Source organism: Ziziphus jujuba, chromosome 3, assembly GCF_031755915.1.
Source record: "Ziziphus jujuba cultivar Dongzao chromosome 3, ASM3175591v1".
In the NCBI taxonomy this organism is placed as follows: Eukaryota; Viridiplantae; Streptophyta; class Magnoliopsida; order Rosales; family Rhamnaceae; genus Ziziphus; species Ziziphus jujuba.
This window is the reverse complement of record NC_083381.1, coordinates 15119499-15234605: the sequence shown is the minus strand read 5'-3', so window position 1 is coordinate 15234605 and position 115107 is coordinate 15119499. Positions and strand designations below refer to the sequence as shown.

Genomic DNA, 115107 nt, shown 5'->3' with positions numbered 1-115107 from the left:
TAAACCAGAGTTCAAGATCTACAAAAAGACTAGTAATGTTATCTAAATCATAAGAAATGCCGGTTCTGCAAAAACTGTCTGTAAATTAGTAACTTTAAGTTTTTGTATGGAAAGAATTTTCCTTTTCATGTTCTAAGAATGACTTCCTGGTTAACTACTTGGATTTGTTATCTTCGATAATTTTTACTCAAGTTAGTAACTGAACCACGCTCTTGGTCATTGGTTTGAACAATAAGATTATTTGCTTTCCAAAGGGACTTTCTACAAAAACCTATCAATTCCACTCAAATGATCTCTCCTGCAAACATCTATAAGCTTTTTATCATGTTATGAATCGAGGCCTTTTATCATCTATAAGCTTATTATCCGCGCTCTTGGTCTCCATTAGGAATGCCTGGATATAGACTTGTATGAGAGCCGATCTTATTTTGCATTTTTGGATCATGCCTCAAAGCTCTATACCAAAAATTTTTCCAATATTCCAATTGTTTGACAAATTGATGATCCTGTTTTCCTCTCTGCACCCTTTAGTTGTAAAAGTACTACATCTACTAAACAGATATTACTGGAAAGTCGCTTGCAAACTTATACTCTTCCTAAGATGTAAATATTATAAACATCCTAATGTCTTCTTAAGATACATTTATCCAAAAAAAAAAAAAAAAGGTCTTCTAATGATAATATTCATTTGCTAGTACTTAATTAGGTCTCAGAAACTCTTTAGGGAATTCAAAATACAAAATATCAATATCTGTCTAAAAGTTTGTGTGTTGTGGCTAACATCTACTTTCCTAATCTTTTCCATATACAGCAAGTCAAACAAATATATTATCCAAAGTTCTAAACGTCCTTTTTAATCAGCAAGTCAACTGGTTGATTGATTTACAGTCATTAACTATGAGAGGAAGAAAAAGAGAAGGAAATTTCTCAAAACACAATTAATGCTCCCAGAGAAATTAGCACACTTTTCTTGAAATAATATTATTTGATCAATTCCTTTGAAAAAGCTAGGGTACGACCTGTTTTCTTTTTTGACAGTGGACGCTGGGGATCATAGTCCGAAGGGACGATGACTTTATCAGTGGGGCTATCTGTACATGGACAACATAAGTTTTGAAAATTAAGAGTGCTCTAAAACATGGAGACTAGAAACTAGGAAAGTACTAATATTGCCACTTTATTTATTGTACTGTCCGTTGGTCAATATGCGATGCTAATGATTTTAGTAATACTATTCTCATCCTAAGGATGAGGTCCATGTGGGGGTGATTCTGGATATGGAATCAAAGGAGGGGAAGATTGTTTAGAGTTGAATTTCCATGGCAATTTCAGATTTCTACCAGTTGCACTGTAACAACACCACAAGATTACTTCTTCATGCATGATATTCCTACGGAAAACCTCTCCAAGCTCCGTCTGCTGGTAAGGCTTTGGCGAGATAGCTGGTTTTCTTCAGAAATTGTTGATTTTTCACATTTGCTTAGTCATCTTTGGGAGTTAGGACTTGAAAGGCTATGATTATGTTTGTCAAAATTCTTTGTTGAAGCATCTTGGTCCCTGGAACCTTTGCATCTCATTTAAATTCAGTCCCTGACTCTGAACCATTTCTGATCTTTTAAGCAATATTGCTATATAATAAGTCTATATCAGTTAAAATAATGTTTATAGCATGTTAGGATAGCAAATAAGATGCAAAAATGTCAACAAATTAAGTTAACAATAGGGTGTCATATCATCTTTCCCCAACATAAGCTTGGTAATGTTGCTTAGAGATCATTTCTCTATATGCAAATATAAAACTCAATAGAGCATATGTAATACGTCAAACCACATTGACCATCTACAAAATTGCAAAAAACACGATGAACATTGATTTTTGATTTTTTTTTTTTTTTTGGTCACCTTTTGACAATTGAGAAGACAAATATTAATCACCATAGAAATTTTGATTTTAAAAAAAGCAGATTTTGATGTCCTGGACAACATCAAAGTAGAGGCAAACATTGGGGCACAGACTAGACGGGGAACAAATTTTTTGGCAGAGTTAGGTGACAAAGCAGAAGTTCCTGTAATTTCTCTTTCTGAACCAAGTTCTTATCTGCCATATAGTGGATATCTTCTTTATGCAGAGCACACAAGATGTTGAAACTTGTAAATTTAAGGCTATTACTTCGATGGTTAATGCTTTCAAGTGGAGGGATGTCATACTTATTTATTAGGACACAGATTTTTCAACGGATATCATACCATAAATGGTTGATTCTTTTCATGAAAATGATAATAAGATTGCATATAAGTCTGCCATTTCTGATTCATACACAGATCATAATGTTGTCGAAGAGCTCCATGAACTTATGTTATTTCAAACTAAGGTGTTCATTGCGCATATGTCAGAAGTTCTCGTGTCCAAACTTCTTCTCAATGTAAAAGGGTTAGGAATAGGTTCTATAGACTTTTCGTCAGGGAAGGGTATACTTGACAGCAACTACTATGAACCTCTTGGATTCTGTAGACTCATCTGTACTAGGTTCAATGCTAGGTTTAGTTGGTTTTAAGTCCTTTATTCCTACAACAAAAGATCTTCAGAATTTGGCTTTAAGACTAGGAAGGAAATTTTCTATTGAGGATCCCAACATAGCAGTAAGGGAGTTAAGCGAATATGGCATTTAGGCATATGATTCAACTTCTAGGCTCCAGCAGAAGCAGTTGAGAAGGCAAGGATTATAATAAACGTCTCTTCTGAGGCATAAAACTTGGTTTACTACTTGTGGAGGAGATTTTGAGAAGTAGATTTTGGGTTTAAATTGTGACTTTTAGTTTGTAAATGCAAACTAATCTCAAACTTATTTGAAGTAGTCAATGTGATAAGTAAAGGGGAAATTAGAAGGGTAGGATATTGGAGTTGTTCAAAGGGAAGCACAAAAGAAGCAAATAGGAGAAGACGTTTATCATTTGCTCATAATTTTGAAGTGCCCATTATATGGACTGGAGTATCAACACCCAATAGGTTGTTCCATGATGAGTAGAAGTGAAATGAAGCTAAGAATTGGTGTTCCATCTTATGATGGGTTTAGAGAATTTGTAGATTTGATTGATGATCCTCACCCAAATGGGACACAAACCAGTGGCTTCTGCATAGAGTATTCATGGCTGCCATCCGAACATTTCCTTATCTAGTACAATTTAAGTTCATTCCATTTAAAGGAACGCATAATGATCTTGTTTATCATGTCTATCTTGGGGTAAGCTTTTCATTGAAAGAAAAATTTTCTATGTAGGCTTATATGTAATATCATTAATTTGTTTATGGTTTTGCTGTTCAAAATGTGGATAAATAATTAGTACTATGTTGTCGTTGTTGTGGGAGAAATAACAGTTACAGGAAGAGGTCCTTGTATGTTGATTTTACCATCTCATATACCAAAACAGGTACTGTTGTTATGGTGGGACCAAACCAGAACATCAGCAATAACATCGAGACTTTCTTGAGACCTCTTCAAGCAGACTGTTGGATTACAACAGCAGGTTTCCTTAGCTTCATAGGGGTTTGTTGTGTGGGTAATTGAGCATCCTATCAACCAAGAGTTCCAAGGCTCATCATCCCAGTAAACTGGGATGATGTTATGGTTCAGCTTTTCAACCCTTACTTTTGCTCATAGTATAGCTCTCTTTATACCGTCATTGCTCCATAAATTTTGAGTTTTCGACATATAATCCAAAGCCCTTTTTTGGCCATGTAAGAGAAATAAAAATGCTTTATTTTACTTTTAACCAATCCATTGACATATTTGATGCAACACAAGTTGTGATGACAAAAATTTTCTATGTGTCAAAGTGAAGTTTTTGTTTTACATTGCAGGGGAGAGGTTCTTGATCAACTAATCATGTTTCATAGTGATAATGTTTGTGTTTGTAGTGATTACATTGACTAATAGCTACACTGCAACTTTCACTTCATTGATGACGGTTCAACAAGTTCAATTAAGGGCAATTATTTAGGACACTAAGCCAATTCACCTAATCGAGGTGCTGTTTTGTAGCTTAAATTTTGAAGGATTTAAGCTATATGATTCACCTGAAAAATATGCAGAAGCTTTATGAAATGGTAGTAAACATGGTAGTGTTTCTGCCATAGTTGATGAGGTTATTTACATCGAGATCTTCGCAAAGTATCTTGATGACTACTTAATAAAGATGAAGCCCATGTATGCTATAAATGGTTTTGGCTTTGTAAATGGCTTCCCTATTAACCAAATGCAATTAACTTTAATATATCTTGGCTAACTAGCTTCTTTTGTCTCTTAAATCTTCAGGGTTTTAGTAAAGGGCCACCTTCGATCCAAGACATGTCGCAGGTAATCCATAAACTGAGGCAAACAGGAAAGATAGCAAAGCTAGAAAAGAAATGGTTTGGTAACTGTATGTCAGCTCTAGCTACATCTAAGGATTCTGAAAATGACCCTCATTCTCTTAATCTCGATAGCTATTGGGGTTTATTCCCTGTTACTGGGATTTCTTTGACTTTTGCACTTTTCTTATTCTTTGCATTTTCCATTAACGAAAAGATGGATGGTCTTAAGGATTATAAATTTGCCCAGCTTATAATACAGCTGCAGATTTTGAGAAGGTACCGATCCAAGAAAGTTTCTGATGGAAACAACAATGTTATTACATGAAAAAACAAACATAGTATTGATTTTTTATTGAGTTAATGAGTTGGTAAAACATTTCCTAATATTTTATTATGTTGCAATTATTGCTGCACATTTGTAAAGAGAATTCTAGAAATACTTAGGTGGCAAGTAAGAGTTTAAATTTGACTTGACTTCCTCATGTGTGTAAGTGTTCAAGTTGAACTTGGCTTCCTAGGATATTCATGTGTGTAAGAGTTTAAGTTTGATTTGACTTCCTCATATGTGTAAATGTTTAAGTTAAACTTTGTTTCCTAGAACCTAGAACATTCATGACTTGTTTAGGTGGCGAAAGAACTCACCTTGTACTTGTATAAATAGGAAGCTATTGCTTCCACAACATATGTAACAAGTAAGGGCTACATGATTCCTATTGATATTATCATTCTTGATGAAGATCAAAAGAAGGAGCTTCATGAGAATCAACAAAAAGATTCCCAAGCTTTGTTCGTTCTGCAATAAGCCGTGGCCGATAAAATCTTTCCCAGGATTATGGGAGCTACAACAGCAAAGGAGGCATGGGATACACTATAGGAGGAGTTTCCAGACAATGTTAATGTACGTGCCATAAAACTACAGACTCTGAGAAGAGATTTTGAAAATTTAAAAATGAAAGAAAATGAGACCGCTAAAGATTACAACTCAAGAATAAAAGAAGTAGTTAATCAAATGAGATCCTATGGAGAGAATATTTCTAAAAAGAAAGTAGTAGAAAAAAATTTGATTAGTTGCACAGAAAAATATGATGCAATTATTACTACTATAGAAGAATCAAAGGATATTGGAATCAAAGGATATTGAAAATTTAACAGCAACAGAATTAATGGGCTCTCTAGAAGCATAAGAGAAAAGACTGAGTAGGCGAAATGAAAATTCTTTGGAAAATACCTTTCAATCTAAAATAAAAAATCCGTCTCAAAATATTAAAGATGGATGGAGAAAACCACAAGAAAATTCTAGAAATAATCAAAACAAAAATAGCGAATATCCTCCTTGTGATATTTGCAAAAGAAAAAGTCATTTGGAAAAAAAATATTGATTTAAAGGAAAACCACAATACAAAGTTTGTAGAAAATTTGGGCATGTTGAAAAAGATTATCACTTTAAAAATACACATCAAGCTAATTTTACTGAAAATAAGGACATAGAAAATCATCTACTCTATGTCTCACAAGGTGAAGATAAAAAAGACACCTAGTATTTAAATAGTGGTTGCAGTAACCACATGACCAAAGATGAAAGCATTTTCTGTAGCCTAAATAACATACAAACAAAAGTTAAAATTGGAAATGGAGAATTTATAGAGGCTACAGGAAAAGAAACCATTGCTGTAGAAACCAAAAAGGGTAAATAGTACATTACTGATGTACTGTTAGTCCCTACTATAAATCAAAATCTCCTTAGCATCGAACAAATGATAGAGAAAGGATACTCTTTGTACTTTGAAGGAGATTCATGTACAATATATGACAAGACAAATAAGACTATGGAGATTGCAAAAATCAAGATAAAAGAAAACAGATCTTTTCCAGTAGAATGGAACTATGCTAGTGAAGCTGCTATGAAGGCGCAAGTAGACATCTCATGGATCTGGCACAAGAGATTTGATCACTTTCATTTCAATGGCCTCAAGATTCTTCAACAAAAGAACATGAAGCATGACTTACCAACTATTGAAGGTATCAATGGTACCTATGAAGCGTGTTTACAAGGCAAGCAACATCGGCAACCTTTCCCGGAAGGCACAACATGAAGAGCAAAGAAGCCGCTTAAGCTAATTCATACCGATGTTTGTGGACCAATGCGAACTCCATCACTAAACCAAAAACAGGTACTTCATCTTATTTAGTGATGACTTTACTAGAATGACTTGGGTATATTTTCTACAAGAAAGATCACAAGTCTTCGAGATTTTCAAAAAATTCAAAAATATAGTCAAAAAACAAAGTGGCCACCAAATTAAAATAATTCGAAGTGATTGAGGAAAGGAATACATCTCCAAGAAGTTCAACGATTACTGTGAAGATGAAGGTATGAGCACCAACTTACAGTCGGATACGCTCCAGAGTAAAATTGTGTATCTGAAAGGAAAAACAGAACAGTCACGCAGATGGCTAGAATAATGCTGAAAGATAAAGGTTTTCCGAATAGTTTTTGGGCAGAAGCTGTCTTTACTCCAGTCTATCTACTAAACAGATGCCTAACCAAAGCAGTTCAGAACAAGACACCAATTGAAGCTTGGAGTGGGAGAAAACCATCAACAAAGCATCTCAAAGTTTTCGGGTGCATTTGTTATGCCCATATACCAAAGGACAAGAGAAGCAAATTAGATGACAAGATGGAAAAATATATCTTTCTTGGATATAGTTTGCAATCAAAAGGCTATCGAATCTATATCCTGAAAACAAACAAGTTAATCATCAGTCGAGACGTTGAGTTTGATGAAGATGCATCCTACAACTGGGAAACTAAAGAAGTTGAAAGGAAGATAATTTTTGTACCAGCAATAGAACAACAAAGAGAGGAGGAGGCAAATGAAACTCAAGGACCTCAGGAGACAAATCAAGAATCTCCAACTCATCAAATGCAGCAACAACTCGAGCTGGAGGATTCATTGCTAAAATCAACTCCTCGAAGAACTCATCTATTAACAGAGATTTATGAATCATGTAACTTGGCCATAGCAGAGCCTGGAAGTTTTGAAGAAGCTTCAAAACATGAAGTCTAGGTCAAAGCAATGGAAGAAGAGATAAGAATGATCGAAAAGAACAAAACATGGGAGTTGGTGGATCTTTCTTCGAACAAAGATGTCATTGGAGTTAAGTAGATATATAAGACAAAGCTTCACTTTGATGGATCGATACAAAAACATAAGGCTCAACTAGTAGCCAAAAGGATAATCGCAGCAATTCGGACTTGACTACAATGAAACATTTGCTCTTGTTGTTCATCTCAACACTATAAAGGCACTCCTAGAATTAGCTGCTCAAAAGAGGTGGAAAATATATCAATTAAATGTGAAGTCTGCATTCCTTAACAGTTATTTGGAAGAAGAAATTTACATTGAGCAGCCACATGGGTTCGTGGCACAAGGACAAGAAAATAAAGTGCTAAGATTAAAGAAGGCCTTATACGGATTAAAACAAGCCCCACAAGCTTGGTACAGCCGAATTGACACCTATTTCATCAAGCAAGGATTCAGGAGGAGCTATAGTGAGCCTACACTATACATCAAGACCCAAGGTACGGACAACACTCTTATTGTTTCTTTATATGTTGATGATCTTATATATACAGGAAACAATGAGAAAATGATTGAGGAATTTAAAAAAGAGGTGATAAAGACATTTGAAATGACTGACTTGGGCTTGATGCACTACATTCTCGGAATTGAGACATACCAATGTGATGAAGGAATATTTATTTCTCAAAAGAAATATACTGAAGGTATTATTAAATATTAAATATGAGTGGTTGCAAAATTGTAGCAACACCACTTGACAATTGTCAGACAATGAAGAAAGAAGATGGATCACTACCAGCTAATAGCTCGACATTCCGAAGTCTCATTGGAATTCTCCTATATTTAACAACTACTAGACCAGACATCATGTATACAACAAGTTTGCTATCAAGGTTCATGCATAATCCAACTTATTAACATGGTTTTTTAAAGAATATAACTTTTGGTTAGTTGATTTTATTTCTATGACTATAAAGAACTTTATGGCTAAAATTCAAATAAAGAAAAGTTTTGCTATTTGCTGAAAGCATAGCTACATATATATATATATATATATATATGCTGTATGGTTGCTTGAACCATTTTATAAGTCGTATATTTAATCGAAAGTACAGCCAACAAATTTTGGTATCAGAGCTCTTGTATGTGTGTGTGGTTGGCTTAATAAGCAAAAACAAGAAACAAACATAGGGAGGGGAAAAAAATGTTATCCCCCATCTCAGGATAACTATTTAGCCAAGACTAATTTCAAAAGCATAGGCATTAGGCAGCTCAACAAGGCAATCTTGACCGGAATGATCAGCCATAGATAATATGTTATTCCAATGAATTTAAGCACAAGAAATGAATAGTACATTTTAGGCCTCAATAATTAATAATTTAGAAAGGCAGTGACACTAGCGATTCAAATATGAATTTTCGACAATATTTCACAGGAAAAAAAAAAGTGATTTCTTGAGTGTGAAAATGAAAAAAAAAAAAAAAACAGTTTTCAAAGAACTATTGAAGCACTACAAGCCAAACAAAGCTTAGAAGAATTCACAAGAGTTTACAGGTGATTTTGTATGGAAAAAAAGAAAAAAGAAAAAAGTGTTTTTGGTTTATATTGACAAGTTTATAGAAATAGAAGTAAATAAATAACAAGAATTTTACTTGGACTAATTCGCTTGAGTTTCTTTTACTTAGATTTTTAGTTGTTGACTATTCTCAACAAGATTCCCAATGCTCAAATTTTACAGCCAATTGAGGAAAAAAAAAAAAAAAAAACCATGGTGTAATCATGAATGATCTCAATAATGTAAGTTGACACAAGAGAAGATGCTAAAGATGGTGCACAGAAATAGAGAATTGAATCATTCTCCTTATTATTTTCTACCTAACATTAATTTATATTATTTATTAAAAAGGACAATACCCAAATTATTTAATCAATTAAATATTTGATTTTTATTTGATATAATTCTGTACTTGTCAGTAAAACAAACTGACCTTAGCTTCGGATCAACCCAATAGCTATTAGCTATTCTTTATTCAAAAAGAAAGCGATTGTAGAAACTAATTTCAATTTGAAAGCGACAGGGCCAGAGTAATCAGAGAGAAATCAAAATAATTTAACAGATGACGTAGCTTTTATTAGATATAAAAGTAGAGGGGAGAGACCAAAGAAGACAGTGCAAGAAGGATAAATTATAAGAGAGAAAAAGCAAACTTTGTGCTTCCAGCAATTTGTTTTAATGAAGAGGAATAAATGGAGTTTTGATGTTGGTGGGAAGGTCGTGTTGAGTGAACGTCGAAGGATTTTATTTTTGTTGAAGATGGAACTCATCGTTTTTATTGAAAAAAAAAAAATATATATATATATATATATATATTTAATGGAAACGTGTAAACCGTGAAACCGCTTTCTCTGTAACTCGCATGAAAGCCTTCTACATCAAAATTTAGTACACGTTTGATTTGTTGACTAAATGATTGAGTAGGATACGTGTTCTTACCATTCTGATAATTGACAAATTTGTATATTTGATTGAATTTGTAAATTTGAAGTTATTTATTTTTTCTTTTTATAGATTCTTAATTCTTCAAAATAAGCAATTGTGGTTCTTTTTAGAAACTTAAAATTCCTTAAAAGAATAAAAAAACACGCTTCAGGTTGGTTTTTTTTTTTTCTACACTCCATATTTGTTTTTCTTCTGCCACATTTGTGTGTGTGTGTGTGTGTGTTTTGTTTGTTTTTTTTTTTTTTTTTAACTATCAAATTAAACAATATGAATAACTATTATATTACTATTTTTATTCATAGGAACTATTAATTTTTATTTTTTTAACAATAATAATTATTTCAACTAAACTGCTCTTATTTGTGAGAGTGTTCCCAATTCAGTTAAATCTAAGGTTGTAGGCAAATATTTATTAGATGTTACATTATCAATTGTTATTTGAATTTAAATCTAAAATCTTTAAAAGTGAAATATGACCACATTTAGTACTCGGCACTTATCAAAATCATAAATTCTCTTACTAGAAAATATACAACCATGCTTTTATTAAATTGGTTTAATAAATTTACTATTAAAATTTTCTTTCTCACCTTTTGAATCGGTTTAATAGTTGGAATTAGATTAGATTGAATGGAATTGAGCTATTTAAATCTGATTTAATCAAATAAAATATAACTTAAAATTTATTAAAATAAATATAAAATAATTCAATCCAATTCAATCAATCCATGGTAAGGTTCTGAATCCTCTGAGATCTACCGTTGAGAATGCAAAAAGAATATAAAACTTCATTGCTGAAAGTACTGCACTTGCCTTGGAAACTCCGATTGATCTTGACAAGTGTATGCAATCCGTTTATGGCGATCAACACAAGGATGTGAGAGATATTCTGAGCAAAAAAACTGTTGGCTTATCTTTTGCACTAACTAGCATGAAGCGGAAAAGAAAAGAGGTGTAGCATTCAATAGAAAGATTAAAGTTTAAACTTTGAGATGTAACATCTTTAGACAGTGATTGATAACTCTTATTGTTGGAAAATTGAAACCAGAAGGTTATGAGGAAGATAGGAATTACAGTTTTGTTATTTGCTATTGTGAAGTCTTTTGTAATTTCTAGTATCTCTAAATAAATTTTTGTTATGGCATTGCTTGTACTGGGTTTTGCTTATGACGAACTGAGAACCATCAAGTCTTAGCTCACGTTAATTTCAGATGTGGTTTCTTCAATTTGGACTTGTGTGCTTGATGATTCGTCCCAATAACCGAAAAAAATTATAAAAAGGAAGTAAATGAAAACTTTATATATAAATTGATGATAAGAAGCGAAAGCCTGTTCACAATGTGTAAAAGGACTTGTAATGTTCTAAATAAGGAGTTGCATTTATTTGGCAAACAACTTTCATAGTTCAAAGTTACAATATATGATTGGCCCATACAGGTATATATTGGTAAGCTTTTCATTTGAACCAGAAAAGGCCAAAAAGGCTTAGAATCGTAGTTTGAAAATAGCTTGCACAAGAGCTCATTTGAATACACCTAATAGATACTTGCAAGAAGACCCTGTGAATGCAAAAGAACAGCTATCAAAACCACCACTCTATCATTAATAGTTCAATACCATGTCAACTGTGTACCTAAACCAAAACCCCAGTTCAGAATATGCAAAAAGACTAGTTATGCTATATAAATCGTGAAAACCTGTTCAGAATATGCAAAAACTGTCTGTAAATTTGTAACTTTGAGTTTTACTTCAGTAACTGAACGGCGCTCTTGGTCTTGGTAGTTGACCTGGTTTAGATGACAGAGTGGTGTTCTTAATAGTTATATTTTTTTCCTTTTTTTTTTTTCTGCTTTTCAGAAGAACTTTGAAACCTATAATTCCAATCAACAAAGCCCTTCGGCAAACATGCATAAGCTTTTTTGCCCTTCATGAGTCAGCCTTTCCGGCTTTTTCTTTTTCTTCTTTTTTTATTTTTTTTAATTCAGATTAAAGGTGTATGAGAGCCAATCTTATTTTGCAGTTTTGGATTATGCATTAAAGCTCCTTACCAAAACATTTTCAAGATTCCAATTATTTGACAAATTGTTGGTCGTGTTTCTTCTCAGCACCCTTAAGTTGTAAAAGTACTACATCTACAAAACAAATATTACTGAAAAGTAGCTTGCCAAAATATATTCTTCCTAAGATGTGTATATATATATATATATATATATAGTAGTATAGAAGATTTTTCTCATATTCAGGACAAATTATCTTGTACAATGTCTATCCAAACAAATTTCAACTAGAATGTCCCTCAAGAGAGAAATACTAACATTATAAACATTCTAATATCTTCTTCTGTTATTTACATAAGATTTTCCATCCATAAATGAATTTAAAATAAGTTGACTTAAAAAAGAATTCACAATAACTCTGCTTCAGAAATATGAAAAATACTAAACTCTATCATCGGCAATGAATATTTCATTATTGGCTCAAGGTTTGGTTGATACGCGTACTGGACGAGATTGAATTTGACTATCTTAAGTCAAGGTTTAGTCCGATTTGATTGAACTAAAATTAAAATAATTAAGGTCAGTTTGGATTATCACACTTTAATTAACGAATTGGAGTATGGTAAATGTAGTCCAGTCGGATGTTTGGTACAAATTTTTTTCACATTTGGCTGGATAATAAGTAGTCCAACCTCTTAAGTCCTATCCTATCTTTTTGATTTTTAATTAAACAAATTAATTAATTCCACTGAAAAGCATGGGTTTAGATAGGACTATTTCATTAGAAACCATTAACTGGTGTTAACCATCGTTCATTAGTGTTTATTGGCGTTGACTAACCATTGATCAGCGTTGACTAACCATTTATCGGCATTGACCCGCCGTCAACCGGCATTGACCAGTGTTGATTGGTTGGAAAAAAATTCACGAAAATTGGACGGGACTTTGGTTAAATCAGAATAATTTTTTTTTTCAATATTTTTAATTAATTTTCTTTTGAATCATTTATAATAAATTTATATTACAAATTATTTAAAATAAATAAATAAACCTTATACATTCTAATCGAGTCCAACTTTTGTTACTATCCTATCCAATCTAACATATTCATCATATCAAAGGGGGTCCTTTTTTTTTTTTTTTTTTTTTTTTTTTTTTGGTTGGTAAGAACAGGGAGTCCAATTGTGTACCTACAGTCCAGTCTAGTGTATGGATCCAAACGAGTGTGCTGTGACTATTATACTGTTTCTAACCTCTGTTAAATACAGCGAGTCAAGCAAATATACTATCCAAACTCCAAATTCGTAAGGTCTTTCTTACTCAGCAAGTCAATATACTATTTCCTCACATAAGTCAAGAAAATATATAAGCTACCTCAGAATTATAATAAGATTATAAAAAATAAAAATAAAAATAAAATAAGTAAAAGTGAAAAAAACTAAACGCCGTGTTTTATGCTTTCAACGATTAAACGCTCTTGTATTACTAGTCACAATCCGGCTGACGGGTTTAGTAAGATAGTCGTTGACTTTAAGTCATAACACTAGTCGTTGACTATGAGTGGAAGAAAATGAGAAAAATTTCTCAAAACTCAATTATTGCTTCCTTGGAAAATCAACACAGCTTTTTTTTGAAATAATACTGCATCATCAATTCCTTTGACAAAGCTAGGATATTTACTATTTTCTTTTTCTTGCTATTGGAGGGTGAGAATATTTGTTGATTCTGGATCATTATCCAAACAATAATGACTTTATCAATAACACAACATATGTTTTGAAATTTGCCCATATATATAAGGAAGATAATAGTAGAAAATTTAAGTCTACTCTATAATATGGAGACTAGAAACTGGGAAAAAAATTCTCATATTATTGCCGTTTTATTTACTGTAATTTTCTCTAGCCTTATTGTTCAATGTGTTGCCGATGATTTTAACAATATTACTCATCATAAGGATGAGGTCCATGTGGGGGTGGTTCTGGATATGGGATCAAAGGAGGGGAAGATTGTTCACAGTTGCATTTCCATGGCAGTTTCAGATTTCTACCAGTTGCACAATAACTACACCACAAGATTACTTCTTCATGCAAGAGATTCTAAAGGAAAACCTCTCCATGCTCTGTCTGCTGGTAAGGCTTTGACTAGCTAGCTGGTTTTCTTTACAAATTGCCAATTTTTCTTTATTTATTTATTTATTTATTTTTTCCAAATATTTGATTAGTCATCTTTGGTAGTAGGGACTTCAAAGGCTAAGACCATCTCTGTCAAAATTCTTTGTCCAAGTATCTTGGTTCACACAACCTTCTCATCTAAACTAAATTCGGTCCCTGACTCTAAAATTGTTTCTAATCGTTTAAGCATTATTGCTAAGTCTACATTGGATAAAATATGTTTATAGCCTGTTAATAGCAAATAAAGTACAAAAACGTGAACAAAATAAGTTCAAAATAGGCTTAGTAATGTTGCTTAGAGGTCATTTCTCTATATATAATTATGAATTCAAATAGTCTCTGCTGTATGTGAAAACGCATTGATAATCTTCAAAATTACAAAACTTGATGAAGGTTAATCTGCTTATTATTATTATTATTATTTTTTTTTTTTGGGTCAGCTTTTGATAATTGAAAATATAAATAACTAATAACCAAAGTGATTTTGATTAAAAACGCAGCTTTTGATCTCTTGGATAACATCAAAGTAGAAGCAATCATCGGGGCACAAACTAGAAGGGAAGCAAAATTCTTGGCAGAGTTAGGAGACAAAACAGAAGTTCCTGTAATTTCTCTTTCTGAACCAAGTTCTTATCTTCGCTCTAACAAGCATCCCTTCTTTATTCAGAGCACACAGGACGTTGAAAGTTGTCAATTTAAAGGTATTTCTGACATGATTAATACTTTCAAATGGAGGGATATCATACTTATTTATGAGGACACAGATTTTGCGAGAGATATCATACCATATATGGTTGATTCATTTCATGAAAATGATATTAATGTGACATATAAGTCTGCCATTTCTGACTCATACACAGATGATAATGTTGTCGAAGAGCTCTACAAACTTATGGACTTTCAAACTAAGGTGTTTGTCGTGCATATGTCAGAAGCTCCCGTGTCCAAACTTCTCATCAATGCAAAAAAGGTAGGAATGATGAGTGATGGGTATGCTTGGTTTGTGACAGCATCTACTATGAACCTCGTGAGTTCTGTAGACTCATCTGTAATAGGTTCCATGCAAGGTTTAGTAGGTTTCAAGTCTTATATTCCTGCAACAAAAGATCTTCAGAATTTGGCTTTAAGACTCAGAAGGAAGTTTTCCATTGAGTTAAGTGTCTATGGCATTTGGGCATATGATTCAATTTGGGCTCTAGCAGAAGCAGTTGAGAGGGCAAGGGATTATAATAAACTCGTTTCAGGCATAAAAAATGGTTCACTTCTTGTGGAGGAGATTTTGAGAAGCAGATTTTTGGGTTTAAGTGGTAACTTTCAGTTTATAAATGGAAAACTAACCTCTAACTTATTCGAAGTAGTAAATGTGAAAAGTAAAGGGAAAACTAGAAGGGTGGGATTTTGGAATTGTAGCACAGAAGAAGCAAATAGGAGAAGACATATATCATCTGCTCATGATCTTAAAGAGCCAATCATATGGCCTGGAGGATCATTAACAGGTCCTAGAGGTCAAGTCATGAGTAGTACGAGCAAAATGAAGCTGAGAATTGGCGTTCCAGGCCATAATAAGTTTAAAGGATTTGTTGACTTGATTAAAGATCCTCAAACAAATTTGACAGTGTTCAGTGGCTTCTGCATAGAGGCATTCATACTTGCCATTAGAAAATTACCTTATCCAGTAGAAGTTGAATTCATCCCATATGGAGGAACATATAATGATCTTGTTTATCAGGTCTATCTTGGGGTAAGTTTTTTATTTAAAGAAATTTTTTTACATAAAAGGCATATCGGTATTTCATTTGATTGATTTGTTTGTTGTTTTGCTGTTGGAAATGTGAACAAATTAGAACTTTGATGGGGCTGTGGGCGATATATCGATCACATGGGAGAGATCCTTATATGTTGATTTTACAATATCACATACCAACTCAGGTTCTATTGCTATGGTGGTGCCAAACCAGGGCAGCAAAAGAAGCATGTGGATTTTCTTGAGACCTCTTGCAGTAGATCTTTGGATAACAACAACAGGTTTCTTTATCTTGACTGGTTTTGTGGTGTGGATAATTGAGCATCCGATCAACCAAGAGTTCCAAGGCTCATCATCCCAACAAATTGGGACAGTGTTATGGTTCACCTTTTCGACCCTCGTTTTTGCTCATAGTAAAGCACTCTCTATACTCTTCGTATTGCTCTCTCAGTCTTAATTTTTTTGAGTTTCCAATATTACCAGATGAGGAACTAATGTTCTGTTTTAAATTGCAGGGGAGAAGTTATTAAACAGCTTATCAAAGTTTGTAGTGATTGTGTGGGTGTTCGTAGTGCTTATATTGACTAACAGTTATACTGCAACATTAACTTCAATGATGACAGTTCAACAAATTCAATTAAATCCAAAGGGAAATTATTTAGGATATCAATTGGATTCACCGATTCAAGCTTCTATTTTTAGTTTAAATTTTGAAGGATTCAAGCCATATAGCTCACTTGAAGAATATGCAGAAGCTTTATCCAAAGGTAGCAAACATGGTGGTGTTTCAGCTATAGTTGATGAAATTCCATACATCAAGAAATTTGTTGCCAAGTATCCTGGTGATTACACGGTGAAGACTGTGCCCATGTCTAATACGAATGGTTTTGGCTATGTAAGTGACTTACGAAACCAAAATTCAATCTCTTATATTGTTGAAACTTGAACTACATCTACTGTAAAAGTATTTAAGCTTTTAGGTAGCAAACACAATATGTATATCGTCACACACCCTTTCATATATAGGCCGGTCCATTTTCGGTTCAAATTATCCCCTCGCACACACCAACTATCCCAAAAGCTTAATATGTTACCAAGTGGACTTAATATATTTATCCTCACACATATGCATCAATTTCATTGTTATTAACTTGATTGTTCATGCATTTAAAAACTGTTTTACAGTTCTAAAAATAAAGATTTTATAATATATTGGATCTTAACTTTTCTTTTTCTTGATTATCTCCTGATCTGCAGGCTTTTCAGAAAGGTTCATCTTTGGTCCAAGACATTTCAAAGGAACTTTCAAAACTAAAGGAAGCAGGAGAGTTAGCAGTTCTAGAAAAGAAATGGACTTGTTCCAGAGCTTACAGCGAAGAAGCTTTATTAACTCCATCTGACGATTCTGCAAATGACCCTCATGTTCTTAGACTTGATTGCTTTCGTGGTTTATTCCTTATTAGTGGAATTTCTTCAGCTTTAGCTCTTCTCTTATTCTTTTCTTTGGCCATTAAAGAAAAGATGGAGTTTCTCAAGTATCGTAATATTGTACAGCTTATGGCACTCTTGCAGAGTGTGAGAAAGTACCTCTCCAATAACGTTTCTGATGGAAACAACTATACCAGTACATGATCTAAGTATAATCTTGATGTTGAGTAAGTTAATGAGGTTGTTATCAGATTTCCTAATATTTTGTTAACATGGTTACTTTGCTAGTTGAATTTGTTTGTATGACTATATCAAAGAATTTTATAAACGATTTTGCAGCGTAATTTCTGTTTTCCTACTTTGCTGAAAGTGTGATTTATTAGTATATTCTTGAACATTTATGTGACAGCTTGTGGTCCCTAACAAGGAATTTAGGTTCAAGAGAATAATGTAGTTCACTTTAAGTATATTCAAGGGGCAGTAGTAGTGGTTTCATGCATGAGTTTTCAGTAATTCACAAAAAAAGTCATGATTTCTTGAGTGTGAATACGAAAACTGGGACATGGTGGAGAATGGCCAGGGAGAACTGTAGATTATCTTAAGTACTTTTTTAGTGCTCCAAAGGGGTGCATCAAACTTATTGTTTTGCAAGAAGTATGGAAGCGATGCAAGATGAAGAAGCCTGGAAGATTTTCACAACAGGAGTTATAGGATGCGTACTATCTATAATAAATTTCCAATGGAAAATTTTCACAATATGAATCAGTACCACATGAAAAATTTACAGAAAACTAACATGAGTAAGATTGTAGATGACTATACGTTGTCTCCCTTAAACTAAAGGGTGTCGTAGATACCTGCTTTCTCTGAATTTCTATCTCTTTATAAGATCAATTTCAATTTTCTTGGTTCTAAGGATAGGGACATTGAACTGAATGACGGAAAATTTGCTTATCCCTCCCAAATGAATAGAAATTATCAAGACAATCAAACTAGCAAGCATGCAAAATCTCTATCATCGAGTTAAATGCTACCTAAATTATAGACAAAAAAGCTACAAGTCAATGTAGCAGCACCACCATCACGTAGGTAGGAATGTACAGGAAGATACCAACCGAAACCCAGAACCAAGTACAAGAATCCGTTAATCCAGATTGCTAATTCCGATCAAACTTCTTGGGAAAAAAAGGTTGTTCAGAGAGTTATAATTGACACATGCATATGCATAAATATCTCCACAGATCATCTCTATAAGAAATTGACATAAAAAATTGACATATATATAGTATACAAACAAGTACATATGAAAAATAATAAGCAGAAACAGGGATCAATTACATGCATACAAAAAAAATTCATGTGCGAGATAATATTAATAAAGATAACCAAAAATGTTTTAAGCCAAGATAAAAACTTAGTAAAACATTAATGCAATATTCGGCCTACTAATATTGCATAATATCATAAGGTGTACAATTGTTTGACTCTGAATTGCATTGAAGTTTTTAAAAATATTCCTTAGACACTGACAGTAAAGCTGTTTAGCAGTAGAGACTAGAGATATTGGAAATTTTGTGCCTTGAGTACAAAATTAGACTTTCTAGAACTATCAGAAGCATATATTATTATAGCCTACTATTTTTGTAAGCTACAACTAATCTTTAGATGTATAACGAAAAGTAGAAGGATTGTTCCATAAGCTGACATTTTTCAAAATTTAGCAGCAAGTCATATGAACTTGAGATTGAAATAGACGTATAAGAATGTGAAATAAAGCATGTGTAGCATGTGTATATTTGCCCAATCAAAAATAGCGTTCATAATTTGAGACTCTCATATTATTATACAATTCTTGAAGACTAAATGATAAAAAAACCAATTTATTAACCCTCACTAAATCCATAACGTGATTTCTGCAAACTAAAATCTAAATCCCTTCATAATTTACTCAAAGAAGCAATGCACAAAATATCGATTTTCCCATAATCTAGTTTGTAAGTGATTCACCAAATATCTGAAAAAACTCAGTTTTGGGAGCTAAATAATCAATTTATTCAATACCAAATAGTTTGTAATTGCTAATGATTCCATAAACAATATGTCTTAACAACACACAAATCATCAAGCACTTCAAAGTACGAAATTTACAAAAGCTTGTTTCTTGGTAATTGATATAAAAAAACGCCAGAATCCTTGTCCACATGCCACTATAGTTATAATGATTAAAACATTCTTATCCAAAAACAAGCTCAAATATAAAAGAGCCTAGCAGCCCATGAAAATATACACAACAACCTCGACCCATTCAAAGAAGCATCCAACTCCAAAGACTTTTCAAACATGTAGATAACCTATAATGTGGGAAATCAGTAAGATACATACTTTTCAAAATACCAAGCTGCGAAGATACGCATAATCAATAGTTGAAAGTATAAATCATACAAACTTACGTAACTACACATTATGTATACGCATACAATGCAAACGTATATCTATACATAACCACATAAACATAAATGTTTATACACATACATAAATACACACATAAAACTGAAATATATTGTTATCAAATATGTTGAAACAGCTAAAAGATAACCCTCGAGGAGTTCAGAAAATTAAGCATGGTTCATCTAAAACAAAAATACTTTCATCTTATGCAACACATACGTACACCTATACAAAGGTACATACATTAAACTGAAATATATTGTCCCCATGTATGTTGAAACAGCTAAAAAACAACCCTCAAAAAGTTCAAAAAATCAAGCATGGTTCACCTAATAAAATTACTTTCATCTAATGCAATTCATTGTTACTATAAAGCTAATAATCGAAAATCCTATCACCAAGACACTGAAATGTCAGACAACATAAAATAATTTAAATGCAGCTCATGAAACATTTAGTTAAAGAGCTAACAAAGGCGCATCAATATCAATCCATTAATAACTGAATCCAAACAACAGATTTCAGGAGCCGAAAATTAAAAAGATAACATTTTTACTTTCAGCTTGGTTTAGTGAAAAACAGCAACAGATTTAAGGGACCGAGCATCATCGTGGTCCAAGTCAGAAAAGCCAACACCCCACCCTGGGCTATCAGTTTGAATATTACCCAAATAACCATCTCAGAAGTAAACGCTGTTCCTCTTCAACACAGTCACCAACCATATCCCATCAACAATATTACCTACCCCCACAAGCTGTTCGCAGAAATCCATTTACCTCTCTTTTCATTAAACAGGAAAACTTTTATAACAGGGGTTTTATAACAAAAAAAATCTTTCAACATACTTATGAATCAGAAATAAATGCCGAAGGGAACTCACCAAGTTGTCACAACAACGACAACAGTATATATGAGAAGCAAATTTAGTATCACGAAGGATCAACTGCTATAGTGAGTCCCACGATATTCACTGCATAGATTCTTCCATTATGAAAAGCAATATCCACATAGCGATAAGATATTTCACACCCACCATCAATATCTGTCCATTTTTTATCACCCATTTTTCAAAATTCCAATTTTCCGTCCGCAAGGATACCCATGACACAAAACTCATCCTCATTGTTTTAACCCATAACAACACTGTCATAAAATAGATGAATCAAATTCAAGATGGTATGACTTACCTACCTCTCTCACCCTATAATCCAATAATTTGATCCCCTTGTCCGATAGCCCACCAACATAACAAATTTCTCGATTTTATCTGAGACAAACTTTTCCCGGAATCTCTCCATTCAATCTTGACAAACCACTAGCTGTTCATTCTAGAACTCGATGAAGAAGAAGAAGAGCTTGAAGTCATCTTCACAATAGGTGGTTCGCTCTCTCAATAAGAAGTGATCTCTAACTGTGCTACAGCACTCGTCCGACTAGATTGCATATGGAAGTTTAAGAAGTGACCCATCTGGATTGAGGTGGGTTCTGGGTGGAAGAGGGATTGAAGAACGCCAAGCCCTGCAAACAGCACGTAGATGGAGAATCTCCATATGAGTCCTCAGACGCCTTGTAATCTCTTCCAACAAATCTATTATGAGGAATGGCCAATTTGATGGTGGAGTAAAAGAAGAAGATGATGATGATGATTTCCGTTGGTTATGGTGATTTTGAGCTCTCTTTCTTGAAGAAGAAGAAGAAGGACCCTCATCTTCTCCATTTTTGTCTATGTTTTTTGGATCCTAATTCTCGACACCCCAAGTGCTCTTGTAGAAATGATGCGCGCTTAGGCATTGGATTTGGATTCAATTCCAGTTGAGAGAATTGGTAAGATTACGAATTTAACACTATGTTAAAGAGGGAATTGTGCACAAACTAGGGGCATTTTGGTAAAAATATTCATTAATGGATAAAAATAAAAATAAAATAAAATAAACTAACAAGTTATAACTAATGACAACCATTAACATATAAATTATTAAATTATCTTGTTTGTGCTCGTTTTGGTTTTCCATTTTTCTTTTTGATTTTTTTGAATACCAAAACAAAATTATTATTTCTTATGAATGGATTTATGGGCTCCTTTGTTCTACTTTTATTTTTTGGGAAATCATAATTTTTATTCGTTTCTTTAAATTATAACAATTAAAATCGAAGTAATTTCCACGCTAGTTTAACATCATCATCATCATCATCATCATACTACTATTACTACTACTAATAATAATAATAATATGATATTGAAAGTTGTAAAATGACCTCAAATTGAATTGTACATTATAATTAGGTATAATTTCTTTAATACTTTGCTTGTATATTATGGTTAAAGAACTTGCATTGTTTAGGAAATTCCTTAGTTTTCTAATAACGTTTAAGGAAGGATTTGCTAGTATCTTTACATAAGGTTGATAGAACTAACCCTACCAAATGGTATATATAGTAGTTAAAAATAAGAGTGATTGATTTATTAAAGGCAAAGATTAGTTTGATGCCCAATTTCTTTAAAAAATAAAAATAAAAATTGAGAACTTCATTTGCAAAGTGAACGAAAAAGATTAAACACGTTTGTGGCCCTATTCGCACACCTACTTATAAAAAGCACATTGTTTTCTTATACCAAATCTAAATTTGAATCTCACCGTATACAATATCAAAAAATAAATAAACAAACAAAATGATTTACACAAATTTACCTTTACAAATAAAAAATAAGACTAACAAGATACAGTAAAATAATTTAATTTGAGCTTAAAGTTCCTTATATACTTTCAAATAGAAAAAAATTCTCCTTTAATTACAACAATTTAACTAGTGGTATACAACACGCAATTTATCTTAATTTGGATATAAAATTAGATTAATCTATTATCCTGTATTGTTAGAGAGCATTTTAAGCTGGATTTTTCCGCATGATCATCCATGGCCTTTTTTTTTTTTTTTTTGGTGAACATAGAAAAGGCCTTCGAGGCATTTGTAAGCAAATAAGTTCAACTGCGAGCATTTCTCTGACCTTTTCTATTGAAGGTCGATCACTTGATTTCATTTTGCACGCACCATAATGTACCTTGGGGCATGGATAAGGATAGTTGTCAATTGAACCTTTTATATTTATATATAAAACATATTTTGTTGCCGTACTTCCATACCGACCTTAGCTCAGTTGGCAGAGCGGAGGACTGTAGTCGGGTCAATCCAATAGCCATCCTTAGGTCGCTGGTTCGAATCCGGCAGGTCGGATTTTTTATTTCGTTTTGGGAAAATAATATTATTTTATTTTATTTATTGTTACTTTTTTAATTTACGGAGGTCAGTGGAAAATAAACTTCTTCCTCAATCCCAATAGACTCAAGAGGCGCGTTTTAGCCGACATTTCTTCGAGTTACAGTTACACGGCGCACATTAGCAACCTGTAAAAATCCCATTGTTAAACATTGTTCTAAGCAAAACTCCTATTTGCAGCTTCAGATCACTCTCTCTCTACACTCCAAATAATGGTAAATCTGTTTAATTTTTTTTTAATTATTTTCCACTTGCTGTTTGGCTGCTGAGAAACTCCAGTAAAGCAAAATTTGTGGTCGAATTTTTCGTTACTGAGCTTAGACTTGCTGAATCTAACACTTTCTTTGCCGATTAATCAAGGACTACATAAAAAGCATCACGTTTCAGAATTCTATAATTTTTTTTTTTTTTTGGGTCCTTTTTTCCTCTCTGTGTTGCTGAAACAAAGCTTTAAGGAATTAAATTGTTAAAAGAGATTTTATAAGTTTTTAGGGTTAATTTGCGTTACTTTGTATGTTAAATTTACTGGTATTGAATTAATCATAAGTAATTTTTGATGTTGATTTGGAACAATTTCAGGCAACCTCATTGCGGTTGTACTTGACTTGCATACGAAACACTCTAGAGGCTGCAATGTGTCTGCAGGTATTAATCATTGTAAAATGTCGATTTTTACTATTATTCCACAGCTAAGTAAGATGGCCTGGTTATTTTAATTGCGGGTTGGAAATATATATTGGAACAAAACTATTTGGGTTTTGCTATAACCTTGAATTCTGTTTAAAGAAGATCAATTGTATCAACAATCAAATAGAAATTGTTAACATTTTTTGTTTGTTTAGGTCATGGTTGCATGCACTCCCTGTTAATGTAAAAATGTAGTTTTCTTGCATCCAGAGTCCGGGGGGGCGATACGCCTTTGGAAAAATTCTTTCTTGGTCTGTGATTTATCTTGATTGTGATTGCTTGTGACAGCTAATCTTTTTACTAATTTCTTTTTCTGTGCCATGAAAGCAGGCATTTGAAAATCAATTTTTATTTTAACACCACCCTCAGATCTCAGTTTACTACACCTGCTTGATGCTATACCTTGTGTCTGTATGCTCCTTGCAGAACTTTCCTTGTCAAGAAGTTGAAAGGCATAACAAGCCGGAGGTTGAGCTCAAGTATGTCCTAGCAGCTCCTTTTAGGAATGGATTTTTTATTTGTATTTCCAAGTTTTACAGAAAAATTCAGTAGGTACTATCAAGTGGCAATAGAAATAAATTTTGCATATAATGTCTTTTCAAGTGAGAAATAACTGTCATAAACTTTGCATTTTCATGTAGAAGGTAGTTCCTAAAGCTTTTAATCCAATTCTTCACTTCCTTTTTGTTATAATAATGTTAAGTTAGGCACAGGTTTTAAGCTGGTAAATTTCCAGGTTTGTGCATCTGCAAAGCATTGAAGTTTTCCTTGCAATCTTACCCAGTATTATTTTACAAGCACATCTAAATTGCATAAGTGAGGTCACCTTATATCTTCATATAGTCATGCATTTTGTAGCTGAAACATCCTGATTTAATTAGCATACAAAATAATGCTTTTAGAAATTGGTTTTGTATGTACCTGAAAATGTCAGTTCTCAGTTATGTCATGTTGTTCCTTTTCAAACTTTATTCCCAGTGGGTTGAGAAAATATAATGGATTTCATCTCTCTCTCTCTTTTTGGTAATTTCATTTTGTAGATTTTACCTTCCTTTTCTGATTTGCAGTTAAAAGTACTAATAGATACATCATCAACTTTACTCTGTTATATTGTAATAATAATTTATAATTTTTTCTTCACATTTGCAGGACCAGCCCAGAACTTCTACTAAATCCTGTAAGAACTATCTTGCTATTCCTAAGAAATAGCAGTCCTTATACAATGTTATTTTATAGCTTTTCATGCCTGCCCATAGTTCTGTAATTGACTGGTTAATTGTGTCTTGTTTTTCTTTTTTTCCTTTGACCCTTTACATTATGCATTCAAATTATCACATTTTAATTAATATATTATAATCTTATGTATATAATTGCTGTTGTAGGTTGTGATTTGTCGAAATGAGGCTGAAAAATGCTTAATAGAGACTTCCATTAATTCCCTGCGCATAAGCCTCAAGGTGATTACAAATATTTTAGTTCTTAGTTTCTTAGATTCTTAAATACTTTCTTGTGTGTGATGTAAACAACTGGTGAATGAGGAATTTAGCATATCCGAAAATGTGGAATTGAGACTTACATAACAAGACTTTTTTCTTTCAGCTTAGCAGATCTACAATTTTTTTTTTTTCATGACAAATCTGCTTTTCTTGGTAATTTTGTTGTTGCGTACATTAAATTTAGTTTTATAAGCCTTCATATTATGTCAGAATTTTTCCTTTATATGAATCTTATTGGTGGACAGTGCATGAACTGTCTTTCTATTTTTTTTTTTTTTTTTTCTTGGCAAATCTGCTTTTCTTGATAATTTTTTGTTGTCTACATTAAATTTAGTTTTATAAGCCTTCATATTATGTCAGAATTTTTCCTTTATATGAATCTTATTGGTGGACAGTGCATGAACTTTCTTTCTATTTGTATTGGTTTGGCCAGCATGAAAAATGATTGGTTTGAAGAGTTTTTTCAAATGATTTAGATATGGTAATACTCCAACTGAGTATAAGACAGAAGTAGAGAAGTTTTTAGAACCATATAGGAAATTTTCTCGGATAACATCCAGAAGTCTTGATTATCATGGATCAATCATAAAGAGAGAGAGAGAGAGAGAGAGAGAGAGAGAGAGAGAGAGAGGAGGGCATTTATACAGGCTTAGATAATTTTCTTGCTTTTTGTGTAAAGAAGATGAGGAGGAAGATGATCACCTTATTATTCACGATAAGGTGGCTATGGAGGCTTTGTCACCAATTCAGATGGCCATTCCCAAATCTATCCAGTGGCTCTTAGAATCCTGGAGAGGCTTCAGGATGCATAATCAAGAATGTCATCTATGTTGGTCGGTGCTCTGAAGGTGTTGAAGCAATTTTTTTTTTTTTTTTTTTGCAGCTAAATCTTTAGATTCTAAGCTCCTTGTTTGTTGGGTCACATGGAACTATTTATTTGTGTGCCTTTGTCTTGTGAATCGTTGAACCAAATGGGCATGTAAAATGTAGATTATGCTTCTTTCGTGTTGAATCTAACCTTGGTTTAGTTCTTTATTGTAATGACCCTTATTGAAATTCTTTTCGTTACCTGTTGACAAAAAATGATGCATTCAAAACTACATTTGTGCATGATATTAGTCGTACTACGTAAACTAGTTCGTTGCACATGTCGAATTATTTTTACCAAAAATTGCAATATTTATCCTATTTCATTTCTGCTTATCTTTTATGTTGTTCCCCTCTTGCATAGGTAAAGCAGGCAGATGAGCTTGAAAACATACTAACTAAAAAATTTCTTAGATTTTTATCGATGAGAGCAGAAGCATTTCAAGTATTGAGGAGAAAGCCTGTACAGGTATATATGAATTACCTCATGGATATGAAATTATATCTTTTAAATTTGTAGTGCTTGATAAGTTCAGGTTACTATTCTTGAAATTTGGGATGAATTTGTAGGATTGATATGTGAAATGACACAGATTTCTGCAGTTCATCCTAATTATATCATGACTTCTCTTACCATTTGTCCTGCCTTTTTCTTTCTGTGCAGGGTTATGACATTAGCTTTCTTATAACAAACTACCACTGCGAGGACATGCACAAACACAAGCTCATTGATTTTATAGTACAGTTCATGGAGGTAAGAATTTTGTTGACCCTTCACTGTTCCATTTATTGCATACATGTAATCTGAGATATTCCATTTTGTGTTTAACCTTAATCCATCTAGGACATTAATGGGTCGCCATAATTTCTGTACTTAGTAATCTGCAAGAACTTCATATCAGAAGTTGTTTAAAATAGTTTAGGATATTAGCTTTTCCTTCCCCCACCCCCTTCTAAGGGAAAAGCAGGGTTTAGTTTTGGATTTGCCATGACTTGGCTTGTGGCTCATATTAATGGGGGTTTAGTGCAATTTAACTTTCCTTCCATGGATTCCAGTTTCACAATACAAGATGTAGCTCAGACTTTTCTTTTATGGTATTAGATTTCCAGAAACCATTGTCGCTGGATTTTCTTCCCCTCCCCACCCAAACAAAAAAGTCATACTCACATAGGAAGGAGTTAGTTTCAAGAGACTTTTTCATTTTCTTCTACTGCTGTGGACATAAATCTGTTATATTTGTCAGTCTAGGACTGTTTTGTGTCCTAGTCGTATGATTCATACAGGGATCTTACAAAACTAGAAATGGTATTCTTGGGTATATGCATTTGAAATGGTACAAATACCTTTTATCGATGGCAAATTACTTTCTATTAATGGCAAAAATTGACAATCCTGTTCACCCTTCTTATTCAATTTTGAATTTTATTTTATCATTATTGTTATTTTTTTGTGAGCTGCTCTTTAATAGATGAAAGTTTGGATGCTCAAGTAAAAGATGTTCGCTGCTGATAATTTTTGCTTCTTTCTTCCTTGGTATTTCTCCATTGTAAGATTTCTGCATCAAAGATTCTTACGCCCTTTATCCCGTATTGCAGGACATTGATAAAGAGATTAGTGAACTGAAGATGTCAGTGAACACACGGGGAAGGCTGGTGGCAACGGAGTTTTTGAAGCAATTTGTATAACAATTTGACAACTATCATGCTGCTCATGGGCTTGTCACTATCAGATCTTGCCCTACCATCCTTCAGTTTTTCCCTATAAGGAATACAACCATGGTTTTGAGTGTCTTTGAACCATCCACAGGCCATATGCATATAATGCTTTTCATAGTTTAGAATGGCTAAAGGATGTAGAAACTGTTTGGCTTTGTTTGTAAAAGATCTTATCTTTTTAACTGGAATTGAAAACTATTAGATATTTAATCTAGTCATTTGGGTATGAATTAATATTATACACTAAGAAAACACAAACATTAAAATAAAAGCTACCAAAAAAATAAATAAATAAAATTGAACATTGAATGTACAAAATTTTTAAGAATGTATAATTTTGGGCAAAATATTTAAAAAGTCGTTGTACTATAAGAGACTAAAAGATTTATATTCTCCTCAAAACACCTATGGCTTCGAAAGATAATACATGTTAGACTTTGATGTCAATTTTGTATTAACAAAATATTTATAATACATCCTATATGTGCATTTTTCTGTATGGCTCAGGTCCTCTTGATCTTTGAAAAAGTGGCCGTATCAGAGAAATATTTGCTCTGTGTTCCACTGTCAAGCTGGTGTAGTGTATGAGCCTGTGGTTTCTTGAGTTCAATCTCCTGCACAGGTGTAAATGCTAAACTTGAAATCAATCCAGATGTAGCATCACTGCTCCCATAAAGCTTTTCCTTGAACTTTTTATTAACTCTTGCAACAAGTTTGTTCCTAAGAACCGTTGATACATGCAACTTGCTGCTCCACCGAGCTTGACGAAGCATTCCATAACCGACCCCAAGTCCGTCCCCTAAAGAAGTCTCTTCAGGCTTCCCAAATAGCATCCTATTAGCCAGCGTCCGCACCTCTGTCATCGCATATATTTCCTTCCGTTTCCTAAGCCGACGACCACCTCTCTTCTTCTTTTTAGGCTTTTGAGAGTCAGGAACTGGAATTTGTTTAGGTAGCTTAGCAGGATGAGGCTCTTGCCAGTTGTGAATTTTCTTTTGGATCTCTTCCCGTAAAGCCCTTCCAGTGTCCCCAGATGGATCTCCTCTTAAAGAATCTACTCGTGCTGCAAGTGTTGACTTTGCAGCCAAGGGTCTGCAAGCGCGCTTCCTCAGAGGAGTTGGTGTATTTTGAAATATATCTGTCTGCGCAATGTAACCTGCATGGGATTGTGTTGTTGCGGTAGAGAACCCAGCAGGGTTTTTTTTCTTGTCACCAAGAAGCTGAACATCACAAGCAGGCATCTTAGCCAATGCTGCAAGACCACCAGCAGCGGTGATAAGTTTTGCAGCAACAGTGCTTCCAACAATTGCAGAAAGATTCGGTGCAATATATCCCATTCTTCTTCCTACAAAATCAAGAAGCTTCTTCTTTGCTGAATCAAGAGAAAGGGCTCTATCACAAGCATCGATCGTTTTGCGAAGAATTTCATCAGGAAGTGGCTTGCCACTAGTAGTTGATGCTGTAATTGACACTACCATAATAATTGCTGGAGATAGAAGACCCTTTAAATCGACAAGGGTTACATCCATCTCGTTTCCGATCTTCTTAACAACTCGAACATAATTGATTGGATGAAGCACGAGTGATTCAAGCTCGGGAAATTTCAACCGGTACTTGTCACGAATAAAATTGTGGATGATAAAAATTTCTTCTTCAATAGCAACTGACAAGAAGTTGCATTCCACAATCAGCTGGTATTCAGGATCATCATCTTCCAGGACTAAACGCTGATTTGAAACATCTTCGGAATCTTTCTTAAGTAGTGCATCTTCCACTTTCTGCATTATTTCAGCATATCTCTGAGTCTTTTGCAATTTCGAAACGCTATCTAAATCATCAAAATTTATTAGATTTTGATCTCTGTCTGCCAAGTCCCCATCAACAGCTTCTTCCAAGTTTGGAGCCTCAGAATCTTCTTCATCAATAAGATCGGCAGCATCATTATCAGATAGATCATCTAAGCCAGCAAGGAAAGAATTAGCAAAAGTAGTTGCCATTGTTTGTAAGCAACACGACCAAGACAGAAAAGAAAAACTAGCTATACGACGTAGTTCAGTTCCCCCAATGATTTTAAACAGATTCTCGTTTATTAATTGTCACTCTTTTTAATTTCCTAACAAGAAGGGAAACATAAAAAAATAAAAAAAACGTATATAAACTTCAAATTTGGAAAGTAGACGACTAGAAACCAACCTGACAACTAGAATGTTAGGGTTTTTCTGTTTTTTCCAACGGAGAAAAACAAAATCTGATTTGTTTTCAAAACCAAGTACACTGAGGAAGATGGTCAAAGTGGCTGGAGATAAAAGATGATTACGGAGAAATAAAAAATTGAGAAAAAAAAAAAAAAAAAAAAGGACGTTTTTGCGTTTTACTTCACGAGCGTCACCGTGGCCGGCGAAGAAGAAAGATTGAAATAAGAGAGAAAGAGAGAGAGAGAGAGAGTGGTTTTTGGTGGTTGAGAGTGTTTATATATATTTCGTATGTATAGATTCTTGAAGTTGTGGCGGTGTAACGGTCTGACTAGATTTTGAATTTGAAGTTTTGGCTTTCATAATTAATTATATTTCACTTAGAATCCTTTGGTTTTATCTTAATTTCGTTCTATATTTTTAAAAAAATATTATTATTTAAGGATAAATACATTTTAATATCTTTATAATTACAAACATTTGAATTGGAATTTACAAAATCAATTGTAACATATCAATATATCTGTTTTCAAAACCATTTTAAATTAGTCTAATTGAGATCAATTTTAACACCTGTTAATTTAGGATCACATGCATTTTAAATGACCCCAAAAATGATTTTCTATTTTTTCTCAAAATTTTATTTATTTATTTTATAAGAGTAAAAAAATAATTATATATTTTAGTACCTTTTAAAATTACTGAATTTTATTTTACAATTTTTAAAATTAATTTTTTTTATATTGATAAAATATATTAATTATTTTGTTTAACAAAATCTAAAAGTTAAAAAGAATTAGATATTAAAAAATTTTGAAAACACAATAAATATACCAAATAGTGAAAAAAAAAGTGGACAACCTTGAAAAAATATCAGATGCTCAAAAAAATATAATAGCCTAAGAGAATATTAGATGGTAAAAAAAAATTTTAAAAATATGATAAAAAATATATTCGATATTCGAGAGCTTGATAAAAATATCAGATATTAGAACACCTAATATTTTTTTTATCATCTGAATTTTTTAGACTCTTAAATTTTTCTTATAACATTTAGTATTTTTTTTTTTTTTTTTTTTTTTGAATTCTCGAGAATTTTTTCAAAATGAGGCTGAAAAATGCTTAATAGAGACGTCCATTAATTCCTCGCGCGTAAGCCTTAAGGTGATCACAAATATTTCAGTTCTTATTTTCTCATATGCTTAAATGCTTTATTTTGTGTGATGGAGTTAAATGGTGATTGTGGAATTTATCCTATGCCAAAAGGTTGAATTAAGGCTCATGTAAGTTGGCTAAGAACTTTTTCTTTCAGCCCAACAGACCTACACTTTTTTTTTTTTTTTCCATAATAAATCTGGTTTTCTCGGTAATTTTTAGCGTATGTTTTTGAAGTCTTTTGTATTAAGTAAGAGTTTTTCTCTTCTATGGGTTCAACCGACGCAATGGTTCAAAGAGTTTTTTAAATGATATACCATAATGGAATATGCAACAGAAATAAAGAAGTATTTAGAACCATAGCAGAAATTTTCTCAAAATAATATCCAGAATTCCTGCTTATCATGGATCAATCAGCAAAAGGGAGAGAAGATGAGGAGTAAGTTGATTGCCTTACCATACACCGTAACATGGCTAGGTAGGCTTCGTTACCTATTCACATGGTCATTCCTAAATCTATCTGGTGGCTCTTCGTATCCTGGAGAGGCTTCTGGATGCAAACGAAGAACCTGATCTTTGTTAACTGATGCTGCTGTGAATTGTACAGCATGTACGGGAGGTAATGATATAAGCAGACTTCTGAAGGTGTTAAGCATCTCTTTTGGATCTAAATCTTTAGATTATAAGCTCCTTGTTCTTTGGTCACATGGAACTATTTATTATGTGTTTGTTTTGTGAATTGTAGTGCAAAATGGGCACACAGAATGCAGAGTTCTGCTTCTTGTGTGGTGAAGTTAAACGTTGGTTTGGTTTCTTGTTGCAATGGCCCCTATAGAAAATCTCTTCATTACTTACATGATGTTAGTCAAACCGCATAGATGAGAGTTCTGCTTCTTTTGTGGTGAACTTAACGTTGGTTTGGTTCCTTGTTGTAATGGCCCTAATAGAAAATCTCTTCATTACTTACATGATGTTAGTCAAACCACATAGATGATCTTGTTGCACATGTCAAAGCATTGTTACCAAGAATTGCAATCTTTGTCCTATTTCATTTCTGCTTATGCTTTAATTTTTTTATAGATGAGTGCGGAAGTGTTTCAGGTATTAAGGAGAAAACCTATACAGGTACGTATGTATGTCTTACCTCATGGAGATGAAATTATATTTTTTTTAATTTGCAGTGCTTGAAAAGTTAAAGTTACTACTCTGGAAATTTTGGATGAATTTGCAGGGTTGTTATGTCAAGATAACAGGTTCCTACAATTCATTTGATTTACTTGACGACTTGTCTTGTCATTATTGGTGCCTCTTTGTTTCTGTGCAGGGTTATGACATTAGCTTTCTTATAATAAACTACCACTGTTGAGGAGATGCACAAACACAAGCTCATCGATTTTATACTACAGTTCATGGAGGTAAGAACTTTGTTGAACCCTTCATAGTGCCATTTATTGCATACATGTAATGGTTGTGTGATGTTATATTCCATATTTAATCCTAATCCATCAAGGATGTTTATAGATCCGCATAATTTTTCTGTACTTGGTAATCTGCAAGAACTTCTTGCGTGAAGTTGTTTAAAAACTTTTAGATATTAGCTCCCCACCCCTTCTAAGAGAAAAGAAGGGTCTAGTTTTGGAGTTGCCATTGCTCGGCTCGTGGCTTATATTAGCAGGGGTTTAGTGCAAAGTAACTTTCATTCCATGGGTTCCAGTTTCACAATACAAGATATGGCTCAGACTTTTCTTCTACGGTATTAGATTTCAATAAACCATTCTGACTGGGTTTTCTTTCAACCTGCCCCCACGTACTAGAAAGTGTCGCACTCACATAAAAAGTAGTTAGTTTCAAGAAAAGTGTATTTGTTTGGTTCTGTTTTTTTCATTTTCTTCTATTGTTGTGGACATAAAACTGTTATATGTGTCAATCAAGGACTCTTTTGCTTCCTAGTCAAATGATTCATATAGCAAATCTTACAAAAATACATATGGTATTCTTGGGCATATGCATTTGAAATCGTGCAAAAACCTTCCATCGATGGCAAAAATTGACAATCCTGTTCACCCTTTTATTCAATTTTTGAGTTTTATTTGTGAGATACTATCTAAAAGATGAAAATTTGGATGCTTAAGTGAAAAATGTTATCCATTGTTATTTTATGTTTTTTCCTTTGTATTTCTACATTGTTAGCTTTTTCCCTGAGATTATAAGGCCCTTTTCTCCTCAATTGGAGGACATTGATGTATAGATAAAGTGAACTGAAGATGTAAGTGAACACGTGGGGGTGGATGGTGGCGACGGTGTTTCTTAAGCAATTTGTTTAACAATTTGATAATTATCATGCTGTTTTGGGTTTATCACTTTAATATCTTGCCCTACCATTTTTTAATTTTCCCCTATTGGAATCCAACCCATGTTTCTAAGATTGCCTTTGAACCATCCACAAGTCATATGCATACAATTGTGAAAGGGCCAATTGATGGAGAACTATTATGTTATGTTTGTAAAAGACCTTTGTTTCCAGCTTTCAAAAGTGAATATACAAAGAGATACCATTTGCATATGTAACTTTCAATGTGAATACACATGGATCCTTGCTCTATATAACCTTTTTAGGAATTTTTTTAAGGGAAAAAAAAACTTTTTAGGAAATTTTTTAAACTGGAATTGAAACTAATTTTTGATTGAATCTAATCATTTTGGAATGAAGTTAATATTATACGCTGAAGAATCACAGCATCAAATAAAATCTCCCAAAAAAAAAAAAATCAAATTGAACATTAAATGTACAAAATTTTTAAGAATGTGCATACAAAAGTAGGGGCAAACTATATAAAAACTCCTTGCACCATATACAACTAAAACAATTGGTATCAAATTAATCAATGAAATCAAAATTATTTACATATTATTCTTTTCTAGATATTAATCCTTTAAATCGAAATGCTTATTAACTGGTCATTTTGCGCAATCTCTTACCATTTGGCAAAATTGATTTTCTCATTAAATAAAGTATGTTAAAATAAAAACTTTTCTTCAGTAAATTTTAAAAAAAATTGATAGATAATATCCAAAATAAATTGGTTTGTTGGTTTTGTTAACAATTATGTTGCAAACTATTTTGTTGGTTTAAACATTTATTTTTATTTATTCAAGTAATCATTTTGAATAATCATATGTCAAGTTCACAAAATCTAACCAAATAATAATAATAATAAGTAATAAAGATGCTAAAGTGACATTATTGAAAATTTTCTATTTTCACGAAAAAGTTTAAGAGGCAACTTGAAAGACAAAAATAAAATAAAATAAAATAAAATAAATAAATAATTTTAAGAGGCAACTTGAAACTTTTTTTTTTTTTTTTGGAAAGAAAAGGAAGTATTATTAATGAGCATCAACAGATGAGTACAAGTCAGCCAGAGTTAAAGGATCAAGCCACGCAGGGCCCACCTCTAACCAAGACTCAAACGAAGCTAAATGCACAGCATGTTTGGCAAGTGTACGTGCGACCACCATATTAGCAGCTCTGCCAACAAAAGTACATGAAAAAGCAGAATGATGTAAAAGCAAAGATTTAATTTCATCCACTAAAAAACAATTCTTATCCAAACTATCAGTGGACTGTTGAACCAACGTTGCTGCCGTCATGGAATCACTTATGATATCCCCATTAAAGAAACCAGCCTGAAGACAAAAATAAATACCTTCACAGATGGCCATCAGTTCTGCAGAAAGAACACTCCAGCAATTTGTGATTGGCATAGCTAAAACTCCTAATAACTCACCTCTACAATTTCAAACTACCACTCCAATACCCACAAGACCAGAATTAACCTGTAAGGCAGCATCCATATTTATCTTCAAGCAATTCCCAAGTGGTGGAGTCCAGCATATTTTGCTAGTTGGCATAGCATGTGTTAGTGATAAACTATTAGCCTCCTTATATTCAGTCTGTAACATAACCACACCATCCAGAAGGTTTTTATCACTTTTCACAATATTACCATGTACATAAGAGTTTCGCCTATTCCACAGACTCCATATAACCCATGCAAATTGTTCTTGCTGCATAGATGATGGACTAGAAAAAACAGAGCAGCAAAGAGAAACAAAAGAATCATGCAGGCTATGCTTAATGCAATTATAGAAGTCTAGTTCCTTCCAAACTCTTTTAGCAGCAAAACAGCCCCACAGCGCATGAAGAACCATTTCATCAGCACTTGCACAGATAGGACATAAAGTTGAAACATTCGGAAGTCTCCTTGCAAGATTGTACATACATGGTAAGGCATTGCCTTTATGTGGGATTAAATAGACACCAAAGCTTAGACCACCATTGTTGTGAACAAGAGTTACTCGAACTTCCCACTATTCTTCTGACTCCTAATTTTCTGGCTACCCAATATCCTGATTTTATGGAATAGATGCCCCGCGAATGATGAAACCAAGCGAACAGATCTGGACATGCAGGACCCCCAATAGATAAATGCTGAATAATTGAAGCTTCCTCTAAATTAAACACAGATCGTAGTAATGGGATATTCCATGCTTCAGTTGCTGTAAACAACCAATCCACTCTAGTGTCTTCAGGCAGGGACCGTGGAGAAAGAACATGCAAAGAGCCCTTTCTTGGAATCCAAGGATCCTTATACACCCGAATGGAGGCACCATTCCCCACACGCCAGATACCATCCAATTCTAAAACCTCTTTCCCCAGACCAAACTCCTCCAGAGATGAGAACGATTCCTCCCTAACTTTGCTGTCCAGAAAGAGCCATCTGGAAAATACTTTCCTTTTAAGACACGGCATGCTAAAGATGTTGGATCACGAATGGAACTTGAATGGAAGGTTGGTTGCCTTTTATTTTTATTTTATTTTTATTTTTATTTTTGTTTTAATTAAAATAAGAAAAACAAACAAGGATATGTATTGCTTTTACAATATATACGAAGTAATATACTTTTACTAAATATTGTTAATTCAAATTTTGATGGTTTCTCACTTCATCCATAGTTTACTTATGTTTTAATAACATTTGGAGGCTAATTTTAACTAGTTAATAAGTTTAGGAAGGTTCTATGCATTTGATCCAAAAATGAATTATAACAAATTTATTTTCATTATTTTTAATTGAATCATAAACTATTTTCAAAAAAAAAAAAAAATTGAACCATAAACCAAAATCAATATGTATCTCTTTTAGTGTTTTGCTAACCATATTAAATTAATTATGCTGTCTAATCCTATTACTGTTTTAAAACTAAATTAGATGAATTAATCGATTTTCTCAATTATATGTGTGTATATATATATATATATATTTGTAAGAATGAGAAAGTTACCATTTATTTAATACCAGGCCGTTTGTTAACCAATTTTTCAATTTTAAATAGGAGTAGGAATTTTTGGCCTTTTCCGTGAAAAATTTTGTTAAATTTTCAAAAATAAAAATAAAAAAAGTCGCTAAAATTTGTTAAAAGCCAAATATTCAAAAACATCTTCAGCTCGGTCAGACCGTTGTCAAACGTTGACTTCAAACACAGGGCACCGCCACAACTCTCCAAAAACCTATGCATACAAAATACATATAAATACAAACACTTTCTCTTCTTCATCTTTCCCACCCTTTCTTCTTCTTCTTCTTCTCCGGCCATGCGCGGAAACCACCCTTCTAGATTCCGTCCTACCGCCGGCGGCGGCGGCGGCCGGAGGCAGCAGCAGCAGCGGCGGCCTTTTCAAGCTTCAAACCCAAACAACATGCCGCAGAGGTTTCAAGCTCCAAACCCTACTAACAATATGCCGCAGAGGTTTCAAGCTCCGAGCCCTAACAATATGCCGCCGTTTCAACCTGCAAACCCTAACGTTGTTTATACTCAACCACAACAGCAGTATCAGAACCAAAATGGTGGATTTCCACTCCAGCAGTTTCCGAGTCCGGGGTTTCATCAGCCTCAGCCTTCTCAGAACTTGAGGGAACTGATTGAGATGGTCGATCGTGCCGTTGTGAAGGCTCGGCGAGACCTTCTGGCCGCCGGAGAAAGCGTAACGGCGTGGAAGGTTTCTCAGTCGGCGCTTCTGATGCTTCAGATTGATAACTGGGGCTCTTTGGGGTTTCAAATGCAGCAAGTGCCGTCTCTTCGCAGCTTAATACACATTGAAGCTAAGGTAAATGTTACAGCTTCTCAATTGTATTTTCGTTTTTTTTTTATTGTTTTTCCATTCCCTTGGTTGGTTAGTGGGAAAGTGTGTGGAAAACATTTGGTGATGGAAGTAAAAAGGGTATTGAACTCTGGAGGCATATAATTAGTTGGATATTGTTGCATTGTAAAAAAAATCGTATGTTCACTGGATCATGATTGGCTAAGAACTATAGGTCGGGATTAGAAAGGAATTTGTAGTGAGTTTCCATCTGATTTTATTTTATTTATTGGTGTTCAGATAAATGCATTTATCAATTGCTTTGTTGCGGTCCGTAGAATTACGTCATTGTACGATTTGGAAGTGGCAATATGCGACAATGAGGCCATTGGGCAGTTTGAAGAGCTGGAATTGGGTCCTTTTTTGAGACACCCGCTAGTTCAGCATTATTTCTCAGTTAATTTAGATACAACTGAAGTATTTAAGATAACTAGTGAAGAAATAATAGCTTTGCTTAATCGATTCATGTACTCTAGTAAAAATAAAGATATTAAAGTTGATGAATTTTTGGATTTCATCTGTAAGAAGCGATCAGTTTCAGGCAAGGAAAAGCTTGGTATACGAATTCAAAGCTTGGGGTATGTATTCTCCTACTACTTTGATGTTTTGGTATTTTGTACAAAAGGACATTGCATTTTGTTGATGACTGGACATTAGGTTTAGAATTTTATGAATTATGAACCTTATTTGCTCTTCTAATGGTGTGGTGAACTTTGATCCAAAAATGACTAGTTAATAAGCATTTCTTTGTTGAGGTTTTTAATTTGATTAGAATAGCACTTTTATACTCTTATTCTTTCCTGAAAGATATGCACATAATGGAGCATTGACTATTTGTTGAATTTGTGTTTTAATATTTTTAATTTATTGTCAAATCCATTTTTGAATTTTGGGTGTCAGATCTCTATTCTTTTTGTGTTATTATTTGTTATCATATTTCAACTATATCTCAATGTAATGTATGTTCCATCCCTAGTGCTTCTAGGTAATTCTGTTTGATACTTTGTTTGGGTCTTCTAGTTTATCGGATTGTCTACAATGCTTGTGTGATGTAGGAGAAATTCTAGGATATTAACTTGGACTGTTTAATTTTTCTCCCAAGAATTTCTTTCTACTATTTTCCTTTAAGTCGATTCCAGAAACTTAGTTGTATTGTTCTTATTTGGTGTTTGGGGATGGATTGTATTTGCAATTGGTTTATTGATTGTTTGTTTTGTATTTTTCTCTCTTGTTTTTGCTTTTTTATTTTTCTCTCTTTGAAATTCCATCATGCATATTATATGTGTAGAAACTTATTTGGATGTTACTTTTCCTTATCTGTAGTGCACATAATCATTGTTTAAAGCATGCTCTCTGTATCAAGTTGATTTTTTCTATATTTTGTAAATGTTTGGCTGCATTACCTGTTATTTTTTTAATCAATATATTTTGTGGAGCTGCATCTTTGTTTTGAACTTCCCTTAGGGTCACACATACTTTTTCTGAAAATGTTGTGGTAATAGGATGCATATTTCTGCAATCTCAAAGGCCAGGAATTCAGAGAGTGCTGTTCTAAAGAAACATCAAGGTACATCTGAACCAAAATTTGACAAGAAATGCAGAAAGCGCCCTCTTTCTCCCTCACAGAAAAAGTTACTAGATGAACGTTTCAATGCCATTTCAGAGCGTGTTGAAAACTTCTCACACGTGAACAAGAACTTTTGTGGCAAGCACATAAAATTTGATTCAACAAGCTCAGAGGATGAACAAACTGATGATTGTAAGTATGATGATGATAATGACTCTGTTAGTGGAGGTCATATGGATTTCTCATCACAATCCATTAAGAGTTCTGAACAAATAAGTAGTTGTCCTTACCCGTCTGCAACCGAAGAGATGAAACGGCTTGGATTGAAAGGTGAAAGCTGTAGTGGCCTTTCTCCAGCTAGTGCTATCCAAAGGAACTATCAGGATGGTGTACCAGCTAAAAAGCAAAGAAAATATGACAATCCAAACGTCATAGAGAAAAGTGTTCTTCCTTCTGAGAATAGTCCTAAAACCAAGAAGTTTAACCATATGGCAGATTTTTCAATGGCCAATGATTCTTTGGGGAGCTTCATATCAACCTGGAAGGAAGTGTGTATAGGACATACAGTTACCGAGGTATGCTCATGATCTTATCAGTTTGCACAAGTTCTGATTATAAGAACGCCTTGTATGATCACAAAATTATTAGAGTACCCATGCATGTTTTACAAAGCACTTGGTGTTCTTAGAGCATGGGTTGGTGTAGATTTAATTGCATAATACCATGAGGAGCATTATGCCTCCTTTATTCACCTGCTTGTCTCTAATTTTCTTCAGTACCCTAAGAAAGGTGGATATCCTTCCTCTTTTCTTTTTTGGCCCCATTATATCATATTTTATATCCAATTTCTTATTTTGACATGTATTTATTGTTGATGAGTACATGCGATGTATGAAGAAAAAAGAAAAATGTAAATTAAAAGAATAGGGATAAGAATGTTAAGATATTGAGTACATACATCTTGTGTGGACCAACATATTTTATCCAATAAAACAGTGGCTTTTATGCTTGTTTTAAAAATTGTTTGTTGATATATATTAGATTCTGTCATATCTTGATTCATATTTTTCTTGTCTTGTTTATTGGCTTTATTGTGGCTTTTTGGTTTATCATTATTATTATTTTTAAATGTAGGTTTTTTGTATGATTGTTATAACAAATATTGGTTTTGGGTTACTTTCTCCTGATACTTGTAGGTGTTTGAGAAGATGCTTCATTTTATCATACAAAATCAGCTGGGGAGGAAATTTAGGATAACAAATGCACTGCGGAAGAAAATAAAATTCATATTTTCATCTTATCCATTCATTGGGTTGCTGAATGTTGCTGTAAGTAGACAAGTCAATTTCCTGTTTATCTGTAGGCTTATTGCATTAGTATAATATATTATTTGGTTTGGTTATTATTATTTCTTTTCCAGTATCTTATTTACGCATACTGTATGGCAAAGGTCAGAGTTAATATGTCGTTCTGTTGGTTGGCATATGGCAAGTCATTTTAAAAATTCAAGCAAATGACATTTCTGAAAAGTGGAAAACAGTTTCTGGATAAGAAATCAATAAATAATTATATCAGTTCTATAATTTATATTGTAATTTATAGATGTCTATCTAACAGAGGATAGATGGAATCCACAGTTCAAGTTTGGTCTCGATTTATATCAATTAATCATGGTCAACCTCCATTTTCCTGTACCTTGGTCCATTAATGATGTCTGCCATTTAATGCTACCGTTGGTACTGGCAAATGTATCAATTTAGATCTATCATAGAATGACCTTTGATATGGTTATATAATCTTAATGTTGCTCAGTCTTCCCTTGGTTTCTCTTATTAATATTATCATCATCATCATTATCATTATTGTTATTATTATTATCACCGTTATTATTAGTATTATTGTCTTGGTTAGATATACAAATTTATGGAAATTAATGCTGGAAAGTACCTAAAGGAATAAATATGTGTCATATTTTTTGTTTTTTAGGAATTTAGAATTCTTATTTTAGCCCCATATACTGATTTTAATAACTAATAGTTCTGTTCGATTTGATCTTGGAGAATGAACAAGACCGTAGTGTAAACATATTTTCACATAGAATTTAATTAATGATATATAAAATATTTCTTTTAACAATCTTGAACATATTTTCATGTAGAATTTAACTAATGATATAGAAAATATTTCTTTTAACCAGAAAACAGTTCTTTTTCATCAAGTATTTGGAACCACGGAGGGTGTTTTGCTTTGTGATTTTGATATATTTGCAGTGTACTTAGGTTGTAGCCCTTTGGTATTTAAATCAGAGAAAAAAAAAGAAAAGAAAGAGAAGTTAGCAAATCTTCTTTTCATTTGAGTTTCTTTGTGTTTGATTGTATACTTAAATTATATGTTTCTATATGTATATTGAGTAAGTGGCACATGCCTTAACCATTTTGATGGAAATATATGATATCAATAGTTGTGAACTTGCTTCATCAATGTTTCAGGTTTCATCTATCAAAAGGGGAATGTGGGATAGCATTTATGATACTTTCCAAACAATCAGTCAAAATAATTTAACTAAAACATTTGATGGGGATCCCGAGTCTGAACGTATAACTGTTGAACCAAGTTTGAAGAACACAGTAGAAATTGCTGAACACTTAGATGAGCATCCACACAGTGAGTAATATTTTCTTCCACAAGTTTGACTTTGCTGAAAATTAGTTTATTGCTGTGCATTTTTGTCATCATCATTTCTATTTGACAAAAAAACATAATAATAATAATAATAATAAATAAATAAAAGAAGAAGAAGAAGAAGAAAAATCTGAGGCAGAAAAGTTACAACAATCTACTACATAGCACAAAATGCCATTACTCACTGCAACAACTAATGATTTATAGTCACCATTTTTACTGTGAAGAATAAACCAGTGAGGATAATACGGTGCCAATAATTTAAATTAACTTTTGTCATCATAATTTTTTATGTTTTTATTTATTTATTTATTTATTTATTTTGTTTTTAAAGTTTTGGTCTTTAGTTTTTGAAGTATGATCGTGAATACATGCAATAAGAAAAAATGTTTTGCCATTGAATTCCACAGGTGTTTCAGTGGAAGATATTATCAGTAAAATAGCAACATATCCTGAACTTGATCATGACATCCAAAACAACAAGAAATCTCGTATGGAGAAATTATTTATCCTCTTCAGGAACCTTTACAACTGTGAGCATTGGCTGATGGAACAATTTTCTGTCAAGGAGTTTAGATCCCTTGGTTATGGGAATTTTCCACTATTTTTAGAAAAATATCTCTCTCTGCTACCACGAGGGTTGTGGAACTTCTTAATTGGTGACATAGGTGAGAAACCTCCCTTGGAGGTTTGCATGATGAATCACCAGTTGGTTGTATTAGTATCACAAGCTTCAAATAATTTATGGGAGAATGGAAAAATTACCAAGCAGAATATATCTTTGCTGCTTATGAGACAGTTCCCATTCATTAGTTTCGAAGTTACTGAAAATGGTTCTCTGGAAGACTTTTCAAGTATTGTGTTGAAGAATAAAAATAACGTAATTTCTAAATCTGTTGTATTTTCTGTAACATTACATGGAACAAGTGATGCTGTGGATTCGTTAGCCCAATATGAGAATGACTTAGTTGAGAGCGCTTCGGTGGGACTTCATGGTGGCCAGATAGCAAGAATCCCTGTAGCTTCTACGTCTAAGGATGCAGTTAAAGTCTTACTGAAGGCTCCAATGTTGTCAGATTTAAACTTATGGTCACATTGGGACCTTTTGTTTGCTCCCTCTCTTGGTCCTCTTGTACCTTGGTTATTAAATGAAGTCACGACAGATGCACTTTTATGTTTGGTGACCAGAGATGGGAAGGTGATTCGAATAGATCATTCAGCTACTGTAGAATCATTCTTGGAAGCTGCAATTAAAGGATGCCCTTTCCAAACTGCGGTGCAGTTGTTATCTCTGTTCTCTGTGGTCGGGGGAGAAAAGCATGTTCCTGAATCCCTTTTGAAATGCCATGCACAATATGCATTTAAAGTGATCTTGAAAAATTCTCTCGATGGTATTGATTTAAATGACAGTGCAAATCCTGTGCTTCATGGAAAAATGTCTTGCACGGAGGAAATATCTAAAGTTGGCATTGGTAATTTTGGAAGCGATTTAGACAACAACTTGAGCAAAACGGATATTGCAGTAGCTTCTATATCAAGGTTTGTCCTTGACAGTCTTAAATATCTACCTGCAGAATTCTGTGGATTTGCTGCTGATATATTTCTTTTTGGGATGCGATCCATCATAAAAGATGCTGCTTCGGCCATTTTATGTGAATGCAGCAAAACAGAACGTCTGATGCTTCATGAAATAGGATTATCTCATGGGGTAATGGAATGGATTGATGATTACCATGCATTTTGTTCGAATGATGCTACTGATATGGTCATGCCTACAGGTTCATGCTTGACAGCAGCTAGATCTGAAATACAGTTAGACTCAAGATGTAACCAAGATACATCAGATAAGTCTTTCACATCTGAATCAGGGATAGGTGGATCTGTTGGGGATGATGGACACAATGGACAATGTACCAAGGTTAGTTCTGTGATCAGTGGTGCAGATGCTAGAATTGGTAGGGACACGAAACATCTTTCTGAAATTGGTGAGCGTGAAGATGCAGCCCTTGTCATTGAGTCTATCAGGAGAGATGAATTTGGTCTGGATCCAAGCCTTCCGGAGGCTGAGAGTAGCATGGTAAGGAAACAGCATGCTCGCTTAGGGAGAGCATTGCACTGCCTTTCACAGGAATTATATTCTCAGGATTCACATTTTCTTCTTGAGTTGGTAAGGGCACTTAATCTTTCTTACTCTTAAGTTTTCACGGGATTGTTCATTTGTCCATTGCTACTGTTTCGCTTTTTCATTTATCTCATATTATGCTTGGTGGTACCTCATATTTTTGTCATGTAACTTTTGCTTACAATATGAACTTTTTAATGTGCTAAGTATGTTTGGCCTTGGCTTGATGTTGGATAGTTGGAACCACTTTCTATTGGAACCACTTTCTAGTACCTCAAGCTCTTTTGAGATTTATGGTAACCTAGCATGTTGTCAGAACTCATATTGTGTGTGTAGTCTTGTGTTTGAACCTTAATAATCCAATGTTTAGATAATTTACTGTCCTGCATGTACAAGATTTATATCTATTTCTAGTAATTTTAGGCCAGTAATAATACCTTATATATTTTGCAATTATGTTTTTTTTCCACCCTAACAAAGTCTATACAATTATTATATGATTGATACTGTGATCCAGTTTGACTTTAGAGAAGAGTACTTTATGAGTTTGTGATGTTTCAAAGCTGTTTTGCTCTTTATTTCTTCAGGTCCAGAATGCTGATGATAATGTCTACCCAGAATATGTGGAGCCAACTCTAACATTCATACTTCAAGATTCAAGTATCATTGTTTTAAATAATGAGCGAGGTTTCTCTGCCCACAATATTAGGGCGCTGTGCGATGTTGGGAATTCAACAAAAAAGGGATCTAATGCTGGATATATAGGCCAGAAGGGTATTGGGTTTAAATCAGTATTTCGGGTATGTTGAAAAAAATACTGATACTTTTATCATTCTCTATTTCCCCATCTTTCTCACTTTCTCTTACATGCTCTGAATACTCAGTATAATTGTGCAAAGATGCTCTGGTTGCTTAAGAGTTTGTGGCTCAAAGTGACAATATCATATAGCATATGAAATATACCATATAGGCCTTACTGGAATTGATTTTTACTTTTCTATTGATCCAAGCTGCCATTATTCTTATGCAATTAGTTGTCTTTGTTTAAGATGTTATAGAAATTTTTTCTTAAAGGAGGTGTTCCTTTCTCCATTGATTTACATAACTCCTCCATCTCTTATTTTCTTAACTTATCGTCATTACCATTCTTAAGCAAAGAACATGGAAGGAGGGAAAAAAAAAAAAAAAAAAAAAAAAAAAAGGAGTTGGAACTATGTTTGTGTGAAATATTTGGGCTCTAGCAATCGCCAATCAATTTATTGACTTCTTGTGGTATGATGTATGAAAAATACTCTGTTTACCTAGTTAAACGAGATCATATTTAACCTGATACTAGTGAAACTGTTATCAGGCGAAGATTTTGAGTAATTGAACATGGTTATAAATCTTATCTTCAAGACCAGTAAAATTTGTAGAATAAAGTTAAGTTTTTTGGAGCAAGACGATTTACTATTAGTGGATAATATTATAGATATTATTGGTGTCATTTAATAACTCAAATGGTTGCGTAAAAAAAAGAAAATTATTTTGGAGATTATTTGCATGTTGGGGATGTTTCATTTCATTAACAAAAAGAAACTTTGTTTATAACCTTGTGGAAAAATGACAGATTCCATTATATAGATTAAAAAGGCTTGTGCTTCATGCTTTGAGCTAACGAATTCAGTTTGCCTTATAGATGTGAATTGTCTTGCCTATAATATTTTAATTGTAAATTCTCATTGATATGTGCTGGTCTTTCTGCAGGTGACAGATGCTCCAGAGATTCATTCCAACGGGTTTCATGTTAAGTTTGATATAACTGAGGGTCAGATTGGTTTCATTTTGCCAACAATTATACCTTCTTGTGATATTGGCTTGTTTAGTAGGCTTGCATATAGTGGTGATGATCAATTGGAATGTAATAGCTGGAACACTTGCATTGTGCTTCCTTTTAGATCTAGACTAAAAGAAGGAACTGCCATGAAAAACATAATTTCCATGTTTTCGGATCTTCATCCATCTTTGTTACTCTTTCTTCACCGCCTCCAGTGTATCAAGTTTAGAAACTTGCCTGAAGATTCATTCACTGTCATGAGAAAAGAAATTGTGGGAGATGGTATTGTTAAAGTCTCACATGGGAATGATAAAATGACATGGTTTGTTGTTTCTCAGAAGTTACAGGCAGATTTTATTCGCCGTGATGTACAAATGACAGAAATCTCGATTGCATTTACCCTGCTGGAATTAGAAAATGGTGGTTATAGTCCACACTTGGTTCAGCAGCCTGTTTTTGCTTTTCTTCCTCTAAGAACTTATGGCCTGAAATTTATCCTTCAGGGTGATTTCGTTCTTCCTTCATCAAGAGAGGAAGTGGATGGAGATAGCCCATGGAACCAGTGGTTATTGTCAGAATTTCCAGGTTTGTTTGTCAAGGCAGAGAGATCTTTTTGTGCTCTTCCATATTTTAGAGAAAATCCAGGAAGAGCTGTTGCAGCTTACATGAGCTTTGTTCCACTTGTTGGGGAAGCGCATGGCTTTTTTTCTGTTCTTCCACGATTGATTATTTCTAAGTTACGCGTGTCTAACTGTTTACTTTGGGAGGGATACCACAATGAATGGGTTCCTCCTTGCAAGGTTGTCAGAGGTTGGAATGAGCAAGCCCGCTATCTTCTTCCTGATGGATTACTTCGTGAGCACCTAGGCCTTGGATTCTTGGATAAGAATATAGTTTTGTCTGATGCACTTGCAATGGCACTGGGTATTGAGGAATATGGACCCAAAATTCTACTTCGAGTTATGTCTTCCTTATGTCACACAGAAAATGGCCTCAAATCAATGGGCCTTGGCTGGTTGTCCTCTTGTCTAATTGCACTTTATTCAATGTTGGTAGATTCCTCTGACAGAGCTTCATTAGGTCCTGGAGTTGAACTAGAATTTATAAATGACCTTCGAAGAATTCCCTGTATTCCTCTCTCAGATGGTAGATATGGCACAGTAAATGAAGGTACAATTTGGTTACATTTTGATGCCTTATCCACTGGTTTTGAAGGTGACCATGGACTTGAATCTTTCCCAAATTTATATGCTAAACTTCGGATTGTAAGTCCTGCCCTCCTAACTGCATCATCTCCTGATGGTTCACATGTTGATTTGACTATGGTTGATAAACTAAACAGAATGCTTTATAAAGTTGGCATTGAGCGTTTGTCTGCGCATGAAATCATCAAGGTGCATATACTGCCAGCGATATCTGCTGAGAGAATTGAAGATGGGGATGAGAATTTGATGATAGAATATGTTTGTTTTGTGATGTACCACCTACAGTCAAACTGCTCTGATTGTCATGTTGAAAGGGAGTCAATAATCTCAGAATTGCGAAATAAAGCTTACATTTTAACAAATAACGGCTTTAAGCGACCGGCTGAAGTTTCAATTCATTTCAGTAAAGAATTTGGAAATCCTATAAACATAGAAAAGTTGACTGGTTTTCTGGATATTAATTGGAATGAGGTCAGCATCTCTTATTTGAAGCATCCAATCAATAAGTCGCTTCAATATGGACTGACAAACTGGAGGGAATTTTTTGAAGGAATTGGCATCGCTGATTTTGTAAAAGTAGCACAAGTTGAGAAGAACATTGCTGATGTTCTCACTTTATTTAAGAATTTGATGACAGAGGGAGACTTGATTTCCCCTGGATCAATTGCCAAAGATTGGGAATCTTCTGAGTTGGTTGACTTGATGTCCATAGTGAGCAGGGAGGGTAACAATAAATGTTGTGCATATCTCTTAGAGGTTCTTGACACGTTGTGGGATTCTTCCTTTAGTGACAAAGCAACAGGTTACTGCACTTCTAAATCTGCTGGGGTTAGCAAGTCGTTCAAGTCATCATTTATGAGCAGCATCAGTGATGTAAAGTGGGTATTATCAAGCATGGACAGTGAGCTTCACTATCCTAAAGATCTATATCATGATTGTGATGCAGTTCGATCAATACTTGGTTCATCTGCGCCATATGCTGTCCCAAAGGTTAGCTGCATGCCTATATGTGAATTTACTTATCCAATGTAGTTTTTTGGTAGTTTAATTTATACTTTAAATCCCAACACATTTTACTGGTCTGAGATTTCTTAGAATAAGACTTTGGCAATTTCTTTCTTTATTGTGATTTTCATATGTTTTTCTTTATTTATAGATTGTTCTATTCATTATTCTGTTGACATAGGTGCTAAGTTGGTGTTTGTATATTGATGATTTCCAAATCCTCCTCCTGTTTACTGCCTGTTAATTATAATTAGTATGAGGTGTGTGTAAAAGTTTAACCCAATTACAATTAGTTTTCATAATGTCAATATGTCTAAGAGATGGACAACTCTTCCTTGTGAGTACATATAACAAATTCTTCAGTCACATGACCGTGCATATGTTAGAGAGAGAAGAGAGGCAAGGGGGAAGTGGAGGAGAGAAATGTTGGATTGACATTGACCGTGTTAGTAAAAGTTTATTTTGATGGTTGCAGTACCTGCATTGGGTGAATGATGCTTTGCAATTTCGGAAATTGATAAGATGTACATCATTTTTTTTGTTTCTAACAATTAACAATACATATTATGTGTATCATATAGTGTATTGCATGATAATAACAACTATGACAACAAAGCTTAAACGACAAAATATGATTGGTTAGCTCTTAAATTTTGGGAAGAACTACAATTGCATTTTTCACATGTATGAAATTATTGCCTTTATTCATAAAATTTTTATAATCACCTTGCTCCTGTATTTGTTTTCCCTTGGAACAGGTAAGAAGTGAAAAGTTAGTAAGTGATATTGGGTTTAAGACTAAAGTTACACTTGAAGATGTTCTTGAAATTATAAAACTATGGAGAAGATGTGAGACCCCATTCAAAGCCAGGTATACATTTATGAACCCTACTTTTTGAAGTCTTTCATGACATCTACATTTTCAATTGATAGATATGTGTTTTCTTGTGCCATGAGGATTAGGTTTTGTAGAATATATTGTCACCATTCTTTTTTGTGGTATTAACATTGACCAGTTGGTCTTGCTTAACTTATGGGATAGAACAAATGTCCCCAGTAGTATGGATGCTTTTATTAACTGTGTCTGCTTGATTTTTCATGTTGCTACTCAGTTAAATGACATTCTAAGTTTTTTTTTTCATCCCAGCATAATGCAAATGTCTAAACTATACGCATTTATTTGGAATGAAATGACCACTTTGAAGAAGGATCTGGCAGAAGAGTTTTGTTCTGGACCTTTCATATTTATTCCATTTTTTTCTGGCTCAAAGCATGGGGATGTGGTGTCTGGTATGTTTCTGTCTCCTAATGAAGTGCATTGGAAGGATTCAACTGGTGCTATGGACCAAATGAAGAATATCAATTGTCAGCACCTCTCAGCAGATTTATCTCGCCCCTTGAACAAGACATTGTACAGCTTTTATCCAAACCTTCATGACTTCTTTGTTGTTGGCTGTGGCGTACATGAGTCCCCTCCTCTGCGTAGTTACCTTCAGATTCTGCAGCAGTTATCCAGTGTCAAGTTGCCTTCACAGGCAGCTACTTCTGTAAGTTATAAAGTTAGGTTGAATGCTACCTACACTAATTGCAGGTTGTTCTATGACTAAGTGTTCCTTCCATGTCTCAGGTTTTTAAAGTTTTCCTGCAGTGGACTGAAGGTCTGAAATCAGGATTGAGTCCAGAGGATGTTGTTTACTTGAAAGAATCTCTTAAACAGATCGAGTGTACAGTGCTTCCTACTGTACAAGATAAATGGGTTTCTGTGCACCCTTCCTTTGGTCTTGTGTGCTGGTGTGATGATAGGAAGTTAAAAAAGAAATTTAAGCATGTTGACGGCATTGATTTTGTATACTTTGGTGAACTGAGCAAGGATGATAAAGAGACAGTTAAAACTAAAGTGTCTGTCCTCATGAAAACTTTAGGAATACCTGCACTTTCAGAGGTAAGATATTTCTGTCTTTTTCGCTCCCTCCATCTCTCTCCTTTCAAATCAGGATATTGTAGTACTGAGCTGTAGAATACTTTGCACTTTTTCAATCGGTGCATGGCATTAGTTCGTGTTTGTTGTCCGTAAGAGCATTTGATTTTTTTGTATCCACACAGTCACACTTAGCTCCATTGTTAGACTAGAGCTGTGGGATTGGGATTGTTGGGATATTGGTTGGACCTTGGGGGAATGTGCTGATGTGGTTGTAGTTTGCATATTGACAAGGGAAGGTTACAACGGGAACTAAGGGAGTTGATTGGAAGCCTGTGAGAGGGTGAGGGAGCCTTGGAGGATTTGGAGGGCTGCAGTAAGCCATCTGGAAGGTAGGACAGGTGTCTGGTAGTTGGGGAGGCAGTGACAAATGGATGATGAAGTAGAAGGCTTAGAGAGTTGGTGTTTTCTTCTTTCGAAATTTTGGAAGGGGGTGGAGGAGGGGGAAGGGGTGGTATTGTTGAAGTGTCACATGGTCCCAACCCTTTGCATGGGCCTGCTTAGCCTCAGTGGGGCAAGTTTAAGTGTGTTGGTTTGTTAAAATTCTAGCCAAGATGTCTTTGAACTAACTGGATTAAAATAGTTCACCATGTCAAACAAGCCCTATCACCATGCATTGTTATGTTAGATGATGTTACAATATAATCTATTATTGTGATATAATGTAGATGTTGTCTCCAGTGAACAGAATAAGTTTTCCTTTCATGTTTTGAGTCTTGTGCGTTAATGTGCAGGTTGTAAGTCGTGAAGCAATATACTATGGTCTAGCAGACTCCAACTTGAAAGCTTCACTTGTGAATTGGGCTCTTCCTTATGCTCAGCGCTACTTGTATAGCATACATCCTGATAAATACTCTCAACTCAAGCAGTGTGGATTCAGTGCTCCAAATACTCTACAAGTAGTTGCTGTTGAGAAGCTGTTCTACAGGGATGTTATAAAGAGTTGTGGTGGTGCATCTGATAAGCGAATTGAATCTACCTGTCTTTTGCAGGTATGTTGTTTCATCCTCCATAACATGTATGTCAGCAGTTGTAGTTATGGTAAACCTTAAACTGATGTGCTGCAAAAATGTAGAAACCAGATGAAATATAGTTGCACTTTTTCCATATAATGATGAACCATTCCATATAATAATGAACTACAAAGTATTATGGGTAGTCAGGGTTTAGATCAATGTTAAAAGGTTTGGATAACAGGGAAAACTTTTTTACAGCAGATTACTATATGGATGCTGTTTCTGGGATTTTTGTTTTGTTTAGTGCAAAATGCAAGTGTAACGAATAGATAACATCTCATTTCTAAACTAATGTTTTTTGTCAATTGCTCCAATTTCAAAGATTCCTTATATGGTTCTTGCCGTTAGGCATGTAAATTGTTCTTTAGGGTTCTTATTCAAATGTTATGTTTATCCTTTATAACAGGGTAATATTTTGTATACAACCGAAGAATCAGATGCTCATACCTTATTCATGGAGCTTTCTCGTATGTTTTTTGATGGTGTTCCTGAATTACACTTGGCAAATTTCCTCCACATGATCACAACCATGGCAGAATCAGGTTCCACAGAGGATCAAACAGAGATTTTTATCTTGAAGACTCAAAAGATACCAAAGCTTCCTGATGAAGAATCCATTTGGTCCCTTAAATCTGTGTCTTCGATACCAGAGACTGATGAATTGCTCCAGACGAATGTTGTGTTGACAAATGCAAATGAGCAAAGTACATCTAAATCCAAAAGGAGAGCCGGAATTCACTCAAGCTGGCCTCCTGCGGATTGGAAAACTGCACCAGGTTTTGCTTATGCTCGTGCAAATGGTTTTAGGACAAATGCTTCTGTTGCAACCCCTAGTGGCAGCTCACTGAAGAAAGATGAGGATGATTGTCAAGGCATTTTCCGTAATGATAGCATCACTCCAACCTCAATTGATAATGACTGGACTTTTGAAGATGATTCACCTACAACATCGACTGCTTTGATTTTGTCGGACTCCAATAATTTAGAACACTGTGGCTATGTCTACAAGGAGGCTGATTTGCATAGTGAACTTGATCCCACTGATTCAAATCCCATCTCTGAGCATCCTGAATCTTGTTCATCTACTTTTAGCAAGAGAGATCTTTGTTTTGGTACACCCAATCCAGTGCAGGCAATGTTAACCGGGAGACTTGGTGAGCATCTTGCTTTTAAATATTTCACTGGGAAATTGAGCAATTCCTATGTAAATTGGGTTAACAAAGAAAACGAGACGGGTCTACCTTATGACATAATTATAGAAGATCAGGAAAACCAGGAAAACGGCAAAGAGTTTATTGAAGTCAAATCAACCAAATCTCCAAGGAAAGACTGGTTCCTGATATCATCGAGGGAATGGCAATTTGCTATGGAGAAAGGCGACGCTTTCAGTATTGCTCATGTCGTTATATTGGGTAATAACACTGCAAGGGTCTCGGTGTTTAAGAATCCTGCAAATTTGTGTAGGTTAGGCAGGCTACAGTTGGTTGTTATGATGCCTAAGCAAGGAAATGAATTTTCCGTAGTCTCTTAAAACCACAAAATTTGGGATCTTTTCAAGATCAACTTGAAATCTTTCTAAGCTTTTAGGCCGAAAAGGTTTTTTGCAGTATTAGTCAATTCTTTCTGTTGGTATCAATGTATATATTATTGACATATTCTTGGCAGGGTGTTGAGCACAAAAGTCCGCCCTTAAATACAATGTGCACGCCCTATGTACATGTTTGTAAGGCTAGATAAAATTATACAAGATAAAAAATTTTGAAGTTTTGCCTTGTAAAACCTCTATCTCTAATTGTGATTACTTTTTGTAGCTTTTTATTTTTGACCTCTTGGAACAGGCTGAATTTAATTTGGTGTTGACTTTTTGGCTTGATAAATGGGATTTATCTTAATTCATTAATTTATTTTTAAAAAAAAATCTTTCAAATAAAAAAATATATATCATAATGAATAAATCTTAATATAGTTTTTCTATCATAACAAGTTTATTCGATTACATACGTGCATAGAATAATTTCTTCGGTTTGAAAAGTTTTTAACCTTTAGACCATTGAAATGTAAAATCTAATGGAATAAATGTATAATTTATAAAAATAATAATAAAAAAGATCTTAAAAAAAAAGAAAAAGATAAAGAGAGTTACCTTCTTTTGCTCTATTTTTAATATTCATGTATTTACATTAAAATAAAATAAAATAAAATAAAAAATAAAAAATAAAAATAAAAATAAAAAAAAGAAGAAGAAGAAGCAAAAAAGCATATATATTTATTTTATTCTTTTTTAGTGTATTAGAAATGCTCATGTAAACAACCGAGCCAATTAACAGGCCCCATTTTTATCAAGAGCAAAACAAAGAAAAGTAGTTCTATTTACACCACAATATAAACTTTATACACTCTCTTCCTCAAATTCCCAAGCTCTCCATCTTTTTCATCCTCCACGTTCCGTTTCTCTCTGTTTCTCCGAAACTCAAAAACAATGGCGTCGTGTCGAGCACTGTACCGACGCACGACCCAAATCGCCAAAACGTTGCGTTTTGCTTCCACGAGCAGTGGTTCGACAACGAAGCCCTCCCACCACAACCACCACCAGCAGAACCACAAATTCCTGGAACCCAACTCCTTCATCGGAAGCTGGGAGGCTCCTAGGGATCCCAACGAAGCCCAGTCTAGGCTCGCTCAGCTCCGCAGAAACTATGCCAAGCAGGTCAAGGAGTTGCGCAAGGAATATATCAGAGAGGTCGAGCTCATGCGCCTCGAAAAGCTTCGCAAGGATGAGGCTCGCAGAGAGGCCCTTAGGGTTCAGAACGAGGAGAGGAAGAAGCAGAAAGCTGAGGTCGCTAAAGCTCGAGCCCAGGAGCGCCAGGTCGCGGAGCAAGAGTTCCGTCAAACCCTCGTATGTGCTCTCTCTCTCTCTCTCTCTCTCTCTCTCTCTCTCTCTCTCTGTGTGTTTCCTGTGATTGTTTGGTTTCTGAGAAAGTGTGGGAAATGGGGGGGAAATTTTAGTGTTTTTCGTTCATTTGAATCGTTAGTAGGTGGATTTGACTGTTAAAGTTGCGACATTTAGCTTGTCTTCTATCTGATGCTGTTTGGTTAATTAACTGGTAGTCGTGGAAAAATGAGGAAAGTAAAGAAGAATTTTGGGTTTGCGAATTTTCTTGCAGTTTTTTCTGTTTGGTTGCTGAGTGGGGAGAGAAGTAATGAAAGAACGTAATAATGAATATTTTGATACCAAAAGTCTGTTTTAGGTCTTATGTTGCAATTTTAGAGAAGATACTTCTAATTTAATATTGATTTTCTTGATTTGATTCTTTGCTGGTGTTATGAATGCTTAGTTGAGGTGCTGCTATGTCTAGTAGCCTAGTTCTGTCCGCTTAAATTGGCTTCCAAGATATGGTACTTTTTCAAATCATTGATTAGTGCATTTGGACTATGTTTTTATGATTCGGGCAATGAAATTAAAGAAGCCTGATTGAGTTTGAGCCCTATGAAAACTTAATCTCTAGTCAACCAAGAATGATACAACTATGTCCCACGTCTCTTAGTTGAAAAAACAACAAAACATATATTTTTGGTCATCATTGTTTTATTCTTATGTTGGATTGTCCTTGGCATTATATTGGAGATGAGAAGATAAATGGATGGTGATTTCTTTTGGAGATGAGAAGATAAATGGATGGTGATTGCTTTTTGAAAAAACAATTGGTATAATGTATAGTATTTGACCATTATGTCTTTATGTGGTTATGCAACGATTTGGAAGAAAAAATAAGCTGGTACACTTTTAACATGTATCTTGTACTGCATCCAGGCATTTGATAATTCCTTGACGCTCTCATATGTTAACTGGTGATTTCATTTTATCAATCTATAAGTTGCTAGCCACCATGCTTTCATAAACCATAGGCTTCAGGAGAGTTCCTATCATTAAGCATTGGACCATTAAGGATGGTTAATCTATGTTGTATTTATAGTGTTATATCTCACTCTTCCATGAAGCAATATCCGAAATTGCTGTTGATACCTCTGCTAATTAGCACAAGAATCTTTTTGACCCGATTTGAGTGGATTAGTATAGAGTAATTTAAAAAAAATTACATGTGTACTTTCATTTTGTTTTTTCTTTTCCTTTTTACTTGTAAACACATGAAATGCTGAGGTGCTAGATGGTTTAACTTTTGGGTTGATTACTAAATTTTAAATTAATTTGTAATGTTTAACTTTTGGGTTGATTACTAAATTTTAAATTAATTTGTAATAATCTCTTATTACTATTTTTTTTTTTAATTTATTTTTTAAAACCAGAAGTTTAGACAATTTTTTCTCCATTCATACCTGGACTTTAGTTCAAGTAACCATGGTATTTTCCATGCTTATTTTACCTTCTGAAGTCCGTGAAAAAGAGTGCCCTCGGGGATGCGCTGTGCATTTATTAATGGGTTGTTTTGTTTTTTGGTATTTTCCTTAGTTAATGTTTGTTTATCTTTTGGTTTGTCTATCTCACTTATGGGTTATTACATCATTTGATAATACATGTATAAGGAAATTTGTTTTATATCTTTTGGTTGGTGGCATTCCTGATAAGACCAATTTTTTATTCTTATTATTATTATTATTCTTTTTTAGGAACTAGCAAGACCATTAGTATTGTTAATGCCTTGTAAGTCTTTTTTTTTTTTTTTTTTTTCCCCATCTGAAACACTCTCTTTCCAAATATAAGAAGTTGTCAAGAAAACTAAATTTACATTGTAAAAGGGATGTAGATATTTGTCTGGGTTAATTTTTATTCTAGTAGCCTATTACACAGGTATGTATGTTTACCATTAGCTCAAGTTTTTGGAAATAAAATAGCGGGTTCCATGGTATTGAGTTAAGAGCCTTGGTTATGTCTGGTTCTTGTGTTCAAATCATGGTCAACGTTATTTGCCTTTATCATGTTCCTTTACTTTTCAGTTCTACCAATGTAAGGTGGGTTACACATGAGCTTTATGTACAAGACTTCTTTTTTCAGCATATCTGTCTAGGATTATGGTTCCTTAACAACATGACGACCACACCATGTGTAGTACAAGTAGTTTATGTTGTGTGTTTGGACAAAAATTTTGTATTCGTTGCTACCAGCAAAAACTCAGGCTATACTTTGTTGCATAGCCTATGCCTTAAAACCTTTGAGCTGTAGGGTGGGCAGGTTCGGGACGCACCAAATATTTTTTAACCTCCGTTCTAATATATAGGAACATGTTTTATTTTTCCTATTTGTAGAATTAATACTGTTCGTATTGAGGGATGCAAGATCCAGACTTGGTTCTGCTATAGTATCTTGGGTTTAGATATTACGGCCTACCATATTTATCTGGGAATCTTTCCCCAAATTTTATGATAATATTTCAACATATACAGCTTCTTTATCAGTTGCACAAGTAAATACCTGATTCGTTTTCATTTATACCCAGAAATGAAAGCGGAGAAAATTCATTTCATGATTTTATACTAGATTGCATTCTTAAATTTGGCACATCCTAATGTTTTCTGATTTGTATCATGCAGTTGAAAGAGAGAGCAGAGAAGCTCGAAAATTGGAGGATGAAAGAAAATCGGAGAGAAGAGAAGAAGAAAGAGAAGAATGAGCTATTGCGCCGACAAAGTTCCTTATGGATAGATGAATCTGATTTGGAAAGTAGAGTACTACAAGCAACTGTCGATACAACATCCCTATGAGTCTTCCCTTAATTGCGCGAACCCCACCCCACCTCTCCCAAACAAAAAAAAAAAAGAGAGAAAAAAAGCAACGCACATAGCTACAAGTCTTGTAGTGCCCAAATTATTTTTTGTTAAAGCTTTTGAACAGGACCTTCATATCAAGTTGTATTTTTCTTTCCAAGATTTTGTGCTAAAACACTAGGATTTAATAATGTAGTTTGGATCACGTGCCGACTTTGCACTTTCCATTACATGCAACCTTGCTCGTTTGGCTGTCATTTATTCAGCATTTAAGGTAGTTTTTTTGACTATTAGATCTTATGAATTAATCTTTTGAAAATGAGCTTAGACCCATGACCACGTCATAATATGAAATGAATTTATGACTGACATGACCCTCATGGACCAGTGTTGAAGATATTGGTGAGTAGTAAAGCTAGAATGAATTTCTTCCTCGCACTATGGTATTTCTCTTTGCTCGTCTTTCATATCTGGAAACAAATCTACTTCCTTGGTGCATATCATATTAATTGTGAATTTGAGTCTTCACCCTCTAAAATTCCTACAAAAAGATGAATCTTCACCACATCAATGAGCTCCAATTTCTATCATAAAAGTAGGCTTTTAATAACCCAAAAAGAAAAGCCAATCGAACCAAGTTCTAGACCTAGATCAAACTAGGCAAAAGCCGAATATGAATAATAATTTTATGAATTGGATTAGAAGCTCAAACAATAACAAATATAAATGAGAATTAACATTTTTACAACTGGATCACATATTCCAGAGCATATTATATGTATTTCTCCTTCTCATTTGCTAGAAAAGAACATGGGATTATAAATTAAGGCGAAAAATATCCCAACCAATCACTAAAGTTAAAAATATCATTTACATCCATCAAGTCAAAAGGAAAGAATTGTGATCACTATTGCTACCTTCAAAAACCATACTACTTGAAATGATGAGAGAGCCTCATTTTCTTGTATATCAAACTCATTCACTGCATCTTCGGTTTTTGAATTTTCACATAGGGAAGAAGCCCCAAGAAGTGGACTACTTTAGGGTTCCATCCCAGTTGATGAGCACGGCAGAACATCAAAAATGTGTTTGCAAAATAAGAATTAAACCCCATTAAGACATGCCACAAAGCATGACCTTGAGGGTTAAAGAACCAATAGGAGATGTTATTACAGAACACACGATCAGAAAGCCAACAAAGAGTCGCCAGGAATATAGTGATCAAATACAACTTTGCAAGCCACTTTGCATGCACATCTTTTGTGTGGATGTAGTATTTGTACATCCGGGGGATGCAGAGAAGGCATAGGATCATGTAGTGTACCTTAAAGCCAATTTGAAACCGGACCAATGCATGAGCAACAGCAAATACTGCACCGTAAAGAAACAAGAAGGTGGGCATTGTGCTCCGATAATGCCAATCTGGTGAGTAGAGGATGTAGATATACAGGAGCATTTCCCAAACCATTGGTGTTTCATCACCCTGTTGCTGTCTGAAAATAAACATAAAATTACCAACAATATTACATCACCTTGGCTATAGTGCAAGTTTCTACTATTCTAGCACAGAAACAAGGGGACTCAAATCATTTTTACAGAATAACTCAATTAGCTTTCCAAGTAGATGACAAGTTTTTCCAAGTAAATGCCCAAAGCAACTGTATATCTGCATAGCAAAACAGTTTCGCCAAAAAGAAAAGTTGGTAACTGTCTTTGGAAGCTACCATAAAATAGTGCACTGAGCAAGCATCTAGTAACAAACAACCTACATTTCCACCAAGTTTACAAGCTTAGCCACCTCAATTACTAAAATACCATCCCACAATCACTACAAAGTCATCACACTGCAGCACCACGTTCTATGCAGTTGCTTGTCAATGGATCTAGGCAACCTAAACAATATCTACTTCTGAAGCCCAGTAAACAGCATCCATAAAAGATTGATATCACACTGGTCTTTCTCAATCATTCCATAGATAGAAGGGAGGAATCTTCAAAAGAAAAATAAACTAATAGGTATCCTTAGTAGAAAAGGTTCTATATATTAGGAACTTGGAAGAAGTATATCAGTTCAATGTCCAAATACAGAAGCCATGCTACGCGCGAGAGAGAGAGAAGCCAAAGCATGCATTATAAAACAGTTTAATTAAACTCTCTTTCTGAGGTCTACAATCTTCTATTCACAGTAACACATTGAGAAATAATGAGGCAGTTCATTGAAGAAGAAGAAGGAGGAGGAGGAGGAGGAGAAGAAGAAGAGAAAGTGAAAGAAGTAACAGAATACTTACAAAAACAATGAAGAAGAGGACTATCAATGAAAGTGAACGAAAAAACAGCACGATAGAATACTTACACACGTTGCAATGTGGCATGGTATAGCATACTCCCAACAGCAAGAATAATATTAGATATGTGAAGGACACTAAACCTCTTCTCAAACCGTTGTCTCAATGCATTTATAAGACCAATGAATGCCAAAGCAATGCATGGGATGTTTGACATAGTGTTGAAAAACTCTGCAATATAGGCTGAATACAAATAGTTTTTCTCACACCAATCAGTGGATGTGACAGGACCCCAGAAGCTGGATAATCCATCAGCCATTCTTCAATGGATATGTCCAAAGCGTATATAATTCAATAGAGGCACCTTTCAGAAGAAGGTTGAAGAGTTCATGAAACCTACAATTATGCATTTTATGTATGTCATTTTTTGTCATCAGAAAAGTCAGATGATCAAGTAACAGAGCAGAAGCAAATCAAAGAACCACTACACACTCTTCATTGAAAGAATAGTTCGGCTTATCCATTATTATCAAAAGATAAATGATGTTTTTGATAATCAAAGTTGACGTAAACCATAAACATGAACCATCAAATAAAAGTTTCAAAGCAAACAAAAATGAAATTTAGCAACATAAATCCTGGTCTTAAAATAAAAGTCTCATTACAAAGTTAAACATGTACAGAAAATTAACACGCAAGAATCTAGACAAAAACTTCACACTTCACAGGATAATAGTCAAATGAGATTCTTAATATCAGATGCGGTTTTCCTCCAAACAAACTATCAATAATCCAATGCCCTAATCTTCCATTCTTTTATTGAACAGCAAAAGACAATTCAGAACATGTACTTTTTTACTTGATTTGGAGTAGTTGGCTCTAGATATATCATATAACTCATTTATTGAACTCCAGAAACTAAGTATCTCTTTGTTTCTAATGACTAATTTCTAAGTACCATATTGATCATTAATGTCAAGAGTAACTTAAGGCTGTTTCTTGCTATGCAAACACTGATAAGATTATCTTTTCACAAATTTAAGTAAAGACCCCTTTTCAGTATTGAAGAGTTTCCTGTTAGAACCAAGTTAATCCATTTCAGACCTTGAAAGAGCAACCAAAGATATTGATTCACTATTCAATTTCTTGGGCCTCGTGATGCTGAAAACTAGGTCTTTAAGATTTCACTTCCACTTTTTGTTACGGACTGGGACTAACAATAAATAACAAATATTACATAGGCTACACTGTTATTCATGAAATAGAAAGTTAAATTGTTTATGAAAACAATAGCAGAAGGTTAGAGCTAAAAAAGGAAAAAAAAAAAAAAAAAGGAAACATATCACATTCGAAGATCCATTCTGAATATAAATGTATCATTGTTTGAAACCCATCAGCTCCTATAGTGTAGCAAATGTGCCGTACTTGATTACAGAATCAAATGCATGCAAACTCTGCCGATATGATAGATTTACAAAACAGTGAATAAATGTGGATTACAAGGCAGCTGAGTCCAGGTATTATATGTCCATTGTACTCAATATGGTGCTCAACTTTGCATAAATATGCAATTTTCATAGGTTCGTTCTAAATAATTGTTCCTCTTCTAGTTAAACCAACAACTAGCATCCGTACCAAATCATATTAAAAGGCAAGTTCTTTATCGTGAAAACACCATGTCCACCAATAAATAAATATAATAAGATCTTAATCTTTATTCAAACTACAGCTTCAGCAATTAAGGTGGAGGAAAACCTTTCAGAGTCCTATTCTACCGATAGGGCAATACCCATATTCCAGCATATCATCCATTGAACTCCAAAACTGCAATACCCATTTATTAAAATTACCAAGTGAGAATTAATATAAGCAGTCAGTACAATAGAATTCACAATATTCTACTCTGAATTTTGTTGGGCAGAAGAACGCTCCACCTATAATAGCAAACATTGCTCTACATGGTCCTCATCCAAAGGATGAAGATCTCAACTAGTTATGCTGTTTCTCTATTTAGAAAGGAGGGCTATAAGAAGAAGAGTACGATACCAATTTGGGAGACTTACTATTATCTAGCATAGTATAAATCTATTTTTACCAACTAATTTTAGTAAATCACCACATACTTAACACTCTATCATTCACTAAAATTACAACTACCATGCACAAGTAAATAAAACTCTTTAACCCAAAAATAAAAAAATTCAATACTCTCAAAACTACTAGAAAGCAATTCAAAACTGAATTTTCCAAGTAAATAACAGAGAGAGAGAGAGAGAGAGAGAGAGAGAGTGACGGAAGCAAAGGAAAAAATGCAAACTTTTTCACCTTTCCCCATTCAAACAGATCTATGCTTCTGAAACTCTTCCCAATTGCAATTGGGTTTTCTCCTTTCTCTCTACTTTCTCGCTGCTCTCCCTCTCTCTCTCTCTCTCTCTCTCTCTAGGTTTATGCTGGAAAAAAAAAATACTGGTGCAGATTTGCGTACCTATTTTTCAAAGTGCCGGGGCGTGGAAAGAGCATGCCTCAAAAGGGCGCGTGAGGAGCTTTGGTGACGTGGATGGATATTGTGGGCCGTTGGATTAGAACCCCAGGAGCGATTGAGATTTCTTGGTTCCTGGATTTTGGGCGCGGTTTTTAACGCTACTTGTGGGTATACGAGGATCCACTTTTCTAACGCGCCTTGACGTCGCTCGCATCACACGCTCTGGTTACACGGCGATCCAATATGTATAATAGCCTTTTTTATTTATTTATTTACTTTTTTCTGCTCTTCATTGGACCCCACATCCTAGTCCTAGGGGAAGAGGATTTTAATTTTCCAGGATTTCGATTTTCCATACGAATGGACTCAGGTTAATTTCATTTGTATGCGAGTTAAGATTTAAATATAATTTGATTTTTATATTTTTAAAATATTATTTATATTTTTAAAATTTTAAATATTTTTTTATTTTTTAAAATGATTTTTTGATATTTTTTTTAAAAATTTCAATTATAATTTTTAAAATTTAAAAGATTAAATTAAAATTAATATAAATTTGAGATTATATAATAATTGATATTATTGTACAAAAATTATTTTTGTAATTTCTTTTTTGACACATATTAAGGGTTTTTTTTTCTGTTTTTGCTTTTGTTTTTTTCCTCCTCTCCCCTCTCCCCTTCCCCCCCCCCCCCCCCCCCCCCCCCAACACAAAAAAAAAAACAGAAACAGATTAAGGAATTGAAGAGTAATAAGATATTATTTTTGTTTCATTATTATTATTATTATTATTATTATCATTATTATTATTTACAATAATACTACCTTAATAATTATAATAATTTTTCCCTTCCAACTAAACCAAACTTGTTGAAATCATCATCATCGTCATTATTATTATTTTTTCTTTTTTTTTTTTAAGGGTATATTGTTATGGATTCTAACTTGTTTACTTCTATTTATTTTATATACGAATCTAGGTTAAGTTGTTTTTAAATCTGTATTATATTAGTCTGAATCATAATTAAGTTTAGGTTCTAATGATTACCTTTATTTTTAATCAACTTGTGATTAGAAACTTTGGTTAATGATGAAGACGCCACAATAAATAATTGATGTCCTTTTGATAAATCAAACTAAAACACTTAATTTCTATTTAATGTTTTAGATGTTCAAAGAGAACAAATAGATTTCTTTTTCACAAATAATTTCTACATAATAATCTAAATTACCTTCTCATTGGAAAATAAGCTCTTAAATAGGCTAAGGTTTACAAAACAAAAACCCTAAATCATACAAGGAAAAACAGCCATAGGTTTAGAAAACATAATGTGGCCGAATTTCCTTTATTTTCCTAATCTAAATTGGATTAATTAATTCATTTATTTTGAATTAGGGGTTAATTAATTTACAACCAAAATAATACAATTCTAACTTTTCTAAAGTAATTTGTCCAACAAATAAATAAATAAATAACTAAAATAAAGATTTTTTTCTAAAACAAAAGTCAAAGTTTCAAATTATGAAACTAATTGACTATTTGTCAAACAAGCAATGTTTGACTAATCACCAGCTAGATTAGGTTCCAAATCAGCTCCAATATGTCATGTATGTTGCCAAATAAGATTAATATTAATTCTCATACGTTGTCTTTGATTGGAATAAGAAAAACTTGCTTGAACAATAAAAAACATCAATCCCAGCACCAAAATGGTGCATTTTCGGGCAAATGGAGTCTTGTGTGCAACTATGATGTTTGGTCCATCTTGCTTCTATCTTGACATGATTTTTGGTCTCTTGGAGTTCTCAATCACATTCATAAGTCAAAAAATTCATTCCTTGCTATCCGGGGTCAAAAAATATACCAAAATAACTTTTCGGATCCATTTCGGTTTCTACAACTTGGATGTATAGAATGGACTTTGGATCTTCAGGTATTGTCATGCCTTCTTGAGAAGTAATAACACCTTGAATAAAATTAATCAGGTTGTTCTTAAATCTTCTAGCTTGTACCCATGTGATTTCCCTCATCTTCAATTGTATAGGATCAAAACCCTAGCAAATAGTCGTTTGTACGAATACGGACAGATTCTCACTAATATCACAGCCATTTGTAAATTAATAAAATAATAACACATCAAGTTATCATATTTAAAACATTGGTAAGCAAATCAATGCTTATAATTATAGAAAAGATAAGTTCGCAAATGCAAAAATTGTGAAATTGTAGAATGCATGCATACTAGTATGAATACTGATGACAACGTTAAAAGAATTACTGAATTTTATTTCATGTCATTCGTAATTAATTACCATTAAATTTTAATGTGATGCCGTTATTTATTTATTTATATATTTTTTGACTTCATCGTTAGGATAGCATTTGGTGCTAGTAAAATGAACAAAGAAAATATATGAAAAATTATACGTTGTTTTTAGAAAAGAAAGTCACAGAAACTACTAATTATTTTTACTTTAATTCAAAAACTCATCATCTTTAATTTGACATATAAAAGTCACATAAAAGTTTGTTCTATAAACCTTTTACAAGGTCTTTATCATGTTAAATCTGTATATGTAGAGAAATTTTATTGTATAAATTTGGATATCGTATATTTGTCATAGGGATAAGTGACACTTTCGATTGCATATAATCTCAAAAAATTATCAAGTATATGCATGGTAGAAGGATTATATATATGTATAAATATATTGGAATTTTCTTATTAAAATAGTCTTATCATTTTTTCATTAGCATATAATTTATAAATTATTTAAAGATTGAAATTTAAAGATATATTTAAAATTTAAATAATCTCAAATAAGGTTCATTTTATCCTTTAGTATTTAAGTATTTCACCATATTCATATATTTCATCAATATGTCTTAAAATTTTAACATTTAAAATAATCCAGTAATTAATGATAAAAATTCTTATTAAAAATTTATTTGAACCCTTTGATGGAACAACGATTATATGTATTTAAATTAATTATGATGAATTGATAAAGATACTTGTAGGTTGTTAAAGAATGAAAAGACACAAAAAAAAAAAAAAAAAAAGAGGTTTTGGCATGTTTCAACAATTGGCATTTCAAAACCAAATTTGTTAACCCTATTTATTTGGAGAGTAGTTACTAAAGGATCATGAGTGAAATCCAATATCTTGTATAATATACTCGTTTATTTTAAATTATCAAGAGGGCATTCAATTTCCAGTGTCTTGCAAGCTATAGAAATTGTGTACTTTCTGCAAATTATAATTTATAAACATTCTTTTGGTACCGAGCGTGGTGCCTTATATCCATAAATATTATATTTTAATAAAAAAATGGGGCAGATTTGGAAGAGTTATAGTGGAGTGGGTCCATTTGTGTTTGATAAAGATAGGCTAGATCAATCTTTTCTATTAAATTCTTTTTTATCCGAAGTGAGCTGCCTTGACTGGGCAAAGGCATTGAAATTAACGGTTAAAGTGGTAAACTTTACCACTTTTTAAGAGGTGGTAAATAAATTCTAAAAAATAAATAGATAAATAAATTCTTATATAACGCTTTTTTTTTTTTTTTTTTTGTAGCGCTTTTTAAACAATGGTCATGTAAAGGAGAAAATATCCAGTAGTCCAACCTATCTAGGTCTCATTTTCACAATTACAGAGAATTCATACTGACCCTGGACCAGACGTATTTATGATTCCACATAAAGATGTATTTCTACGTCGCATTCACTGTAATAAACAATTATATTATATTGCATATTTATTACAAAAGCATTGTGCACGGGGTTGTATGGAAATAGTTGTTCTGAAACCAAAACATTGTCGGCAAAACCCACATGGTTTTGTTTACATTTGGAAAAAATTAAATAATTCTTCCACATTAATTGAACAAATTAATGGTGGTATTATATGTTTATTATAAAAATATTGTGCACCGGTTGTGTCGAAAATGTTGTTTTGAACCAAAACAGGATTCGATAAACCCACACGTACGATTTTTATTTATACTATAAAACATTGGACACTTTTGGTAAGCATTACAATGTTTTGATCAAATATAAAATCTATAAAAATATATAGAACGGTTCTGTAGTTGTGTTCTTGAAATGTTGACTTGTATGTATGAAAATACGTAGATCAATAATTTCGGCTTGATCAATGGAAACTAGCAGAAAATAACTCCTTGAAAGAACTTTGTGCTTGGTTTAAAGTTTGATCATAATTTTTCTTCCTTGAAATGGGGGTGATCTTTGAGGCGTATACCATCTAATTGGAGGAACAAATAAGGTTTTATCATTTCCTCTCGAGTTCAAGTGGCTATTATTGATCTATTTATTTTGGCCTTTGTACTATTGTTCTAATAATGACTAATAATTTTTCAAATTATTTTCACTTTGCGGATAATTAACAGGAGAGATACATTGCCTTCAAAGTTAATTCTGTTAATTCTGCCCTTCAAACTTTAGACTTTGCTGGGTATGTTGTTTTCGTTTTATTTTATCTTGTAGTTTTGACTGTCACTCAAGCAGAATTATGGAACCTTTAATTTCATCTTATTTGTCTTGTTTTAATTAAAAATATCAATAAAAATATTTAAATTTCTATGATAGAATTCATATATATATATATCAACATTCAAAAATTTCGATATCGATGGAAATATTAAAAATTCAAAATATAAAATTTTTTATAAAAATTTCGAAAAGTATCAAATATCGATATTAATAAAAAATATAGAAATTTATTTTAAAAAATAAAAAATTTTGTTGAAACTTTAACATTAGTTTATTTAAATAATCAATTATCAAATTAATTATAAAAATTACAAAAATATTGAATAGGTATTATATTTCTTTTAATCAATTTAATTTATAATAAATTATAATGATCATAAATAAATTATTATTAATAAACATATATATATATAGATATATATTTGATAAATCGTTTATTAATTAAGACAAAAAAATCAGTACAATTACATTATATTTCAAAAATATCATTTCAATGCTCATAGAATTTTCAAAAATATCATTTCAATACTCATAGAACTTTTAGATAATTGATAGTTATTAGTATTTTTCTCGTTTTCATCTTGAAATATGAAATATGAAAAATAATTATTAAAAAATATATCACCTTGATAATTTTTCATGTAATTATTAATATATCAACTATAAAAATATTGTATTAAATATAGTTGTTATTGATGTTTAGTATAATATATTCTAGCATCTTTTTATTTTTATTTGTTTAATGTTATTAATTTAAATACTATTAATATCAATTTTACTTAATATTGTATTTTTATATTATTATTTTATGTTATTATTTTTCATTCTTATATAATCAATTCTTAAGTTGTAATTATGGGATTCTAATGAATCAATCTTATATAAAATGTATAGCAATTATATATATATATTATCAATGAATAAAACTTATTAAGGTTATTGAATTCAATTCACTCTATTTTATTTATATTATTAAATACTTAAAAATAATTAGAAGGTTTTAAAAAAAATTGTCATTAAAGTTAAGTTGGTAAAATAATTTACTAAATATCAAAAATATTTTTGAACTTTTTATAAAAAAATTTAAAACTTTTCATAGATATTTTCAAAATTTTCATGAAAAAATTCAAAAATTTATATGGAAATTTTTGAAATTTTGATTGATATTATGAATCTTTTAATCAAATTGTTAAGATTTTGATATAAATATTTTGATGAAAATTTACATGAAAATTTTGATAAAATTTCAAAAATTTTGATAAATATTATAAAAATTTTATCTATTTTAATTTTAAATTTAAATTTTATTTTGACTTTTGCAAAAAATAAAAATTTCAAATTTTTTTTTAGATATTTTAAACCTTAATATATATATATATATTATTTATTGTGGGGTAAATTAAATCATTCCCCTAATTTACTTATTTTACTTCATTGTTTAGCCTATTAGGATTGGGGTCGGTTTTCTTGCCTATTAAGGAAACCCCATGTCCAAGCGATAAATACATTATAATATCTCAACTATAGTACACAATAATTGCGTTTTTGGGCATCTAATTCACTTTTCTGACTTGACTGTCAGATGAACAACTGCTTTTTTTGGGCATCTAAATTCCTTGTCTGACTTGACTGTCAGATGATCTTTAACCAGTGCTATGCCTGTACTCTCAAAGATTTTTTAACGATGTATTCTGTTTTGCAAATATACAGGCTTTCGATAGTGAAAGGGGTGCACAATCTTTGATCATTGATTTTTCACATCAACGAATATATTATTGATTTATCCTTACTGAATAGCTGGACAACTTATGTGAATGAACATTACAAAATGTTAATATTTAACTTGACTCGTGGGTGCCTGGGCCCACCACATCAGCCAAAAAACAAAAAAATAATAATAATAATATTTAATTTAATAGTTAAAAACCTAATTCTTTGCTTCTTTGGCTTTTATCTCCTCGACGTTGGAAGTTGGCTCAAGCTTGGCTACCAACTGAAAACAGTTTTTTAGTTTTAAAAATAATGTTTTGTTGCTTTGAAAATAGAAATTATATATCTTTGGTAATTTATAACCAAACAACCATTAACTACTAAGGCAGGAAATGGACTTTAGAGGGTGAAAGTGACCAACGTGGTCGAGCAAGTTAAACTACAAGCGGTTTCACAAATATAGAGAGAAAACCATTTGTGGCTAGTATGATACGATATAATTAATAAGTATCGCACTACAATTATCTTAACTTTATAATTAGTGCTATATCCTAACTTTATAAACTAGTGTAAATGAATTAGAGTAAAATGTAAATAACTAATTTACTTTGAAGGATTTGAAATATATATTTAAATGTGATAAAGAATAATGATATGATAGCTCAATATGAATTTGAGTTGTAACATCCAAGTAACTTTTATATGCCATATCATTTAAATAATTTCATATGCAATACAAATTAACCAAATAAGTAGTCTTATGTGTTAAAAAGAAAACTTATAACTTGTATATGATCATAACTTGTTGAAATTATCTAACAGCAATTTTTCAAGACATAACCCTTTAAAATATGTTGTATCCTTTCAACGTATATATGATCAATCTCTTCAAAACAACCTAATTAATTTATCATTCAAAATATTCCAACAAAGTATATCTTGAAAAGTTCTATGAGAAATGAACCTAATTTTTCTTAATTGTATAGAGAGTAAAATTTCAAAAACTTGTTCTATTATCAGATGTTAGTTGAATTGGTGATCATCACTAATGGAAAAATAACAATACCATACAATAAAATTGAAATTTAAAAAAAAAAAAAGTGAATAAAAAGTTTTAAGTTATAACTACTTAAAAGACTAATTAATCACTAAATGCACAAGTATTAAACTAGAAGGATAACCCTGCTTAAAGAATTTACATGAAAAGCATGGACTTTTTCCCAGCTTGCTGTTCTTGCTCATAGAACTGAGTTCCCAATCCGAAATGATTCATCAGCAACCAAGTGAATGTCAGAAACTCACCACCCCTGCTTGGTTGCTGAGCATGAACAATCGGCCTACAATTAATGGCGGCATAGCAAAACAGCTCAGCCCACACCAGCTTCATCACATTCCACCTTTCTTCCTTCAGATTTTGGAGCTGATGTGCCAGAACACATGCATCAAACAGTACCGATTTGCTTCGATTTCCCTTCACTGTTGTAGCTCTGAACTTGGTTTCTACAGAAATAAGCACTTGACATGCTTGGCTCTGATCTGATATTGAGAATTCATTGAAAAATCTCATAGCCTCTGCACATGTGTCTTGGAAAACCACTTGCCAATTTCCAAGAACTGGTGCCAGCATCGCAGGCTTCGCAACCAGAAGATAGAACATGTAATCCGAAAGAAGCTTGCAAACTTGTCTTTCATTCCTATCTCCTTCCTTAATGGTGCTGTAACAGAGTTCAGTTGCTAAGTGCCAGAGGAGAAGACTTTCTGCATATTGAAACTCTCCGATACTCCATTTTAGTTTGACATAGCTAGAAGAAGAACGTAATAAAGCCCACTCGCCTCTTTGCGAACACACTTCAATGGCGTCGCTTAAACTGCTAGCTGTCTTAGATTTTATTTTCAGCTCATCATAAATAAACGTCTCGAAGTCCTTTGTGACTGTCTCCGAAGAAGAATACCTCAAGATTTTCATTGTCTCAAGAACTCCCTTAAGGTGGAGATATCTAAATGCTTTGTATAGCCATTTGGGACGTTCATCTAGACAATATCTTACAATATTATACTGTGAAATGGACCAGGACCACCTTTCTTTACTCAAATATTTCAAAATTCTTTTGGGAATATGATCTATCCACCCATCTTTGAGGAAAATGAGTGTCCATTTAGAGAAAATGAGATTGTAGCTAGAAACAATGTCTAGGAAAATTGCTACTACGAGCAACGAGTAAGTAAAATAGATATTAATGTTACTAAACTCGGGATCATTTAACAAACAAAAAGAAAACGAAGTCAAAGCACCAATTAGGACACAGAAACTTGTAATCTTCAGGACACACCCAAGCTTGCAATGCATCATGACAACTTTGGTATGGAGAAGCTCGTACATGAAGTTCAGCTCGTACTCTACTAATTTAAAAGCTTGGGCAGGTTTTAAATTGAGGAAAGTGTTCCGGCTTGATTCTCGATCTTTGGAGCTGAGAAGGAACCCCACAATAAGTCCCTTGAAGGTTTCGAAGAATGAGTAGGCTACCTGTAGGAATTTGATCTCATCGCAAGTGTCTGAGAATACTTTTTCATCATCAATTAAAAATTTAGATTTCACTACTGTATTCCCAAATTTTGCAGCCATCGGCTCTACGGCTGCTACTTGATCCATCAGCCCCATTGAAGCGTAAGTTGCAACAGCATCTCTGTAGTCAGGACCAGGGTTTGGTTCCGGCAACACAGTCCAACCAAAACGGTCCAAACTCGCGAAAAACAGAGCAGCTGTTCTCTCAGAGAACTTGATAATTCCCAGAAAGAACACGAGGGCAGTTGGCAATTGTAGTTTGTTTTCGGGAAGTGTAAGAAAGAAGCTATAAGCAACAGCCAAAACTTGTAAAATGAGACTAAACAAGTGCCTGAGCCATAATTCATTATCCTCGATCGAAAAAGAGGTAATGCTATCAGGGCCACCGAGATGTATCAAAAGAAAAGACGCCCAAAACGCGAAAATGTCTTGGTTTTCAGAATGAGGATCAACGGAGTGGTCGGTCTGGGATTTGGTGATTAGTCCGATAGCAACAGCAGCGACCCAATCGGCCATCAGATAAGCCGACCAGATTGAAGTGATAACGAATGTGCGTCTGCTTGTCTGCCTGAAGGGAGCAAAGAGAAGTAGAAATACCTGTAGAAAGAGGCTTATTTGGATGCATACACGAAGATCCCATATATCCCACAGCTTCCTCAACTTGTTGGGGATTGGTAGCTCCATATCTATATAGTTTTTCTTGTTTTTTCCCCACCCTTCTAGCTTAGCTTTGCTCTTGAGCAAGCAAAATCTGGGGGGACGAAAAATTTGCAAAAATAAATATAAACCGGTACAGGATATGAACGGCAAATATGAAAAGTGTACGAGTTTCAAAGACCCAAAAAGAAACTAAACAAAAGATGCCACTTACCCACGGACTCCTGCGTGAGATGCTGAGATTTTCGTTCGCATGGAGCCAAGATCTGATAAGACTCATTGGTTGTTTCCATTGACTTCGACAAAAAAGTAGTGGACCAAAAAGCAAAAGCTATAAAGAATAAAAATAAAAACAAGATATTTAATTTATTATTATTATTTTATTGTTAAAGCACCGAAATATCGACCACACAACACATATTAATATATTATTTATTTACATATTTCTATATATAAATTCAATATAAATAAATAAATTATTTAAATATTGTTTATATTACATGTTACATTATTAGGTCAATAATTTTGATACTTTATTTAAAATAAAAAATATAAAGTAATCAAACAGGAATTTGACATTTATATTTTATTTATTTATTTTTAGTTGTCATTATTTCTTTGAGAAACTAAACATATATGAATGACAAATACCTACTATAGTTATTTGTAATGAGGAAAAAAATGTATATCAGAATAGCCTCACTTCGTTTAAAATGATTTTCAATTTAATATATGTGTATATATATATAATTTTTTTTTTTCAAGTGTTAGTGGCTAGTTTTCTTAAACTTGAAGTTAGATAAATAGCTAAGTATCATTTTTAAATTACGAGAAATAACTATGCCCCCAAGCACCCCTCTTAGACTCCAACCCCGCTCAACAGACATGGGTTGTGGTGCTCTGGCACTTGAGCTGGCCACTGCACTCAACATACAAGGGTTAGATCTTAATAAACATCTCTTTACATGACAACTACATTAATAATATGGACCAATAGATTTGAAATAAAAAAATCAAAAAATAAGGCCAACATTTATAGGGAACAAATACTTTATTTCCTCTGAGTTGAATTTCTAAGGAACCAAACAAGCCTAACATTTATACATATACTTGTCTATGCTGAAAATTCATCTTCAAAATGAAACAAATGGCAATAAACCATCACATAATAATTTGGAAAAACATTATAACACCAAACCTAACAAAAAGAAAAATTAAAAGCCACAATAGATTAATCAAAAATCATAAAAGGAATAATCATCTCCGTGAAGCCAATTGCACAAGACAGGTGCCCAAATAAAACCTATTACAATTCAGTCCAAGCAACAGGATCGCAGGCAACCAACCACCAAGACCACATCAAAATTCAAACCTATGAAAAATAACAGATAATAAATATAAAATAAATAAATAAATAAATAATAGACAACAAGAGAAAATTTTCAAGCAATGGAAGGGCAAATTGGTGAATGATATTCGGATATTAATATATTTATATATATTGGAATTTTTTTAGGACAATAGGAAAGGCCATTAACTGTTGACTTTTGTCGTTATGATTATTATTTTTTTTTGGGGTGGAAGAATTCAAATTCTGAATCATTACTTTAGAAATAAGTGGTTTGAACTTTGAAAGATCTAATACAATTACTAATTAATTTTTTATTTTTATTTTTAATATCGAAGGTGAGGGAATTTAAACTCAAATCATTGCTTAAATAAACAGTGGCTATTACCACAGGATTGTTATCAAATATATATTATTACGGAGTCATTGTTTTCTCGATTGAGAGTTTAAATATTCCATAAAAAAAATAATATTCTTGTGGCAAAATCTTCAATGGCTAAAAATTAATCCAAAATTAACATTTTCTCACTAAACACATAAATGTAGTAACAATTTTGTGTTTACGAGTAAGGATGGTATCATGCATAAAAAATAAAAATTAAAAAAAACAAAGAGCCAGTTTTTTTATAGCAGCATTACCTAAACGTAGCCATAAGAAGATCACTGGAAACCCAGAATACAGATATGAGCACGACCAATCATCATCTGTTTGCCTTGAGCTTGGCATTTCTTCTCGCAGTAACGGCATCAAACAAAAACATGTCAAGTTAACAACAATGAATCATGAATAAAGCAACAAAAAGTGATGAACTCCTCGAGGTTAAGAATTGAGCTAATCAAAATTTTTTAATCAAAACCAAATTAGATGATCAGTGCAATTATCTTATATTATGAACTTACATCATCAACATTTATGTTTTATATGCATAAATATATTGTAGAGTACTTTTCTAATCTCCAATAAATTTCTACATTATATCTCAGCATTTCTTTTCCCTCCCTGTCTAAGATGTCTTTATGCATTGACTACAAAAAATAAAAAATGAAAAAATTAAAAGAAGAAGAAAAAGAAGAAGAAGAAAAGTTTCATCTGATTAAGGATCCCCTGCATTGTACTTACCAGTACATAATCCTTGGAGGTTCGGAAGTACTTAAAAATTTGATGATTAGATCCTGCAACCATGAAAATTTAAAAAAACTGAGAACTCTTAAAAATGTCAAATACTGAAAAAACATCAGGAACTGATAAATGGACAACTTATTTATGTGCATACAAACCTGGCCAGGATTAGTCTTTTGAGCTATCTTAGGACAATCCTCAATCTCCAATTTTCGTAAAGAGGTGAGGTTATACAATTCTTCAGGTAATGATGTCAAATTGGGCAGAAGCTGAATAGCAAGTTTCTTCAATGACTTGAGATCTATGATCCATTTTGGAATGGCTTCGAAATTGTCACAGCGACGAATATAGAGTTCATGCAGGTTGTCAAGTTGTTGAAGCCCTTCAGGAATAGTCTTTAGTTGTGGAAGATGATCAAATGTCAAAGAGTGGAGGCTTTCAAAAGCTTTCCACATAATCACATCACCAGTGGAAAAGTCAAGTTCAGTCATGCCAACAATACACAGATTCCTCAATTTTGAGAGAGGAGAGGAAGTCCTGGTACTTGGAACTGAATTAGAAATTGTTGAAGTTGAAGCTTCATCTGCTGCTGTTGTTGTTGGGATTTGCTGTCCTGCCACGCTCATTCTCATAGTCTGTCTCAAAGGCTCCAAACTACTATTGTTCAGCTTTAGCACCTCATCCAAATTTGGGTACAGCGGCATAGAATCCAGCTTCGGGCAGTTCTCGATAGTTAACTTAGAAAGACAACGAAATAAAGGCTGACTCCTCTCAGCAGTGCTCAACAGAATTGTCGCTTTTGTGGACGAAGAAGCACCATCTACACCTTCATTCTCGACCTGTCTCCACCATCCTTTCAGGTTAGGCAAATCTGTTAGTCGAAGTTCCTTCAGAGATGGCAGTATTTCTGTGGATGACAACTGGTTTTTTTCATTCTTTGAAATATATTCCAGATTAGTGAGCTCGTCCAATGTCAATGCCGCAAGAGAAGAAAACTGATCCAGTGGTGGTATATATCTGCATTTCTTACATCTCCATAATGAAACTCTGACAAGATTTGTAAGTGAAGAGAACCATTTTGGAAACTCCACACCCCCATAAGCAGATAAAGATAACTCTTTTAGACTTATGTGTGGCTCAAGGCCATTCAATGAGGAATCAACATTCATTTCCTGATTGTCAACAGCCTCTAAATCATCATTATTCCATATTAGTATCAAGGACTGAAGCTGTTTTTCCTTCAAATTTGCAACCTCATAGTCTGCCCCATGTCTTAAATTCTTAATCTTCAGCTCTCCTCTTAAGCTGTTCAGATTCTGCAGTTCATCTAGCCCACCTGTACGTCTCCAGTCGAGATCAGTTTTCTTGCTTAGTACAAATTGGGATAATGTCCTCAGATCAGTCAATTTGCCCAATCCACATGGCATATGAGTAAGATTATCACACCCATCAATCTCCAGATTTATGAGGTTGATTAGTTTCTTAATATGTCTTGGCAGTTCTTGGAGTTTTTGGCAAAATTTGAGTTTCAGAGTCTGCAAATGGTACAACTTAGTAATAGAACTTGGCAGTGTTTTGATATTCATATTATGAGAAAGATCAAGATATCTCAAATGCTTCAACTTTCCAATAGAATGTGGCACTATGTTAATCCCTGAATTATGCAGATCCAACGCACGTAATCTCTTACAACCCAAAACCACGTGACCACAAATTGACCTACTTGATCTTCCTTCCGTTTCCCACTGTAATTGATTAGATAAAAGAATTGTTCTAATACTTTTTGCATGAACCAATGAAGCTGGAATCTTCCAATGTGAATCTAAATGAAAATTAAACGACAAATGATGGACTTCTGTATCGATGTTATCTTCATATTGTGGTAGCATTTTGTACCTCCTTCCTGCTACTTGGATTGCAAGATCATGAATGAGACTATGCATTTTGCACTTTGTGAACATGCCGTGCTTATCTTTTTGAACATCTTGAAAGAAGGACCTCGATAATAATTCATGAAAATACTCATAACCCACATCTTTCATATGCTTGCTTGGATTTGATGAATAAATAAAGCCTTGTGCCATCCAAAAATTTATCAGGGTTTGCACATCAATTTCACATTCTTTAGGAAATAAACAACAGAAGGCAAAACATAATTTCAAATGTGAAGGAAGATAATCAAAGCTGAGTTTAAGCACTGCAAAAAAATCGGCGCCACTTGCAGGTATTTTTGAGAATTCCATTGTCAAGTAGGTGGGCCATTCTTTTGGATTTAAAAAGTACAAGAAGCATCCTATATTCCTTATTGCAAGAGGATTTCCTCCACACTTGTTCGAAATGTTCTTTCCAGTCTCCACAATGTGTGGCTTGTTTGGCTCTTGTCCTTCACGGAAAGCAACTCTTTTAAACAAAGACCAGGAATCATGTTCATCTAGCATCCCTAACATGTAAGGCTCCATTGTACTAGTAATTTTTGCAACAGCATTATAGCGAGTTGTTATTATAATTCCACTCCCCTGTGCCCCAAGCGACAATACATTTTCCAACATTCGCCATCGTTCATCATTCTTAATATTCCAAACATCATCGAGTACAAGAAGGTATCGTTTTCCATTTATCTCTTTCTGAACCTCCTTCACCAGTTGATCTATCTCCATGTGCTCGCTTCTATTACCAGATGCAGATTGAACGATTTCCCCCAAAACTGATCTAAGATCAAAATCGGTAACATTTACCCACATTCTCAACTCAAAACGTCTTTGAACCATCTCATCGTTAAACACACATTTAGCAAGTGTAGTCTTTCCTACTCCTCCTAAACCCACTATGGCCACAACACGCAAATCTTTTTCAATTTCGGGATCCAATATTCTTTTTAAGATGGCATTTTTATCACTTTCTCTCCCAATAACGTAATCATATAAATAAGATTCATTCTCGGGCGAAAAGTTACAGGAAACCCGAGTCTCCTCATGCCGCTCCTTGAACCTGAATGATCTCCCATCCCTAAAAATTTCAACTAGTTTGTCCCTAATTCTATTTAATTCGCGAGCCATCTTGAATCGAAACACAAGTTGGTTTAGACATGAGAACAAAGTGCATACCTGGCGCTTGAGCTTGAGCTTCACCATATTATTGTCACTTTCGATCATCATCAATTGTAGTTGCAAAGCTTCAGTGGACAAGTAATCCACAAACTCATCAGCATCGTAAACTACATGTTCAAGCCTCTCGAGCCAATCTCTGATTTGACCGTTGCTGGCCTGCTCCTTCTCAGCATCAAGAAGTATATCTTGGATTGTTGAAATGGTATCTTGCAATCTCGAAATCTCATCCTGTATACTCAACATCGATGCATACTTTCGCACCGCTTGAGGAGCTAAGCTCTTAATTATCCTCTCTGCAACAGGGAAGATGACCACTTCTTCCATTGCCTTTGTTTGGAGGGGCTTGGTTGGTGTTTACGGATTTATATGTCTAGTCATGCTGAGAAAAGTGAGTGAAAAATCTATCAGTGAGGATGTATGTTTGGCCCACGTACTTTGCACTTGCGTTGATGTGTAATAGTATTAGTCATGTAGATGTCTGTCTATGTATGTATTCGCTCCGTAAAATACAATTACTTTATATAAATGTTAAAGTATTTGATCCACAGGTTAAATCAAAATACTTTTTATATATTAGTGTTAATTAATCAACATAATTTTAACAAATAGTATAAAATAATATATCATAATTTTTTTAAAACTCCCATTAATACACACATACATCTAATAAAAATAATTATTTTAAAAATTTTATATTGAGTTACAGATGATAATTAAAATTTTGATTTCAAAATATTTATTTGTTGATACACATTGACATTGAAATTAATTTTTAAAATTATATTATTAATATTATAGAGGAATAAAATCAAAATTAAAAAATATTTTTTTAATTTATAAAAAATAAAAATTGATTTCAATTAATACAATTTTAATAGTGAAATATCCATTACATTAGAAAATAATGAAATTATATCGCAATACCAAAATTTAAATAAAAAAATTATAACTTATTAGTTCCTATTTGAGAGAGAAAAAAACAAAAGAAAAAAAACTATTTAGTTGTTGCATGTGTGATCGGTGCCACCGAGAGGTCAAATCGAGCAACACAAAAAAGGAAAAGAAGGGGTAAAAAAGAAAAAAATGTGGTAAATATAAAAGCATAACCCATGCACTTTAACCTTTCAAAGCATAAACTATCAATTTTAACCTTTTCTTCGCACCATTGAAGTTAAAATTAAAAAATTATTTATGTAATTTTAGGAGCGTTCAAAAAGTTTTAAATTATTTCATTTTGTTTTTTATATATATTATATTATAGATAAAAATTATAACATATTAGTACCTATTTGAAAAAAAAAAAAAAAAAACTTTTTAGTTGTTGCTTCCGTGATGGGTGGTATTGAGAGGTCAAATCGAGCAACATAAAAAAGAAAAGATGGGGTAAAAAAGAAAAGACGGGATAAATATAAAAGCATAATCTATCGGTTTTAACCTTGCAAAAGTATAAAAGGCATAAACAACTGATTTTAACATTTTATTTGCATCATTAAAGTCAAAATTAAAAAAGTTATTTATATAATTTTAACGGGGTTCGAAAGTTTTAGAAGTTATATCATTCTATTTTTTATATATATTATAGATAAATATAGTCTCTGGTCCAGAGAAGAATATGAAAAAGAAATTTTGTTTTTAAATAATATATATATATATATTTTTTAGGTACATGTATGTGAAAAAAAATAGTTGCCGCACATTTAAAGTACCAATCACAATCAAAAACCATCTGACTTATGCTTTATGCAAAATTATCATTACATCCTTGACATGCCATCTTGAAAAGAAAACGACAAAAATACACTGTAAACGACAGCATCTTAAAAGTAAATAAAATTAAAAAAATCCAAAACAAAATGAAATGCAAATGCAGTGGTTTTTGATCCATTTTGAATAGTAAAACCCAAAACTCGTCAGCACTTCTCACTTATACTATAGATATACAAATTTTTTCTCGCTCCGGAGGACATGCAACAATGGAGGCCAACAAGGTTTTTTTATTTATTTTTCATTTTTTTAATTTATCTGATTAAAAAAAATAACTTATGTATAATAACATGAAAAAATTCTTAACAAGAAATTATTTAATTTATTGTTGAAGCCTAACAAGAATTACGCAATCATATGCAGTAAACAATTACCAAAATCATATGCAGGACACGGAAGAGGATCGCTACCGGAGGCCCGTGCACGCGCCACCCAAAGTGGATAATTAGTGAAGGAGCTGTCCTAAAAACAAACTCTTCTCTTTCCCTCTGTTACAAACCATGATTTAGTGACAGAAAACAAAAAAAATTACTGAATCTCAGTTATAAAGTAATATATCAGAAACATATTAAGAACACAAATAGGACTTCAAACAATTTGATTTTTGTTTTGTTTAGGCACAATATTTCCATAAGCAACGGGGAATTATGAAGAAATTGCCAGAAAACAATTACCAAAGCAAAATATATTCAATACCACAACTTAATGTAGAGTTTGTATGGTTGAATTTGCTGTTGAAATCTTATATACGTTTGAACATGAGCCAGAAAGAGAAAAATATTAAAAAAATCTAGATGTTTGTGAATCAAGAATTACATATTGAAAAATATTAAAAAAATCTAGATGTTTGTGAATCAAGAATTACATATGTGTCATTGTTCAACAAGCACAGCAATGGACAAACTAATAATCAAAAGACTGGCAAATTTTGTTTGTTTATAACAAGTAATATTGATGACTTTTTGGAGTCCAAAAATGAAGAAAAGTGTAGGCCAACCTTATTGAACAAGGAAAGTAGGTATAATAGTTCTTGTAGTGAGAGCTTGGAGGGCCATCTTCTCTGGTCAAAATCTCCCTCTTTCACTCAGAGCTCTTTTTCTGAAAAGAGAGCAATATTCACAGGTGTCTAGAAGATGCCTTTTCCCCAGTTATCATAAGTGTCCAAAGAGGGAGACATGTAGCTACTCTGCCGCTGTGTATTAAATAAGTCAAATAAGTAAAATACCCAATTCTTCTAAAAGCTTCTTGGTGAGATTTTTCGTGTGCCACGTCCTATCCGAAGAATGGTGTGAGGCCAAGGACTTGCCTTAAAAGATACGCAAGTGCCAAGCACATCAACTCAATGGTACTGCAGCTGAATCTTTTAAAAACTATAAATGTCAAATTCCGAGTTATTAATTAATAAAGAAAGGAGAAAATTTCTGGATCTGCATCGTCTTTCAATTAAAAAAATTTTGCAATTTTTTTTTTTGTTTTAATTGTAAAATGAACCCCCTCAACTTCATATTTGTGTCAATTTACCCCTGTACTTTATTTTAAAGCTATTTACCCTCTCATTTTTAGTATAAATGTCAAATTGACTCCTTAAATTTTTATACTTGAATGTGACTGGAATCAACGGAATATCATTCAAATTAATTGCTTATATTAAAAAAAATGTCAAAATTACAACTTCTTTGGCAACAAAATTGGTAGGAAAATGAATTAAAAAAGAATATCATGGGTAATATTATCTTGCAACTTTATTAGTTTTCATTCAAAAAGAATCTAATTTTTCGACATATTTTGTTTGGGTAAGCAATCAATTTAGGCAATTAAATTTGTAAAATTTCAACAAATTTTATTGAAATGCACCAACTTGACATTATGCCAAATTTGAGGGGCAACTTGCATGCAAATTGTTTCAAAATATAGAAAGTGTAGGGGAAATTTAGCACAAGCATAAAAGTTGGGTGGGATAATTTGTAATTTTCTCTAATTGAATTAACCAGCTATTTAATTCAATTACAAGATATAGAACAAACAAGAGAGTTTTTTGATTATTTCTTTCAAAAAAGTTTCTATTTTTTTTCTTTTACCCAATTTTGTATGATTATTCATTTTCATCTCAACAATTATAATCTCTAATAAAAAAAATAGTTATAATATAATCAAGATAAAAGTAACTAGGTTCCATAAAATTGGGTAAGTAGTAGTTAAAAATTAATTATTAAAAAACCAAACTTAATTGTGAATCCCACAATATCTTTTTTTTAGATAGATGAAGCCACATTTCATCACAAACCCACTGTAATACTTATTGTGGATTCCCCACAATGTTAATGATAATGGATAACCATATAAGCCGCTAATAAAGTGACATATAAGAGGACTCTTCATACGTGACACTTTATAAGTGGTCTCAGGGTTCTCGTAATAAATGTTGTAATTAATTAAGATTTTTTCATTAGAACAATTAGCCATTAATTAATAATATTTTTAATAATTAATTGAAACAAAAATGACCAAACTTTATGGGATCCGATTCTTATTAGGCAAAAGGAATTGAAGATTTATGTTACCTTTCTTTTTTTTTGTTTTGTTTTGTTTTGTTTTTTTTTCTTTTCCTTTGGTACATATTATACATTGCATTTTCTATTTTTTGATAAAATGCACTAATGGTTGGATTTAATATTGAACATTACCAAGCAGTTGATAATATTCTTTTTTTTTTTTTTTTATACCCCCTGAAACTCGATAATATTCTTTCTTTTTTGTACATATTATGTATTACATTGTTATTTTTGTATCAAATGTAGTTTATATTGGTTTTTTACTCTAATCTATTTGTTAATTATATATAAATTTTAAAATTTATTTAAAGCTATTTACACAGGTGGGTTTGTGCTTTTGAAAGTTCTACCAGAATTAGTTTTGTTTTTTTGCTGAAACAGAGAATCCTATAGAAACCAAAAGGGAGGGGGTCTGGATTAAACAAGCCAAAACCCCGATTCAAGTAGTTACATTAGCATCACTATCCTGATTCAAAAACAAAACAATAGAAAAGGGTAGAGAGTTGATGTTAACCTCTCCATAAAACCTATTATGCTTAGCCCATTGACCTATATGGTGAGCTGCTCTATTGGTCCAAACAAAAGAGACATTGGCAAAAAAAAGAACCAGAAGAAAAATAGAATTAGCGAAATGTTCTGCTTTCCAATTAAGGTGCTTTGTGTCTCTGGATGCTAAACTTTGAATCACCGAGATAGCATCAGACTCGATGAGGATATTGTTCCAACCATAGCTTGATGCCACCTGGAGGGCTCTCAAGATAGCTTCTAATTCGACCACCTCAGGGATGGTGATCTCTGACTTAAAGGTCTGAATGAGGATGATTTCCTTGTTGTTGTTTCGTGCAACCATAGCTGAACTCCTTCCAGTTGTGCTCACCGCTGCATCTGTGTAAATTTTGATAACTCCTGTGGGCGGGCTTCGCCACACTTGACTGCGATTCTGATGGCTTTTGATGAGCTGCTTATGGAATCATGAATTTTTAAGTGCTTGAATTCTTGAATCCGGTTCCATACTGAAAGCATGGAAGATTCCATGCTTCCAGGATCTTCCTTGTGCGCCACTCGATTACGTAACCACCACAATTGTTCTAAGATAACTAAACTGAACAGAAAGAAATTTTCTTTATCAGCTGTGTGTACCGGCAGCTTTCCTTCTGGATTCATTAAGTAGTTGAGGTATTGAGGAAGAGTGTTAAGGTTCAAAAGTTCCCATCTAATGCTCCATGGGCTTGCAAACCACATTCGCTTTGCCACCTCACAAAGAAAGAAAATATGCACTTCATGCTCGCTACTCTCACAGCCATGAACACACGATTGGCTTTCCACTAGAATTCCTCTGGAAGCTAAATTATCCATAGTTGGGAGGCCACCGTGAGATAATTTCCAAAGGAAGAATTTTGCCCTTTCATGGAAATGGTTATGCCAGACAAACTTCCACCACTCCTCCCCATTCTCCGCTATTCCTTCTTCGAGACTATAGGCTGACTTGACACTGAAAGCACCTGTCCTGGAGCCTAACCAAATAATTTTGTCCCTTTGATTATGTTTTGCCCAAAACATGCTTTTGATGTTATCAATCAAAGAATGGTCAAAGAGGCTCAATAAGTAATTCTCATTCCACTCCCCAAACAGCTGTTTTAAAGAGTTGACCATCCCCACAGTATTTAGGGAATTGGTGTTATTCGGTTTAGGAATAAACCCTGGGTTGTTAGGAATCCAGGGGTCCTCCCAAAATTTACTAAAGTCCCTTCGCCCACTCTGTAGCAAATACCTTTGGCTAACAGGGATCTGGACTGCAACACTCCTGCCCAAAGTCAGGAGCTTCCCCTCTTTTTAGAACTTTTTCATGAAAGTTGTGTAGGGGAAATATTTAGCCTTAATGGCTTTCACCCAAAGCTTATCTTCTTCTGTCATGATACTCCAACCGAATTTTGCTACTAAAGCTTTATTGAAGGATTGTAATCTTCTGATCCCGAGATCTCCACACCTTTTAGGCAAACAGACCTTCCTCCAAGCTACTGGCGTAAAACCTCTCGACAGGCTTGTATTATTTCTCCAGAGAAAGGATCTGTTAAGCTTCTCCATGTTATCACACCAAGCTTTCGACAGGAGGAAAGTGGACATGGAATAAACCGGGACTGAAGTGGCTACATGCTTAATGAGAGTGGCTTTTCCTGCCTGCAACAAAAGCTTAGCTTTCCAACCTTCAATTATTGTTTCTATCTTTTTTCGCAAATCTTCAGAAGCAGACATTTTGTTTCGTGCCATAAAGAGGGGAGTGCCGAAGTACTTCATTTTCTTATCGACCTCTTTCATTTGAAAATAACTTTTGATTTGAGCTTTGGTTTGACCCATCACGTTGCGGGAAAAGAAACATCCAGATTTGTCAAAATTGATGGCTTGTCCCGACCATCTACAGTAGAGGCCTAGGCATTTCAGGACGTTTCTTATCTCCCTCGTATTGGCCCTGCAAAAGATGAGAACATCATCGGCAAACAAGAGATGCGAGATAGACAGGGAAGACCGCCCAAGCTTAACGCCATTAAATTTTCCTTCTCTTTCCCATTTGTGGAGTAATCTCGATAACAGTTTTGAAACGATGATGAAAAGGAAAGGGGACAGTGGGTCTCCTTGCCGTAAATCTCTATCCATGGGAATTTTACAATACACACTGCCATTCAGTAAGAGCTCCATAGAGACTGAAGAAATGCAATTTAGAATCAGCTTTACCGTTCCGTCTGAAAGACCTAAAAGAGTGAGGATTCGGGTGAGGACTACTCAATCGACCCTATCGTAAGCCTTCTGCATATCCACTTTAATACCCATAATACCTTTTATCCCTTTCTTCCTGCTCAAAGAGTGAATGGTTTCACTGACCAGAATTACGTTCTCACTGATCCAACGTCCTGAAACAAAAGCGGATTGATTCGGTAACACAATCTTATCCAAAAGAGGTTTGATTCTCTCAGAAATGATTTTGGAAATAATTTTGTACAGAGTATTACACAAGCTGATCGATCGGAAATGTTTAAATTCAGAAGCTTCATTAACTTTGGGGATTAAAACTACAAATGATCTGTTAATATCATTGGGGAGGATACTCGACCTAAAAATGTTTTTGATCATTTGCACCACATCTTTGCCTACTATGTGCCAATATTTCTGGAAAAACAGGGCCAGCATTCTATCCGACCTTGGGGCCTTGGTAGGGTGCATAGCTTTGATAACCTGCAATATTTCCTCCTCCATAGGAATTGCTTCTAAAAGGTCATTTTCTTCCCTAGAAATACACTCAGGAAAGAGTTCACCTAGTCTTTCACTTTTTCTTAAAGTATTTGCTGAGAACAAACTTGTAAATTCACTAATCAAGAGGTTTCCAATTGCTTCTCTGGACTCCTTCCACATCCCATTGCTGTCTTTCAACGCAGGGATGAAAATTTTCCTCCTATTAGCTACTATTACCGCGTGAAAGAACTTGGAATTCTTGTCCCCTGCTGAGAGCCACAACTCTCTCGATTTTTGTCTCCAAAGGATTTCAACCCTTTTTCTTCACTCGTGCAACTCCACTTGAGCGCTTCTTTCTTAGGATAAAACGGACTCTGTTGGGCATTGCCCATGAAGGTTTTGAATTTTCCATTCCAACTCCTTCACTCGAGAATTACAGAGGCCAAACACTTCTTTGTTCCATTTTCTCAATGCCAAGGTTGTGCTGTGGATCTTATACCTAATCGAGGCAGCTCGGGAAATGTTATCTGATCTCTCCCAGGCTTCACCAATAACTTCTGCATATAATGGGTCACGAGACCAAACCTCAAAGAACCTTAAAGGCTTTGGTCTAGGAAGATGGTCCAGGTGGAGTTTCAACTGAATTGGAATGTGGTATGAGGAATCACTAGATAAATGGAGAATACCCGTTTGGTCATAAAGGAGAACCCACTCAGGGCTGGCCACTGTCCTGTCAAGCCTTTCTCTAATGTTAGCCCTTCCACCTCTCTTGTTACACCAAGTGAAAACATTACCATGAAAGCCCAAATCTACAGCTCCAATATCAAAGATAAAATTTCCGAGAAAAAAAATTAGCCTTGTTCGAAACTGGTCTACCACCTCGCTTTTCGTCTTGGCACACTACGTCATTAAAGTCTCCCAAACAAACCCAAACCTTTGGTCCTGCTTTCACTTTTCTAGATAAATCCTCCCAGAACGTCTTTTGCCGGGCTCTCTCTGCAGGAAAATGACAAAACCACAACATCCAATTTTCTTTCGCGAAGACTCAACTAGGACTCCCATAATCCAATTGGAAACAGAAACAATAGATCACTTCCAGCAGCTCTTCCAAAACAAAGCCAAACCACCTTTGCTACCCTCCGCCTCCACAAAAAAAGAATTATCAAAATTCAAACGTCGCCCAAGTTGCTCCAGTCTTTCCTTATGCGATTTTGTTTCACATAGGAAAAGACCTGTTAGGGAGTGGTTTAGAACAAAGCCACGGAGGCCACGAACTGCTGAGGATCTCCCCAATCCTCGGTAGTTCCAAGCAATGATGCTCATTGATGAGGAGAGGGCATAGTAAGGCCCGCCTCCTCAGCCGTCAAACCAACCATTTCGTTGGTTTTAGATAAACCTTCAGTTTCAACCTTTTCCTCGCAACCTCCCACATTCACTCCTCCGGCAAGTTTCTTAAGTCGGATTTTCAGAGAAGAAGAAGAGGTAGTTGGTGTTTCACTGGTTACTAATCCTTCTGCGTGGGAGGTTCTGGCTCGATCCTCCATTGTGCCGATATGAGCAATAATAACCTCGTCACTTTCTGCTAAAAACCCCTTTAAGCCATTATTGTCCTTAGGCTGGTTAACTAGACCCAAATCCAACCCAGCCTTCTCTTGGGGATTGGGCTCAACTTTCACTGGGCTTGTTCCCCTGTTCTGTCCTTTTAAGGGCTTTACTTGGCCAAAATCGCTCTGTGAGTCAGACTTACCAATCACCTTAAGCTAAACTTTGGGCCATTTAGCTGGGCCTTGATGCCCTAAGGATATTAATTTTCTTTTGGACCCTACCTTCTTTTAATCTTCATCTTTGTCCCAAAAGAGGAGCCGAATTTGAAAACTAGCTTGTCAGGGTTGTGGTTTTGACAGGTCATCTGGTTCGGTTTCGTCTTTTTTTCCAACACATCTCTTTCGATAACCCTAGAGACCTCTGTTCTTGAATTTCTTATCGTAGTAGGTGGGGCAGATGTTCCTTGTAAAGGTGCTGATTTCTCATTAGAAATTTCTTTTCCTTCATCAAATTTAGTTAAAGTAGTCTTTGGAGTATCTCTAGGCTTAGGTTTAATGATTGTTTCCTTCCCATTCCTTGTCAGATCACCCTCCATCATGTGGGTCCCAGTGGTAGATGGTAGTGGTTCTTGTTTTGGATCATCGGCGAGGATCGCTGCTGCCGTGGAGTCCTTTGATTGTGGATTGTCTGCTCCTTCGTTAGTCGTCCTCAATTCCACATCCGTGAAGTGATCGAAAAAATCCTTTCATGAGTTTTCAACTCGTCGAAGAAAATTGCCTTTACTAACCACCGTGAAAGTTCCATCCTCAGCTCTCAACCATGATCCGAACTCGTGTCCTTCCTCCTCAGATAATCTCGGAAGTGGATCCGGACAATTCCTTTTCAGATGCCCGAGAACTCCACATTTGTAGTATAAGTCCTCTAACCTTTCATAACGGAATTGAATCCATGATATCCCTTCCTCGAATTTTGGGAAAAAACCTGTGGGGAGGGGTCTGGAGATGTCTACTTCTACTTGCATTCTCATGAACTTCATTCCCAAAACATTCTTTTGGGATGAGTGCTCGCATCTGATGACCTCCTTAAAAAGACCACTTATTTTCATTGCGTTGTCTTTGTTGATAAACTGAAGTGGCAAACCGTGGACTTGAACCCAATATATACAACAAGTAAAATCAAAATCCCTAAAGTTCATTTGGGGATCCCATTCTTTGAGCACTAGTTGGGCACCATTAATGGTCTAGGGCCGTCGCATCCACACCCTGTTGCGGTCGGCAGCTTAGTTGAAAGAGAAGAGGAACAGATTCGAACCCAAAGGTTCCGCCCCTGCTGTGCCTTGGGTGAACCAGATTCTTCGAATGATAATTTGGATGGTATGAACTTTAATTTCCTTTTCTGAAAATAATTTCCCCATCAAAGTTAAACTTGATCTCCTTGAAGCTTCAAACACGTTAGACGTTAATTCCAGATGTGGAATACTGTTTTGTTCCTCACACTAGGTAATTTCGCTGTTGCCACATATTTCCCCTTATTCTCAGGTTCTTCCATGAATGAAGCAAACAAACACAAAATCACACACCCTACCGCACAAAAAAGCAGAAAAGAAACAACAATCACCACCTCGGGTGAAAACCTAACCAAAAGTTAGGACCCTTCCATTTTTTGGGAGAAAATTTGCCTCTACGCATAAAATTGAAATTCAAAAGTTCTACCAGAATTAGTTATGCGAAAAATGTTCTTATTTTTTATTTCTTTTAAATAATTGATTGTCTACTTACGCTACAGTTGCACGGGTTCGAATCACGAGGCATAAGGGATAGAAAAAAAAAAGTTTAATAGACTATGTTAAAATATTATTGATTTACCCTTGCGGATATGATAATCTCATATTGGAAATATCATATTGATTTATATTCATTTTCTTTTAATCTTATACTAGATGAAACATCTATGCTATTTCCGTTAATAAGAACAATAAATAAAAACTAAAAAGGGCACAAAATTTAATAGTTAGTTAGAAAATATAATGTATTTTTTGTTTTTGTTTTTGTTTTTTTTTTTTCCCAAACAATGATCCAAAATTTCTTGTTTTGTGTTTTCAAGATAGCTTTTTGAGATCTTGGCCAAATGGACAAGCTTGTAACTCTTTATCTTTCCCTCTTTTACAAACCATTACCTTTTAGTGACAAAGAGCAAAAAACTCACTAAAAATCTCACATAATTATTTATAAAGTAATATATCATAAACATATTTGGATCACAAATAGAACTTCAAACAATTTGATTTTTGTTTTGTTTGGACACAATTTTTCTCACGAAAAACACGAAATTATATCTCACAGTAATTAGGACAGAAGAAATTACCAGCAACCAACCACCAAAAGCAAAATAGTTTCAGTACCACAACTCAATTTACAGTTTGTATGGTTGAATTTGGTGATGAAATCTTATGCTTGAACCTGGTCTTGAAAGAGAAAAATAAAAGAATCTTAAAACCATTTTAATGGACAAATTAATAATCAAAGGCTAGCAAGTTTTGGTTGTTTTCTAAAACTGAAATTTGACTAGTTTTTGGACAACAAAAAATAAAGAGAAGTGCATGCCAGACTTATCAAACAAAGATAGAAGGTATAAAAATTCTTGTAATGAGAGCTTGGAAGGCCTCTTCTGTTCAAAATCTCCCTCTTTCAATGCACTCAAAACCATTTTTCTGAAATCAGATGGCCTTCCAAATGCATCATCCACCTCCATTTCATCATCTGCTCCATCATCGTCATCATCCATATCCTCAACCAGATCTTCATTAAGGTCCCCAAGTACCCAAACATCCATCTCAAATATCATTGTCCACCAATGAAACTTGTTGTGAGAGATTTAATGACTCCACAGTCTTTGTAGTTTCTCTCCAGCATACACAGGACACTCCCTTGCTTAAAAATTGAACCAAGAGTTCTGTTCTTTCGGTTGAAACAAATTAGCAGAAATTTATCCCACTCCTTTTGGTTCAATTTAATGCGTGGTTTCCTTGGTTCAATGCGAACTACAGATGAATTTACCTTAGGAGGAGGACGGAAATTGCTCCTTCCAACTTTAAAAAGGTATGAGACTCGAGCCAGAAGTTGTGTTCACACTAAGATGACTATATTTTTTATCACCAGGCTGAGCAATCAGTTTCATTGCAATTTCCCTCTGGAACGATATGATCGCGGACCTGAATGAATATCGTTGATTCAGTAACTTGAATGTAAGGGAGGATGGGATTTGCTAAGTGATGTTCGCCACACATATATCAAAGTAGGGAAGATCAGTCTTAGAACATCTCCTGTTATCAGAAATCATAATGCGAAAGAGAGCAATATTAATTTTTTATTATTTTGGGGGTAGGGGGTGGAATTGGTTTTCATATCATTGGCAATAATTAACAAGAAAACAAAGTAGATTACAGGTAACTAGAAGATGGCTTTTCCCCAATTATCATAATTGTCAAGTAGCTTGGTGGAATGGATCAATAAGGGGCTTGTGGAAAAAAGACAGAGAGATGTAACTACTTTGCATTTGGGTCTATAATAAGTCAAATACTCAAATCACAATCCCTACCAGAAACTTACTTTGAAACATTGAAATTCACAACCACATGAGCTATCAACAACTCATGTAATTTTAATTATAATAGTAAATCAATAATATCTATTGATAGAAATATGTTGAGAATGACACTTTTGCTGCTGTCATACAATTCAATTTTATGATTATTTTGTGTTTTATGTTGGTTTGTGTAACTATCTTGCAAATATATATGAATTAGGTAGCCAAGACATGGCTTAGCATATGGCAACATGGTTGCTGCAGTTTTTAATAGGATTAGGTGAAAATCACTATTGAAAAAGTCTTTACACATGTGTATTATGCTATCAATGAATGAAACAGATGGCTGGTTTTGTTGCACCAGTTTTAAATATCTGGAGCTATTTTCTCTGGTTTTCCAAATTTTTTGTGTTTTAACTCTCTAAAAACCAACAATCGGTATCAAAGCTCCATTGATCTTGGAGGGTAGAGGTTCATTCACATTTCAGAGAGTGTGAGCTACAAAAACAAGAGTTGAGAGAGAAAAAGTTGAACACTTTGAGAGACGAAAACAGGTTCTCCGTTGTATGCTTCTTTAAAGATGGCTTCATGTCATTTTTCTGCTTTATCTCCACCAATATTTTCATATGAGAATTATGCCATGTGGTCCATTAAAATGAAAGCCTATTTGCAAGCTTTTGATCTATAGAAAGCCATAAAATCTGGGAAAGATCCAATACCACCGGGAGTAAATCGTACCATGGCATAAATGAAGCAACACAGTGAGGAGGTTGTAAAAAAATACAAAGCCATATGAACAATTCATTCTTCTATGTCAGAGGCAATTTTTGCAAGGATTATGGCTTGCATTACTGCCAAGGAGTTGTGGGATAAGTTGAAGGAGGAGTTTTAGAGAAGTACAAGAACAACGCAGATGTAAGTTTTGAACCTTAGAAGAGAGTTCAAAACTTTAAAAATAAAGTACATAGAACTTGTGAAGGAGATTATTGATAGGCATCTTAAGGTTATGAATCAGATAACAAATTTTAGAAAGAAGTTGCTAGACAAAAGAGTGATGGAGAAGGTACTAGTTATTTTGCCAGAGAAGTTTGAAGCTAAGGTTTCTTCTTTGGAAGAATCTAGAGATTTAAGTTAGATTTCATGATCTGAGCTTATTAATGCTCTTCAAGCCACAGAGCAAAGGAAATCTATAACAAGGATGAGAATGTGGAGAGTGCTTTGCTTGCTATGCAGAAGTGGAAAGTTGCTGCATCAACTCTAAAGAAGCAAAATGGTGAAAAAGAAGGATGAAGACAAAGGTGTAGTCATCTCTAGTAGAGTTGGTGAAAAGAAGAGATTTGGACCTTGCTATCATTGTAAAAAGGAAGGTCATACAACAAAATTTTGCTAGTTTAAATCACATGTGCAATGTAGAGCATTTAAGTAGTTTGGACATGTTGAAAAGGTGTGTAACAGGAAAGGTGAGTAAGTTCAGCAAGCAAATTCAGCTCAAATTCCTGAAGAAACACAACAAAGAGAAGAAGCATTGTTTGTAGTACTTGTTTTGCGGCAAACAATGGTAAAGGAACATGGTTTATGGATAGAGGATGCACAAATCACATGACCTATGCTAAGAAGCTGTTCAAACACCTTGATAGAAGCTTTGTTTCAAAAGTGAAGATTGGGAATGGAGCATTTGTTGATGTTCTTGGCAAAGGAGAAGTTATAGTACACACACCAACGGGTACTAAAATTATTTCAAATGTTTTTTATGTATCTGCAATTAGTGAGAACTTATTTAGTGTGGGAAAAATGTTAGAACAAGGCTATTCTTTGAATTTTTCTAGCAAATCCTACAAAATTCATGATTCTCAAGGAGCTAAAGTATTGGTCATTACAACTATACTTCTTTGAAGCTTATGCACACACAATATCTAATTCAAGACATGCTTATTGTGAATATTAGTTGAAAATGTATGTGAAAGATGTCAATTTGGTAAACAGAAGAATTACCATTTCCTTTTAGTAGTGCATGGAGAGTAGTGAGAAGTTACAGCTCATTCATACTAATGTGTGTAGTCCTATGAGTTGTGTGTGGTCCTATGAGTGAGACTTCTCTCAATGGTAGCAGATATTTTCTCATCTCCATTGATGATTTTTCAAGGATGTTTTCGGTGTATTTCTTAAAGAAAAAATCATATGTGACTGCTGTTTTCTCAGAATTCAAGGCAATGGTGGAGAATCAAGCCCAAAAGAGTATCAAAGTGGTTAGATCTAACAATCGAACTGAGTATACAGCTAAAAAAATTGAAAGTTTGTGCAAGGAGGTTGGTGTAATTCATCAATTCACTACTTCTTACACTCCACACTAGAATGGTATCAATGAGAGAATAATAGAACAATTATGGAGATGATCAAGTGCTTATTGTTTGAGAAGAACATGCCAAAGAAGTTTTGGGCTGAAACAGTGAATACTTTTGTGTATTTGCTAAATATGTTGTTAACTAAGACTGTTGATTCTAAAACTCCATATGAAGTGTGGTTTGGAGGTAAAGTAACACTGGAGCATTTGAGGATCTTTGGCAGCATATGTTACATGCTTGTTCCAGAGGTTAAAAGAGATAAATTAGATAAAAAGGGTAATGAAAGAGATAAATTAGATAAAAAGGCTGATGTTGGCATTCTTGTTGGTTATAATAATATAACCAAAGGTTATAGGGTATATCACTTGCAATCTAACAAGCTTGTAATATGTAGAGATGTTCTGATTGATGAATTTGTTGTTTAGGATTAGACAAAGCAGGAGGGTCAATCAAATAACAATGAGGTTGGGGTTCCGCAATATGAAATTGAGGAGGAGTTACTTCTAGATGATGAAAATGATATTGGAATTAGAGGAACAAGACTTTTGATGGAAGTGTATGACAGATGCAATTTGGTTTTGATTGATCTTACCACAGTTGAGGAAGCAAGTCAGTTAGAAGAATGGAGAGATGTTATGCAAGCTGAAATGAACATGATTGAAAGGAACAAAACTTGGGAATTAGTGAGCAAGCCTGAAGATAAAAATGCAATTGAAGTGAAATGGATTTTCAGAACCAAGTATAATGTTGATGGTTCTGTGAACAAACATAAAACAAGATTGGTTGTTAAAGGTTATGTTATTGGTTGTTAAAGGTTATGTTCAACTAGGCCTGTTCCACAAACCCGGAAACCCAAAAATCCTGGCCGACCCGACTCGATCCAATCCAAAAATAGAAAAAAAAGATGTAAGTGGGTGGGTTGCGGGTTGGTTTTTTTCAACCCGTATCCACCGGGTCAGATTCTGGGTTATAAATTTAAAACCCTTTAAAACCCAACCTGTCCGGTGCATAATCCTAGCGCATGTAGTTAATTTTGACCTGGACACACGTACACACTATTACTGAGTACTGACACACAAATGTAAAGGAAGGTAGGGTAAAAAAAAATAAATAAAAAAGTATAAGTTTAAATGGGCTTTTGTTATGGGCTGAAAAAAAACAAAAAGAGTAAAAGTTTAAATGAATATTTGTCATGGGCTGAAAAAAAAAAGGTTTTTTTTAAAACAATCATGTGTTTCAAGTTGAAACTTTCAACCCCTTTTCTATGCCTTAAATTGACTTTGCTTTTCTCTCAGCCTCCATCGAGGCTCCTTCAGTCACCCTTATCTTCTTCCCCTATCTCAGATCAAGACTTTACGATTCCTACCATCTCCTTCATCGGTCTTTTCTTCATAGAAATAAAATTTCTTTAGCCTTTTCTTCTGGTATAATTTTCAAAAATTTATTATTTTGTCTATTTACTCTTGTCAAGTTGTCATTTTATTTACTGCAAATTCAATGGATCTTGAAGTGATGTGTAGCTTAGTTTTGGCAGAAATTCTTCACTTTTGTTCTTACTTTACAATTGCTTTGATAAAATATTTTTACTTTTGATCTTTTAGTTACTTCCTTGATATAAACTGTTACATGCATTTGTGAATGCTTTAGGAAGCAAAAGTTTGATCAGGTTTATTAAAAACTCAAAACTGAAAGGTTAGGTTTCAGCAGAATCATAATAACCAGTCCAACTTGATTATCCAACTAACCCAACCCAATTATTATTGGGTTGGATTGGATCGGGTTATGATGGGTTACCGGACTGGATTAGGTGGAAACCGATCAACCCGACTTGGTGGAGTCAGTTATTATTTTTCTTGCAACCCGACCAACCCAACCCTTGTACACCTCTATGTTCAACCACTAGGAACTGATTTCAGAGATACATTTGCACCAGTTGCAAGAATGGAGACAATAAGGCTTCTACTATCAATTCTGGCTCAAAAAGGTTGGAAAGTACTTCATTTAGATGTGAAATTAGCTTTTCTTAATGGAATACTGTAGTAGGAGGTTTTTGTCCAACAACTTGAAGGTTTTATTGTTCCTGGTAATGAAGATAAGGTTTAAAGATTGCACGAGGTTTTTTATGGCCTTAAATAGGCACCTAGAGCTTGGTACAGCAGAGTTGATGCTTACTTGGTGAAGCAAGAGTTTAAGAGGAGTGAAAATGAACCTACTTTGTATGTTAGAAATATTGGAAGCTTGCTAGTTATGTCTCTATATGTTGATGATTTGCTGGTGATAAGAAGTGATATCCATCAAATTCAAAAATTCAAGGTTATGTTGGAGAAAGCCTTTGAAATGTTTGATATGGATTTGATGAAGTATTTTCTTTGTATTGAAGTATGGGAGTACAATCATGGCATTTTCTTATTTCAGAAGAAATATGCCATTGACTTCCTTAAGAAATTTGGTTGGGAGAGGTGCAATTTAGCTGCAACTCCAATAATGCAAAATTTGAAGCTTGAGAAGGAAGATGGATATGTTAAAGTTGATATTTCAACTTATAGAAGTCTTATTGGGAGCTTATTTGTATTCTTCTAGGCTTGATATTATGTTCTCTGTGATATTGCTTTCCAGTTTGTACATTCACCTACGCAAATGCATTACTCTGCAGTAAAAATGCTGATGAGGTATATTTGAAGTACTGCAGATTATGGACTTTGGTTTTTAAGCATGGAGAATACAGGTTGGAAGGTTATACAGATAGTGAGGTTGTGAGTGGGAACTTAGTTTCTGTCTGGGTATGTGCCCTTGGATTGCTGGTGCATATTTTGGGCTAGAAGCATGGATGACATGAAAAGTACTTCAGGGTAATTGTTTTCACTTGGTTTAGGTCCATTTTCATGGAATTCGAAAAAGCAAGCTAAAATTGAATATATTGCTGCTGTAGCTGTTTCAAATCAAGCTCTATGGTTGAGAAAGTTGCTGGTTATTTGAATGAGAAGCAAAAGAAAGCAAGGGTTATCTTTTGTGATAACCAATTTGCAATTTGTATGGTTTTTACTTTGTATTGCATAAAATCCAGTTCAGCATTAAATAACTAAACATATTCTAGTTAAGTATCATGCCATGAGAGATGCTGAAAGAAATGGAGAAGTGAAGCTGTTTCATTATTGTTTAGAGGTCCAGCTTGCTGATATTTTCACCAAAGCTTTGCCAAAAGACAAATTTGAAATATTAAGAGAAAAGTTTAGTGTTTTCAGCAAAAGTGCCAAGGAGGAGTGTTGAGAGTGATACTTTTGCTACTGTCATGTAGTTTAATTTTAGAGATATTGGCAGCCAAGCACCCCGAACTTTATTGAGGTTGACACATTGCACCCTAAACTTTTTTTCCTGGCATTTTGCACCCCAAACTTCCTTTTTGCTTTCACCGTTGGTTCTTCGTTAAAAATGCATAATGGAATGATCAGGTGCTTTGCATGTGCTTATCAAACGAAGGTAAATCATGTAATTTTACTACTTTTAGACTCTGTTTGGAACTTAGGAAATGTGGAGGAAAAAAATTGAGGGGAAAAAAGGGAAAAGAAAAGAAAAGAAAAAAGACGCAGGAAATGTTATTTGATGGAAAAAATAGATAGATCTAAAGTTATTTGGAAAAAATTGATAGAAAGAAGCTCCTCCATTGCTAAAATGGAGTTTTGCTTTCCTAAAATATCAGTTAGATAGAGAGGAGACAAACATAGAGAGTTATAAAGAAAGAGAGAATACACAAAAAAAAGGAGGACAAAGACAGAGAAAGAGGAGAGATAGAGAGAGAGGAGATAGATAAAGAGATTTACAAAGAAAGAGAGAGTACACCTAAAAAAAAAAAAAAGGATAGAGATGAAGAAAAAGGAGAGAGAGATAAAGACAGAGAGAGTTACAGAGAAAGATAGAATACACCAAAAAAAAAAAAAAAAAAGGACAGATACAAAGAAAAGGGAAAGACAGAGAGAGTACACCAAAAAAAAAAAAAAAGATGACAGAGACAGAGAAAGAGGAGAGAGAGAGAACTTCATTCCGAAAACCCCTTCTTCTTCTTCTTCTTCTTCTTTTTCTTCTTCATCCTTCCACATCCATATATGTTCTCTTCCATTCCTCATCTTTTTCACTCCCCCGTGCTCTTTCAAACCCAAAATCCCTTCTTTTTTTTTTTTTTCCCCTTCTTCTTCTTCATCTTCCAAACCACCACTCTCAGTAATATCAAACAATCCCGAACTCGAATGGAACCCTAATTTCTAAATTGAGAACAGTAAAATTACATGATTTACCCTCATTTAATGAGCACGTGCAAGGCACCTGATCATTCCGTTATGCATTTTTAACAAACGAACCAATGGTGCAAGTAAGAAGAAAGTTTGGGGTGTAAAATGCCAGAAAAAAAAGTTTAGGATGTAATGTGTCAACCTCGATAAAGTTCGGGGTGCTTGGCTGCCAATATCCCTTAATTTTATGGTTATTTACTTTGAGTTTGATGCTGTTTATGTAACTATCTTGCTGGGTTTGTAACTATGTCTTTTGATAAATATCTAGTTATTAGGTAGCCAAGATATGGCTTAGCATAGGGCAACATGGTTGCTGCAGTTTTTGCTGGGATTAGGTGAAAATCATTGTTGAAAAATGTTTACTCATGTATATTATGCTATCAGATGAATGAAATAGATGGCTGTTTTTGTTGCACCAATTTTAAATATTCAGAGCTGTTTTTCTTTGGTTTTCCACCATTTTTCTGTGTTTTAACTCTCTAAAAACCAACAAAATACTATTGAAGCCATGTCTAATCAAAACAAGGTAATTGTAGTGTGTAAGATTAAGGGCTTGAGAAGGCATACATTCATACGGTGAGAAAGAGGAGTTCCCTGAAAGTGTCTTTTCAACTCAAGGACCACACGAAGGTTAATCTCAATGGTGATGACCAACTTGCCAACTCCTAAAAGCTTTTTGGTGAGAATTCCTGTACCAGGTCCTATCTCAAGAATGGTATTAGTGCTCTTGATCCTAGATTTCTGGACAATGGTGTCCACCATCTTGGGGTTCTTTAGTATGTGTAAAAATATGCCTCCTCAGTAAGGTGCATGTCCTGCTGGCTTGGCCTTCTCCTTTTTTGCCTTCCCTCCTGCCATTGTGCTAAGAAACAAAGAGACAAATGAAAATTATGTACGACAGAGGTAGAGTATATTTTATGTAAACAAAATATAAATACTGACCCAAAATGCAAAATTAGCAATACAAAGAAGTAATCAAAGTAATTTTGAAGATTAAATTCTCGACAAGCTTGTTTATAATAATAAAATAATACTAATAATAATTTTATGAATCATTATAATCTTCACAAATATCTACGAAAATCTTCAAATTATGAGGAAAACATTTGGAATTCTTCATGCACCTAAAACTTTTTTAATACCAAATGAATCAATAAAACATGCAAATTTTCAATATGTGACCCATGAAGAACCAGAATTCCTAAGTGACAATGTACTTATAATCCCTAAATTTATTTTTAAAAAAAATTGGGCAGAACAAGGAGAAGATCAAACAGAGTAACCAAGAAACTCAAATAAACAAAACATAGGGCTTCACCCTCAGTTAAACCAAAATTTTCCAATATTACAATTAGAGTCGAACTTACAATAATGCATCGAATTACTTGTTGTTATCCATCAATATAAACAAAATGCAAATGAAAAAAGTGTCTACTTGACAGAGGGAATTAAATTATGCTCATGGCACAAGATTTTCTCAGTAAACACACATATAATGATGGAAAAATGGTGGAACAATTCGAATGGAAAAATAGACGGAGAAGTTGAGAAGGACTCTTATCAAACATCGTCGGTGGGTTTAGCTCTAGCACTCAGTTCGTTTTGGCATGGTTTGGTTTTTCGACTCTACTACTTTGGGCATATACCTTGAGCACCAAGCATCAGACATGTAAATATATGTCTTTGTAAATTTTTTTAATTTAATTAAAAATGTTCATAAATTCTTTATTATTAGTTTTATTTATCATTTTAAACGGATCTATCTTAATTTATCTGTTAAACTTCATGTTAAACTTTAGAGGAGTTCTTTTCATAATTTTAAAAAAACTCCAAACTATATTGTTTTTTACATTACTATTTAAATATATAAAAAATATAAAATAATTTTATACAATATTTTTAATATCTAAAGTATCCATAATTCATAAAGTTTTAACTAAGTCAAAAAATATATATATATATATATATATATTTTTCACAAATCAAATACAACTTCACGAAAACTCTTCACAACGTTTTTTTGTCGAAATTGATAATCATGAAAATTCTATAAAATTTTCTTTTGTATTCATTGGAGCATTCGATCTCAAAATTATAAATGTTTTTGAAAATGTTTGGTTGTATACATCTGAATACATTTAAGATGTTCAATTATATATTTCTAAGCATTTTTGAGATGTTCATATCTGAAAATATTCAATCGCACACTTTTGAATGCATTTGATATGTTTAGTCATATACTTTTACACACATTTATGTAAAACTGTTAGATCACATACTTCTAAATATATTTAATATGTTCAATCATATATTTCTAAATACATTTAAAATGTTCAATCCTATATTTCTGAATATAAATATGTTTAATTAGTAAATATCTTTAATTATAATTTTAAATAGGGATAAAAATATAAATTCATAATAAAACTGTATAGAGTTTGTTTGATAGTGCAACTAGAAATTTTCTAAGCTTTAATTTGTATGAATTTTTCTAATGTAAGAAATATAAATAGCATTTTCTTTTCCAAAGTGTCTCTTCTACTCTATTTCAAATTTAAAATATATCTTCAATTCTTGCAAAAGAAAAAAAAAAAAGCATATAGTTTCAAATAAAGATATGTATTATAATTTCATATATTATATTAAATATATTATAAATTAATTAATTATAATCTAGTACTTAGTAAAATATTAATATTTAACATTCAAAATAAAACTACTCATAAAAAAAAAAAATTGTCAGAAATTATTCAACCAAAATAAATTGATTGAAAGTTGGAAAAAGAAGCTTTATTCTATTGAGAATTTCAACTTGAGTTATCTTAACTTAATTTAATTTGTAGTGATTGGTTCTTAAGTCCTACTTATAGATTTCTATATGAGAACTGATACGAACTTAGGACGACCTGCATCTAAACCCGTATTATATTAGTCCGGATCTAATTATATTTAAGTTCTAATGGTCACCTTGATCCCTAACCAACCTGTTATTAGAAACCTTGATATATAATGAAAATGCCACAATAGATGATGGAAGACCTATTGATAAGTCAACCTAAAACACTAATTCACTAATGCTGTTTTAGGTGTTTAAAAGGATAAAGAGAATTCAATCTCACAAATAATTTTCTGTATAAAATTCAAGCTGTATTCTTATTGAGAAATAAGCCTTTAAATAGGCTACAACGTCATAAATAAAACCCTAAAAATCTAGGCCAAAAACTGGCCAACATTAGGAAACATCATGGTGGTCGAATTTCACTATTTTCCTAAGTCTAATTTCTAATTAATTAATTTCTTTATTTGGGAATTAATTAATTTACAACTAAAATAATAAAATATTAACTTTCCTAAATCAATTTGTCTGGAAAATAAATAAATAAAAACCAAAAGTAAAGGTAATTTCTTAAAACAAAAAGTAGAAATCAAATTAGGAAACTAAAATACTAATTTTTTGACTAAGTTGACTTTGATCAATTTTTGACCAATTTGAGCTCCAAATCAGCTTCTATATGCTTTGTAGAATGCCAAAGAATATTATTATGGATTCCCACACATTGCCCTTGCTTGGAGGAAAGAGAAAAAACCAACTCAGCAAAATATAGTAAAGTCAGCGGGTAATACAGCAAAACCAGCCAAATTGTCATGTTGTGTGCACAGCCTCTTTTTGGATGCCTTTGAAGCTGCCTTGACTTGATTCCATGACCTTTTAGACATATGTATTGAATTCATGAAGCATTGGAACCATTTCATGCTATCCGGACTTCATAAATGCACCAAAATCGCTACCCGAATTCGTATCGACTTCCATCACTTGCATACTCAAAACAGATCTTGGATCTTCAGGTATGGACAAGCCTTATTGAGTACGAATTACTCCCTGAATAAAGGCAGCAAGGTTGTCCCTAAACCTCTTAGTTTGAGCCCTAGTGATCGGTCTGGTTTTCATCCGTATCGGATCAACACCCCAGCGAATCATCGATTGTACAAGTTCGGGCGGATTCGCATCAAGAACTGTCTCTTAAATATTGCATTTATTCACTTAAAATCTTTGTTTTGAAGAATTAAAATATTGTACTTACTAATTATCCACACAACAATTTTTCAAAACATAACCATTTAAAATAGAAAAATATTATTTATCATTACTGGTGAATGAACACCAATAAGACCTATATATTACATAGCAATTTAAATGGTTACTATTAAATGGTTCATTTTTAGAATTTTAGTATAAAAAATAATATAATTACATAATTTAATTAAGATTTACCACATAAGATGGTGATCATCACCAATAAAAATAAATAGCAAGGCTCTACTAAGACTCTTTTAAGGTATGTTGTATCCTTCCACCGTATATACAATCCACCTCTTCAAAACTATCTAAATGCCTCCTTTGATAACAAGTTCATTTTTTATTTTTTGTTTTTGTTTTTTTCTCTTCTAAATTGTGTGTAATTTATTTATTTCAAAAATTTATTAATGTTAGTTAATGGTAGTTAAACATCTTTATTAACTATAAATATAAAAAGAAAAAAATATAAATAGAAAATGAAGCACAATTTAAAATTGTATTAGGTTTTTTATTTTTGGTTTTTTCTTCTTTTACATTTATACTTAATTAATATGTCTAACAAACTTTAACTATCATCGACTAACAGTAACAAACTGTCAAAATAAAAAACCTACATACAAGCAAAAACGAATAAATAAATGAATTTGTTATTAAATGAGGCCTTATATATTTTTAAATCGTTCCAATTGTAATTACAATTCATGTAATAATCTTATTAGTCTATGAAATAATAGGCCTATATGATTCGAGAAAAGGGTGCAGTAGCTACTTTTTTATGCATAATACGATTACTAGTTATGTGGTACATTTATTTGAAAATTTACCATTAAGCAATTTATATAAATCATTAATATTTTTTTCATGGAGTTTTTCCCTATAATGTGGAATCTTTAATTTAATTTCAAAATATTCTAACAAAATATATCTTGAAAAATTCTATGAGAAGTGTACCTAGTATATCTAAATTATACAGAGAAAATTTTAACACCTCATGTTTTACTTTTTAGCAGCAAGTTGAATTAGTGATTATCATTAATAGTAACAAATAATAATACCATATAACAATATTGATATTTAAAAAGATGCATATAAAGTTATGATAAAAAAACTAAAACAAAAACATAAAAAATAAAAAATAAAAAATAAAAAAAAATAAGAAGTTAACTAAGGATAACCCTGCTAAATTTTACTATTTAAAAAAAAAAAAAAAAAACCTACCTAATTGATTTACATGACAGGCATAAACTTTCTCCCAGCTTGCTGTTCTTGCTTATAGAACTGAGTTCCCAATCCGAAATGATTCATCAGCAACCAAGTGAAAGTCAGAAACTCTCCACCCCTGCTTGGTTGCTGAGCATGTACAATCGGCCTACAATGAATGGCGGCGTAGCAAAGCAGCTCTGCCCACACCAGCACCATCACCTTCCACCTTGGTTCCTCCATTTTTTGAAGCTGATGTGCAAGAACACAAGCATCAAACAGTACAGATTTGCTTCTAATTCCCTTCACAGCGGTAGCTCTAAACTTGGTTTCTACAGAAATAAGCATTTCACATGCTTGTCTCTCATCTGATACTGAGAGTTCATTGAAAAATCTCTTAGCCTCTGCATACGTGTCTTGTGAAACCACTTGCCAGTTTCCAAGAACCGGTGCCAGCATAGTCGGCTTCGCAACCAGAAGATAGAACATATAATCGGAAAGATGCTTGCAAATTGTTCTTTCGTTGCTGTCTTTTTCCTTAATGGTGCTGTAACAGAGTTCAGTTGCTAAGTGCCAGAGGAGAAGACTTTCTGCGTATTGAAACTCTCCGATACTCCATTTTAGTTTGATATAGCTAGAAGTACGTAAGAGAGCCCACTCGCCTCTTTGCGAACATGCTTCAATGGCGTCGGTTAAAGTGCTAGCTGTTTGAGATTTTCTTTTCAGCTCATTGAAAATAAAGGTTTTCATATCCTCTGTAACTGTCACAGAAGAAGAATTCATCAAGATCTTCATTGTCTCTAGAACTCCCTTGAGGTGAATATAGCTAACAATCTTGTATAGCCATTTTGGACGTTCAACTAGACAAGATCTTACTATATTATACTGGGAAATCGACCTTGACCATTTTCTTCTTGCCAAAGACCCAAAAATTTCATTAGGAATACGATATTTTATCCATCCATCCTTTAGGAAAATGAGTGTCCATTTAGAGAAAATGAGCTTGAAGCCAGAAACAATGTCTAGGAAAATAGCTATCACAAGCAAGGCATAAGAAAGATAGATACTAATCTTAGCAAACTCGGGATCATTTAACGAACAAAAAGAAAACGATATCAGGGCACCGATTAGGAAACAGAGACTTGTAACCCTGAGGACATACCCAAATATGCAATGCATCATGACAACTTTGGTATGGAGAAGTTCGTACATGAAGCTCAGCTCGTATTCAACTATATTAAAAGCATTGGCTGCAGAAGACTTGAGAAATTTAGTCCGGCTTGATTCTCGCTCTTTGGAGCTGACAAGGAACCGAACAATGAGTCCCTTGAAGGTTTCGAATTGGAAGTATGCTTCGTGCAGGAGGTTTGTCTCATCGTTAAAATAAGTATTCACAGCGTCTTCCGTTTTCGTCCTCTCTCCTGCTTCTTGATCCATCAACCCCATTGAAGCATATGTTGCAACAGCATCTCTGTAGTCAGGGCCGGGATTTGGGTCCGGCAACACAGTAGACCCAAAACGGTCCAAACTTGCAACATATAGAGCGGCCGTTCTCTCAGAGGACTTGATAATTCCCACAAAGAACACGAGGGCAGTGGGCAACTGTAGTTTGTTTTTGGGAATTGTCAGGAAGAAGCTATAAGCAACAGCTGTAACCTGTAAAATGAGACTAAACAAGTGCCTGAGCCATAATTCGTTATCTTCGATAGAGAAAGAGGTAATGCTGTCGGGACCGCCGACATGTATCAAAAGAAAGGAGGCCCAAAATGCGAAAAGATCTAGGTTTTCTGAGTGGGGATCAAGAAAGTGCTCGGTCTGGGATTTGGTGATTAGCCCGATAGCAACAGCTGCAATCCAGTCGGCCATCAAATAAGCCAACCAGATTAAGATTATAACAGATGTGGATCTGCTTTTTTGCCTGAAGGGAGCAAAGAGAAGTAGAAATACCTGTAGAAAGAGGCTTATTAGGATACACATACGAAGATCCCATACATCCCACAGCTTCTTCAACTTGCTGGGGATTGGTATCTCCATATATATATATATATATATATACAGCTTCTCTTTACTCTTCCTTTTTGCTCTTTTCAGCAAGCAAAATCTAGATGAAAATATGCAGAAGACAATTAAAATGATACTTTGAGGGAAGGGAGAAAGAACAACAGAGCCTCGGAGGTATTGTCTTTGGGTTTTTTTTTTTTTTTTTTTTTTCTTTGAAAAAAGAATGCCTCTTGATAGCAGGCCATAGTCCTGTACTATGCAGTATGGGACCATCGGAGCAATAACGGAGTTCATCAACATTCGAAACTTCCAGACCCTCAATGTAAAGACTGGAATTTCTTCCGCTAAGCCACGTCGGTGGTATTGTCTTTAGGTCTTATGACTCGGCCATTCCACGTTTTTAAAATATCAACTGACAAATACCCTTGGTCCGCATCCCACCGCACTAGCACGAGCGGCCACTTTCTACACAAAGGTGGGGGGAAAAAAAAAACAAAATGGCAGTATTTAATTGTAAAAAATAAATAATTAAGAAGGTTTGCTTTATTAATTAAAGTTAATAAAATAAATGATGAATAAATTAGTATAAAATTAAATAGTTAAAATTATATAATAAATGATTTAATATGAACGTTAAAATTAAATAATAAAAAATTTGCTTTAAAATTAAATATAAAAAAAAAATATTTCAATATAAAAAGGTGTAGTAAAAGATAAGGTATTTTTTTTAATAAGCATATGAGATGTTAATATATAATTAAGAAAGTATCCATAAATCTTTTAGTTTTTCTACTTAAAATAATTATAAAAACTTATATTTAAAAAAGAAAACTGATTTTTTTTTTTTTTCCCTAATCCATATAGAATATTTTTTTATGCTTCCTAATATTTATACATACAGCTATGGTTTTCTCAATGGTCAATGTTTCCCTTAATTGTAGGTGGTTTTTGTTTCCTATGTATGTAACTGCAAAAGTTCATGTAAAGTCTTTATGGAATGAAGTATCTCTCGACTCCTTTCTCTTCTTTCTTCATGAATCTTGTCGAAACAACTTAGACCGCATTAGTCGGTATCAGAGTGGTTTTCTATTGACAAACCTAGAAAGACGAAATTTAGACAAGCGTAGGAATACGAATGCTGAATTTCAAAATGAAAGTTCAGGATACACTGGCTAGGCCTGCGGATGAGACTCATTTTGACAGCATTAATGCCACCCTACAATCTATACTATAGGTCTTGGTCGTGGGTGGGATGTGGACCCAAGGTCCTAATCATATATACCACTCACATTTAACATCCAAATCCAACTAAAGTTACTTTCTCTCCCTCGAGTGGCCTAGTGAAAAGGCAAATATACCCTTCAGCTTTATAAGAGTATGAATATTATAATTAACACCCTTAACACTCTACTGTTTCAAATTAACAAAATAAAATAAAATAATAAATCTTAAAATATTACGATCTAAAATAACACATTTAATTTATTAAATAGAAATATTTAATTATATTAAATAAATATATAATAATAATCACCTAAGTTATAGCCAAATGATTTTTTATATTTAAAAACTATTCATATAAAAATTTTACAGTGTATAATGTAGACTCAAATAATTTAAGTTGTTCATGTATAATATACGTTACATTATATTTTCTTATATAGCTTACAGATTTTTATTTTTATTTTCTATTATATATATCTGAAAAATTCAATTTGATCATTAAATTGCAATTATTTAGTAATAAATTATGATTTGCATATATCATAAATGATACTCATACAAAAATTAAATTGCTCCAAACTTTTGAACAGTAAGTTATTTACACTTTTTTTAAAAAAATAATAATAATAATAAAGTGCTCTCATTCACTAAGAGCAAGGGTTACAAACATCATCTTGAATGGCGAAGGAAAGTCAATGTGGATCATCGTCCATCCTAGACGCAAAAAGAAACAACTGATATCGCATGACGAGTGAGCGATTTTTTACTTGAATGGAATAAATTCACGTAATGGACAAACAAAAAAAACTCCATCTATATCCACCAAATATACATATAATTCTCACAATAAATTTAAAAACCTAAAAAACTTTATAATCAATTTATTAATCAACCCCCACCCCCAATATCGGAAAAAGAAAAAAAAAAAAAACCAATTTACTAATTAATCTAATAAATTGAAAAAAAAAAAAACAGTGAAAGTTAATTTAGATCCAACAACTACTATCAATTATTAAAAACACCGAAGGATTTCATTTCTCCTTTGATGGATTGGAATCTTACAAAGCTTCATCAGTTGTTTTAAGTCGAGGAGGTTGAGGCTATTCAGAGTGTCCTACTGGTGGTGTTGATCAGGAAGATGGCTTGGAATTTTACTAATGATGGACATTATTCGGTGAATTCAGGTTATCAAGTGATTTTCAGATGGGTATTGGTGCTTCTCTACGTGATCCTAGTAATTTTGAAAATATGAATTGGTGAAAGGCTGTTTGGAATTTTAAAATTCCAAATAAAATTAAAATATTTCTTTGGAGAGCTTGTAATGATGGATTGCCTTGTTATGCTAATCTAGCTCATCGAAACATTTGTAGTAATATTATTTGCTGCTTGTGTAAGAGTGGTGTTGAGACTGTATTGCAGCCTCTCTAGGCTTGTCCAAAAGCTAAGGCTATATGGAAGACGGTGTCTTTTTTTTCCACCTCTTAAAGATGATATGAATGGAAATTTTGCTGATCTGGTGTTTAAGGTTGTTTCTATTTTATCAAATTTCCATTAGGGAAATTTTAGTCATCTTGAATGGGCTACCTGGTCAAGATGAAATTAATGAGATGATACATGATGGTTTTGTCAATTTTGTTAGTTGAAAGTGCTCTTGCTTTACAATTGGAATTATTAAGGATAGTTTGGAGTCTACTGCATAATTGTATCAGTGTTAATTTCTTTATTAATATAATATTAGCTGTATATCAATCATTTCCATGTACAGTATTAATTTTCTATAATTATGAGATTGTACTTTTCTTTCCATGTAAACTGTCATGCCTATTGTGTATATATATATATATATTGAATTCATAAATGAAAATATCAGTTCAACTTCTTTCCTTGCATACTCTGCTCCTTTTACATGGTATCAGAGCCTTGAAAACTCCAATGAGTAAAACACAACTAAACCATTTTCTTCCCATTGTTTCCATGGCAGATTCTTTTTCCACAAATTCAAAAACATCTTCCAACAACAACTCCACTGATAACAACAATTACACTGACATCACAATTAATGTTGTAGCTCAAACTCTATTAAAACTTACACCCACAAACTAGTCATCATGGAAAGCCCAGTTCCATACTCTTCTTGTTGGTTACAATCTCTATGGCTTCGTGGATGGAAGTTATCCTTGTCCACCGGTTACTACAAGTACCAATCCTGAATTTTCATATTGGATTCGCCAAGATAGTCTTATCCTCAATGCTCTTCTTGCATCAGTAACTGAGAACATTAGCACCTATATTTCTTCTTCAAAAACATCTCAAGCTGCTTGGGTCAAACTAGTAACCATGTATGCCAAGCCTTCTCATAGCTGCATACTCACACTACAAGAAAATATGATGGCTCTCTCTCAAGGAACCCCTTCAATCACCGATTTAATGCAACGGGCATGCTACCTTTCAGATGATCTCGCCCTCATTGATTCACCAATAAGTGATGTTCAACTCACCTTGTATGTCTTAGAGGGTCTCAATCAAGAATACAAAGATATCAAAGCTGCTATTAAGGCTTGGGATTCCCCTATCACATTTGAAGAGCTCCATGAAAAACTCCTTGATCATGAAACCTCTCTTAAAAGAGAAACATCACGATCCAATTCTCTTATCACAGCCAACATTGCTCATATATCTATATCTAACTCCAAGGGTAGCACCAATGGAAACTTATCTCGATTTGGTTAGTACAACAATCCCACACGTCAATCTCAATACCATAACCACTCAAGATCAAATCAAGGGAAATATTTCTCAAGGAATGGTCGTGGACAATCTTCTCTTCCCTACCATGGATTCTACCAATTGTGAGGCATTCAAGGGCATATAGATAAACGTTATTCTCAATATAGATTCACACCATGGACATCTCCTCAATCATCAGGATCCTTAAACACACCATTTCTGCCAACACCGTACAATCTTGGATCTTGACCATAGGCCAATTTTGCTACTCCTAGCACCTCATCAACTCCAAGCTGGTTACTTGACCTTGGTGCATCACATCATGTCACAAATGACCTCCAAAATTTATCCTTACATTCTGATTATGATGGCATTGATAACATGGTGATCGAAGATGGTAAAGGTCTACAAATTACACACTCTGGCTCTTTTTATTTACCTTCCCAATCTAAATCATTTTTATTGTCTAATGTCCTTCGTGTGCCTACAATGAAACAAAATCTTATTTCTGTTTCAAAGTTTTGTTCTTCTAACCAAGTTTCTGTTGATTTTTCACGAAAATGTTTTGTGGTGAAGGATCTTCACATGGGGGCAATTCTAGTGCAAGGATCAAATAATCAAGATGTTTATGAGTGGTCGTCTTAAAGATCTCTCTCCATCACCTTACCCATGGCTTTCACCAGTGTCACAACTTCTATGATGGATTGGCATTCTCAGCCTGGTCATCTGTCCAATAAAATTTTACATCAAGTTTTGTCTTCCTTTCAATTACTAGTGTCTAATTCAATTACTAGTGTCTAATTCCAAACAATTTATTTCATCTTGTATCGCTTGCAAGTGTAATAAATCACATAAACTGCTTTTTCATTCTTCCTCTTTACAAAGTATTGCTCCTCTTCAATTACTTTATACTAATGTTTAGGGACCATCTCCTATCATCTTTGATGATGGCTTTCAATACCATCTTATTTTAGTGGACCATTTTACAAAGTACAAATGACTTTTTCCTCTTAAATTTAAATATATGTTTCTATGGTTTTAATAAACTTTAAACTTGTGGCTGAAATTTTTTTTCAACATCCAATAATTTCATTTATTCTGATTGTGGTGGTGAATCCATTGGTTTAAAATAATTTGTTGACGATCATGGCATTTTGCATTTTTTCACACCACCATACACGCCCAAGCACCACTGAACGATGTCATCATCATTTTGTTGAGACTGGTCTCACATTGCTTACTCATGCTTCTCTTCCTCAAAATTTTTGGTCTTTCGCATTCAAAACTGCTGTATACTTGATTAATCGATTACCTTCATCAACCATTGCTTTTGACACTCCATTTGATAAATTATTTGGCACTCATCGTAATTACCATAAATTAAAAATTTTTGTTGTTTATGCTATCCTTGGTTAAAACCATATAATCATAATAAATTATAACCTAAATCCAAACCATGTGTGTTTCTTGGTTATTCATCCAATCAAAGTGCCTATGTTTCAATATTTCAAGTAACAAAATATTTGTTCCCTATCATGTCAATTTCATTGAAAATATTTTTCCTTTCTCCCAAAATTCATCTAATTCCAATTCCCACACGTCACCTAATTGGTTTCCTAATACTTCCAAATCTCTTTCTCCCATCACATCATCATTTATGGCACCCTATTCAAGTACTACCATAAATAATTCTTTAAATAATCTTTCCTTTTCTACACGAATGCCTATGGAATCTCAATCCCATTATATCTCTAATACTCTCAATCAATCTGGCACCTCTTCAGATAAAGTCTCACCTACTCACTCCTTACCAAATCCACCAACATACCACACCAATATGTCATAACTCCCTAAAATCTCCTACACCTAATCTATCCCATACACTAGTAAATTCCTCTTCCTCTTTTTCTCCCATGCCCACCTCATAATCTCACGAGACGTCTACTTCACACCGCTCAAATTTAGACTTGCCAGATTTGCCTACCATAAGTCAACTTGCTACCATTGAACCCGTTGCTACATTAGCTCCTCTTCCATCTCATCCAATGATCACTTGGTCCAAAAATAATATATCTAAACACAAGCGCCTATTTCTTTCTACCAAACACTTCCCACCAACGTCCATTGAACCAACCTCCATCACACAAGCCTTAAAACAACCAGAATGGTGAGCTGTAATGTTTGTCGAGTTTGATGCCTTAGCGACCAATGACACCTGGAAACTTGTTCCACCTTCTCCAAATCAAAATCTTATGGGTTGCAAATGGGTTTACCATGTGAAACGCAATCCTGATGGATCTATTGCGCATTACAAGGCACGTCTTGTTGTAAAAGGCTTCCATCAATGTCCTGGCATCGACTATACAAAGACATTTAGTCCCATCATCAAACCTACCACCATTTGGCTTGTATTATGTGTTGCACTCTCTCAAAACTGATTCATTCATCAATTAGACATTAATAATGCTTTCTTACATGGTACTCTCTCCGAAGAAGTATTTATGGTTCAACCTCTTGGGTTCATTGATCCATCTCATCCGGATCATGTGTGCAAGTTACGCAAAGCTTTATACGGCTTGAAATAGGCACCAAGGGAGTGGTTCAATGAGTTAAAGTGTTTTCTCCTTGCCATTGGTTTTATCAACTCTCAAGCAGATACATCCTTGTTTATTTACTCCCATGGTGACATGCTAATGTATTTCCTTGTTTATATTGATGACCTGATTGTTACAGGTAACTCCTCATCCTAAGTTTCCAAATTTATCCACCATCTTTCCACCTAGTTTTCTATTAAGGATCTTGAGAATCTTGGTTACTTTCTTAACATAGAAGTGATTCCTTCTCAAGGTGGCTTGCTCTTGTGTCAACATACGTATGTGCATGACCTACTCACATGCACAAATATGATTGGTGCCAAAGATTGTCAAATGCCTATGGCTACAAACAGCTCTCTATCTTTGTCATATGGCTCCAATCTTTCTTCTAGTACTGAGTATCGTCAACTCATTGGAGCTCTTTAGTATCTCTCCATCACTCGACCTGATATTGCCTATGCTGTCAACAAACTGACTTAATTTATGCACAAGCCTACTACTGTGCATTGAAGTGCCATCAAACAACTTCTTCGTTATCTAAAGGGTACCATATATCATGGGATTTATTTTAAAAAAACACTCTCCCCTTGTTCTTCATGCCTTCTCAAATGCTAACTGGGCTGGTAATCGTGATGATCGAACCTCTACCAGTTATTTTTTTAGGCTGTAATCCCATATCTTGGAGCTCCAAAAAGCAAACGACTATTGCTTGCTCATCTATCGAAGTTGAGTACCCGGCCGTTGCCTCCATTGCTGCTGAAGTTGCATGGTTACAATCCTTATTGGTTGAGCTTCGAGTCCCATTAACTAGCACTCCTGTCATTTATTGTGACAATGTTGGCACTACATATGTTTGTGCTAATTCAATTTTCCACTCAAAAATGAAACATATTGCAATTGACTTCCATTTTGTACGGCAAAAAGTTGCCAATGGTTTACTACATATTGCCCATGTTTCCTCTCATGATCAATTTGCGGATGTTCTTACCAAACCTCTATCTTGCCAATAGTTTGTTTACTTCGGTCCAAGATTGCTGTCTCTGATGGAAGCACTATCTTGCGAGGCATATTAAGGATAGTTCAGAGTCAACTGCATAATTGTATCAGTGTTAATTTTTTTATTAATATACTATTAGCTGTATATCAATCATTTCCATTTACAATATTAATTTTCTATCATTGCGAGATTGTACTTTTCTTTCCATGTAAACTGCCATGCCTATTGTATATATACTATATTGAATTCATAAATGAAAATATCAAGGTTTAACTTCTTTCCTTGTGTACTTTGCTTCTTTTACAGGAATATGCAGATATTCACCATAAGAGGGTTTGTTGAGTACCTCATGGATTCGCCAGTATTGGTTTCCTCCTAGAGTTGGTCAATAGAAGATAAATGTTGATGGAGCTTTATTTGATGCTAATGAAATTGTGGGTATTGGAGTAGCAATTCGAGATGATAAAGGTTCTTTATTAGCTGCTCTTTCTAAACCGTTTCACAGATTATGCAATCCTTTAATGGTGGAGTTAATGGCAATTCAAGAAGCTATTCTTTTTTGTCAAGATGTTGGTATTACTGGCAGTTAAATTGTGAGTGACTCTATTAATTATGGCAGTATCAATTATCAAGAGTAAAGAATCTTTTTTAGGTATTAATTATTTTTTATTTAAGAATATTAATTCTTTATTAAAATCTTTTAATGGGTTTTGGTGTTCTTTTACTCCTAGAGATACTAATAATGTTGCTCATTGCTTAGCTAGATATGCTCTTTCTTTGAATTCGTTTGAATCCTGGTTGGATGAAACGAAAATGAGGTCTGCACATTGGTTGTGTAATGTTGTTCAAACTGGTGCTTTATTTGTTTCTTAATGAAATCTATTTTATTTTAAGAAAAAACTAATATCAATTAAAAAACAAAAAGTCGAAACTAATGAGAAAATGATCGATTTAATGAATATTTTTTTAAAGTATTTAATGAATTAAATAAAATTTGTAAAATACTAATAAAAATCATAATATATAATTAAAAAAAGTATTACAAAACCTGCTATATTGTTTTCTGACTTAATTAGTTATAATTTTTAAATTATAAAAAATTTATTATTTCAATTTTTTGTTTTAAATTTAATTTTTGGAATAATAGTCATTACAAAAATGAGTAGATTTTCCATATAATTTTTTTTTTGAAAAATGCAAAGAAAAGCAATTGATATAATCAAACAAATTTAATGTATTTCTTTTTTAAAATTTAATATACACCAATTTCCAAAAAAAAAAAAAAAAGTAAAAAAAAATTAATAATTTTGTCAATGTAAAAAACAGGAGTTGCTTTATAAAATTTAAGGGGCTATTTTTTTTTTCCCCCTCTAAAAAAGGGGCTAGTTGATATATTACCAAACATCAGGGGGTATTAATGATAGTTATCCGGCTGTGTTTAAATTTGCCCCAAAGAAACCAAACCGTCATCCCAAAAAAAAAAAAAACTACTCTCCTTTAGAGGAGAAAATCTTGTATAAAGCGGTGTTGAGAAAAGGGCTCGCGGAACAAATTTGACGGCAGGGGACTAATTGACTATTATATATTGAAATCTGAAGACTTATTTGGCATGCAGGAGGAGCGTATTTGCCTATATCTTAATTATTAGCTTGTGTTGTATCAATTTGTATTATATTGGTTTGTATTGAATTAATATTGTATAACATTTGGAGTAAATCGTACTGTATTATGAATTTTTGTTAAAAAAACACAAAATTGATTTTTTTAAGCGTAACCACAATATTTAAAATATATTAAATTTATTTTTTTTATTATTGTTCATCATAATTATATTAAATAATTGCATTATCCATAATATAATTTTGATTATTATTTATGATAATAATTATATTATCTAAAGTTATATAATATTTGTAGAAGTTTAACCTTATCTAAAGTATTAATTATCAATAATATATTAAATTGAGCATTGATTATTATTTATGATAATGCTACATTATTAAAGTAATATAATAATAACATTAAGAAAATTAAACAAAAAATTATTGGAAAATAAAAATTAGTCTCTACTTTGCAACTCACCTTAGCAAAGAAAGAGAAAAACAATGTTGTAGAAAAAACAAAAAAATAAAAAAAAATAAAAAAAAAACAAAAACAAAAGCATCAGTCCTAAACTTTCAAATATACCATGGAAAAGAAAAAAAAATCGACATTTTAGGGGGGAAAAAAGTTCATCAATTATAAATTTTCCAACTTAACATGGCAAAGAAATAAAGAAAAGAAAAGATGTTTTAGGTAAAATAAAAAAAATTAAAAAAAAAATTGTTAGTTACATTTTTTTTTCCCAATTACATCAATTATATTATAGTGCAATTTCTATTATATAAATATAATATGCAATTTTCATTATTGGCAAAGAAAAAAAGAAGCAACCTTTTAGACCTAAAAAATTTTAGAAAAAAATTGCATAAGATGTAAAATGTACAAAATGGTGGGGCCAATTTAACCTAACTCTCTTTTGGTTAGAAGAAGCCCAAGGATATTAGAGAAAACTGTTTGCAGAGAAGTGCTGTTAAGCGAGAGTTTTGGAAAATAAATACTAACGGAAGGAAAAAAACTCGTAGAAGCCTGAAGGGAAATTCCTAAAAACCCTAAGGATCTAGTTCTGAAGGAATTTTCTAACCACGAAAGTATGAAGGAAGTAGCACGAGAATAAGAAATTTGAAGAAAGAAGCAAGAAAAATATCATAAAGGACAGAGTTGACTAAAAGACCTTATGAGAGAGGGTAGTCTTCAACCCCTCATTAGGATTTTCAATTGGCCGAGGAGGCATGCCAAATCATGACACCCCCCCTCCCCCCCAACCCAAACAATTGAAACTAATTTCTTGGAATTGTAGGAGAGTAGAAGGTAATGATAACTTAAATGTTCTGCGAAGCTTGGTTAGAAAATATAGCCCCACTGCCTCCTACTAATGGAAACTAAGGCTTCAAAGACGAAGATGACAAAAATTTGTAAGTTGCTAGATTTTAAGAATTTCGAAATATTAGAAGTTAAAGGTTTGGCAGGAGGAATGATTTTTATGTGAAAAAAGAGATCAACATCATGGACTGTATTATCAGTAGAGTCTTGAAACAGGATAATGAAGAGGATATATGACAGCTTTTTAGCTGTGATGGCACTCCCTATCGAAAAGGAGAAACCTGGGGCAGTTGGAAGATATAATTTTAGATTACAATCTACCTTGGCTTGTTTGGGGTCTGAATGAAATCATCAATGAATCTAAAAAGACTCGAGGGAGAAGCGGCTAGAGAAAATACCATTCATAAATTAGTTTGCTTAGAATGTAGAAGCTATAGACCTAGGTTTTTCAGGGAAGAGGTTCACCTGAGAGAACAAACAGGAAAGAAATGCTTAGATTAAGGAACGTCTAGACTAAGGATTGGCCAATCAAGGGTGGTTGTCTTTGTTCAATGAGGCAAAAATTAATCATTTACCAATAGAACAAGCGGATTATTCACCTCTTATACTAAACACCCAAGAGGAAGACTTTAAGCAAAGAAAACCATTCGGATTCCTTGAACCCTGGGTAAGTGACATCTTGAGTTTTGAAATTGTAAAAAAGGCCTGGAATGATGAACTGAGGAATGGGATGGAGGCTTACAAAATCATGAGAAGACTGAATAGTAAAGTTTCAGCCCTCAAGAAATGGAACAAGACTCATTTTGGTTATGTTTAAGAGAAGATAAAGGTGTTAGAAAAATAATTGGAAGATAGCCAATTTAGGAATCTAGAAGATAGAGCAAAGCAAGCCATCATTTAAAAGGAGCCAAGAGAACAAAGAGCAAGAGGGACATGCCTAGTAGAAGGAGACAGTAATATCGAGTTTTTTCATACAAGAGCCCTGGTTCGAAGGAGGAGAAACAGGATAGAATTCATAAAGAAATGAAACGAATGGCTACATAATAGGGACCAGACTAGCGAATATTTTGTGAAGGGTTTTAAAGAACTATTCACCACATCCAATCCTTCCTTCTCAAGAGAGTTTGAAGATCTAGGAGAAAAGTATATCGGTGAAGAGGAGAACACTTATCTGATGATGGTCCTAATAAAGGAGATAAGGAAACTGTTTGGGAGTTGCATCCCTTAAAGGCTCCTAGCTTGGAAGGTTTTCCAGGGACTTTCTATAGAACCTACTGTGCTACAATGAAAGAACAACTTATAAGGATGATACAAGAATGTTAAAGGACCAAAATAATCATAAGAAGAATCAATAAGACCTTGTTGGTCCTCGTCCTGAAATCCACAAATGTTGTGGACCTCAATAAATCCTGACCTATAAGTCTTTGTAATTTCATTTATAAAATTGTGCTAAAGTCATTGCTTCAAGGCTTAGACCACTGTTGCCCAAAATAATATCATCAAATCAAGGAACCTTTTTTAAGGGAAGATGGATTACAGAAAATACAATGATAGTATAAGAGGTGACTCACAAAGTCCATTCTCACAAAGAGAAAAATGGAATGATGTTGATTAAAATATACATGAAAAAAGCCTATGACAGGCTTGAATGGGATTTCATTATCAAGGTTTGAAGTTGTAGAGATTCTTAAAAGATTTTAGAAGGTTGATTTTCGGCTGCATAAGCTCTATAGAGTATAACATCCTGTTAAATGGCAGCAAAAAGGATTCATTCACCCCTGAAAGAGGGATTCAGCAAGTAGATCACATCTCCCCATTCATGTTCATTATTTGTTCTAAAATATTTTTGAGGCT

The 115107-nt window shown here is 33.6% G+C and overlaps 9 protein-coding genes, 1 non-coding gene and 1 pseudogene across 16 annotated transcripts; 5 read left to right on the top strand and 6 right to left on the bottom strand.

The window, feature by feature from the left end:
- Window positions 1-13716: 13716 nt before the first annotated feature.
- On the top strand, window positions 13717-17615 carry LOC107422434 (glutamate receptor 1.2). Its single transcript, XM_048476827.2, has 5 exons — window positions 13717-14064; window positions 14607-15847; window positions 15951-16263; window positions 16366-16745; window positions 17108-17615. Exons 1-5 carry the CDS (start codon window positions 13770-13772, stop codon window positions 17480-17482), a joined length of 2604 nt encoding a protein of 867 aa, XP_048332784.2. The 5' UTR covers window positions 13717-13769; the 3' UTR covers window positions 17483-17615.
- Window positions 17616-22868: 5253 nt separating this feature from the next.
- Window positions 22869-22960, top strand: TRNAY-GUA (transfer RNA tyrosine (anticodon GUA)). Its single transcript is given in 2 exon segments — window positions 22869-22905; window positions 22925-22960. It is a non-coding gene; the product is annotated as a tRNA-Tyr (tRNA).
- On the top strand, window positions 22953-27982 carry LOC107422420 (actin-related protein 2/3 complex subunit 4). Of its 2 annotated transcripts, none has more exons than XM_025075434.3 (8): window positions 22953-23217; window positions 23582-23647; window positions 24020-24168; window positions 24839-24866; window positions 25072-25146; window positions 26417-26521; window positions 26717-26806; window positions 27649-27982. In XM_025075434.3, exons 3-8 carry the CDS (start codon window positions 24083-24085, stop codon window positions 27736-27738), a joined length of 474 nt encoding a protein of 157 aa, XP_024931202.1. In that variant the 5' UTR covers window positions 22953-23217; window positions 23582-23647; window positions 24020-24082; the 3' UTR covers window positions 27739-27982. The 2 variants fall into 2 exon arrangements, with proteins under 2 accessions (XP_024931202.1, XP_015887343.1); XM_016031857.4 differs by having other exon boundaries at window positions 22971-23217; window positions 24116-24168.
- A 120-nt stretch (window positions 27983-28102) lies between these two features.
- LOC107422433 (U4/U6 small nuclear ribonucleoprotein Prp31 homolog) lies at window positions 28103-30183 on the bottom strand. The gene has a single exon (XM_016031884.4). The coding sequence runs from the start codon at window positions 29763-29765 to the stop codon at window positions 28272-28274; it is 1494 nt and encodes a 497-aa protein (XP_015887370.1). The 5' UTR covers window positions 29766-30183; the 3' UTR covers window positions 28103-28271.
- Window positions 30184-36652: 6469 nt separating this feature from the next.
- LOC107422438 (protein NO VEIN) lies at window positions 36653-52524 on the top strand. Of its 2 annotated transcripts, XM_016031887.4 has the most exons (14): window positions 36653-37284; window positions 37558-37895; window positions 38820-38884; window positions 38981-39459; window positions 40081-40212; window positions 41374-41548; window positions 41977-43733; window positions 44276-44488; window positions 45435-47699; window positions 48473-48585; window positions 48862-49261; window positions 49342-49656; window positions 50427-50684; window positions 51115-52524. In XM_016031887.4, exons 1-14 carry the CDS (start codon window positions 36772-36774, stop codon window positions 52237-52239), a joined length of 8148 nt encoding a protein of 2715 aa, XP_015887373.2. In that variant the 5' UTR covers window positions 36653-36771; the 3' UTR covers window positions 52240-52524. The 2 variants fall into 2 exon arrangements, with proteins under 2 accessions (XP_015887373.2, XP_015887372.2); XM_016031886.4 differs by having other exon boundaries at window positions 38820-39459.
- Window positions 52525-53080: 556 nt separating this feature from the next.
- Window positions 53081-56659, top strand: LOC107422450 (uncharacterized). Its single transcript, XM_016031904.4, has 2 exons — window positions 53081-53604; window positions 56256-56659. The coding sequence occupies exons 1-2, from the start codon at window positions 53188-53190 to the stop codon at window positions 56424-56426; spliced, it is 588 nt and encodes a 195-aa protein (XP_015887390.1). The 5' UTR covers window positions 53081-53187; the 3' UTR covers window positions 56427-56659.
- A 606-nt stretch (window positions 56660-57265) lies between these two features.
- Window positions 57266-61440, bottom strand: LOC107422449 (alkaline ceramidase). Of its 3 annotated transcripts, XM_016031903.4 has the most exons (4): window positions 61040-61190; window positions 60470-60538; window positions 58783-59110; window positions 57266-57922 (listed from the first exon to the last, which is right to left on the bottom strand). In XM_016031903.4, the coding sequence occupies exons 3-4, from the start codon at window positions 59031-59033 to the stop codon at window positions 57409-57411; spliced, it is 765 nt and encodes a 254-aa protein (XP_015887389.1). In that variant the 5' UTR covers window positions 59034-59110; window positions 60470-60538; window positions 61040-61190; the 3' UTR covers window positions 57266-57408. The 3 variants fall into 3 exon arrangements, with proteins under 3 accessions (XP_015887389.1, XP_048333493.1, XP_015887388.1); XM_048477536.2 differs by lacking the exons at window positions 60470-60538; window positions 61040-61190 and adding an exon at window positions 61200-61440; XM_016031902.4 differs by lacking the exon at window positions 60470-60538 and having other exon boundaries at window positions 61040-61193.
- A 7174-nt stretch (window positions 61441-68614) lies between these two features.
- LOC107422424 (uncharacterized) lies at window positions 68615-70666 on the bottom strand. The gene has a single exon (XM_016031862.4). The coding sequence runs from the start codon at window positions 70664-70666 to the stop codon at window positions 68615-68617; it is 2052 nt and encodes a 683-aa protein (XP_015887348.2).
- Window positions 70667-71671: 1005 nt separating this feature from the next.
- Window positions 71672-79165, bottom strand: LOC107422383 (putative disease resistance protein RGA1). 3 transcript variants are annotated; one of them, XR_009638296.1, is made up of 6 exons: window positions 78976-79164; window positions 78353-78466; window positions 73266-76593; window positions 73108-73160; window positions 72627-72716; window positions 71672-72011 (listed from the first exon to the last, which is right to left on the bottom strand). XR_009638296.1 is itself a non-coding variant. In XM_060815704.1 (5 exons), the coding sequence occupies exons 3-5, from the start codon at window positions 76536-76538 to the stop codon at window positions 72992-72994; spliced, it is 3348 nt and encodes a 1115-aa protein (XP_060671687.1). In that variant the 5' UTR covers window positions 76539-76593; window positions 78353-78466; window positions 78976-79165; the 3' UTR covers window positions 72723-72991. The 3 variants fall into 3 exon arrangements, 2 of the variants coding, with proteins under 2 accessions (XP_060671687.1, XP_060671689.1); XM_060815704.1 differs by lacking the exons at window positions 71672-72011; window positions 72627-72716 and adding an exon at window positions 72723-73013 and having other exon boundaries at window positions 78976-79165; XM_060815706.1 differs by lacking the exons at window positions 71672-72011; window positions 72627-72716; window positions 78353-78466; window positions 78976-79164 and adding an exon at window positions 72723-73013 and having other exon boundaries at window positions 73266-76113; window positions 76212-76352.
- Window positions 79166-87847: 8682 nt separating this feature from the next.
- Window positions 87848-96368, bottom strand: LOC107422407 (ribosomal RNA small subunit methyltransferase-like; annotated as a pseudogene).
- A 4269-nt stretch (window positions 96369-100637) lies between these two features.
- On the bottom strand, window positions 100638-102079 carry LOC107422406 (uncharacterized). The gene is made up of 2 exons (XM_048476727.2): window positions 101951-102079; window positions 100638-101549 (listed from the first exon to the last, which is right to left on the bottom strand). The coding sequence occupies exon 2, from the start codon at window positions 101536-101538 to the stop codon at window positions 100816-100818; it is 723 nt and encodes a 240-aa protein (XP_048332684.1). The 5' UTR covers window positions 101539-101549; window positions 101951-102079; the 3' UTR covers window positions 100638-100815.
- Window positions 102080-115107: the final 13028 nt, after the last annotated feature.

What these genes read in the sequence shown, in the direction of transcription:
- LOC107422434 (XM_048476827.2), top strand. Translation starts at nt 13,770, where the DNA reads ATGGAGACTAGAAACTGGGAAAAAAATTCTCATATTATTGCCGTTTTA. An exon ending in TTTATCAGGTCTATCTTGGG is followed by an intron (nt 15,848 to 15,950) that starts GTAAGTTTTTTA and finishes TGAACAAATTAG; the next exon opens with AACTTTGATGGGGCTGTGGG. An exon ending in GACCCTCGTTTTTGCTCATA is followed by an intron (nt 16,264 to 16,365) that starts GTAAAGCACTCT and finishes TTTAAATTGCAG; the next exon opens with GGGAGAAGTTATTAAACAGC.
- LOC107422420 (XM_016031857.4), top strand. An exon ending in AAGCCGGAGGTTGAGCTCAA is followed by an intron (nt 24,169 to 24,838) that starts GTATGTCCTAGC and finishes TCACATTTGCAG; the next exon opens with GACCAGCCCAGAACTTCTAC. An exon ending in TGAGGAGAAAGCCTGTACAG is followed by an intron (nt 26,522 to 26,716) that starts GTATATATGAAT and finishes CTTTCTGTGCAG; the next exon opens with GGTTATGACATTAGCTTTCT.
- LOC107422433 (XM_016031884.4), bottom strand. Translation starts at nt 29,765, where the DNA reads ATGGCAACTACTTTTGCTAATTCTTTCCTTGCTGGCTTAGATGATCTA.
- LOC107422438 (XM_016031886.4), top strand. Translation starts at nt 36,772, where the DNA reads ATGCGCGGAAACCACCCTTCTAGATTCCGTCCTACCGCCGGCGGCGGC. An exon ending in GAATACCTGCACTTTCAGAG is followed by an intron (nt 49,657 to 50,426) that starts GTAAGATATTTC and finishes GTTAATGTGCAG; the next exon opens with GTTGTAAGTCGTGAAGCAAT. An exon ending in AATCTACCTGTCTTTTGCAG is followed by an intron (nt 50,685 to 51,114) that starts GTATGTTGTTTC and finishes CCTTTATAACAG; the next exon opens with GGTAATATTTTGTATACAAC.
- LOC107422450 (XM_016031904.4), top strand. Translation starts at nt 53,188, where the DNA reads ATGGCGTCGTGTCGAGCACTGTACCGACGCACGACCCAAATCGCCAAA. An exon ending in AAGAGTTCCGTCAAACCCTC is followed by an intron (nt 53,605 to 56,255) that starts GTATGTGCTCTC and finishes TGTATCATGCAG; the next exon opens with TTGAAAGAGAGAGCAGAGAA.
- LOC107422449 (XM_048477536.2), bottom strand. Translation starts at nt 59,033, where the DNA reads ATGGCTGATGGATTATCCAGCTTCTGGGGTCCTGTCACATCCACTGAT. An exon ending in CATGCCACATTGCAACGTGT is followed by an intron (nt 57,923 to 58,782) that starts GTAAGTATTCTA and finishes GTTTATTTTCAG; the next exon opens with ACAGCAACAGGGTGATGAAA.
- LOC107422424 (XM_016031862.4), bottom strand. Translation starts at nt 70,666, where the DNA reads ATGGAGCTACCAATCCCCAACAAGTTGAGGAAGCTGTGGGATATATGG.
- LOC107422383 (XM_060815704.1), bottom strand. Translation starts at nt 76,538, where the DNA reads ATGGAAGAAGTGGTCATCTTCCCTGTTGCAGAGAGGATAATTAAGAGC. An exon ending in AAAAGACTAATCCTGGCCAG is followed by an intron (nt 73,161 to 73,265) that starts GTTTGTATGCAC and finishes TCATGGTTGCAG; the next exon opens with GATCTAATCATCAAATTTTT. An exon ending in CCTCCAAGGATTATGTACTG is followed by an intron (nt 73,014 to 73,107) that starts GTAAGTACAATG and finishes TATTTTTTGTAG; the next exon opens with TCAATGCATAAAGACATCTT.
- LOC107422406 (XM_048476727.2), bottom strand. Translation starts at nt 101,538, where the DNA reads ATGAAAACCTTTATTTTCAATGAGCTGAAAAGAAAATCTCAAACAGCT.